At 41.0% G+C, this 139,478-nt stretch overlaps 15 protein-coding genes, 2 long non-coding RNA genes and 1 pseudogene across 25 annotated transcripts in view; 7 read left to right on the top strand and 11 right to left on the bottom strand.

The window, feature by feature from the left end:
• LOC115735438 (MICOS complex subunit Mic10) overlaps positions 1-68 on the bottom strand; it is a 4,014-nt gene extending 3,946 nt beyond the window's left edge. The window contains exon 1 of the mRNA XM_030666679.2: positions 1-68. This exon is cut by the window's left edge and continues 233 nt beyond it. The gene's annotated coding sequence lies outside the window, so the exon portion shown is untranslated.
• Positions 69-725: 657 nt separating this feature from the next.
• LOC115735117 (patellin-3) lies at positions 726-3,161 on the top strand. The gene is made up of 4 exons (XM_030666219.2): positions 726-1,812; positions 1,917-2,041; positions 2,139-2,289; positions 2,444-3,161. Exons 1-4 carry the CDS (start codon positions 880-882, stop codon positions 2,714-2,716), a joined length of 1,482 nt encoding a protein of 493 aa, XP_030522079.1. The 5' UTR covers positions 726-879; the 3' UTR covers positions 2,717-3,161.
• A 7,556-nt stretch (positions 3,162-10,717) lies between these two features.
• Positions 10,718-13,168, bottom strand: LOC115741133 (patellin-3-like). Its single transcript, XM_030674909.2, has 4 exons — positions 11,905-13,168; positions 11,536-11,660; positions 11,260-11,401; positions 10,718-11,095 (listed from the first exon to the last, which is right to left on the bottom strand). Exons 1-4 carry the CDS (start codon positions 13,078-13,080, stop codon positions 10,826-10,828), a joined length of 1,713 nt encoding a protein of 570 aa, XP_030530769.1. The 5' UTR covers positions 13,081-13,168; the 3' UTR covers positions 10,718-10,825.
• Positions 13,169-15,714: 2,546 nt separating this feature from the next.
• LOC125313659 (protein NRT1/ PTR FAMILY 5.10-like) lies at positions 15,715-19,646 on the bottom strand. Its single transcript, XM_048273467.1, has 4 exons — positions 19,284-19,646; positions 18,963-19,180; positions 17,673-18,226; positions 15,715-16,716 (listed from the first exon to the last, which is right to left on the bottom strand). The coding sequence occupies exons 1-4, from the start codon at positions 19,432-19,434 to the stop codon at positions 15,900-15,902; spliced, it is 1,740 nt and encodes a 579-aa protein (XP_048129424.1). The 5' UTR covers positions 19,435-19,646; the 3' UTR covers positions 15,715-15,899.
• Positions 19,647-20,208: 562 nt separating this feature from the next.
• On the bottom strand, positions 20,209-23,600 carry LOC115737329 (protein NRT1/ PTR FAMILY 5.10-like). The gene is made up of 4 exons (XM_030669400.2): positions 23,192-23,600; positions 22,863-23,080; positions 21,561-22,105; positions 20,209-21,236 (listed from the first exon to the last, which is right to left on the bottom strand). Exons 1-4 carry the CDS (start codon positions 23,340-23,342, stop codon positions 20,438-20,440), a joined length of 1,713 nt encoding a protein of 570 aa, XP_030525260.2. The 5' UTR covers positions 23,343-23,600; the 3' UTR covers positions 20,209-20,437.
• A 2,444-nt stretch (positions 23,601-26,044) lies between these two features.
• LOC115741051 lies at positions 26,045-26,956 on the bottom strand. The gene has a single exon (XM_030674794.2). The coding sequence runs from the start codon at positions 26,868-26,870 to the stop codon at positions 26,331-26,333; it is 540 nt and encodes a 179-aa protein (XP_030530654.1). The 5' UTR covers positions 26,871-26,956; the 3' UTR covers positions 26,045-26,330.
• Positions 26,957-31,734: 4,778 nt separating this feature from the next.
• Positions 31,735-33,380, bottom strand: LOC115737797 (UDP-glycosyltransferase 88F3-like). Its single transcript, XM_030670154.2, has 2 exons — positions 31,891-33,380; positions 31,735-31,817 (listed from the first exon to the last, which is right to left on the bottom strand). Exons 1-2 carry the CDS (start codon positions 33,336-33,338, stop codon positions 31,790-31,792), a joined length of 1,476 nt encoding a protein of 491 aa, XP_030526014.1. The 5' UTR covers positions 33,339-33,380; the 3' UTR covers positions 31,735-31,789.
• A 4,111-nt stretch (positions 33,381-37,491) lies between these two features.
• On the top strand, positions 37,492-43,129 carry LOC115737323 (annotated as a pseudogene).
• Positions 43,130-51,262: 8,133 nt separating this feature from the next.
• On the top strand, positions 51,263-52,293 carry LOC115737822. The gene is made up of 3 exons (XR_004015063.2): positions 51,263-51,493; positions 51,601-51,722; positions 52,246-52,293. It is a non-coding gene; the product is annotated as an uncharacterized LOC115737822 (long non-coding RNA).
• Positions 52,294-60,966: 8,673 nt separating this feature from the next.
• LOC115737808 (UDP-glycosyltransferase 88F3-like) lies at positions 60,967-65,532 on the bottom strand. 2 transcript variants are annotated; one of them, XM_030670169.2, is made up of 2 exons: positions 65,501-65,532; positions 60,967-62,453 (listed from the first exon to the last, which is right to left on the bottom strand). In XM_030670169.2, the coding sequence occupies exon 2, from the start codon at positions 62,414-62,416 to the stop codon at positions 60,989-60,991; it is 1,428 nt and encodes a 475-aa protein (XP_030526029.1). In that variant the 5' UTR covers positions 62,417-62,453; positions 65,501-65,532; the 3' UTR covers positions 60,967-60,988. The 2 variants fall into 2 exon arrangements, with proteins under 2 accessions (XP_030526029.1, XP_048130640.1); XM_048274683.1 differs by having other exon boundaries at positions 60,967-62,206; positions 65,258-65,528.
• A 5,967-nt stretch (positions 65,533-71,499) lies between these two features.
• On the top strand, positions 71,500-75,334 carry LOC115737765 (FT-interacting protein 7). The gene has a single exon (XM_030670099.2). It carries the CDS (start codon positions 71,834-71,836, stop codon positions 74,864-74,866), a length of 3,033 nt encoding a protein of 1,010 aa, XP_030525959.1. The 5' UTR covers positions 71,500-71,833; the 3' UTR covers positions 74,867-75,334.
• On the bottom strand, positions 75,206-82,397 carry LOC115737783 (threonylcarbamoyladenosine tRNA methylthiotransferase). 2 transcript variants are annotated; one of them, XM_030670133.2, is made up of 11 exons: positions 82,005-82,396; positions 81,864-81,902; positions 80,861-80,952; positions 79,787-80,036; positions 79,441-79,560; positions 79,285-79,360; positions 78,355-78,563; positions 78,117-78,225; positions 77,319-77,411; positions 76,167-76,327; positions 75,206-75,916 (listed from the first exon to the last, which is right to left on the bottom strand). In XM_030670133.2, the coding sequence occupies exons 1-11, from the start codon at positions 82,194-82,196 to the stop codon at positions 75,377-75,379; spliced, it is 1,881 nt and encodes a 626-aa protein (XP_030525993.1). In that variant the 5' UTR covers positions 82,197-82,396; the 3' UTR covers positions 75,206-75,376. The 2 variants fall into 2 exon arrangements, with proteins under 2 accessions (XP_030525993.1, XP_030526002.1); XM_030670142.2 differs by lacking the exon at positions 77,319-77,411 and having other exon boundaries at positions 82,005-82,397.
• An 854-nt stretch (positions 82,398-83,251) lies between these two features.
• On the bottom strand, positions 83,252-96,656 carry LOC115737773 (phosphatidylinositol-3-phosphatase SAC1). Of its 5 annotated transcripts, none has more exons than XM_048274680.1 (17): positions 96,410-96,655; positions 95,975-96,179; positions 95,696-95,861; positions 95,211-95,433; positions 94,239-94,315; positions 92,941-92,973; positions 90,626-90,813; positions 90,359-90,456; positions 89,353-89,486; positions 88,262-88,396; positions 86,760-87,144; positions 86,532-86,653; positions 85,894-86,004; positions 85,313-85,546; positions 84,915-85,106; positions 83,898-84,009; positions 83,252-83,794 (listed from the first exon to the last, which is right to left on the bottom strand). In XM_048274680.1, the coding sequence occupies exons 1-17, from the start codon at positions 96,527-96,529 to the stop codon at positions 83,546-83,548; spliced, it is 2,784 nt and encodes a 927-aa protein (XP_048130637.1). In that variant the 5' UTR covers positions 96,530-96,655; the 3' UTR covers positions 83,252-83,545. The 5 variants fall into 5 exon arrangements, with proteins under 5 accessions (XP_048130637.1, XP_030525971.1, XP_048130639.1 ...); XM_030670111.2 differs by having other exon boundaries at positions 85,334-85,546; positions 96,410-96,654; XM_048274682.1 differs by lacking the exon at positions 88,262-88,396 and having other exon boundaries at positions 96,410-96,656.
• Positions 87,879-111,300, top strand: LOC125313865. Its single transcript, XR_007197546.1, has 3 exons — positions 87,879-88,007; positions 94,156-94,163; positions 111,290-111,300. It is a non-coding gene; the product is annotated as an uncharacterized LOC125313865 (long non-coding RNA).
• LOC115739826 (protein PHOTOSYSTEM I ASSEMBLY 2, chloroplastic) lies at positions 97,858-99,955 on the top strand. The gene is made up of 4 exons (XM_030673112.2): positions 97,858-98,088; positions 98,502-98,561; positions 99,564-99,610; positions 99,706-99,955. Exons 1-4 carry the CDS (start codon positions 97,927-97,929, stop codon positions 99,791-99,793), a joined length of 357 nt encoding a protein of 118 aa, XP_030528972.1. The 5' UTR covers positions 97,858-97,926; the 3' UTR covers positions 99,794-99,955.
• On the bottom strand, positions 101,927-102,269 carry LOC115739851 (proteinase inhibitor PSI-1.2-like). Its single transcript, XM_048274684.1, has 2 exons — positions 102,209-102,269; positions 101,927-102,124 (listed from the first exon to the last, which is right to left on the bottom strand). The coding sequence occupies exons 1-2, from the start codon at positions 102,252-102,254 to the stop codon at positions 101,928-101,930; spliced, it is 243 nt and encodes an 80-aa protein (XP_048130641.1). The 5' UTR covers positions 102,255-102,269; the 3' UTR covers position 101,927.
• LOC115739837 (proteinase inhibitor PSI-1.2) lies at positions 104,048-104,538 on the bottom strand. The gene is made up of 2 exons (XM_030673131.2): positions 104,391-104,538; positions 104,048-104,284 (listed from the first exon to the last, which is right to left on the bottom strand). The coding sequence occupies exons 1-2, from the start codon at positions 104,434-104,436 to the stop codon at positions 104,088-104,090; spliced, it is 243 nt and encodes an 80-aa protein (XP_030528991.1). The 5' UTR covers positions 104,437-104,538; the 3' UTR covers positions 104,048-104,087.
• A 387-nt stretch (positions 111,301-111,687) lies between the features above and the next one.
• On the top strand, positions 111,688-122,536 carry LOC115735067 (ran-binding protein M homolog). Of its 3 annotated transcripts, none has more exons than XM_030666120.2 (10): positions 111,690-112,301; positions 115,287-115,433; positions 115,874-115,960; positions 116,550-116,595; positions 117,051-117,127; positions 117,757-117,943; positions 118,716-118,784; positions 119,318-119,377; positions 121,054-121,143; positions 121,878-122,536. In XM_030666120.2, exons 1-10 carry the CDS (start codon positions 111,871-111,873, stop codon positions 122,154-122,156), a joined length of 1,473 nt encoding a protein of 490 aa, XP_030521980.1. In that variant the 5' UTR covers positions 111,690-111,870; the 3' UTR covers positions 122,157-122,536. The 3 variants fall into 3 exon arrangements, with proteins under 3 accessions (XP_048130158.1, XP_030521980.1, XP_030521989.1); XM_030666129.2 differs by having other exon boundaries at positions 111,691-112,301; positions 117,781-117,943; XM_048274201.1 differs by lacking the exon at positions 119,318-119,377 and having other exon boundaries at positions 111,688-112,301.
• The last annotated feature ends 16,942 nt before the right edge of the window (positions 122,537-139,478 follow it).

The raw sequence follows: 139,478 nt of genomic DNA, 5'->3' as shown, positions 1-139,478 counted from the left end.
CAATCTTAATCTTCTTCCTCCTCCTCCCTCCTCCTATTCCTACTTCCTGCAATCTTACTAGGGCTTGCCCGAACCTCCGTTCTTGGGCCTTTTCCGAGCCCGCAATAACTGGGCCCTCGATGGCCCACCAGTTTAGAGCTCCATCTCAGATTCTCTCTCTTCCATTCTTTCAATTTCTATTTTGGCCCATGTAGCATCCAAATTTACCTCAATTACCCCCCGTCACGCGTGCAGCCCTGCGGTCGATAAATAATCGTAAATCCCCCCACCCCCACCCCGGCCCTGCTTGAACCGTTGCACCTTGCGGGGCCCACAAGTCCAACGGTGTCCGATGGAGTGGGCTCATAATGATGGGGTAGCATCTGAAAACTTTCGGGGTTCACTCGGCAGAACACATTTTAACCTCCGGGAGAACCACGTGCTTCCGGAGACAAGGAGGCAGACTTTTTGGCTCCTCCGTTTGTTCTGACAAAGAACGAGGAAAAACACAAAGGGGAACAACGGGACAAAAGCGACGGTCCGGTCTTTGACCGTTTCGCCGAAACATAGGATTCCAGAGCTCTCCAGTCACCGTCACCGTCACCGTCACCGTCACCGTCACTGTCACTGTGACCGTCTGCTCAGTGCTCACTCGGAACATAAACGCCACAGTGAACCGAACCGACTGGTCGAGACGAAGGCCCCCACTTCACGTCCCCAACCTAGTCTGGAACTATCATCTTCATTTGTCATCACCTTCACCTCAAAAAGAAAGCATCTCTCTGTCTCTCTCTCTCTCGTCTTGTTGCTGCAAAACCTCCCATTACCATTTTCCGCCAAGCCCATCTCCATCCGTCATCAGCCTTATCCCCCAAAGAAGAAAAAGGGAATCTTCCAGCAATGGCCGATGTAGCCGCGACGCCGCCGCCGCAAGCGACGGAGGAGTTCCCACTGGCGGAGCCGCCGAGGGAGCATGCTCCGGCGGAGCAAGGAGAGCTGCCCCCGCCTCCGTCGGCCGTGGTGACGACCACCACGGCGGTGGAGTCCGAGCCGCTCGAGAAATCGCCGCCGACCCACGAGGAGGTTGTGGTCTCTGTTGACGCCACTCAGAAGCTGGAGGCGCCAGCCGAGCCGCAGAAGCTCCCTCCTCAGTCCTTCGCTTCCTTCAAAGAGGAGAGCAACAAGGTCGCCGATCTCTCCGATTCCGAGAGGAAGGCTCTGGAGGAGCTAAAGCAGCTCGTCCAGGAAGCCCTCAACACCAACACGTTTTTCTCCAAGCAAACCCCGGAGCAAGAACCCGAAACCGGCGAAACCTCCGTCTCCGCCGGAGAAGTCTCCATCTGGGGGATCCCGCTGCTCATGGACGAGCGGACGGACGTCGTCCTGCTCAAGTTCCTCCGGGCTCGTGACTTCAAGGTCAAGGACGCGTTCGTCATGCTGCGGAACACGGTCCACTGGCGAAAGCAGTTCAGCATCGACGCCCTCGTGGACGAAGACCTCGGCGATGATCTTGACAAGGTCGTGTTCATGCACGGCCACGATCGGGAGGGCCATGCCGTCTGCTACAACGTCTATGGGGAGTTTCAGAATAAGGAGCTGTATCAGAAGACGTTCGGCGACGATGAGAAGCGGGCTAAGTTCTTGCGGTGGAGGGTGCAGTTCTTGGAGAGAAGCATCCGGAAGCTCGATTTCAATCCGGGTGGCATTTGCACCATTTTTCAGGTGAGCGATCTGAAGAATTCTCCGGGACCGGGGAAGCGTGAGCTCCGGATCGCCACCAAGCAGGCTCTCCAGATGCTTCAGGACAACTATCCCGAGTTCGTGGCCAAGCAGGTACGTTGCGGTTACACGTTGATTTCATGGTTGATGAGCTATGTTCAGCTGTCCTGTTGTTTGAATTGATGAATTTTGTGGGTTATGATGGGGTTCTTGGTTAGGTGTTTATCAATGTTCCCTGGTGGTATCTGGCATTTTACGCGATGATGAGCCCTTTCTTGACCCAGAGGACCAAGAGCAAGTTCGTGTTCGCAAGCCCTGCGAGAACTGCGGAGATGCTTTTCAAGTAAATAGATCCAAAAGCGTTTGAACTCATTACGTTGTAATTGTTTCCTTCTGGAGCCTTTGTTACATTCGAAACACTGTGCTTGTATGATTGGCAGGTACATTTCTCCTGAGCAAGTCCCAGTGCAGTATGGCGGCTTGAGTGTAGATTATTGTGATTGCAATCCTGAATTTACTGTTTCTGACCCTGCAACCGAGATGACAATTAAGCCCGGGACCAAACAAATTGTGGAAATCATAATCTATGAGGTATAAACAGATATTTTCATCCAATCTTATACTTGAGTTCTGCTTGTTGTGGATGCTGTTTTTCTAATTCTATATTCTGCAGAATATGTGATGAGAAAACTAGTGGATGGATTACTCATGCTAGTGTTGGTGACTGAGATTCTTTGAAATGCAGAAATGTGTTATTGTTTGGGAGCTCCGTGTTGTTGGGTGGGAAGTCAGTTATGGTGCCGAGTTTGTGCCTAACTCTGGTGGATATACAGTTAATATCCAGAAGCCCAAGAAGATGTCACCTGCGGATGAGCCGGTGGTGCATGGAACCTTCAAAGTTTTGGAGCTTGGCAAAGTGTTGCTCACAGTTGATAACCCAACCTCAAAGAAGAAGAAGCTTCTCTACAGGTTCAAGATTGACCTATTGGGTGATGAAGGCCTACCAAATCAATCATAGTTAACCAAACACGATATATTCTCGTGTATATTGGGGAGTAAGAAGTTTCTGATGCTCATGTTCGTCCTCTCTCGTGGAGAAAAGTTTGATCGATGGTCAATCCTTGTAAATTATATGTCATGTCTTCATTTTGTTTTAAATAATTCATCGGTTTGGATTTTGAGGTTTGGGTTTTATCTTTTTTTAGGCCCCTTTTCCCCACATGGTTGTCATTCCTTGTTTTCCCCTCCTGGCGATGAGAGGCGTGATCTGGAAAAATTTGAATTTGGAGTACCATGTTGGATGCTCTAGGTGAGGGTGTGAACTTTAGGGAGGGTGGGAAGATGTCGCCATGGAGACACTAGTGTATAGTGTGGCATCTGTATTGTTTTTTGTTCTATTCACTGTTGAATATGGTTTGCATTTGCTCTTGATGTGCATGAATGTAATGTGCTTGAAGTTGACATGTGTCAGAACTAGTAGGTGCTGGCAGATGCGTTTTTTCAAGGTCGCCATTTACGAGTAACTTACAGGTTTTAGTGTTCAAATCTAATTTATCAGACTTCCACTTTTTAGAGTGACTCCTTTGTAGTCGGTTGGAGGAATCTTGATAATCTTGGTATAATGATCTCTACGTTTAAAGTTCCTGGTGAGAGGCATGGTTCGGTTTTTCCTTCTCAAGAGTATTCTGGAGCTCTTCAGGATGAATCCGTTTTAATGTGGAGCTGCTTTCTATTTGCTATTGCATTGATCTATTCGTGCCATCGTGTTGTTTCGTGTGTTGATCTTTGCTTAGTTCATGTACCTTGGGAAGAAGCATTCTCCTTTTTCTAGATGACTGAATTGAATGCAGTTTTTACATCTTTCTTGCTGGTTCTGATGCTTTGAACATGTAAATACTGGTATGCTTGTTTTGGTTGTTAGTGGGGAACATGTAAATTTGTGTACTCTGTCCCGTGATGAGAAAGGTTTTTCTTGGGATGTTTCCTTTGTAGATCTGCTTATTCAGGCTTTATTACAGCGCTTCGAGGGCTTTATCGGAGTACTTTTATGGTTCCTCCCAAGCTTCCGACTTCAGCATTTTACATTTTCCACATTCCCCGTTCTTTTTGGAGTGCCGTCTTTTCAGTCTGTGTTTGTTTGGCATACTTGTGTGTGTTCGATGAGGCCGCATCTCTCCCGCCTTCTTGATCTCCCTCAACCCTCGGTGATTCGTGCTGTTGCGTGGAGAAGCCGAATGGAAGTGGTTGAATTATTCGAGTTTATTATATGGAGTGCTGGTTTTTACCGCTTTCACCTTTTTGACCAGATGGCATCTGCTTGATGTGGCCGCAGTGCATCTTTTAGGTAAGAACCGGTCTTCAGTTGCTGTCACATTGTTCTTGGTTGAGCTTGCTTGCGTTCGATTGTGTGTCTTCCAGGAATTCGTAGCTTAATGATAAGATTCTCTCACAAGAAGTTGTGATGTAGTTAGTGATTGTCTAAATTGTCGGGAATTTCGAACGGATCTAGGCACCCGTCACCGGTTCACTTGACCTATGCATAGGTGGCGGAGCCTATGTGAATTCCCTCACAGTTGTTCAAGTGCAGGGATGGATTCACCCGAGAACATTGTCTAGAGGGTTGTGATGTTTGGAGTGGAAAAAAACCGGCATCAAATAGTTAGCAGCACTCTGAGAGGCACTGAGATTGCCTTCTCCATTTCACTGGATTGTTGCATTTAATGTTCCGACCGTGCAACGTTCGACTTTCATTCGGGATTACAAACAGCATGGTCCCGAAATCTGTCTTCACTGCCAGACATTTACTTGGGTTGGTTCGTCTGCTTCTTTGATCTATCGCATTCGTTTTCATTGAGGTGGTCTCAGCTTTTTTGTAGGAAGAGAAGTGATCGTGATGTGTTTAGAGTTAGTATCTACCCTTTGATATTATTTGATCGTACAGAAGGACGGGGAAAGTAATTTATGTGGTATAGTATTTTACATGACGGATGCACCGGCGTCACGATAATGATGCGGCGTAGTTATTTAAAGGATAGCGTGTTGTGAATCTCGTTTCTAGTTGACCGTGTGGGTATGCTTCTCGATTCGTTGGTCGGTCACATCGCGAGTTACTCCGACCCTTTTGAATTGTAATAGGGGAAGAAGAGTAGTCTGGTGCAGCTCAACGGGGATCGAAATCGTCTCCAAAGCGCTTCATAAGTTGGCAATTTGGCATGGCCTTTGAATGTTCTCTTTCTTTTTTAAGATAGAACGATGATGGACGAACGCTATGCAGTGACAACATTAAGGTTATCTCTGCTTCACTCGTTCAGGAAGACAACCGAACGTTAAACGGCTGCGGCGGGGCGGCGAGGCGGCTCTACGCACGAATTCAGTGGTCCTCTTCTGGTTTCCACATTAAAAAAAAGAAAGGAAAATTAGCTTTCTTCTTCGCAACTCTACACATACCAACATCATTAGGTGCTAGCATGCGCGATTAAAGGGGACGCTGCACGTCCATCCTGCAAAAACAGAGCAGGCGTCGTCCCAATCTAATCTTTTTTTCAGTTAAATGGGTTGGTGGAGAGTATGATTAGCCACCAAACTTGGCTTCCTCTCCCTTGTCGCGAACCTCGTTCGTCCTTGGCGACAATTCATGTTGGCGACGCCTCTGGTTGGGACCAACGAGGAAGAAAGCATATGTTGACATCATCCCTAGCCTGACCTTTTGCTTTCCTCCCACCAACTCCTTCTCTTCGCATAAAAGAGATAAGAGGATAAGTATATTTGAAGTCCTAAAACTTGTCACGATAATGTAATTGAGTTCTAAAACTTTCAAGAAGCACAATCAAATTGTAAAACTTTCAAAATATGCAATCAAATCATTTTATTAACTCCATCTAACTTAACAAACAAAAAATGCTAATAAATTAAACTTTCAAGAAGTGCAATCAAGTCATTTCATATGTCCGGATCCACCTTAACCTGGGACTTGTGGGCCGACAAACGAAAAATGCTAATAAGTTTTAAGATCCGATTGCATCAACTCGACAAGTTCTAAGACTTGGTTGCACTTTTCGAAAGTTCTAGAACTTAATTATATTTTTTGTGACAAGATTTAGGATTAAATTACACTTTTAAAAGTTTCAAGACTCAATTGCATTTTTGCGACAAATTTTGAGTTTTCCAGTGCACTTATCTCTTATATAAAACTTGAATGAACAATTGCATTTTCTTTCACTGCGCTCAATTTTTTGCTGTGATTGCTGCAAAGTTAAGACATTGCGAGGTGAAAAATTTGTCAAGAAGAATACTATTGATGACTGTAACAGGTCAAGTATATCTCGTTCGATGACGCAGGTTCCTCCAAATAGGTACATAATCGCCTGTGATGTAGGTGTAGTTACTAGTCGGAAGTATTTGGTGAGCTAAATTCGAATTCCGAGTTGATTCTATGAAGTAACTATGTCTTAATTGTGTCAAAGGGTACATCAAAATGTACCATGTACTTAGCCAATTTCGTATTGAATCCAGAATTCGCCTTCGCATTTTGTAAATTTGTTTTCTAAGTCAGTTTCCAGCACATTAGAACACTTTTAACTTGATCTCAAATCAGAAGCACGAAATTTTATAATTGCGTGCTTTCTCGATTTTGCACTTTTAGTTGTCCCAATTAACTTTCCAAGGATGGAAGTTTGTGATCGGCGAAATGGTACATGTCGTTTTGTTCTCACGTTGCGTTTCTTTGTTAAAGCTTTGAAAAATTCATGAAAGTATTTGTCACGGGGGGGTTGAAAATAAACTGAAAGTCCTCGCTGATAGGGTTTCGGGATTGTCAAAACGCAGCAGAATATAAGTCTAAATCAAAACCCTAGACAGGATCCATGCGTATATTGAAATCAATCGAAGTTCAAGGCGTACCTTTTGCGAATCGAAGTTAAATTGACGAACCGTTGTGTCTAGATTAACGCCCTAAGTGTTGCGCCTCTACCGGTATCCACACACGTGAATTGAAGTCTCCAACGATCCAAGTGCTAGCTTACGGATCTTGGAACTTCTCCTCTTTGATTGCCTTTTTAATCTTCGAGACTCTCTCAAAGATCTCACAATAGAGAATGGCTCTTTGCGTTTTTATTCTCATCCACCTCTCTAGGGTTTTTCCACGTCTTTATATACGTGTCAATATTTACGCGCAATAAAAGAAGTGGGGTCGGGTGGCTCGGGCCCGCCAAACCGTCTATCTCCAATCGTGCGTTTCTTGTTATCTCATAACACGCACGATCGCGTAGATATTTAGAATAAGAGAATAAATTAAAATCTACTTCTTAAGTAGATCAAGGCACGAGAAAAATATAAACTCGGTTCGCTATTGTGTGCAACCCTATAGGTTCACTAGACATTAGCAAAGTGCCCAAAAGCGGTCTCTAGCAACACATTATGACTACCTAAGTATAGTGAATGTCGTTTTTCGACACAACCTAATCCACAACTAATGTTAGAACATCAACGTTGATTAGTTCCTAGGGCGGACCGCTAACACTCGCTTGGGTGACGGTTGGCCTCGCTGGATATTGCGATGGTCTAGGCGAGAGCCGCGACCTTCACAAGCAACAATGAAAAAAACAAGGAAAAAAAAAAAAGAAGACAAGAAATACAAAATTAAAAAAATTTATTTAAAAATTATAAAATTTATTCACATCAATGATGTCTTGCCACATAGGACTAAAGGTATCAAATGGATGGGTCGGGTCGGGTTTGGGCCGGATCGAATATTGTTCGACCCATTTAACGCGTTTTGATTTATTTTCATACAAGATTTAATTTAATGATATATAGTTGACCCGACCCAACTTGTATTACTTGAAAACTTCTATATTTAACCAAATAATGATGTGACAAAAAAAAAACCAAACTATGAAATATTTGTTTCTTATAATTTATTAAGAAAAAAAATATTGCTAAAACATTTTCATGCAATTGATTTTTTTTTAAAATTTTCTAAAAAAGATTTTTTTTTGTATAAAAATATCTTTTTTATTATCACCCGTTGTCCGCCACTTCTGCCCGCTGCCGTTCACAGCTACCAGCCACTTGCCATTGCCCCCTGCCACCGCCTACCATCGCCCCCCACTCCTCGCCACCTCTGCCCTCCCACTGCCACCCCCGATTGGCGAATGCATCCGGAACAAGTTTGCATCGACACGAGTCAACATATTTCCTCCGACTGATTCTCATAGGAAAAGGAAAACTCGTTTCCAATTACTCTATTGAAGGGGAGCATGGCAGTCCCCACTTCGCCGGTGAGTTAATTCTCACGAGGAAAATTTAATTTCGTAAGGCGGGAATAAATATTGTCGTGCCAATAACAGCCCGATTGGACAAAGATGAGCTCGGATCGAATTTGGCACACATATATGCTGTGTGCAATATCAACTTTTCCACCTTGGATTTTTTTCATTTTGTTCTCTTAACTAAAAATTCCATCACGATTTGAACTCATATATGCATAGTCCAAGTGATTTTGTTCTCGTAGCTAAAATTTCCATCACGTCTCCGGTTAGCAATCGGTAGCGGCGTTGGTCCCGGGTGATGGCGGTAGCGGCGTTCCAAAATAGTTTTTACTTTTTTTAATTTTTTTCTTTTACTTAAAGAAAAACTTTTAAAAAATAAAAATATAAATTAATATGATTGAGGCCCATTTACAAGTGATGTTAGGGAAGGTGCAACCATGGCGAAAAATAGGTCGAAAATGAGTTGAGTTAAAATCCATATTTGAATAGGCTTTATAAGTCTAAACTCATTTTTATCTACTAACACATATGTGACCCAATTGAATAAAAGTGGGTTAAAAAGTGGGTCAAACACCCATATTGATGACTCTACATAGAACGACCGGCGTCCATGTCGGTGATTTTCTATCAAAATTGATCGGATGGACATAATTGGTATAAATGCAAAAAGTTTAGGACTAAATTTGTCCATTTTTTTTTTTGTCAAAACAAAGATGACATTCATATCATAATAACAGTTTGAGAATTAGATCTTCCAATTTTACCAAATTCCAAACAACTTCCGAACAAATCAAAAGCTAGAAAGTAAATAATAAAGCATAATTTGTAGTTAAAAACACACTCTCCTCCCCCCAAAATAAATCTATCACTGTAAAACTTAGGCGATCGATCACTAGAATTAGTGATAAGCACATGCTGATATCTCTCTCTCCATTTACAACGGCTTGTGGTGCACGTCTAAGTTCGACTTCCTCATCAACATTGTCGTGCAGACACCAACATGAATATGTTGAAAGAACAGATATAATACTTATGGAAAACTCCTAGATCTATATTTAAATCTAGTTTGGGAGAGTAAAATTCCCAAAACTTGACCTAAGTCTAAATCGGGAGAGAATATCAACTTAATCTTGGAGATGTTGTGGAGCAACGTCATGAATATCCTCATTGGCGGCTATCGACTGGATGGATGACCAAATTAATCTTCACTTTCACTCAAGATTAGTTGCATAAATTTATTCACATAAACAAAATGAAAGCTTCAAAGAGGCCAAGGAGAGAGAGAGAGAGAGAGAGAGAGAGAGAGAGAGAGAGAGAGAGGGAGGTCCCTACCTCTCTCCCTCGAAGGCAGATTGGCAGCTATTTTTCCAAGGGAAGAGGAAAGGTGGAGGAAATCCTAGCAAAGCTTTTTCTAGGTCTAACTTTGTCCAATTGAAATGTTTATGATTGAATTGGCAATAATACATAAAGTTTAACACCAAATTATAGTCAGTAGGTTTCCTTAAATGTTCATAAATTGCTATCTTCTTAAAATCATCGACCATCAAAACTCATACTCTCTCAATCTATAGGGCCAAATAGAATGGGATTGGTCTGCTCTTTCCTTATATGAGTTCATAAAAATTCTCAACAATGTAATTATCCATCACCCAAAGCTTATCTCGTCAGCTCTCAAAATGCACCAACGTAGTAGATCTTTTAACATCAGACATGTAGGATGCATTTGTTTGGCAGGAAATAAATTATTTGAAAAATATTTTTTTAAAAAATGACCGCTTATATTACATACAAAAATGAATGAAAGAAAACTATTTTCATTACTCACAAAATGTTAGACATATTATTATTATCGATAATGCCAAAAGAAATCATTGGCTAATTATTTCAAAGGGTCACCACGAAAAATCTTAAAGTGGTACACTTTTGATAAATTTATCACAAATAGATATGTTTATCATAAAAAATTTTAAACTGGTACACTTGTGACAAATAGAACATATCTTAGTTTCCGTTAAATTACTTAATACCACAAAAATCCCAAACTAGCACACAAGTGATAAACGAAGAGTAAAAATTCTCAAATCGGTACACTCGTCTACGATCATGAGCTATCTAACTCAGTAATTTAACGGGTGATAAGTTTGTCACGGGTATACCAGTTTAAGGTTTTTTGTGATAAAAAAAATTAGTCAATTTGGAGTTTTAAACTATATAGATAATTAATTTTTAAAAAATAATTTTTAAAATTATTTATTTTTCCCAAAATAAATTAAGCGATAGTTTTACGTGGAGAGTGAGAACTCGCATGATCCGACGAGTCATGTGAACCGGGGATTATGGAATGATTGCTTGAGAATGTCCCCACCCCTCATAATGCAAATGCAGAGGGCAAAAGAAAGCGAGGCAGCTGAAAAGGAGCGAAGTGAAGAGGCTTTATCAGCTGATAAAGTTAAAGAGAAAGGCATGCAGAGTTTAGTTTATACAGGTTCAAACCATTCCGAAAAAATTCAATAATAAGAAGTGTAAAGAAGTCCTCACAATAATCAATTGGATTTAACAACAGTCCGACAGTTTTATAGTACTGTCAGGTATTTTTGACAAGACAATCTCTCAATCAATGAGTGCTTTTATGCAAAACATGCGATGATGATATGTGAATCTACGATTGAGATTATACTCATATCGATAAGAAAGTATTTCCCTTTCCTGAATTCAGACAGAACAAAAATAGAACATATTTAAATCGGCAAATACAATTGAAATATTTCAAAAATGAAAAACGATGGAGAGATAGAGAAAAGCCTGACTCAAAAAAAAAAAAAAAAAAACGCATTGCTAAAAGCAATCCAAGTTACTGATCAACAAGGGCATTGGTCTTCCGAGCAGGCCTTAGTCTTGGACCTGTAAAGGAGCGTCTTCCTCTTGGAGGACTGATTGTCAATCGTGAGCACCACTTTGCCCGGTTCCCCGGCCTTGAAGCGGCCACAGATGACGGGCTCGTCGGCCGGAGTTATCTTCCTAGTCTTCTGCACGATCACGGTGTAGGAACCCTCGGCACTCGGAACGAACTCGGCCCCGTAGCTCGCGTCACACCCCACCACTTTAGCCTCCCAGACCACAAGGCATGTCTGCACATTACACCGTATTTTTCATTTCACAAAACAGTTGACAACACAAGAATAGAGCACATCACGTCTGACCAACCAAGGTTGAGATCATTTCTAGGTTGTTTAGAAGAAGAAATAAATACAAATGTTGACGAAGTTTGTAATTGACGTGAAGAATAGCCTACCTCGGCAACGGGGAATTCGACAATGTGCTTGGTTGCCGGCTTGATTGCGACCTCTGTAGCTGGTTCAGCAGCCGTGAACTCCTGCTCTTCCTCCGTGCTTAGCCCGCCATATTGCGCCGGCAAATGTTCGGGCGCTATGTATCTGGTTTCATCATCAAGAATCAGACTGAGAAATTCTTCTGACAGATCGTTATGAAGGTGTTTCAGAGGCCCACATTGACCAAACAGCAAGTGATGATCGAGAAAATGAAAGAGAAACCAGAACAAGGGAATCACTTGAGGAGTGTCTCGGCAGTTCTTGATGGGCTTGCAAACACAAACTTGCTCTTGGTCCTCTGCGTCAAGAAAGGACTGATAATCCTGTTGTAGGCCAGGTACCACCATGGAACATTGATGAACACCTTCACTCAATATAAGACAGAGTCGTCAGACTCTGTTGGAGGTTTTCGAGCTGACATAGTCGGCGCATCGAAGTTCGTGTACATGATTTCGTCCCCGAGAACATGTTAATCAGTTAGGGAAATAGCTAGGAAAACGAACCTACATTATGCATCCTTCATTGTGTTATAAGACAAAGTTATGGTATGTCTCGCATTCTGAAGACAAAACAGTTATGGGAGGTTGACGTATAATACCATGTCTTACCTGTTTGGCTACAAACTCAGGGTAGTTGTCCTGAAGAATCTGGAGAGCCTGGCCAGTGGACTTCCTCAGCTCCCTCCTGAGAAGCCCTGGCGAGTTCTTCAGGTCAATCACCTGAACTACCGTCGAGATGCCACCGGGGCTCATGTCGAGCTTCCTGATGCTTCTCTCCAGGAACTGGATCCTCCACTTGAGGAACTTCTTCCTCTTCTCTTCGCCTCCGAAAGCTTTCTGATGCAGCTCCCTGTCCTGAAACTCGCCGTACACGTTGTAGCACACCGGGTGGCCCTCCCGGTCAAGCCCGCGCATGAACACCGCCTTGTTGTAGTCCGTGCCGAGGTCCTCCTCGAGCAAGCCGTCGACGCCAAACTCCCTGCGCCACCTGACTGTGCTCTTGATCATGTCGAAGGACTCCTTCACTTTGAAGTCCCTGGCTCTCAGGAACTTTAGGAGGATGACGTCACTTCTCTCGTCGTCGCCGAGGAGCGGGACTCCCCAGATGAACACCTCCTCTAGCTCTGCCATGGGTTCAGCTTCTTTCTTGCTTTCTATGGCCGCAGCCGGAGCCGGAGCCGCCGCCTCCTCTGTTTTTCCGGCGGAGGCAGTTATGGACACCTCGACTATCGTCTCCTTGATGGCCTCGAGTGTCTTGGCGCCATCCTCTTCGACCGCAGTCACATTCTCCACCACCTCCTGGATGATCACCACCGCCTCCGCCTCCTCCACTGGCACGGGTGGCGGCACTTCCGTGGCTGCCTCGGCTTCAGGCCTCGAAGGCCCATCGGCGGACGTTTTCACCGCCTCTTTGTCTTCCTTCTTCTCTTCTTCCTTAGGAGGCGGTTGTGATGGTTGAGTGGTGAACTCGCGCTTGTTCAGAGCCTCCCGGACGAGGCGTTTGAGCTCGTCAAGGGCCTTCTTTTGGGCCTCCGGGAGCTCCCCGACCACGTTGGTCTCTTCCTTGAAGGAAGCGAACCTGGAGGCCTTCACGATTTTCTCTTCCAACTCCCCCTCCGGGACCTTATGCCCGTCCTCTCCGGCGGCTTCCGAAGGCGGCGGCTCTTTTCCGGCGGCGGGTGTTTCGGCTGCTTGCGGCACGTACGGAACCACCCCCACCACAACTTCCTCCGCCGGGGCCGGCGTTTCTGAAGCGGGAGGTGTGTTCTGAGGGTCCTCAGCCATGAGCGTCGAACTTGAGAGAGAGAGAGAGAGAATTTTGTCTTGGTTTATGAAGCGGAAAGGGGCTGAAGATGAAGATGAAGATGAAGAGGAATAGAGGGAGGTGTTCGTATTTGTAACTCGGAGTTGGTGAGCGCGGGATTTCTCGGGAAAGGGACAGTCTGTTGGGAGGAGGTGAGCCAACTCAGATTATCGACTTCTTTTACTTTTTGGGCCCCACTCCCATATTTTTCTAATTTGGACCTGCTTTTGGCCCCCCCTCTCCTTTTCTGTGGGGCCCATAGCATTCCTGTCACTCTCTCCTTGTCACTTTTTCCAGCGACTCAAGTCAATCATTTCATTCCACTCCACCTTATATTCGCTTTTTATAGTATGGAGTCCATGTTGATTTCATCAACCCTTGTGGCACATTTACGTCTTTCAATCGAAACGATTTCTCTCTCCTCTACTTTGATTTCACCAAAAAAGTAGAAGAAGAAGTTGTAAACAGCTATTCTTGATGAAATTTGTGAGTATTTCGTTAATACCCCTTAGTGATCATGAGAATGATTTTCCCTTCAAATGTTGGAAATTGCGATTAGAATGTGGCTATAACCAAATCAAAATCGAAATAAGAAAAGTCAATGCTTGTTCAAAGTTACGAGAGTTAAAAGGAAAATACCCACTTAAACATATACTTAAGCTGTAAAAGTTCATGACTATGATGATAAAAGAAGTTCCATTTTCATCTGCAAGATTATATGTGGTTGGGTTATTTCAAGCGGAAAATATATCGGATCCAAATTGTAAATTACGTATTCATATGCGTTTAAATTTCTAAAGCTTCTAAAACGGGCAACGGTAGTTCCAACACTAAGTATTTAGCTCATAGAATCATCAAGTTCATTGATGCGTTTCTTATTATTTGAATGAAAGTGTCGATTTCTCGTCCTCAAATAGCCTTGAAAACGTGCATAGTGATTGTCTTGACGAGTAAAATGAGAGGAGGATATTGGATTGTTAGAATACTATTTTCCCAAAAGTAATGTCCGAATGCTATTAGACCAACAACAAAAATGTCCAAATGCTAAATATTTTCATTATTACAATAATAACTGTCATGAGATTTGGTGCACGGCGCCAACTTGTGTAGATAATAGGGCATTTGCTGAAGACAGCCTGTAGACACATCGTGACTCATTATCACAATCCATCTGCATAATAAACCAATAGGTTATATTTAGACACCATTTTGATTTAAATTTGTAATTCGCTTTTGGGACTTCTAAAAAAATTTAATTTAGTTTTAAGTCTCGATTAGTAACCAAAACAAATAGAATTACTTTCCTGTCCTTCATCTTATATCGTTTGCGATCGCAGTGCACGATAACCTCTTGCCTATCGAAAAGCTCTGACTTGGAGGACAATTAATAATAACATCCCATTCCGAATAAGAAAACACGGGATTTTTCTCTTCACCCAATAATGATATTCTAAAAATGTGCCATGTTGCGAAACTCATCATCAACACTTTCGGGATTAAAAAAAAAAAAACCGTGATTAGTTTCTTCGATCATCACTATCACTCCCATTGCTTTTGTCTCTATATTTCTTTCTTTTTACGTGCCGCGAGCTTCCGGCTCGACTATACTATCATATACGTCTAGAATCCTATGTCAATTCATGTGCATCACAAATGTGAAATTTTGTGGTTTTAGAAGTTTAAGTTGTTAGATAGAAGTATTAATTTAATATATTTTAAATATTTTTTCAGTATAGGATTCGACCTCGACCAACTGATGGCCAGCCTCAACCAATATGGTCCTAACGTTGAAGATGACGCCTAGCTGTGAACTTCAAATCTAAAAAGATTATCGACCCACTTTTGAACGTGTTTAACAAGAACTGAGTAAGATTTTAGCTTAGCTAAGCAAATATAGTTGTTGCAGGCGACAGCGAATATGTGGGCCCCGAGAGGCTGTCAGCAGTCAGCAACACCTTCGTATCTTTAGGTGGATTTTGGGGGCCACGTTCCAACTACGATCTTATTTTATGATTATAGCGGTTGTTTTCTTAAATAACGACATTTTCATTGGTTCTTTCTATTCTTCAATGTTCATCCAGGAACTGTGCGTGTCTTTTTGTCTGGTGCGTGTTGGTTCTTTCTGTCCTTCAATGTTCATCCCGGAACTGTGCGTGTCTTTTTGTCTGGTGCCCGTTTTCCTTTGACAATTAAGATGAAGCGAGACAGGCGCTGGTAAAGAAGATCGAAGAGAGTTGACAGAGGTATATATGAAGTCCGGTATAGGTCTGACTTTGTGACAATATCCTCATAATCAGTGGCCAAATTCTTGGCATAAGATTCCGCGAAAAATCATTAATCTCCCGGGAAGATGCCACATTATCGTCACGGCAAAAGGGTTTTCGCGGGAAGAAACGAAAGGCACCCACCAGGGGAGTTGAGGAGATGGGTGGTGAAATCCGCGGCATCAGCGATTCCACTGGTTTGGCTCATTGGAGAGCTTATGGACAGAGCACGTCGGGGGGGCTAATAGTTATGTTACTCGTGAGGGCCAAAACCAATTCTCTGCTAACTTATAAGCCTCTCGGCGAATTCAGCAAATCCAGGAACCAAATCATGAACTAGCACCGACAATTGCCATCACATAAAATCTTTTTCAAACTGTAATTTCTAATCTATGACACCTGAGAGTAATTCACATCTCTCTGGTACTAAGTTTTCAACACCATGCAAATTTTTTACAGCAGTTCACAGAAGTATCCCCAAATGATGGTACATTATCAAACTGGCTTTGATATTACAGCTGTGAAAGCAGAGCATCTTATGTTGTACTTGACCTGTTGTAGATATAAGATTTAGCAAAATACAGATAGACGACCAGTTCCAATGCACTTAGCCCGGCTAGGAGCCAATAAAAGTTATCTAGATGAGCTCTGTTGAGGTTATTGGCAAACCAGCTCTCTCTCCCGTTGCCTCCGGTCGCCTCCGCTATGGCAGACACGAGAAAGCTGCTGAGAAAGTTGCCGACACCGAAAATACTGAGATACAAGGAAAGGCCCACGCTTCTCAACTCACTTGGAACCTGATCATAGAAGAACTCTTGCAAACCCACCATTGTGAACACGTCCGAGATCCCAAACAAGACATACTGAGGAATCAGCCACCACACGCTCATTGGAACAGTCGCGTTAGGCTTATCGACCAGTCCGTGTTCTCGAGCAGTTTCGAGTCTTTTCATCTCGACTAGTGCGGCGACCACCATAGAAACAGCAGATAAGAACATCCCAGTCCCTATCCTTTGGAGCATCGTGATGCCAGAGGGTCTTTGAGTAAAACCTCTCACTAGAGGAACGAACACGCGGTCGTAGATGGGAATAAACAGGACGACTGAAAGACTGATGAAGGACTGTAGTGACGCGGGTGGAACGTCGAATCCAGGTGTGATGGATCGGTCCATAGTTACTCCTTGCTTGGTAAAAAAAGTAGAGGACTGAGCAAATACTACGGCATAAACCAAGCTTGTCGCCCATATTGGAGTGAGTCTTAATACTGACTTCGCTTCTTCCACCTCACCAAAGGTGCAAACCTTGCCGTCGCCCTTTGAACCGTCCGACGATAGCAAGGCCTTATTGAGGAACCTGCCACAGAGATTATCCATATTGAGATGTTAGTGGAACCTGTTTAAGTTCAACGATGTAATATTATCAAGGTAATATCTTGGGCAAGAAGTTAGTAGATGGAAATCACAAGCAGAGGAAGTCTGTCATCTTACACTGAGGTGGGTGTGGATTTCGTAATTAAAGTCCTTGCACTATAAATGACCATGAAAAGTGTCCATACAATAGTTTGCATGTAAAGGGAAAATATCTCATTGACGGACTAAACTGCATTTCCCGACAAAACGGTGATCAATGTTCTTTTCCTAGTTATCAATCAGCTGATCTAGAATCCGCCACAAATCCAGACACTTAAATGACAGCTAGATGGCATTCAGCTAAGATCAAGTATCTTGGAAATTGCATGCATTCATCCTGTCGTGGTCACCATTAGCCATCACTGTGGTTCTTTATACAGAGTACTTTTAATGAGAAGAGGCACAAACATGGTACCCCCTATACAGTACACGAAGCGAACGTGACTCTTAAGTCGCACAATCTCCTGTGGACATCCTTTGTGAGATGAATGCGTGAAAAGTATAAGAACAGATCAAATGACTGTCATGAGTAGTCATTCAAGTCAAAATAATTCTAAGTGTTGGAAGGTCCAACCAAAAGTTTCAACTATTAGGTTGAGGGCGACCACATAGAGAACCAAACAACCCATGGTCAATCAATGTGAGATAATTTAATAGTAACGGTGAAAAAAATCAGCATTTGATGTTAAGGAGTAGAAAATGATTCTGATTAACAAATGCTAAAACACATAGTACTCTATGACATAGACTCCATTACCACAGCCCTATATCCTTATGTTAACAGTGTGCCATATAACCAAAAGAAATGAGGGTCTAGTAAACACCAAACTTTTTGGAGATACCGCTGGAAATCCCAGTTTAGTAAATTGCTTCATAGTATTTCAAAAATCGCCCTCTTACTTGAATTGGCCAGATCCTTCATAAGGCAAGGTTCCACGAGATTCTTCTTCGGCAACTAATGCCATTGTGGTGGTTTTCCAGTTCCTAGCTGCTGTAGCAAACACAGAACCGATCCTCAAAAATGGGCTTCTCTCATCATTTTTGAAGCTATAGCGATATGTTTTGGTACCGAGCAGGAAAAGAACTAAAGCGGCTGCCATATAAGCGCAAGGTATTCCAAATCCCAGACCCCAGTTAAGGTTGTCCTGTATGTAGTTCAGGATGAGAAGCGTTACTAACATTCCCCCACACATGCAAAAGTACCACCAATTGAAGAATGAGCTTTTGGCTTTGCACTCCTCTGGATTTTGCCCATCGAACTGATCAGCACCAAATGCCTGTACACAGGGCTTGTGGCCTCCTTGTGCAAATGCTACCAGATACAGAGAAAAGAAGAACAACACCACTTGGTGGAGAGGGGGAAAGCAAGAAGAGGTTTGAATCGTGCCATTGCTTTGGCAATCAGTTGTACCGGAAGACGGAATCATGGCTGAGAGAGTCAACAAGCCTAGCCCCTGCATCATTTGTGGAACCGAGAAAACATTGTCATTCTCCCAAATATATATGGAGTGAATTGATGATGCTTTGTAAACTGCAGTATGTTATGGCCATATCAGAGCTTTACAGACAGAAGTCCGTTGAAGTTGACCCCTATTCCAAGTATCTTTAAATTAAGAAATACAGAACAAGACTGCTAAATGAACAGTTTGTAGAAACCGAGAGCAATCACAAAAGACTGCTAAATGAACTTCATATACTTCTGGTCACGTAGCTATCGTAGTGACATATGTAGCCCACGGAGAGAAAAATAAGAAATTCCACTCGCTCAACCACTGTAACGCAAATAGGTTACTCAACTTTGCATAAGTTATTATAGACCAAGGTCATTGTAGCCATTCATCCTATGGTTACCAGTGTGGCGCATACACATTCAATAGATACGATCAGGTTAGTCTCCATGGACAGAGTCTATGCAATATTTTTCACTCAATTTTAGAAGTCAATCACTCAAAAGAGCTGAGCTTTAGTAGAGAGAGTAGGTCAAGTAAAACCAGTACAATCCATTTGTTATTTTCTGTGTGTTCAGAACAAATCCAACAAGTGTCCATACGTAGATGATGCAGGAAAACTACTGGGAAGATCTTTTACCAGTTTCTAATCAAAGACGCCTTCTTTGATTGATTTGTTGTCTAATTGTTTACACTAGACATCAATAGCAATCGAATCCATCTATAAGAGAGAGAAACTAACCAAGATGTAGAGGAGAGAAGCACCGACGATGGTCCTGTAGCGGCCGAGGAACGAGTCGGCGACGAAAGCCCCAACTAGAGGCGAGAGCGACGCCGTGCCCGACCACGCGTTCACGTTCGCCGCCGCCGCGGCCGTGGACTGACCGAGCGGCCCCGTCAAGTAATTTATCAGGTTCGAACAGATCCCGTAGTACGCGACCCTCTCCCCCACTTCCACCCCTGAACGAAACACAAAAAATAGCAACCTCGATCAGCGTACAATCATCAAACACTCGTCGTTCGTCGCTGGAAGAAGGGTACGGCGACAAAAAAGCCGAGTTACCGATGATGAAACCGGCGGATCTCCACCCGCCGGAGGCGGATCTCGCGACGGGACGGCCTCTGTAGTCGACGGCGCCGTCGACGGCGTCTCGGAGCAGGGGAGTCTCGGCATCATCAGAGTGGGCGGCGAAGAAGGTGGGTGTGGTTCCCATCGTCCAGCTACAGCAGCCGAGGACTCACAATAGATAAAGTCAAGGACTTTCCAATGGTTCACGTTCGTTTGTTCTTGAGAACGTGTTCGGACAATTTGGGGCGTCGTCGTTCGCTTGCGTCATCCGGAAAGCTTGCGTGCTCTAACACGACGATGGCCTGTCAATTGAGTCATATGGAACACTCAAAAAAATCTCTCGAAAAAAGACAAATTATGTGGAAAGTGGCAACCTTTTGACGTCTCTAAAATGTCGTCTTCTTCTTCTTCTTCCAACGTCTAAAATCTGAAATGTTCACTCTTTATTTCAAGGAGAAATTCAGAAGGGTGTTCGTTTCAATGGAAGAGAATAGTGAGAGGAATCGGATTGAATGATGATGGACATTTGTGTTTGTTGTTTCCTAGGAAACCCAATGATGCTCAGTGCTCACATCTAATTCTCAAATCATTGAATTAGATTAGATTAGAACGAATTAGAGGGTCAGGAATGCTGAACTGGGCTGTGTAGTTTGCAAGAGACAAATGCACAGCACCAGTGACAGCTTTTCTGCAGACTTCACAACTCCAATTCGCTAGCAGAAAGATCTTCACAAAATACTTACCATGAGGTCCCTTCGAATTCAGTCCTATAGCTTGGACAAACCGCCTGATATCGGCCCTAAATTGAGCAGGCCCTGCGCAAGCCGGCATGATGCAGCAGTTGACATGTATTTGGCTCATGTTCTCGGGCAAACCAGCTCAATTTTCTGCTAACTAATACAACTTTCCGGAAACTCAAGCCAGGAAGCCACTTTCATGGACTACTAGGGAATCATTGACTTACAAATACAAATCAACTTACATATTCGTGTAACTTCTCTCCAGGATTGCACCAACTCATGCCCTGAAGAAAATAATGTCCGATTAAAAGTACACTGAGGCGACAGCTAATTCGAGAGGAAAAGAGGAAAGAGGAGAAAAGCATTCTGTTCATTCTAGTACTATTTTCAATCATTGTATGCCGATCATCAGGTTGCCCTCCGCCGATATATGTATGTCATTGCGCAACAGAAAAATAAGGCTAATCCAACTACACCAATCCCGGCAAGCAGCCAATAGAAGTAATTGAGATGCGCCTTGTTAAGATTATTCGAAAACCAACCGTCACTACCAGTCACTGCTTCGATGATTGAGATAAGGATGCTGCTTAGAATGCTCCCTACACCAATAACACTAAGGTAAAGCGACATTCCAACGCTCCTTAATTCAGAGGGGACCTGATCATAGAAGAACTCCTGCAGACCAACCATGGTCAAAGCTTCAGCGAGCCCGAAAAGCACGTATTGGGGAACCAACCACCACACGCTCATCGGAATCGTGGCATTTGGTATATCCACCAGCCCGTATTCTCGGGCAATTTCCAGTCTTTTCGTTTCAACTAGGGCTGCAGTGACCATACCAAGAATCGAGAGGAACATCCCGGCCCCTATTCTCTGCAGCATCGTGATTCCAGAGGGTTTGTTGGTTAAACTTCTCGCTATAGGGACAAAAACCCGATCATATATCGGGATAGTGATGACAATGGCGAGTCCTGTAAATACTTGGAGTGATGCAGCTGGTATTTCGAAGCCTGGGAAGATGGTTCTGTCCATTGTGGCTCCTTGCTTCGTAAAGAAGGTTGAGGTTTGTGCATAGACAATGGCAAATACCAGACTTGTCAGCCATATTGGAACAAGCCGTAGTATGGACTTTGCTTCCTCAACATCGTCAGCACTAGTTTGGTTTTCTTTTGAGTCATCTGCTATAATCAAAGCTTTGTTTAGAAACCTGCAAGATAGAGAGATCAAATTGAGTCTGGAATATGTAGGCATGAAGTGACCTCGAGCTAATACAAGTAATGAAAAAGAAATAAGTGATATTAACATCTAGCATTAGTTCCTAGTTTAGTCACTGCTGTATCAAAGGCAAGCAGAATTTAGTGGGATAACTAGTCAGCTGAGCTTTCTAAGACGAATATTTAAAGTGCATTGAACCTGCCACCAAGAGGCCATTTAAGGCTAGGAACCTTGAGCTTAGAAGACGCTGCAATTTGTGCTACTGGCAAGAAAAATAAAAAGAGAAAAAAACTAAAGGCATCAATGAATTTAGTACTCGAATTGCTTGTAATTCTCTGGAGTCAATTCTAAAGCTTCCTCTTCACTAGGCAACAATGGAGCAATCTTCCTCCAATTTTTAGCTGCAGCAACATAAACATGGCCAATTCTTATGAATGGGCTCCTTCCATTACTTCGGTTGCTGAATCTATAAGTCCTCGTCCCCATCAAGAAAATGACCAAAGCGACCACCATTATAATACAGGGAATGCCAAATCCAAGGCTCCAGTTGAGGTTGTCTTGAATGTAAACTATGACCACAAATGTTACCGTGGCTCCTGCACATAAGCCAAAATACCACCAATTGAAGAAAGAGCTTTTAGCTTTGCTCTCCACTGGGTCTTGTTCGTCGAACTGATCTGCCCCGAAAGCTTGAACACATGGTTTATGGCCAGCTTGTCCAGCAGCCACCATATAGAGAGAGAAGAAAAACAAGATGGCATGGAGTTTAGAGAATGAACAGGATGTTATCCTGGTGGTGTTTTGGCATTCAGATGTGCCAAGAGAAGTGAGGACAGCCGATAGAGTCAGCAAAGCCAGTCCCTGCCACAAATTTCACAACAATCTCAGTCTGCTACCCTTTAAACATGAAAGAAGAAGATTTAAACACGTATCTGTGTGCATAAACCTGTGTGCATAAACTACAAAGGGCCATCATCACTTAGAGAAATCTTGGGTTCCTAATCTTCTTTAAACATCAGCCACCTCGAAAAGGATTGCAAGTAAGACATGTAATGCAAGGCTACTTTCGGTAAGTCAAGCAGATTTCCAGCAATGTGCTCAACTGGGACCGAACTCTCTCTATCACCACCCCACCACCCACCACACAACACCCCCCCCTCTCCCAAAAAACAACCCAAAACTCCCCACAATTTCTGGGTAAAGTTTGTGTCCTTAACGCAGTTGTCAAAAAAGAACTTCTGGGTGACTTCCCCTTTTCCTTTCCTTTCAATTCTTTACAACACTCGCCCACAAAAGGAAAAGTACTTCTTTTCTGCAGTTCATAGTCTTGGCAGAATGAATTGGGCCTGCCTGCTTGTTGAGTTTCAAGCACTCTTCCAATAGTATTCTCTCGTGTTCATTCAAGATAATTTCATTCAGTCAACTGCTTTTCACAAAAATTGTTGGGAAGTTTTCGTTTCAATTGCAAGAAGCACTTATCACTGCCAAAAAGAAAGGTAAATGGCACTATAATCTGAACAAAACATATTTCAGCTACATTCACCTAATTACTCTTAACAATTTCGACAAACTCCAAATCTATGATCACGACAAGAAATGATTGAAGATTGGAACGAACCAAAATATAGACGAGAGAAGCAATGATGATGGTTCGGTAACGTCCCAGGTAAGAATCGGCGACGAAGGCACCGAGGAGAGGCAACAGAGACGCCGTCCCCGACCACAGGTTGACGTTTTCCGCCGCCGTCGCCGTCGACTCCCCCAGCGGGCCCGTCAAATAGGTAATCAGGTTCGCCGATATCCCATAATACGCAAATCGCTCGGCAACCTCCACGCCTGGCCAATTAGCACACGGCATCAAAAGACTCGAACTTTACCGACACCCACGTGGCGTAATCACGCCTTTCATGCGAATCAGTGCAACAAAAGCTTTCTCAACTCTTTTACCGATGATGAAGGCCGCAGATCTCCACCCGCCGGAGCAGGATCTGCGAGCTGGACGATCCTTGTAGTCGACGGCGCCGTCCACGATGTCGCCGCCCAGGAGCGGGAGCTCTCCCTCCGGCGAACAGGCGCCGGAAGAATCGGGTGGGCCCATCGGGGTTGCGTCAGCGGAGAGGATTCTTGCTTTCTTTGCAACTGCTCTGTTCGTCTTCGTCCGGGTCCCGAACAACAATCGTTCTTTATTAGCATGCTTGTCGGGCTGTTCATTTGATGGCCAATAAACGACGAGACTCGACTAGCGATGTGTCGTCCTCTTTCGCAGGTTTAGAAGGCGACGAGTGACCTTGGGGAGCGCATCGAGGTCTGCTCCACGATGGGGAATCGCCGTGGAAATCAGGTCTGCACTCAACAGTCAACTACTGGAATGCGTCACTTGCCACCATGAACCCCATTGACGGTGCATTTCTTTCCCGAGCTAGGAGATTTCGACGTTCATCCCCGACTCGAACGCGTGATCCCTAAGATCGAAATGAGCTCAAAATGCTGTGACGTGACCGGACGGAACCGATCAATTGGACTCGAATTCATGCAAAATTTTTTTCAACGACTCTCTTTTTTAGAAACGGATCTATTTTCACAGAGAATTTGCTTTTACCATACATTTTATTTCATGAAAAATAAAGAACATTTTTTTAAAAATAATCGTTTATATCGCTTAAAATTATTTCTCATTCATTATTTTCTATAAGCGACATAAACGATCGCCTTTAAAAATATATTTTTAAAATTATTCATTTTTTCAGTAAACGAAGGCACTCAAAAAAATTCAAACTAATGTAGTTTTTGGTTTCCACTACTGGCCTCATAATTCAATTTGGAAATAAGGTTAGTTTCAGGATTATTTAATTTATTTTAAGCCCGCAGCTACTTCAACAAATATAATGCCATTTTTCAGACAAGACATCAATTTTGAACAAAAAGAACAAAACAAAAAGGCGGATCACCGCAAAAAATTGCGCATCGAGGGCGTTGATGAATCATAAACTTAGATAGGGATTGAGTGATTATGTGCATATTCATTAAAATAATTTACATAACACCTCAGGAAATTAATCTCATCGAAATTCGATATTTTGTTCTCTCCAATCTGAATTGGCCTTTTCCTCAACTTCTTCGTTGATTCGCTTTGCATCCTCAAACTTTAGAATCTCTAGTTTGCAATTTGTGCCTAAAATCCGTAATTTGAATGATCGAAATTTCCATTTCTATGATAAACGCCAAAAACATTCATTTTCACATCTTCACAAATCGCAAACTCAAAGGTCATAGTGACGGGGAGTTTTGCTTATTATTGAAAAAAAAATTATTGAAAAAGTCATAAACATATTATAATTATGTCAATTTAATCCGAAAATCTTTTTTTTTTGTCAATTCTATCTCAAACCTTTTATATTTACGCCACTACAATTCATTTGATTGACAGGTGCCGATATGGAAAAATTTTAATAATATTTAATATTTTTTTATTTCTTTTATTTCTTCTTTCTCAATTTTACCCCCTTCCCCGAGTGGTCGGCGAGCTATGGCCAGAGCTCGCCACCCACCGGGTAGGGATGTGAAGCTCTCGCCGCCGACCGCCGGCTCACCCAAATCCAGCAAGCCCAACCTTGCCGGGGTCGTGATGAAGGTGGGCATGGCCTCGCTTGTCGTAGGTGAGGCCGATGATACCCTAGAGAGCCTAGCCTCACCCGAGGCCACAATGACCTCGCCCGGCCTAGGTGATGGTCGCAAAGCCCCCATCGGCGATAGGCAAGCTCTAGCAATGCTCGCCCGACATAGCTCACAGGCCACGGGGGTGGAAGGGGGAAATGAGAAAAAAAATATTAAATATTATTAAAATTTTGCCACATTAGCATCGGCCGGCTAAATGGATTGAATTGACATGAATACAAAATGTTTAGGATTGAATTGACGCAAAAAAAAGAGTTTAGGATTGAATTGACACAATTGCAATAAGTTTAGGAATTTTTTGGTAATTTTTCCCCTATCACCGTGTACTCTTGGTACTTAAGAAGTAAATATGTCAATGCCCTTGATCGGACCCGACGCGGAATGCATATATGACAATTCAAATCTAGACTTCAAGTAAGGAAAACGAAACCTCTAACCATCCGAGCAATCCCATACAGCTATTTATTAGCTATTTGTGTCGACACATCGAAGAAAGCTATGCGCAAATCATTAAAACCGAGTTCTTCTTAACAAAGGAAGTCGGATGCTGCTACCCAATTCTCCTCACGTCCTCACCGTAGTATGTTTCTGATTTAAGTGCGTGTCGAATCGCATTAGGATCCTTTCAAGCGTTCGATCTTGATGGTCTCCCTCAAGTTTTCAAGCATCATCTATACGAATTTTCCTAACGTGGGCTTACATTAATTGAGATTGTAATTTACACCGTTCACGAAGTTGATCTAATAAAATAAAATAATTTTTTTTTTAAACCTATCTAATATGGCCTCGATATTGTATGGGCCGAATTGAGCCCAATCGGTTATAAGAGGGCATGATTAAAAACTCTATAAACAGTACTCAAATCCCTCGTCTAGTCCTAACAAATTCATAAACAACCTCATACGTCCTGAGTTGTACCGGTACGAAACAAATTTGTAGTGGTTTGATCGCCTCTTGGCTCAACGTGCGAGAGCGAACCGTCAAAGTTTCCAAACTAGGCAATGCACATGGTGACAGAATTTGAGCGAGAATCCTGCAAGCAGAGCATTATGTTATTTCTGTTTATGGACGGCAGAAGGAAGATGACCATTCTTGATTGGACTCGGAGAGGGAGAGAGAGAGAGATTCGAAGTCAGAAGTTCAAGAAACTGTCGAAATTTCATTTCACATTCAATCAATGAGGAGAGAAAAGCAAAACATAACAAACAAGAGGGCGCTTGATCAAAGGGCAATCTCGCTTCTTCTTTTTTCTGTGATTACCCGCCTTTAATCAGCATTTCATCATGTACAGAGAGGTAAATTCATAGACAAACTGAGCAAAATCGAAATACCCAAAAACGGAAAAAGGGCAAAAAAAAAAAAAAAAAAAATCCCAAACCCCACCAAATCGAATCCTATCTACCAATCAAACTCAAGCGAGGAGAGGACTCCGACAACTCTCTAGGAACCCGACATCCCCGTCGTCGCCGTCGCCATCGCCATCGTCCCCGCACTCGTACACAGTTCCCACCAGTCTCAGCTGATCTTCCAAGTACCTCTGGAGCAACACCCCTACCTCACTCTCCCCGCCGCCGCCGCAGCGCCCCTCTTCGCATCTCCGCAGCCTCGCGGCCGCCTCCTCCTCCTCCTCCTCCTCGCCGCCGCCCTCGTCCCCCGATCTCCTCTTCCGGCAGCAGAGCCGGAGGAAGAGCTCGGCCGCGCAGAGGAGGGGGAAGGCGGCGCAGAGCAGCGGGACGAGCAGCGGGGAGCAGAGCACCAGCAGCAGGCAGCGGCGGCTCCGGTGGCGGGCGCGGAGCCACGTCGCGACGGCTAGCATGATCCTCGCCGTCGGTGACACGGGCGGTCGGCCAATCGCGGTCGGAGGGCGGTGGTGGCGGGGGCACCCATGGGGCGACCGAGGGTCATGGGGAAGGGAAGGGGAAGGCGTGGCTTTGGGTTGGGAGAGAAGCATTCGAAGCCCACATGAGCCGCAGTATTTTTATAAGTGGACGGACATCGAGCGAGTCTTAGCTGTGTTCGTCGATTCTATTCTAATGTCATCGATCCAGCCCTTTTGTTAATTAACCGATTAATTAATTGGAAGGACACACTAAACACCGTATTATACTCGAATATGTTCTTCTCAAGAAAAAAAATATATAATCGTCTTAGTAATTTTACACGTCATAGCTTTCTTTGTCGAAATGGGCTTCGAGTCCAGTTCAAGCTAAGAAGCGATTTCATCGATTTAATTCTTGATTTCCCGAATGTTCTATTTAAATTTCTAATTCTGATTCAGAATCGGGATATTTTAGTAGAATGATCAAGATATAGACATTTAGACACATTGAATGTTGTTCGACTAGAGAAATAATCCGATCGATTTAATTCGTAATTTCAAGAATACTCGAGTCAAAATTGGATTTCTCCCGCCTTTCATATTGTTGTTCTTACCTCTATTAATGGGTGTGATTAGCAATTCATAAACTCTTTTTGCCTACCATAGCAAATAAATGAATTCAAGAATCATGTTTTCGTGGCATGATTATGTAGAAATTGAAAGACCAAATGTTTATAACGCTAAGCAAAATAATAAACCACCGAAATTACATAGTGATGAGTTTTCAATGGTAAGTTCTCCACAAGGCATTGAGATGAAACCAACATTACAGGCCCAAGCCTTTTTGAATTTGCGCTGTTTCCCCACTTTCAAGCCCAGCTTTTGTACATTAATGGGCCGACGGCTCCCGCTGGATCCCGAACGAACTTGAGAAAATTTTTGAACTGAAACGGATATAGCTTCAACACCTATGAACATTCAATTAACCAAATGAACCGCTGTGCAATTTTAGGTTTAGAAATTGTAAATTTTGTGCTGATAGGATGATTTCTGCTTTTGAATTTCGACATTTTATAGATGTTGGAACTCACGCTTTCGATTTTTTTTTTTTTTGTTGGGCTCGAAGTACTCGAGACGTTTCGAAATAATCAAACTTTGACGTTCAGATTCTAATATGACTGCTTTTTCGAAACTTAAATGAAGTGCTTCTTCTCGAAAGTGAGTATTGGAAGTCATAAGTGAAATTCGGACAGAGCCGATGAGCACACTTAAATAGGCCCATTTTCGACGTAAAACCGACCAATCCGAAACTTAGTCTTGAGTAAAGAATAGATGATCCTCGGTTTTTTCTCGACGCTTGGTTGGGAAATAATCCACCTGGAAATTGATCATCCCTTACTTTTCTTGGTACCTCTTTTAACTCATAACAATGAACTCGTGAACGGTACATTTCATAGGCACCAAACTCTTTTGTCAAAGACAAAGAATTAAAGGGCATGTTGTGTGGAGCAAATTGAGCTCCACGCGACTTTCACCTCAAGCTACTATTAAGTTCAATGGTAACATCGGGCCTCTATACGTGATATCTCTCTTTCGTTCATGTTTTAATATTATGTCGGCACAACGAACATAAGAAAAATTTTATATAAGGGATTGAAGTGTCATTATTTTCCCAAATAAAGTCACGAAGTGGCTATTATTTTAAATAAGCGTCCGGAGTGGTCATGTTAGTCTTAACAGCAAGCAAAATCTTTCAAATGGTCAATAGCATTTTCGTCCTTCACCTTTTTTATTTTTTGATTTTTTAAATAATTTTTTATTTTCTTTTTGCCGGTGGCTAATCTCGGCAATGGTCGAGCACATCGATGCCCGGAGAGGACCGGGCGAGGCCACCCTTGCTCGCCATAGGCGAGGCCGCCACTTCACCATATCCGGGCAAGGGCCGCGACCCTTGCCGGCTGTAGTAAAGAAAAATAAGAAGTGAGAAAACAAAAAAAAATTATAATTAAAATTTACTCGAACAAAAATACCGTTGATCAGTCAAAACATTTAGCCGGCCAACTAAGTCAAGCCTTTGTTTGAAAGTGTTGCGGGTACTTGGCCCTTACTTGAATCAATTTATTTCAAGTCTTTATATGAAGAAATAAAAATAATTTAGGCCTTGGGCACATGCGGGGGAGCGAGCCACAGCTTAATCTTTCTCGATCTCCTAACCCTTGGCTCAACATGCACCGCGCACCCCGTTGGGCTATATCTACCTTCTTTTAGCCTCGAATTTCCAGCATCTGGAGATGTGACCCTACGAGATTGTCTTCCCAGGATTAGGGGTGAGCATGGTTTCGGGGTAAAATCGAGAATTTGAAATCGGAACCTGTAGGATTCGGTCCGATTCCAGGTTCCAAGGTATGCAAGGTAGATTTTAGATTTCAAAAATTGTGAAACCTGTTCTAACGGGTAGGTTTCAGATTCCACTAACTGGAACTTGGAACCCGGACCCTAGATCCCGAAATAAATTTTTATATTTTTCTTGGTATATGTTTTTGCACGGTCCTACAATGTTCTATGGCATTCGATGATAAGTGTATAATCTGGAGCCAAACAAATTTTTATGTTTCAGGTTCAAAAAAATGGTAAATGTGTTCTAATTTATTGGTTTCGGGTTCTAAATGTAACATGTACAAAACCTAAAACCACTCACCTCCACTTTTTCTTAGGTGTTGTAGCGTTCACTCTCCTTTTACTTAACTTAAAATGAAAAAAGAAAATAAAATAAAAGAAATTGGTAGGTTCTCGGGTACCTTGGAACCGACCCTAGAACCCGTGACGGGGTAGGTTCCAGGTTTCAAAGTATTACGGGTAGGTTCCAGATTCCAAAAAATGAGAAACCCGTTCCAACGGGTATGTTTCGGGTTCCGGGTGGAACCCGTAAGGAATCTAGAACCACTTATCCCTACCTAGGATGTGGATGCAACTGTCGGCCTGAGCCTACCGCCCGTGTTTCTTTTTTGGAGAAAATTATCTAGAAAATCTTAAATTTATTATGCTTATACTAATTCAATCCTAAACCTTTAAATTATGCAATTTTAGTTTTAAGTATTTTAGTGATTTGTCATACTAGTCCTAAACCTTTTAACAAATTGTCAATTTAGTTCTTCCGGTCAATTACTCAAATAATAAGTTTAGGACTAAAATGGCAAAACTTCAAAAAAATTTAGGATTAATTTGGCATAATTTCAAAAGATTTAGGATTAAGTTGACATAATGTAAATGTTTAGGATTAAATTGGTAAATCGTGAAAAAGTTTAGGACGAAATTGACATAATTGAAAGTTTTAAGACCGAATTGAAAAATCGTCAAGAGGTTTAGGACTATATCGATATAACTAAAAGGTCTAGGACCATACCGTCAAACAATTTAGGACATTTTTGGTAATCTTCCCTGCATTTTCGCTAAACTCTTGGAGACGCGATTGCTAACAAAAATGGTTTTTGAAAGGAGAGAAAGACGGTGTGGATTCGGATGACGGCATCAATCTTTTCTACGGATAAATTTATTACGGCGTTCCTAACAGATCTTGTCGAAAAGCATTTTCTTCCTACGCTAAACACGTCGCGTCCACGGAATCTGCCAAAAATGAGCGTATTGCCCGACGTGTCGGAGCAAGGGGTGGGCAATCCATGGTGTCCCGTGGACCGAGAGCACTAAAATGAGATTGATTCGCTGGAGACCAATAAACGTAGGTGGAGCGGAGAATCGATAGCCAGTGCATGCGGGGGACGAGAAAAAGAGCGAGAGCCCCGCAAGGGTGTTAGCTACGTGTATAAACGAACCAACGTGCGTCTTTGTGCGAACGCAATGCGCGGGGAAGACATGCAGACGTCAGCTTGTGATGAGGTCGAGCCCACGTACGAGGTGCACTTACGGTTAGATTTCGTGATTGTTAATTATTTTGAAATCTTAAATTGTTAGATAAAAACACATTTTTAAGGATGAAAATATTTAATTGAGGAAGCAAATGAGAACTGAAAAGATTTGAAGCCGGAATTCCTACTACGATATCGTGTGATGTCTTATGAAATCACCGTAAACTGCTTTAGAAGTTCAAGCTATTAGATGAAAACGCGATTACTTTGTTGTAAATTTTCGTGACAAAAGATCTTTCATTGAAGGTTTGGATCTTCGGCTTTGATGTATAATTGGGCTATCGTGGCAATTCCGGATAGGAAGTAACCATGCGAATAAAAGATAAATTGAACAAAAAAGATGCTTCTTGGGTGTTCTGGCTTTCTCAAACCCGAGCCGATTTTTAAGTGTCAACAACGATTTAATATTTAGTATTCTATCGACTCATCTTGCTATAAGAGACATTGGTGAAATGAAAATGCAAATTCGTTAGGATTGCCAAAACTATAAAAAAAAATTCTTAAATCTATTATGTTAATGATATCAATTCGGTCTTAAATCATTTTGCAATAGGATCAGCTCGTTCATCCGATCAATGTAGGTCAAAAATCACTTAGTACTATACACTACCGGATTTAGCATGGACTTCTTTTTTTTGTTTATAATTTTTTAAATAGTATTTTGAATTTTTCCTTTTTTTTTTTTTTTTTGCCAATGATCAGCGAGGCCCCCTAGCTAGGCTAGGCCGATCCTCACCTAGGCCAAGGCGGCCTAGGCAGGGTGAAGCAAGGCTTGACGATCATCACCATCCGCGTTAGCAATTTTTGTTGCAACTATGTTTGATTTTTTTTTTAACCACATATGACTAAATTGATACAAATGTGAAAATACTTAAGACTAAATTAATCTAATTAAAGGATTTAAAACTATCCGCAGTAATTATCTTTGAGTTCTTACGTGCCACCTTTCTTTGGAATATATATGGTCACCGCATGAATGCAAACAGGGTATGATGATGCGTAGATCGAGCACACCATGCAGACCCCCGACCTTTATCAAACATCTCCTTAAGGCTTAAAACGACATTTCCAACGATACATTACCGAAAGCAGGAACATAAACGAAACGTCAACCACCCATTAACGTTGTCAAACCAGAGCAGACACCCACAACTTATGATACTCCGATCGAAACTTAACTGACATCCACCCTCACATCTCGTGAGTTCTCTCCTCATGCGGTGGAGGCGCATTGGATAGAATTCATTGGCTTCGGGAGGCGGCTCCATGCCCGGGCCAACTCGGCCAGAGTCGTCGTGGACGATCCGGAGTCTCCCAGAGCCTCCGCGGCCTTCTCTCTCATCGCCCAGCTCTTCTCTCTCAGCTCTCTCCCTCGCTCCGACTCCATCAGCTCTCTCACCGCCCTCGCCACTTCGTCCCCGCTGACGAACCCGTCGCCGTCCCGCTGCTCCACCCCGATCGCCATCTCCATGTGCTGCACCAGGAAGTTCCTGTTCATGTGCTGCTCCGCGTACAGCGGCCACGCCACCAGCGCTACCCCCGCCGCCACAGCCTCCAGCACCGAGTTCCACCCGCAGTGCGTCACGAAACCCCCCAGGGCCTCCTTCCTCAGCACCGCTACTTGCGGCGCCCATGACCTCACCACCATCCCCCTCTCCTTGGTCCTCTCCAGGAAACCCTCCGGCATGAGCGCCTCCAAGTCCACATCGCCGATGCCACCATCGTGGCTGGACGGGTTCTTCACCACCCATAGGAACCGATGACCGCCCTTTTCGAGTCCGACTGCCAGTTCCTTGATCTGCTCGGCCGAGAGCCTTCCTCGGCTTCCGAAGCATAGGAAGACCACGCTCTTCATCGGTTGCTTCTCCAGCCAAGACAGGCAATCCTGCTGCCCGCTGACAATGCTGTCGCTGGCACGTGATGACTCGTCCCCGATCAGGGGTCCGATGCAGTACACCGGTGGGGTTGGCGCGTCCGGGACGCACACACCACTGGCGATGAGCTCCACTGCCTTCGGCTCGAGCGCTTCAAACGTGTTTACCAGAATCCCGTCCCCCTTGGTCAGGTGGTCACAGAAATAGCATAACTCCCCATAGGCCGGGTCGTCCCGATCGAGGGTCGGCTCTGGCATCTGGGTTGCCTTCAAAGACGGAAGGCCCGGGAAATCCAGGACGACCCCAGCCTGGTCCTTGAAGCTCTTAGTTGAGCGCTCGAAAAGTCTTGGTAAATAAAGGAATGCGGCGAGCGCAGAGGCGCCAGAGGTGAGGAAGTAGTACGTGGGGATGTTCAGCGCCTTCGCTATGGGCACCGCGGAGGTGCCGAAGAAGTCAATGATGAGCACTTTCACAGTGGAGGCAGTAGAGATGTCCAGTAGCGACTGGAGGAGACCGTCGGAGTTCTTGCGGATGAAGTCAAAAGCCACGGCCTCGTGGCTCCGAGGCGGGTTGGCCGGGTCAACGGAGACGGGAGGGAGGCGGCGGAAGGAGATGGAAGGGTGGGAGCGAGAGATGGTGTCGATGTAGGAGGTGATGCTCGGGGAGTCGCCGAAGCCAATGGTGAGCAGGACAGTGATGGCGAACTGGTGGCCGTGGCGGTGGAGAATAAGCTTGCCGAGCTCGACCGTGGAGATGACGTGGCCGATCTCCGGGAATGTGTACAGGACGATGGTGCCCTCCATTGTTGTGGCTCTTCGGGTTGGAGACAACTTCACTTCACTTGAATGTGCAAGGTGGCGGTGATATAAAAGTAAAGGGAGATGTGGCGTTGGGAGATATTGAAATGAGGTTTGGTCCTCATTTATTACACGAGTAATTAGGAAAAGCAAAGTCTTTCTTTGTTTTCAACGAGGTATAAATGCATAACTGTTCTTTTCACGTGATCGCGAGAAGCTAAAAACTACAATTTTCCTAAAAGAGCCTCTCTTTTATGGCCATTTCTCCTTGTTCATAACCCAAAATAAAAAGGCGTGAAGGACTTGAAAAGAAAAATGTTAACGTGTTGTGAAGATTTAAGATATTCTCTAAACTGTGTATTGCTATTATGGACGATGAATTTGAAGTTTCCTCCAATGCAATAACCAAAAAGAAAGAAGAAGAATAATGTTACTTAAAAACTACAAATAGTGGTGACCAAAAAGGGCACTTTTAATAAGAGATACACAAGTAATTGATGTGCATTGAATTTACCCACATGGTCACACAAAATTGAAGGAATAAATGACTTGAAAAAAAAAATTGTTAGTATGATGTGAAGATTTAATATGTTCTCTGAAAATAACAAGAAGTTTAGGACGCGCATGGCAACATTTTTGGAGTAGAATTCCACTCCAAAAGTGCTTTTGGAGCAATCCGTTAGATAACCCAACTTCTGAAGCAGAAATTCGTTTGGTTATGTGCTTTGCATTTTGATTTTCGAGCTAAGATGAGATTACTTTTGGAATGTCGAGCTTCTAGCCTGCTTCACCATCTAATACAAGTATTCAGTACTCAAGTGTGCTCCCCAATCCCTCTTGTGAACCAATCAAGTTCATTTTTTTCCCTTTCTTTCTCACTCCGATTTACTCCTCTCTCTGGGTAACTGCTGTAATTGGCTACATCAGTAGTATCTGGACTACTACATGTTTAATTCTTATAAACTTCCTTAGGATTCTTCCATCAATTGGTCGAGTTCAGCATGATACATTGTTCAGTTGATGAAGTTTAATTTAGCCGTGCTTAAGTTGGCCTTTTTTTTTCCGCTGGACTGATTTCTTCATCTCATATTCCATGGCTTCACCTCAACCGAGCAGTCCTAGCTGGATTATGTGGTGGTTTCTCCCTTGGTTTCGGTTAATTGGCATTTTTCTCTTGAGGATATATTGATGTCTGATGTTAAACTTTTTGCATTATCTTCATGCAAAATGGGGCAGCAAAAGTGCAGTATGTTCCTTCGTTATCTAATGTAGATTGGTTACGTGGCGGTGCCGAATCACTGCTCACTTTGACATATTTATTTATAATTCTAGGCTTGAGAAGAGCCCTTAGGAAAGCAAAAGAGACGAAAGAAAGCACAACAGTGGGGAATCTAGAAGAGAAGTCTTAATGAAGTTGAGCTTTTGATTTTAGCTGTGCTGTCATCTTCTTTAGGTCTCTATGCCTTCTTATTTTCCTTATTAACGTCATTGTATATCCGCTTCTACGGCGACGTAATTATCGGATCGCTGAATCAAAAGTAATTATACACTCACACTATAATTTTAATAGAAACAATATTAGTACACAATTTAGAGATTCGAGAACATCAAAGAGATTGGACGAGGTGTTTGATATGGGTGTGTTTCTGGATCTCTAATTTAGCAGGATTTGCGATACGAAAATTTTAGTATAATTTAACAGAAACAATGCTTACTGTGACTTGTTTGTTTCTCCTATACCTTAGCTGCGCGAAAAGAGAGATTGCAGACAAGGTGAAGGATCTATCTGAGGAATTAGAGGTGTGGTCCTTTGATGAAACAGATGAATGCATTATCGCGATTTCTTATGCTCTCAGTCTCTACGAGTGTTGTATTCTCTTTATTGGTAATGTCAGTTCATTGTGAAGCAGTCAGGTAGATAGAGACATGCAACGCTTCTCCCTAATTGCAATTTAAGTCTACCGAAATCAACAATTGCTTGCTTTATCAGGATAAAGCTAAATTGCAAGATATCCAGTAGCTTCCCACCTTCAGATTCAGGTGGTGTTTTGAAAGACTTGGGAGTTGCTATAGCTTTTGCAACATGATCCCGCTATTTTTGGAATTTTTTAGCTTCTTACCTTGACATCAAAACAAATGCAAAGAATACCAATTGGTCAGTATCATCAAGCAACCGACTTGTGGCGGCGATCTTAAGCCGCACTTCTCTGTATAGCTGCTCCACCCAAAGCATTTCGCGAATGTCTTCCCGAGAAGCACGTTGTCCTTTCTCTGCGGCGAAGATCACGTCCTCCGCGGGAGACACGTCCTTAACCCATGAATTGACTCAAGAAATATTTGGCTCATCAGCCGTCGCTGCTGCCGAGACAGTATTAGCAACTGCTGTAGTGTCGCTTCTCATCTTAAAGGAAGCAGCTTCCCTCAGCTTATTCAACGCATCTCCTTGGACGCCCCAATCCAATTTCAGCATCAAGGGAGCTTCAGTTGGACATGGTTGAAGACATCATAGGGGAAGAATTGGCATTTCCGGGGCTCGCCAATCCTTAGTCTATAAAAGCTCAGCTGACCTGGAATTCATGACCGCTGCTGCAGCTGCACTCGACAAGTCGGAACCCATAAGAAGGTGCCTACTTCCTCACTGGAGATGACAATGCTTTTGCATTCTCTAGATGAATTCTTGTTCGTAGTTCTATGGCAGAGCAGAGTTTATTTTTTGTATCAAAGCAATAAACCCAACTCCTGCCTATTGTAACAACAATTTAATAGTAACAACTGGCATATGATAAGTTCTCGCAGGAATCTACCACGTAATTCTGAAAAATCCATCCGAAAGAGATAATCATGCGTATCACCTACCACAAATACAGAACTGTAATCCCAAAAGTAGCCAACTCTCTAATGAATATCCGACAATGACAAGGTTGGAGAAGTCGTCATTGGAGGAGAAGAACGACGACGATGTGGAGACGTCGCTGTCGGCGATACGTCGCAGTACGAGGAAAGGTTGCAGAGGCTGCCGTCATGTTGGGGTCCGGTTACCATTGCTTGAGATGCCACGCCACAGCCCGCTGTTGCCTCTGCTCTTTATTCACTCCGTCTTTCGCACTAAATGGTTAGTTACATGTTTTTCTTTACATTTCTTCTTCAAGAGGACCATTATATTGTTCTTGTAGGAATGCTTTGCCTTGTATCTTCTTTGAGAGAACTCTTGTATCGTCTTGGAATCCATTGCCTCTTTATTAGTATTTGTTCACTTTTAATTCCTGTCATGACATGTTGTGAAAAAGAGTTAAACATCTTGAAGTTTTTAACATATAGCAATTATATCTTTCGGGAAGTTAGTGTCGATGACTTTCCACGTTTTCTCCATGTTCAAATGTTCTGAGATTCTCTTCGAAGTTCAATCTATGTGGAAAATTTCATCTTTGAGCTGGAACCTTCGCAAGTTCTCTCTCTACTGTGAAACTGATTGAGCAGTCATGTAATTTGTCAGAAAATTACTCAGGAAAGTTAGGAAGAAGCTCAAGTAAAGATGTTTGAGGGCGCTTGCTTATGACCAGCAATCAGTGTCCCTTGTTACATTCTTGTCTTTCTTTTTGTTTATAATGTGGTTGGACCATTCTTCATGTGCAGGTATGAGTCATTGGCCGATTTGCTAGGGAAAGAATACTTCTTCCATGCTTATGGTCTATTCTATGCCCTTTCAGCAGAAGTAGTTGCGAGTTTGGTGGCTCTCAGAAGCAACTGGCATGTTTTCTCATCAATGTCTTCTGACAAGCTTAAATAGGCATCTAGAAATATCAGCATATGGCGATTTCTCGGTGTCATTTAAGGAAGTTTTCCAACTTTTTCCCAATGCTGTGACGGCTTATCCTTTGCTCCTTACGTGGGCTTGACTGAGACTTTTGCTTAAGGAGCTTCTTAATATAGTGCATCTAATGAAAGCTTGTGTGGGAAATGCTAGTACTTCAAACTGTGGATTTACAGATATGGTAGTCTGGAATTTGCTGTAAAGAGAGCTCTTGCTTCACGTTTGCTTAAGGAGGTTCTTAATGTAGTGTATCTAATGAAGCCTGTGTGGGAAATACTAGTAGTTCAAACTGTAGATTTACACGTTCAAATTGTAATGGTAGTATGAAATTTGTTGTAAAGAAAGCTATTACTTCACCTGCTTCGCAGGAGAGCATTGCAGATAGAATAGTTGCAGCAAGCCCATCTGCCAACGTTGCCGAGAAGTCCCCTACATGCTGACAAAAGGCCAATTGCTTGTGATTTTTCCCAACTTAGTGTATCTGACGGTTCTTCCATTGCGAAGGAGCCTCGAAGTTTTCTCCATCAACATGCTTTTCACTTACTTATGCAGCAGGATGGCTTATCACCATGCATCAAAGACCTAGTAAAAGTTACACGGAGTACAAATTTCGATCATCTGCGGGGAGGTCATTCCGTGAATTCTCTAAAGCGTGGGTATCATGTGGCCAAATGTCACTGGCCAATCAATGTTCTTTGGTGCAGGAAGATGAGAGTAAAGAATGGAATGATTTCAGTTTTTTCCTGTGGGATTTGACAAAGTTGTTGTCGAATATTGAGAAAGAAGTAAATCAATCAGAATTGTCCTACTCATTGGCTCATCGCCGGAATCTCTTAGATCCCTTTGTGGCGGTCATGTTCATTGATAAGAAGATTGGTATCCTAATAAACGGTGAAGAAGTACAAGAAAGACCAAGTTTTGCTCACCGACAGGAACAGGAAAAGACGTGCTGCTCCGGCCGCGAATAAAAATGATATCTGTGTAGACCTGTTCACTGCGAGCCAAATTTCAGGTTTCCTTGGTGATTCATCTCGGGCCTGCGGAAGTGAGGTGACGGATGTTGATGGGCACTGCTTTGCTTCTGCAAAGCAATCCAGCAGTGGCTTTTCCTCGGGATATGGCATTGCAAATAACTGTTGGGAGTCGTCTGACTTTTTTGACTGGGGTGTTTTTTCGTAGGGCTGATAGTGGCGTCCCTCCTATCATTCAAACTACCAATGCAACTGTACATTACTCTCGAGGGAGCAAAATCTGCAAGTGTTTTAAGTAGCTCCTGGTCCTGGTGGTGGCACTTCATCTGGCCATGCCCTGTATTATTATCCTGCTTATTCAGAAAGTGTTTTAAGTGTTGCCCTTGAAGGATTCAGAGCAGTGTCCCATGTGGGTGTGGATGGCAAGGAGAAAATATTAGGTACCGTCGGAGAACCACATCAGCAAATACCTACTCCACCCATCGTGCGACACGTGTCGCAGGGGCCCACTTTTCAGAAAAAGAAACTCTCCTCTCTCTTCCCCGTCTCTCCTCCTCGTGACCTCTCCGACCTCTCCGACCTCCCACCCCCTCTCTCCTCCGCCTGACCCCTTTTCCCTTCTCCGACCTCGAGCTTGAGCCACCGCCATTGCCCGCTGCGGCGGAAAGCATGATTCGGAGTCTCCGGCAACGGGCTCGCCGCCAATTGATCCCTTTCCCTTCGTGCGCCTCACGAAGATGGCCGAAGCCGAGCTCGAGCGGCCATGGCTGCTCGAGTCGAGCTCGAGCAGCCATGGCCAAAGGCAGCTTTTCCGGTGGCCGGCGAACCCAAAGCTAAAGCTCGAGCGCGAGAGGCCATGGCACCTGCAAATTTGAGAGCCCTCATCCCTCCCCTTGTCGTCGCCCTCAGCTTCATCAAGGACTCGAGCAGTCCTCCCTCGCCGCCATCGCTGACAGAGCCGATCTGATCTGCCCGAAGGACGCCGACGACGGCGATGGATGAACCTTCAGCCGCTCATCCCGAGCAGTGCGCCAGTCATCGAGGTCAGGCGGAGGAGAGATGGGGTAAGACAGGGAGAAAAAAGGGGTTCGTGAAGAGAGAAATTTTTCTTTTTAATATTGATGGGCCCGTGCGACACGCGTCGCAGGATGAGTGGCGATGAGGACCACGTCAGCGTTACCCCTGGGTACGCAATATTTTCTCGCTCTGCCCGAGCGAGGACCGGCCTCGCGGACGCCGGCGAGGGCAGCCGTCGCCCTGGCCATGTCTCCCGTTTTTTTATTGTAGCTCAACTGAGGCTTGAGCTACTCGAGCAGGAGGAGCAAAATCAAGCTTCTTCGGATGATGCAAGCAAGCAAACCGATGACACTTCGGAAAATAGATCAAAGAAAAGAAAGTGTGATATCGAAGATGGTGTGCTGCTTGTCTCAGCGACAATGAAAAACCAAGAGTTGGTGGAAGTGCTTCCAAATCTACACCTAAACCAAGTGTCGCAGACAAAGGGCTAGAAGGATGCTGAAGAGGCAGAAGGGTGCATGCAGGTTGCTTCCGAGGAATTTCGGGAAGGGGGGCAAGCCCTCAATGGATGGGAGTTCCTTGCTAGGTGCTAGAACTGTGTTGTCATGGTTGATAAATTCTGGAGTAATTTCTCTTAATGATGTTATCCAATAACGTGATCTTAAAGACAATACCGGGAAGAAGGATGGTGAGGTCACTTGGAATGGCATCATTTGTGGGTGCTGTACTATGGTGCTATCAGTTTCTCACAATACCGTGAAGAAGGATGGTAAGGTCACTTGGAATGGTATCATTTGCGGGTGCTGTACTATGGTGCTATCAGTTTCTCAATTCAAGGTTCATGCAGGGTTCAAGAAGAATCGTCCATGCTTGAACCTTTTCATGGAATCAGGTGGGCCATTTGCCTTGTGTGTACTTGAGGCCTGGTCTTCTGAATATGAGTTGGGGAAAAGTGGAAGGCCGAATGTGCAAGTTGACAACAATGATCCAAATGATGATTCTTGTGGAATCTGTGGTGATGGGGGTGAATTGATTTGCTATGACAACTGTCCCTCTACTTTCCATCAAGCTCGCTTGCTGACAGAGGTATGTCATGTGTCTGTTACACATTTGCTTCTTTGGTTGGTTCCTCAACTCCTGCCCTTTAAAACTGTGGAATGACAAGGTGTACAACCTCATAACAAATCCTCTCTTTTTGGCCAAGCAAACATATACCACGATCAGGAACTTTACTTATATCAAAGTATGTTCATATACAAGTTCCAGCTATAGAGGCGAGGAGTTTAAGCCTAATGATGCGCTGAAGTGTTTGCAGTGTGAAAACAAATGTAATACAGATTTCTTCTCTTTTAGTTGTGGTTTTTGTGATGTGCGTGGATCTAAAAATATTACGCATTGATTAGAACCTAGACTGATTTGGGATTTAAATGTCGAGCCAAAGCTTCAATTTTTCGAGAACAGTTGAATAGCTGTTAAATGTTTGACACTGGATGAATGAGCTTCAGTAATCATGTGAATTCTAAGCTGGGGTTTGTCACTGATTAGTTGTTGATAAGTTAATAATTCCAAACTGTTGTTATCGAATGTCTTGTTCTCTGTTTGTTTGGAAACAACTGGAAAATTGATGGAAACTTTAATGATTCAGTTGAATTGTGAAATAGGTATATTAGCTTAGTCTTTGGAGGTGGGCTTGTCTAGCAGGACTGGTTTACACATAAAAAGAGAACGCTATCATCTTCAGGGATAGTTTTATTTTAATTTTTCAAGAAAAATAGCTTAAATGCAGTTCTGTCCGTCCTTAGGAACTTGGTTGCTACAATGAATGGCACTTAGGTCGAAATAATGCTAATTCTGCTGGTGAAACGACTGTGTACAGTCTTTTGCATTAAGTCTGGAGCTTGAACAAAACTATCTCCGGGTGAGCAAAAAATATACCTCGTTAGTGTTGTTTGGTTTGAGTATTCTCTTCATTGGTCATTTTGAAGACTCAAATATGCTTGAATCTTTCGTTCCATTATTGATCCATACAGCAACAATTATAAATGTCTACTTTTAAAAAGTACATTTATCGTGGACTGGTATATTTATTCAATCCGTGACGCCTCTCCTGGCAACTTTTTAAGTCTAATTTAAGCACTTCATTTGATAACAATGATTGTATGAACAGATCATGAGTCATGCATGAAGGAAAAGAATGTAGACCTGGAGATAACTGACGGCTGGTTTTGTGGTGAAGGTTGTCATGAGGTAATGAGCACCTAGTTTTCTACCGCTCATTTTGTTTTGAATTTAGTGCCTCTTTCAAACATGGCTTATCCTTCAAGTACGACTTTGTTTGGACCCAAAAAAGAGAATATTATCTTCAAAGAGACAAGCTACCTTGCCATTTCGCTGCGTTATTAGATTTATGAGAGATTTTATGAGGTTGCCTAATCTGTCGAAAAGGTTATAAACGCTCTCTGTCTTCCAATTCTGTTTGCTTTGACTGACATATATGTCAACTCTGCGGATAGGTTTACTCTGGTCTTCATTCTCGTATTGGTCTCGCTAACCATATTGAAGATGGGTTCTATTGGACTCTGCTTAGATGCATTCACGATGACCAGAAGGTTCGTTCTGCCAAAGGGTTTGCTCTTAAGGCAGGATGCAACTCGAAACTGGCTGTTGCTCTGACTATAATGGAGGAATGTTTTGTCTCCACGCTGAACCCAAGAACAGGAATAGATAGGATACCTCATGTTCTATATAATTGGGGGTAAGTTTGCTTGTCTCGCTCTTCCTATTCTTTTACTTGCAAAGCTTAAACATATTCAACTTTCTGGGTTTACTTTGTGAGACTTCTTGTCATGCATTGTCCACCCCAATGAGGTATCTCCGTATTTGCTCCATACCGTTCTAATTAATTGTCATTCCTTTTCTTGGTGATATTTAGGTCAGATTTTGCAAGGCTTAACTTTCTCAAGGGAGAAAGATGACGAGTTAAGATCTGCTGCATGTGTCTGCGGTAGACATGGCCGGTTCCGGTTCCTAAAAAAGGTGGAACCAGAACCGGCCCTTGAAGGGCCGGTTCCGGTTCCGTGTTTGGAACAGCCGGTTCCGGGCCGGTTTCGGTTTGGAACCGCCGGTTCCAAGGCCCAATTGCTCTTTTCACCTGGCCTCCTCCCTTTAAAAAAAAAAAAAAAACGGGTCGGAACCGGCGGTTCCGGCCGGTCAACGGGCCGGTTCCGGGCCCACGGGTCCATTTGGCCACCTCTAGTCTGCGGCATGTGTCAGGTTTGAATACTTCATTTACCTGGAAATTCGCTGAATCTTTACCCTAGAGCATTGATGCTGACTGTATGCATCCCTATGGAGTCTCCTTTTGAGCCAAAATATCTAGACTTTCTGGAGTACCCTTGACAGTTATACTATCTCTGTTACATTTGTAAGGAACCTATGTTATCTCACTGTTGCTTCACTGCTTCACAGGAGAGCATGACGAGCAAAAAAGTTAGTTGCAGCAAGCCCATCTTTCAATGGATGGTGTCCAGACGGAGACATCTTACGCCAACTCCTACCCATGGCAGATCTGTTTAACAAAAACAGCACTAATTAACAGGTATAACTGATTCGCTACCGTCGCTTCATAAAAATTTAACTCTAATCTTACTCTGGAGTTTGGCCAGAAGATGCTTGGGCACATATGCCCTGAACCCAAGGAAAAAATAGCTGCGTATTGCGATTGAATAGATTCTATGTCTCGCTTGCTCCCTGCAGTAGTGATTAGACGAAATGAAAGAGATTAGCAATGACTAAGAACCAACACCGAACACGCAACACTCAAGAACCAACACACAACCATTGACCTCCCAACCACCTTGGCAAGTATCTCTATGGAACTCGAGATAAGTTTGTCCTTGCTAGGGAAGGACTTTGGATTTGCAACGAAAACGAGCCAGTTCTCATCGTCCCCTGCATAAAAAGTTCATAAAACAACGCAATGTCTTGAATAAATGACATAGGAATGGCCTGTCTTTTAGTAATTAATATAAAAAGCAAACAATAACTTTAGATTAAAAGATAGAGTCAAGCTAACAGTATGATTAAGCAGGAAATTCAGCAATGAATTGATTGTGTATATCGAATAAGAAAGAACAAGTCCCTTGAGTGACTGTACCCGACAATGAAGAATACTCTCTAATCTGAATTCAACCTTTCCAGACTAATGAATAGGCATAATGACCCTTTATTAGTAGGGTTCCTACCTTAGGAAGTAAAACTAGTACCACTTGAACTCTTAAAACATAAGAAAGAACCAAAAAAGAACCCAACAACAGAATGAAACTCAAACTACTGTACTCGAAAAATAAATAAGTTAAAATATTCTTCTATGCTCATGCATCAAGACTAATCAAGTTGCAGTCTTCTCTTTTGCCTTAAATGGAGATAGCACTTATTGTAGTTGGTACTTTGTTGGTGTTTAACTATTTAGATCTCTCCAGGCTGGTTAACATCTAAAGATTTTATTGTGAGGCAACTCATGCACTGGCTAGGGAAGCTCTGAATTCACTTTCAGCAAATGGGTCATGCGGTACTTATTAGTCATTAATAGAAAAAGAAAAAAGAAAAAAAACTTTAGATTAAAAGATAGAGGCAAGCTAACAGTATGATTAAGCAGGAAATTCAGCAAAGAATTGATTGTGTATATCGAATAAGAAAGAACAAGTCCCCTTAGAGAAATTGTACCCAACAATGAAGAATACTCTCTAATCTGAAAACAACCTTTCAAGACTAATCAAGTTGCAATCTTCTCTTGGACCTTAAATGGAGATAGCACTAACTGTAGTTGGTACTTTGTTCCTGTTTATCTATTTAGATCTCTGTAGGCTAGTTAACATCTAAAGATGTGAGGCAACTCATGCACTGGCTGGGGAAGCTCTGAATTCACATTCAGCAAATGGCTCATACAGTACTTACTAGTCATTAATAGAAAAACCAAATAATAACTTTAGATGAAAAGATAGAGGCAAGTTAACAGTATGATTAAGCAGGAAATTCAGCAAGGAATTGATTGTGTATATCAAATAAGAAAGAACAAGTCCCTTGAGAGAAACTGTACCCAACAATGAAGAATGCTCTCTAATGTGAAAACAGCCTTTCAAGACTAATGAATAGGCATAAAGACCCTTTATTAGTAGGATTCCTACCTTAGGAAGTAAAACTAGTACCACTTGGACTCTTTAAACATAAGAAAGAACCAAAAAGGAACCCAACAACAGAACGAAACTCAACTACCGTACTCAAAAAATGAATAATTTAAAATATTCTCCTATGCTCCTGCATGAAGTTGCAATCTTCCCTTGAGCCTTAAATGGAGTAGCACTTGATGTAGTTGGTACTTTGTTCCTGTTTATCTTTAGACCTCTGTATGCTGGTTAAGATTTTATTGTGAGGCAACTCATGCACTGGCTAGGGAAGCTCTGAATTCACATTCAGCAAATGGCTCATACAGTACTTATAGTTTTTCCAAGTGCCAAAGCGATGGATTGTGCTTTGCCAAGGAAAAGGAACTTCCTCTTCCTATGTAGTACAAATTCAATGTTGGAAACATAATTGACGTGATGCCAACCAATTAAGGATATTATGATTTCCCTTATGAAGCTAGCTAATGCATTGAATATTCCAAGATGGTCGAGTAATGCTTCTCCTTATATGGTAATATCTCTTGGTCTAAAATTTTCATTGCTCTATTTTCAGGCATCCTATTACCCATCGCACCATTCCCGAGTCATCTCTCTTGGAAGAAACTGACAAAGGAGAGCAAGCCTATGGTGAAAAGTTGAAGCTTTTAAAGGAAGGTAGGAATGGTTATCGGGAGGAAGTTGCCAACTGTAACATTGTGCTTGGTAAGAGAATAAGGAGACTAATGATTTCATCATCTCATATGCATTTAAATTAAAAGAAGAATATAGTGACTGATAGAATACAATCCTAGCTAGCTTGCCTTGAGGTGGAGTTTGAGGTTGCTGAGGTTTGTGCATAGAAAGTCGAGCTTCATATTTCTGTTTCAAATTGTTCTCTATCATCTCGTAGAGCTGACAAATGCTGTCTCTCCATTCACTCTCTCTCTTCTTACTTCTCTCACCTTCCTTTAGCATCTTTCTTTTGGCCGGAAATTCTTTATCACTTCCAAATTCCTTTCCTAACGGGTGGCTGCGACCATCCCGGCTTTTATATCCATGTGGTTCTACTTAAAAAAATCAAAATTGACGGGAGTTTTGTTAAACAAACATGAAGCAATGATTTGTCAAAAAATTAAATAGATTAGAGATTGCTAAGATACAAATATACATACGCGAGTAGCTATTATCATTGGCGGGACTTCGCATCTTTCTTTTTGCTTGCATTTCATACGCCTGAAATTCTATTTCTGATATTCCGTCGTCAAATTTCTTTCCTAGCCATCTTGGGTCATGACCTCTACGCCTTTTAGAGTTATATGGCCCAACCGAGGGAAAAAAAAAAATAGATAGAGATCTATAAGCGTTATATGGCTCAAATGAGGGGAAAAAAACAACAGAATTAAATCATAGACTATTGTTAAGATAAAATAAATATACATACAGCAGTAGTACATGTTCAAAATGTTAAGGTTTGCTCTTAGAGCATTAGCTTGATCCAAAGAGATCTTAGATACCATAAATGGTCGAGGCAGAGTAGATATTCGTTGTGGCTTCTTCCGGGTTGTGCGAAAAGGAACATATAAGTTGCAATTGATCTTTTTTTTACAATGTGGTCGTGAGCTTCATGATTGCCACTGTCTGTCTGTTTAGTAATGGAACACGAGATGAGCGCATGGAGAGTACAGGGTATAGCACCGGCCTCGGTAATATGCTCGGCGAGGAAACAAATGAACTAACTTTATCATGTTTCAAGCTCAAACAGACAGTGGCAGTCATGAAGCTCACGACCACATTGTAAAAAAAAGATCAATTGCAATTTATATATTGCTTTTTGCACAGCCCAGAAGAAGCCACAATGAAGATCTACTCTACCTCGACCATTTATGGTTGACGCTTTGGATCTAGGATCTCTTTGGATCAAGCTAACGCTTTAAGAGCAAACCTTGACGTTTTGAGCGTGTACTACCGCTACATGTATATTTATTTTATCTTAGCAAGAGTCTATGATTTAATTCCGTTGTTTTTTTTCCCCCTTAGTTGAGCCATATAACACTCACGGATATCTATCTATTGTTTTTTTTTCCTTTAGTTGAGCCATATAACCCTAAAAGGCGTGGCGGTTATGGCCCAAGATGGTTAGGAAAGACATTTGACGACGGAATATCAGAAATAGAATTTCAAGCATATGAAAAGTGAGCAAAAAGAAATATGCGAAGTCTAGCCATTAATGGCTACTCGCATATGTATATTTTTATCCGAGCAATCTCTAATCTATTTAATTTTTTGACAAATCACTGCTCCATGTTTGTTTAATAAAACTCTCGTCAATTTTGATTTTTTTAAGTAGAACCACATGGATATAAAAGCCGGGGTGGTCGCATCCACCCGTGAGGAAAGGAATTTGGAAGTGATAAAGAATTTCAGGCCAAAAGAAAGATGCTATGGAAGGTGAGAGAGAGAATGGAGAGACAACATTTGTCAGCTCTACGAGATGATAGAAAACAATTTGAAATAGAAATATGAAGCTCGACTTTCTATGCATAAACCTCAGCAACCTCAAACTCCACCTCAAGGCACGCAGGACTGTATTCTATCGGCCGCTATATTCTTCTTTTGATTTAAATGCATATGAGATGGTGAAATCATTAGTCTCCTAACGGATTGCTCCAAAAGCACTTTTGGAGTGGAATTCTACTTCAAAAGTATTGCCATGCGCGTCCTAAACTTTTTTTTATTTTCAGAGAACATATTAAATCTTCGCATCGTACTAACAATTTTTTTTTCAAGTCATTTATTCCTTCAATTTTGTGTTATGAACTAGGAGAAATGGGCACGAATGAGAGGCTCTTTTAGGGTCTCGTTCGTTGTGAAACTGCATTGGCCACATAACAAGATTGTAATTTGTTGCAAGTTATTTCGAAATTCAAGCTCCTATTTGGGACAGATCCTTGGGATGAAAGCCCTCGTGATTTCAACGTGTGTTTCACTTGTTTTTCCGGCGGCTAGCTATCGAGACCGTTCGAGCACTTGCCAGACTTAGCTTGGAGACAGCCGAACGTGCCGCCGCGCTTCATCAGCGGTGTAAATAGTTGCACAAGCATCCACTCTTCATGACGTGTTGAGCTCGCCCGTCTCCTTCAGCAGCGCTCCGTGCCCTTTCTTCATCTGAAAGTGGTTTCCCCGACCGAATCGTTCATTAGGCAACGGTCCTTTTTAACTCCTAAAATCATACTGGAGCAAGTTTTATGCACTGAACTGGGGGACTCTGTATGATAAGTTTAACGTAATATGGCCAAGAAGAGGGTCACAAACGAGAAAGAAAACAATCAAGGACAGGAAAATGGAGGACTGGAGTTAAATGGGAAATGATAAAATAACAAGAGACGTGACTTTCTAGTTACGACCAAGAATAGCAAAAGAATCAAACATCGTGCCCACAAAGCCACTGTATAATACCTCCCAACCAAATAATACCTCTGCTCCAAAAAGTTCAAACATGAAAAACCCAACGGAAAATGTGGGGAAAAGGAAACTTAAACATCATCTACAAATAACTGATTGCTCCTGGCCTTCAAAATTGACGAATCCCTCGTCACACGCGCAAGTCCACCGGCCAAGATTGATGCAAGAAGCTAGAGAGATTCCCAGTAAACCAAATAACAAGATTGATGCAAGAAGCTAGAGAGATTCTTTAGCTGAATCTGATGCAAGTCTACCTCGGTTGATGAGAAATTGGAATTGGTATTTCCCATCTTTTTGGCATCAACAGATGTTAGTTTTAAAAAAATCCTCAATACCTTTCATGCAGTACAGAGGTATGATCCTACATATGAGGCCACTAGCTTGCACTTTGAGGACATGGTGAAGAGATGGTAACCCAATGATCATGCTCAATTTAATTAAGGTCTCTCTCTCACTCTCTCCACTTCTGTGTATGCCTTTTTTCCCCTTCCTTCACCTAACCGTTTTTCCGTGGATGCCCAAAGCTTGATGTTGTGGTATCCAGCTTTTCATTACCTCTCTTCTTTCCTTACTTTGCAGAATTTGGCCCAGTCTAAAATTTGGTTTATCTTGCATTTAGAAAGTCTATTCATATCTTTTGTAATGATCTATTGCCTGCTTTTCCCATGCTGCTTCATTGTCTTCGCCTTTTCACTCCATGTCTTTGCTCTGCTCTTGTGGTAGCGGTTCGACGCTGCATAAGTTTGCTGCTCGGATGAACTGGTTCCCTTCCTTTGTCCTGTTTGGTTATTCACAAATTTTTATTTCATAACGTCGATTTGTCTTTGGCATTCCTTCCTATGTTTCAATTTTTTTTTTATGTGTTTTATTTTGGTGCCCAAGTTCATCTAATCTCTTAAGCAAGCAGGAGAAGCATGAAAAGTTGACACATCCTGCAATTTTATTGTTGAAAAGAAGGAAAAGATTTGTATTAGTAAATATTTCCCATGTTTTTTCTGGTCAGAAAATATTTCCAATGTTGAGTCGATGTGCATACGTCATTTCTTAGAGGTATCTGTTATATGTTTTTTAACATAGGGACAGTGAGAGAGAGAGAGAGAGAGAGGCTTGTGTATGCTGATCTTCTCAATGTTTCCCCCTTGAATATTAATATATGAAATCCACCTGTTTTGCAGAACTGGTTTCTGTGCTAAAATGCAGACTTTTGAGAGAAGGCAAGGCCTGTGGAAATGATGCTTAGACGTGAGTTTACAAATGCTGTTGGGTATTTGAACCACATCCTTTCAGATGAGATTCATCTTTTCTTAGTCCACTGGGATTTCGAAAAATTTGCGAAGAGGTATTTAGTGGGGGAAACTATAACACAATTCCTAAAACTTGTCAACTTCGCGCACTTGAGTTCTTCGGTGAAATCTGTCAATTTTAAGCGATGGAAAGGGCCACTTGGCATTTTTATTATGTAAACAGATATGGCTATTTTAATCACTTTTTCATTCCTTGAACTCAAAACGTCATTTTAACACCATTTAAAAAAAAAAAAAACTGAGAATGAGTATAGCTAAAAAACGGAAAATAAATTCAAAAGCGAAAGCAAAATCAAAATAACAAAAATTGCTTGGAGGCGGAGAATGTCGTGGCGCCCCCGCTTTGTCGAGGTTGTCGCGAAGGCCTGCGTGTCCCCGCCACCGCCAAGAAAGGGGCGTGAGTCCCGATGCTCGCCGGCACGGTAAGGATGGCGCCAAGCGCCGCCGCTAAGCCGGCGAGGACAATCGGGACCTCGCCACCGGTCAGGTGAGATTAGGCGACAATTGTGGCACTGCCGCCAATGTCCTTAGAACTCTTGCAGTCTTTTTTTTTTTTTTTAATTCGGCCTTTATTTGATCTCAAGATTAATTTTACTTTCAATTTTAATGTTTTAAACTTATTTGTTAAAATTTTAAGTTGTAAACTTTTGTACTTTTCAGATATGCGGTGCAGGGAAACGACTTCGTTTTTGTGTCGAGAATGCTTCATCACAATGCTAATGGCCACATAAGATTTAATAGGAAAAAAAAAATAAAAAGAAGATATGCGTTGGTTGGACAAAGATAATGGAAAGAGTTAAACTCCACGAAGTTGACAAATTTCAGGACTTAAATGCACAACATGAAATTTTTAGGAGCAAATTTAACTCCATTTTGTAATATGAAGAGCTTCCGAGTATTTATCAAAGCACTTCAGTTATGCCTGCTAATCGTCATCGTTTTTTTATATTACCTTGCATGATTATCTGACTGTTAGAAGCAAATTTAACGCAGCACGGTCGTATGGGGTTTCGGATTGTAGTAGATGATGGCAAATTACTGCTGTAGGCTACTTGTGTTTGAGCATTAGTTCCTTGCCACAAGAAGGTTCACATAGGAGATTTTTTTGCGTGGAATTCCTTGACCTTTTTTTTTTCTGCAATAAGAAAAATGCTCTGAGGATGGAAGAGACAACATAGTTAAAATCACTTGCTTAACTGGGTTGACGGGTGTCCGAAATTCAAATGTCATTCTAAGATTGTGAGATTCTACGAACTAGAGATATTATCTCAGACAATATCGTTAGTCATAAAGATTAGGACGACCACCTTTTTGCACAATCAAATGTCAATCGTTGCCTCCAAGAAAAGAATCACATATATCTGACCTCAAACATGAACTTGCTGTTTCATACTCATTAATAACGGTAGAAAGCGAATACTTGGCAATTGCAAAAATAGCTCCTTTAAAGGGAATCCTCATTCAAAAGTGATGAAATCATAACTTTTAAACTTGTTACTTTCTTGAACAAGATTAGTTGATCAAAAACTACAAAAGGAGGCACAATTGAGACTCTTCACATTGTTTGCAGTCTTTAGAGCTACTTTTGCACACCTCTGGTGATTTTTTTAATGATTCAGAGGGAAAAGACAGGACAATCTTTCGATAATACAGAGAGCCATTATGCGAATATTAGGGTTCTTTTGGCTTTTTAGTTGAACTTCAGCGAATTCCCCTACTGAAAGTATAGAATCTGGATTTATATTGTTATAACTAGCGGCTTCGCTAGAGAGTTCTTTTTAAGGTGTGCAGACATGCCTGCTTTAATGTATCCATCTGCTTTTGGCCTTTTCAAGTGTTGAAAATTGAGTTGTAGCTGTAGTTCTCGTTACAATTACTTTTTCAAGGCCAAAGAGCTAAACATAAAAAAGTTTGTCTAGACATGTAGGATTGGTTTTATATGGACTAGCTAATTGGAGGACCCTTTTCCTTGTCGTTGTTTCAAATTTCTTTTTGTAGGTTCTTGTGTGCTTTTTTACTTTTCATGGCTCATTGCTTTTATTGCAGGGATACTTCTCTGAGAGATCTTAGATCAGAATCGTGGGATCATTCTAGGGTCGGAAACAGCAATGGAAATCTAGATATCAGAAATAATCGAGATGAGGGAGACTTTGAGTCCAGTCAAAATAGCAGGGAGGATGGTCATGGACGGGAAAACCCCCATTTCCAAAGTGGTGTTCTGCGTACCAACTGCATTGAGTGTTTGGACCGCACAATTGATGCTCAATATGCTTACGGTTTGGAAGCTTTAGGCCACCAACTTCATGCAATGGGTTTGACAGACATGCCGATATTGGATCCTAACAGTAGCATTGCAACTGCACTAATGGATATGTATCAGAGCATATGTGATGCTCTCGCGCAACAGTAAGGTGGTTCTGAAGCTCATTACACTGTAATCTTCTCTTTTTTAAGTTGGTGCAGAATCTCATCAATGTGCTCAAGCTCATGTATTGCCTTCTTATTCCATTTAGAAAACTGGTGCTAATTCTTCTTTCTCAGGTGTTCACAGAGAGGCAGGGGAAGTGGAAGGCTACCACCCAATCCAAAGAGTTTCTCAAGTCCATCAAAAGATATTACAGTAACACCTACACTGATAGCGAAAAGCAAGATGCAATTAACTTGTACTTACTGCTCCTTTCTCTAGTTCTGTTTTATATGTCATATATGTTATGATTCCCACTATTCCAGGAAAATTGAGAAAAGGATCCTCAACTTTCCCTTACATTCGCATTGCGGGCAATAGTTTCCAGACATGACACCGCACACATAATATATCGAAAAACCTATTAACTCCTCGGACTCTTGCACCATCAGGAAATTGTTAGGAAAATCATAAAAACCGGAGGATGCAAAGTGTTCTTTAAAACAGCGGGTAGTCGGTACAGAGCTTCGGTTTTGAAACTAGAGGATAAGAAGTGTAATTAAGGGGATTTTTTTGTTCATCCTCCATTCTCTTTTATTGGGCTTTTACTTTGCGTTACTTGCCATCCTATCTTTAGAACTCTAGGAAGCTTTTATCTTTTTAATATTGCACCTCTTGATGACTTGCCATCTTAATATCTGTCTTTCTGAATAGTTGGCCATTCTTTTCTTTCCCAACTTCAGCTCTCTGGAAGCGGTGTTTTTGGGTTTTCTGGGGAGCAGATTTTTAGGTTATTTCCAGCCACAAGAGGGAAAACTAGCTTTTTGCAGAATTTTTTCCCGATGAAAGGTAAAATATTTAGGATGTGAACTATACATTACTTTTGCCCAAGAAGGCATAAAGAAAAAACCTATGCTGCATTTCATACAGTGCGTACTTTTACAGGTAACATGAGCACATTTGGCATGCTCATATGGGCAATTTTTTATATTGTTTCCAGTCCATGTATGTTACACCTTACATGCACATCTATAAAGACCAGAAGATAATCGATGCCACTCTTGATGCTTGCTGTTACATAAGTTCTTTATATCCACTTTTTGGCAACAGGAACAGTTGCACTGTTGATCTCACACTTATATATTGGAATTCTTTTGTTTTTCTTTCAATGTGTGAGCCCAAGAGCTTTACCAGGGCCTGGAGGTAAAGCTGGAATTTCTTTGGCGCCTGTTCCTGCTTGCAAGGAAGACTACTCTCGGATAAAATTGACTTCCTTTGATAAATTGATTGCAAAGGCATGCAGTTCAATCAAGAACGCTAGATTATGCAGTGAACCTGATCCACGTCCCAGTGGTTCTTCTGGTACTACCGGTGTGGCACCTGATGCAGCGTATGTATCTCATAAGCGAGGATACTATGTCAATAATTTTGGTTAGTTTTTATTTACGTAGACTTCGACCTTCTCATTTATATAAACTTTTGGTCATATTGAAATGTCAAGCTGGAATTAAGTACCATAGACAATTGCAACAGAACTGGCACTATGGTAGATGCTAATCAGGGTGAATGAACTGGTTATGTGCAGTGAGATACAGCTTAAAAGTCCAAATTGGCTTTTTGGGCGGCGAAAATTTGAGGAAAATGTCTCTGCACCCAAAGTTACTGCAAATGAAATTTCAAAAGGAATATCCGAAGATGAGGCTGGAGCTGATGCTTTATGTGATCTTAGTCTGCTATTTTTTCTCAGGGATGTTGGTGAAGAACATATTTTCCAAAGGTGCCTCCTTTCTCTTTCTGAACTTTTTTGTTTAGTCTCCCATCGGCACCTGCATGGACATAAGTTCCTGTGAGCGTTTATTGCTTTGTGTGGGTTGCACGCTTTGGCTTTTACCAATTTGATAATGACCCAGTTGATCTTGGCCCTCAAGCAAGAAAGGGAGAGAGCCCTGAGATTTGTCATATCCACAACCAAGAGCTTCCTCTTGGCCAACGCATTATAAAAACCATAAGCGATGGATGGATACCATAAGGAGGGGCTGTCCTGTTTCCTGAAAACTTCAATGCCCCGTCAAATGCATAAACCAGGGACAAGGGAAGCACATCCTTCAAAACTCAAGTATTGCCAGCTGAATCCCTAGACATTTCCCTGCTTATAGAGCCAAACCAACTTTATCTTCATGTACAGAAACCAGAAAATCCTGGTTGAACATTTTCACCAGATGACTGGAATTAACCAGGCTGTGTCCTTAAACAAACCAAATTCATCCATCCTCTCACTATTCCTTGGAACTCTGCTGGTAGATAACTTGAAGTCAACCAGGGTGAGGGAGATTGGAGATTCTTTTATCCAACCATCGAAAGAGATCCAAACCTGCATGTAGCGGATTGCCTCCCATTGAGGGCTCAAACACCTAATTGGTTTACAGTTGAAAATTTTGGATATTCAACTTGAATGTGTCTGCATTGCATAGGAAGCATAGCGATGAAAGAAAATGACGTAGTGTGTGCTTGTTTAGTTGCATGTACAGCTTACATGTGTCTGCATATGCAAATCCATTAATATGGCACTTCTTGATCAATTATGAGCTTTGATCTTTAGGTACCTTGAGATAACAACCGTAAATGAAGCTAACGGTTGGTATAGTGGAACGCTGCTTGGTGATCAAGACGAGAGAATAGCGAGATCTACAGGCATTATGCGGAATTATGCCAGGTAAAGAATTCAGAAGCGACTGTTCACAGACTGGCAAGTAGGGCGGCTGCTTGCCCCGCTTTTTCTTAATGATTTCGGCTTCTTGTTCTCGTTTGAATGGTAGAGATTGGCAGCGGATCCCTTCCAAAACGATGCTGAGATGGAGAGCCACAATGCTGAGGTTTTGCAAATGGGTAGAGTGATCTCTTAGATGACCCGGCTGTTGATTTTCACTTTTTTTTTGTTTTTTTCATATATTTTTTGGGCCGCTTTGGGAGAACAAAAAAAAGAACACAGTAAAACTGAATAACCTGTCACACTGTCTGTCTAAACATAAGCAGATTAATAAGCCAAATTTTATTTTCAGTTTATCTATTAAAATGGCTAGCACTAGTTCATCGGCCACTTTAATTGCTTTTAGACTTTCGGGCTAATCTAAACTTACTATTTAAATTATAAAAAAATGTTGAAATTTTACATGTCAATTCCGATCTGCCGTAAAAAGTTTTTGGTATTTCGGGTTGAAAAAAGTTTGAAGCTTGTGAACCACAGATTCGATTGAGAAACAAATTAAAAGTCAATCCCGACAAGCGAAATTAGTGACTTTTTTATTTTGAATTTTTTTTTAAATAAGAGCCCGAAGTCCTCTTATTTTTTTAAACAAGTGGGTCTTTTTTTAAATAAGGACATGAAGTGCTCTATTTATTTCAAAGAGGAGCCTGACTAGGAGCATTTTCGTTATTTATTTATTTCATTTTTTCCTTTTTTTTCTTTCTTATCTTTTCACCGGTGGTTGGCCTAGGATCGGCCAACTACTAGGGCACCTCTCCCAAGCCTTCATCGGTCGCGATGAGGCGACCCTCGCCCAAATCCGGCAAGGGCCAGCCACAACGAGGGCGGCCCATTCCCGATCGAGCAAGGTCGACCCTCAAGGCCGTTGAGGGCGGCCTCGTCTCAATGGCCACATGCGAAGGTCGCCTAGGTTGGGCGGGGTGAGGCTGCCCTTGTCGGTGGCCGATCTCAAGCCGACGACCGGCGAAAAGGATGGGAAAGAACCAGAGGAAAAAATAAAGAAAAAAAGGAAAGATAAAATAAATGATGAAAGTGCTCTAAATCAGGTCTTTTTTCGAAATAAAAAGGGTACTCTCTGCTTTTATTTAAAATAATATCCACTCTGAACTTTTATTTGAGAAAAATAAGCACACTTCAATTCCTTATTTTGACTTTTTCCAATTTTTATGCTTGTTAGCCTTGACACTAGAACTTTTTTTGGTCAAATGACGGCAGACCTTTCATTAAATGGTTTAGAAGGGATTGTGAATGTCATTATTGTTTTTTAGTTTACATTGTTAACCCAAATCCTGTTGCATTCGGGTCGGATTCAGATCCAAGACTCATTTGTGCACCGGCGGAACGAAGGGGAGAGGCAACTCTCGAGGTCCTCCGGCGAGACCTCCAATGGCTCTCTCTCTCTCTCTCTCTCTCTCTCTCTCTCTCCATTTCCTTCCTCTGCTTTCGCTGTCAAGGTAAGAGGTTGAGAGCGAAGGGAGGACATTGAGGATCTGGTGGCTGGAGGAGGTGGAGGCGGAGCTCCTCCCGGTTTTCGGCTTCCGTTGACGGCGGTCGGAGTAAAACCTAAGAGGAGCCGCAATAGGCCTGATAAGTTGGGGGATGAGAAGCGCTCTCTAGACAAAGATTCAGTCGCTTCTCACTCAGCGAATATTCCTCGCACTCAGGTCTCGTATCTATTTTTCTCCCGATTTTTTTGGTCTGATACTTTTGGTTTCTCTGTCGCCACTGCGCCATCTTCTTCTTCTTAGTCGAGCTGCTTCCTTTTCCGCAGACAATATATATCAAAACTTTTGGATGCTCGCACAGTCAGGCAAGTACTTTGCTGTCTGTATTCTGGAAGATGATTTCGAAGAATTCACTGATGAGCCATCACTCGAATTTACCTGAATAACTGAAGATTATCGAATATCGTAGTTGGAAAGACAGCGATAGAGGAGCCTTCATTGCTAGGTATAAACTACTCTTAGATGGGGGAAAAAAAGCGACCTGCGTGGAAATAATTTCAGAGGAAGGATGTGGGCAATTTAATGCTTGATAGTTTGGCATTCGCTGCAAATTATCTTTCAGTTAATATTTGGGTTGGTGGTCTGTAATCAGGGCAATAGAGGTTGCTAATCTGTAAAGGGGAATGTCTGGTCTTCAGTCAGCAATCTTGGTGCTGGAGATTGTGGAATAACATCATTTAAGAGAGACTGTGATTATGTCGGAACTGTTCCCAATACTGATATAATAGTTATAAAAATTACTTGATGGCGGCTAATTACGAGGAATTGCATCGTTATAATTAATAGCCAATTCACAGTAATTAGTTTGTTCGATCTGTTTGCAATGGTGGTTTTTAAGTGGCCTAACGCGGCATTGGCAGGTTTGAGTAGTAGCTGACAACCATTTAAGAGAGCTTGATTTGGAGATTTCTACCACCAAATAGTAGATTACTGAAATTCTGTACTTTTGATAATTTTTTTTTGTCTTTAACATATAAACTGGAAAAATTTCATCAATTCCCTGTTTTTATTTTTCAATTTGAGGAAGTTATGCTAATCTACGACAGGTAATTGCTGCAAATTATTTGTTGCCGTGGCAGTTTTCTAACATTCTTTATGACTGTTCTAGAGTGACAGTGAATATATGGCCGGTCAGCTGTCAGCATTTGGATATTGTTTAAGTGACAATCCTGATGAAGCAGATCCCTGGCTGATAAAAACGTAAAGAACCTATTTCCTTGATCTTCTTTGCATGAAAGTTTTGCTGTTTCTTTTTATTGTCTGAATTTGATGTGCTAGGAATTAACTGAAGACCCAATAGACAGTGAAGGTGTAAATTTTTGGAATTGAGTTGATCACCAGCCAACTTGGTAATGTATGTAAACATTTTGAATGACATGTATGCTTTTAGGCAAGTTCTTTTCTTGTATAAGTGGTTGTTCAGCTTTTCAAAGTAGAAAAATGAGTCTTAAGACTAGCGCTCTGTCATTTGTATCATAAAACTCGAAGGTCGTAGGATTTTCTTTTTGATTTGGACGTTATCTGTGATGTTAGAATCTGTAAGATTTTATAAAACTGCTTGTCACCCGAGTCCTTGACTAGGTGTACTTTGTACATAAAGTAATTTCTTGATGTTTAGCTTCCTTATTTTGTCAAAGCAAATGCTTCACCACACATCTCAATCTGATGATGGTTTACATGGAATGGAGTTATGATCCTGAACTTTGAGAAGTGCGAATTTGAGTGAGAATCATCTTTTTCGATCACTATCAAGTTCTGTGGGTTCTTATTTAGGTCAAAGTTCATGGGAATATGAGCTTATCTACTCATGCATACTAAATTACTTCTAACTTCTATTTCTTGTTTAGACTATGTTTTCCTCAGAATAAATTGACTGACATCGTTGGCATTCTGAAGTTTTTTCATGTTCGTCCATTGTTTTCTGGACTTTTTGTTGGTTGGATATTTATAAGAATTATGCTTTGTCTGTCTTGTCCAGATGCACAGTCAAATCACCAAGTCAGTGTGCAATGGAAACTCTGATAACAAAATGTAAAAGTGCAAAACGACCACTGGTGGTGGCAGGCTGTGTGCCTCAAGGAAGTCGTGATTTAAAAGAACTTGAAGGTGTGAGTATGGTTGGCGTCCAACAAATTGACAGGGTCGTTGAGGTTGTAGAAGAGACTCTCAAAGGGCATGAGGTGCGGCTTTTGCACCGTAAGAGATTGCCAACACTTGACCATCCAAAGGTGGAATTTTCACATTCAAGTGCAATCTTAGTTATCGTTTCTTTTGAGGATATGTCATTAGCAGCTTTGTATTCTGCACTTCTTTTTGTGCTTTGTAGCTTCGATATCCTCAAATCTGAAATTCTGTTGCTCCTATTTCCTTTCTTTTGTGAATCGAACTCAACTCATAACTTATGTTGCAACAGGTGAGGAAAAACAAGTTTATCGAGATTCTCCCAATAAATGTTGGTTGTTTAGGTGCCTGTCCTGCAATGCACCCAGCAAAATAAGAGCCACATTGCCAAATGAATTACATTCTCAGCTGTTTTTTTAAGGAATGCCCAAAATGGTGAAGAGGATCATGAAATCGGTGAGCTTATGGGCCACAGGAACTAGCAGGGAGGTTAGCGAGATCCCTTATCTGAGAACAGGATTAGAAAGCCTAGCAATAAGGGTGCCTCTCGAAGGCTTGGCCCGTATTACATTAGGGGGACTTCGGCTGGCTCTTTCTCCTGCTATGCACCGAGCAAAATAAGAGCCACATTGCCAAATGAATTACATTCTCAGCTGTTTTTTGGGAATATATGGTTATGATTGTTACCAACAAGTCTTTTTTATTCTAATAATCGTTTTATGACGACAGACGATGTCAAAATTTTTTTATGACTTTTGACTGCCTCAAAACATGTTGCTTTCATGATTCTTCTGCCGGAATGACTCGGATTTTTATACTATATCGGGTCGGTCACATAGTCGAGCGTTTGTATTAATAATTTATTCAAATATCTTTTTAAATGGACGAGTAAAAGTTTGAATGTTTGACGACATTGATCACATCAAATTTTATTTGGTGTTCGCTTTTGTATGGTTAGATGTCCCTATTGTTTGCATATCGCAATAAGCAATTATGTGAAAGACTTGAGATGTATCCACATCTTTGGTCGCCAAAATTCGAATTGGGCAAGCATGATTTTCCTATAGAAAGAAGAGTAAAAATTAAATGTTTTGAAACTCCATCAAAAACAGAATCGACCAAAGGTCGAAAACAAGTGTATGTTGAAGAATAGAAGAGTTTTTGGGGGAAAAGAATAGTGGAATAAGAAGCTTTTGAAGGGATGGAATTCTATAAGTCTTTCTACCTCAATATGCTCGATACGATCGTGCTATACTAGATTGTGAGAAATGTCAATTGCCACCTCATTATTACAAAACAAATTCGTCTCAGACAAGGGAGCAAAGCCAAGTTTTCGGCATCAACCTCTTGAGCCAAAGAAGTTCGCAAAGTCCTTTGGCCATCACCCTAAATTCGGCTTTTGCACTTGACAATGCTACTACTTTCCGTTTCTTGCTTCTCCAAGTGACTAAATTCCTTCCTACAAAAGTAAAATAACATGATGTCGGTTTATTGTCAAAAAGACTCCCTGCCCAACTGTATCCGTAAAACATTCAATTCCAAGATGCCCATTCCGTGAAAACAAGAGTCCTTTTCCCAGAGCGGACTTCAAGTAATGAAGGATTTGAACCGTATCGTTCATATGATCTTCACTAGGTGCATGCTCACGGCATATGCAATATTTGGACGAATTTGAGACAAATAGATTAACTTGCCCACTAACTTTGATATCTCTCCTTATCGGTTGACACCTAATATGGGCATTCTCCAAGTCTGTGATTTTGAACAATTGGAGTATTAGCTGGCTTACAATCTAGCAGTCATACCTCTGCCAATAGGTCCCATACATATTTCCACTATGAAAGAAATATGCCTCATTTCAATCTAGTCCTAAGAAATACTAGAGTCCCTCAAGATTGTTCATTTCAAACTCTACTGCTAATTTCTCATGGAGTTTAGAAATCTCCTCCAGATTGTCCCTTGTTATAGTATCATTCACATAAATAATCAAAGCTATTACCTTTTCTTGGCGTTGCCTCAGGAACAATGCATGATCTGAGTTGCTTTGAGAGTACCCATATTTTCATAGCCAAGCTAAAATGGCTAAACCAAGCACGAGGAGATTGTTTTAAATCCATATAGAGAACGTTGTAACTTACATACAACACCTTGTTGTGAGGGAACACTGTACCCAGGAGGAATATTCATGTAGATCTCTTCTTCAAGGTCGTCGTGGAGGAAAGCATTCTTAACACCAAACCGGTATGGTGGCCAATCTAAGTTGGCCGCAAGAGACAATAGAACTCTAAGTGTTAAGCTTTGCAACTAGGGAGAATGTCCACCGGTAATCTACACCACATGTATGTGTGTATCTCTTTTCTATAAGCCTTGCCTTATATTTCTCGATGGATCCATCCGCCTTGCATTTAACGGACAACACTCATTTACACCGCATTATTTTCTTTCCTTCAGGCAATCTCACAAGCTTCCAAGTTTTGTTTTTATGTAACGCCTCCCTTTCCTCTTTCATCGCCTGAACCCACTTCGGGTCTTCCAAGGCTTCTTATACCCCATCAGGAACATGGACTGAAGACTTGTTGAAGTGATAAAGTAACGATGCAGCTATCGTTAGCCGTATTTCGTGGCACACCATTACGCAGTTATTTGTGAAAATTGGCAAAATTTAAAAGTTTAGCACAAACAATTGTCGCCTCCGCCACAGCCGCTGGGAAGGGCCAGTGGAGGTCAGCGGGCCTTTGCAGAAGCCCGGCGACTCTCGCCGGTCCCAGTAATATCCAAATCTAGCTTATGCAAAGTTGCTTTTCGACAATGTCGCGAGAGATTCGACTTGTCACTCCACGAGTATTGACTGCCCTCGTGGTTTGGGTTCTCGTGTCATTCCACGTGCACCCAATAACAGGCGTGCGAAAAGAGAAGTCTGACGAAAGGAAAATGGATATGAGCCTAGACTGCTCCGTGGTTCTTCAATCGTGGGTAACATAATAAAATCATAGTATTCGAAAAGGTAAATGGAAAAGTACAAATAAAAAACACAAAACAACGTTCAAGGAAATGTAAAGTGCGAGAAACGGAAAGAGCACAGAGAAATTCAAACAAATCTCTCTCTCGGGATGCAGACGAGAACTTGTCGCAGGCTTAGGCTTCATGAGAGGCGGCGCCGCTCCATTTTTGGGCCGACTTGGCCAGCGCCGTCGTAGAAGATCCGAAGTCTCCCAGAGCCTCCGCGGCCTCCTCTCTCATCGCCCAGCTCTTCTCTCTCAGCTCCCTCCCCCGCTCCGACTCCATCAACTCTCTCACCGCCCTCTCCACTTCGTCCCCGCTCACGAACCCGTCGCCGTCCCGCTGCTCCACCCCTATCGCCATCTCCATGTGCTGCACCAGGAAGTTCCTGTTCATGTGCTGCTCCGCGTACAGCGGCCACGCCACCAGCGCCACCCCCGCCGCCACCGCCTCCAGCACCGAGTTCCACCCGCAGTGCGTCACGAAACCCCCCACCGCCTCCTTCCTCAGCACCGCCACTTGCGGCGCCCATGACCTCACCACCATCCCCCTCTCCTTGGTCCTCTCCAGGAAACCCTCCGGCATGAGCGCCTCCAAATCCATATCGCCGTTGCCCGACGGGTTTTTTACCACCCACAGGAACCGATGACCGCTCTTTTCCAGCCCGACCGCCACTTCCTTGATCTGCGCGGCCGAGAGCGTTCCCCGGCTTCCGAAGCACAGGAAGACCACGCTCTTCCTCGGCTGTTTCTCCAGCCAAGACAGGCAATCTTGTTGCCCGCCGACAGTGCTGTCGCCGGCACGAGAGGATTCGTCGGCAATCAGGGGGCCGATGCAGTACACCGGCGGGGTCGGCGCGTCCGGCACGCACGCGCCGCTGGCGATGAGCTCCACTGCCTTGGGCTCGAGCGCTTCAAACGTGTTCACCAGAATCCCATCCACCTTGGTCATGTGGTCACAGAAGTAGCACATCTCGCCGTAGGCTGGGTCGTCCCGATCGAGGGTAGGCTCGGGCATCTGCGTGGCCTTCAAGGGTGGGAGGCCCGGGAACTCCAGGATGACCCCAATCTGGTCCTTGAAGCTCTTAGTCGAACGCTCGAAAAGTCCCGGAAAATAAAGGAATGCGGCAAGCGACGACGCGCCAGATGCGTAGAAGTAGTACGTGGGAATGTTCAGATCCTTGGCTACGGGCAGCGCGGAGGTGCAGAAGAAGTCGATGATGAGCGCTCTCACAGTGGAGACAGCAGAGATGTCCCGTAGCGACTGGAGGACGTTGGCAGAGTTCTTGCGGATGAACTCAAAAGCCACGGCGGCACCGCTCCGGGGTGGGTTGGCCGGGTCAACGGAGACGAGGGGGAAGCGGCAGAAGGAGATGGAAGGGTGAGAGCGAGAGATGGAGCTGATGTATGAGGTGATGCTCGGGTAGTCAGCGAAGCCAGTGGTGAGGAGGACGGTGATGGCGAACTGGGGGCCGTGGCGGTGGAGGATGAGCTTGCCGAGCTCGACCATGGCGATGACGTGGCCCATCCCCGGAGATGGGTACAGGACGATGGTGTCCTCCATTGTTGTCGTGCTTTGGCTTGGGCTTGTGGCTAACCCCGGCTGGAGACAACTTCAACTTGAATGCGGTGACGGTGACGATGTGCTCTTCCGTACCACTGAATATTTTCTTCAATCCTCTTACCTTTTTAGCCGTAGCTCCCGGCTTTTGGTGCACGGACTTTTTTGTTTTTTTTGGGGACAATGCTAGGCTGACGGCCACTGTTATTCTTGAGATTAACGGTGACCTTTCAGCCACATATTCCTAATTGAGAGGCTACCGGTAGACATGGCCAAATGGAATTGGAGGCTCGGAACCTACTCTCAAGGGCCCGTTCCGATTTTTAAATTATCGGAATTGGCCTGGAACTACCGGTTCCGACCCTTTTTTTTTTTTTAAAAAGGAGGAGGCTCGGGGGGAAAGAACCGTTGGGCCCTGAAACCGGCGGTTCCAAATTGGAAACCCGCGGTTCCAAACCGGAACCGGCTCCTTCAACGGTCGATTCCGGTTCCACCTTTTCGAGGTATCGGAACCGCCGGGTTCTGAACCGAAACCGGCGGTTCGGATGAACCGGCCATGTCTAGCTACCGATCCACTTTGGCCAATTTTGTCTTATTTTAGCTTTTTATTTTTTATTTTTTTGCTTAAAGTTTTAGTTTAGGCTATGTGCCAATAATTTTGCAACACTTTAAGTAGTACCGACACGCGACACGACACGATATGCCGATACGTCAATTCTAAAAAATAGAGAATTTCGATATATTGAGATACTTTATATATTAAATATAGAATTTTATAATTTTTATGATTATTTTAATCAAATTAATTTGATTCAAATCTATACACGGATTATTTTAAATTATTTTTAAATATAATATATAAAATACTACACATGAAGATTACTCGAGTAGAAGAGATTATTATTTAAATTAAAATTACAAAGAAAAAAGTTTAAAAAAAAAGGGGGAAGCAACCAACCCCCCTCCCAAGATTTATTTTTCATTAAACTCAACCACAATCGCCCCCCGCCAAATAGTCCCTCTTTGCGAGCGGTCGAGACTTTCAGTACGTCGGAGCTTTCATGCCTTCATCGCTCCTCTCCACCACCATCGCCTCGGATCCGGCCCAACTCTCCGCCGTCACAGTCCTCTCTGTCCCCAACGTCTACCTCACCTCGGATCTGCCCCAACGCCTACCTCTCCAACTTAGTTTTCTTTTAAAAATTCTTTTAAAAAAAGGAATGCGTGTCGCCAGCGTGTCCAGCGCGTTGAATTTGGAACACGCGTTGACCGCGTGCTGGACGCATGTCGGTGTCCGACACATGTCCAACACCAACCCGGCAACCTCCTCCACGTGTCCGTACTTCTTGGGCAACACTCACTTTAAATCAAAAGAAGAAAATCAGCCACACCACATAGAAAATTGCTTCTATAAAAGTACTTCCACGCCCAAAAAAATGAAATTTTCACAATAAAATAGCATAACACTTTGATTATCTACCAAATAATGCACCCCAATTCGAATGTGATATCTCATTAAGTTAATATTAATATAAAATCTATTTCAAATGAGACAACTTCAAGTCCATGTCCTAAATTTTAAAAAGAAATTTTGATTCCCAAAAAAAGCTTTAATGAAATCCAAGGTGGTGGGACTTGCAAAATCCCATTGATTTCCCAAGGAAACTGGACAAACAGGTTATCCGATTTCCTTGGGATAATACTTGGTCAAGATTGCACCGTTATTCTGGGCAGAGTATCGATCCTAGAGTAATGGTGTGGTCATCTAAGCTTTTCCTTTCTTGTTTTTTTACCATGAGAATAACGGCATGTCGTGAGTTATAACTTCGTGAAATAGTGGACCCCACAATAATTTTTATTTCTAATTATTTATTTATTTATTTATTATGATCCATAATATTCTGTCGATCTCACCTTATATAGGAAACTATCAAATAAGTATATCCCTTTCGTTCGATTGCCCCGTTTCTTTTAATTCATAATATAAATGTCAAAGGAGTAAATGAGTTGAAAGACAAATGTCAAATATGTTGCGAAGATTTTGATAACTCCTCTAAAACTATATCAATAATAAGCTGTCATCAATAGTAAAGTGCCCAACACAAAAACCCAAAACAAAAAGTTACTCAAAAAGTAGAAATAATGGTCGCCAAAACTGGCACTTCTTATCAAGAGATGCATAAGCAATTGATGAAAATAATTGAAATTCCAAACCAAAAATTTAAGATTAACAGATGGAGAGATTACTTAAATGCTATGGCCATCCAATTTTAAGCAACGTGGGATTCGTTAATGTACAATTTGGTAGGGAAGACAGATTTGAGTGAGGGAATTGTAGCTTTTAACAAAACGAAGAAACATCGTCCCATGAAGATATGTCCAACATCATAATCTAGAAAACTGACAACGTGTGAGGTTTTTGGTCCCACTTTTAATCGACCGTTCGTGTCACTTGCCCCTCTCGGTAGAAACTAAAAGCTGATATATACGTGTCTTTAAAGTTCATGCCTGTCGGCTGGTCCACTTGGTATACGTTTGACCTTCCCATTTCGATCTCGAATCGCAATAAGTTTTTAACGGTGATAGGCGACTCTGGAAAACCCTAAAATAATATTAACCAGCAAAAATATTCAAAAATACATAAAAGCCTAAAATAGCACGGAAAAACGGAAAAAAAAAAGTTATCCAAAAAGTCTTAAATTTATTGCATTTTTTCAAATTCAGTCCCAAACCTTTTAATTGTGTCAATTAAGTCATAAACATTTTTAAAGTTTTGTCAATCGAGCCCATCCACCGATTATGATTGGAAATCACAAACGTGAACGCCGGGTTGACGAAGACGAGAGGGAAGCGGCGGAAGGAGATGGAAGGGTGGGAGCGAGAGATGGAGCCGATGTATGAGGTGACGCTCGGGCAGTCAGCGAAGCCGGTGGTGAGGAGGACAGTGATGGCGAACCGGGGGCCGTGGCGGCGGTGGAGGATGAGCTTGCCGAGCTCGACCATGGAGATGACGTGGCCGATCCCCGGAGATGGGTACAGGATGATGGTGTCCTCCATTGTTGTTGCTCTTTGGCTTGGGTTAGCCTGTTGGAGACAACTTCACTTGACCTGAATATTGCGAAGTGATGATGAATGACGATGACTAGTGCCTCATGCATGGCCCATGGCGTGTATTACATTCTTTTTGTCTTCTTTTACTTGATAATACTAATATCAAAGGAAGTAATGACTTGAAAAGACAAATGTTAAATGTGTTTTGAAGATCTAATAACTCCTCTAACACTACGAGAGTAAAAGAGATGGATAATGTGCATTGAACTTGCTCACGTGGTTGCGCAACCCCATGCATATTATATATTTAGGTGCAAAAGCAGGTGTCGCCTTCACGATCTCGAACAAAACCCAATTGGAAATCAGTCGATAGGAGAGCAAATAGCCTGCTGAAGTTTGTAGATGAGAAATTCATGACAAATAATTGAAAATCAAACGTTTAAGATAACAGTTGGAGAGAGATTGCATTAATACAATGCTTATATAATCTTAGGCAACGTGGGAGTCAATGATATACAATTTGATAGAGACATACTTGAGTGAGGAAATTGTAGTGCTACATAGAATGTCCGACTTATACGTCAGTAATTTTCGATCAAAATTGATCGATTGATTCAATTGACAAAACATAAAAAGTACCTAGAAACACGCCAAACGATGGATTTCGAGGTCCGAAATGATTACAAATGGGAACAAACTAAGCTAAAGTTTCAATTTCTCTATTTGTCGGTGGAATCTTCAATCTCGTCATCTGAATCGTCGACACTAGCGTCTAGGACTTCTCCCACTCCAATGCAAGCCATACGATTTAACCTAAGCTAAAGTCTAGTGCTTCCCAGATTGGTATTGTGGGCTTTATAACTCTTCTTGCATCAAAAGTTTTGGCCGTTTTCCTGTCCACCACATAGATTGGTGTCCCCGGCGTCGCCTGTTGAATTTATGTCCGCCCGAATGCTCCAGAAAGTCATCAGCATATGTGTCCGCGTTAAGACCCGACGAGTACAAGCCCACATCCATCAGCTTGAATTGTAAGTCGATCCTTAGATACAGGATAAGGCCAGCTATAATCATTTTTCTCCATCACAACTAGGAGAGAGCAACCGGGTTCCAAGGAGGACATCGAACCGTATCGAACGTGCCAGTTTCAAGGGAAATCAGTTCAAATCAGGAATCGACTATAACATGGTGCATTCCGGATTCGAGGTGCATTTTTCAGCTGATGGGTGATTGATTATTTGGGTAGTAAAGTTGAGTCGATACTCGAGAGGATCTTAATTCTATCTTACGGGATAAATATTCTTTGTAGTCGACGGACTTTGGTGTGATGTGTAGTTCAGTTATTTCCGGGAATTTCAAATGTGAGAATAGTAGTCCAATGCAGCCCCATGATCATGCCACATTCATCATTCTGGGGACTCCCATCTAATGATTTCATGATGAAATGAAGTTGTCAAATGAGTAATACCCTAGTTAGAGCGCATCAATTTGTTGAAAAAGTATAAAGATCACTTCACTCTATAGTTGAAATCAAAGTAGAGCAACTCAATTTGCAGAATGCATCGGAGTGCAATGACCATGAAAAGAGCCTAGATTCCATGCACCTTCCAGGTAAAAAAGAAAAAAATTGCCAATCTTACCTTAAGCACCACGAAGTCAAGAGTTCGAGGCACGAAACAGTCACGAGCAGGTTCTCAACATGAAACTCGAGTTAAAGGAATGATGAGTTCACGAGGAAAAACATGAGTATGAGATGCCTTACAAAACACACAGTATTCATTTCATAATGACTCGATTTATTTCCATTTCTGATAAAGAACATTTTCGATTTTAACTGCTACCCCACATTGGTTAAATACATTGTTATGTTATAACGAGCCTCCTTCCATCTAAAATGTTAAAACTTTTAGATTGGATATTCTCTCAAGTTGAGGAGGATACGACTCAAAAGGAATTTGGTGCAAACAACCATGCATTCCAAACTCACAAGCACAAAAATACACAGACATCTCTCTCTCTCTCTCTCTCTCTCTCACAGCAGAGTATATTCTTTTGGAGACTTCGGACGTACAAGAAAAAAATCACCCCCTTTCTCTTTTAGAAAGCGGCAAAGACAGAACAACAAAAGAGAATCCGAAAGCTGGCATGCGCAATTGCATGTGGATGTGGGTGTCTCTGCGTACCTTAAAAAACAACAAAAACCAGAAGTACAAAAGAGGAAGAAAACACATGCATGCGCTCCAAACCACGTTGGAATTTACTATTAGGACCCAGTTCCAACCTCCATATGCGCCCACCCACCTCAATCATGGATGCAAAGAAAGCAGAACATGAGCCAAACCCTCTCCGTTTAGGGCCTTTTCTGCCCATGATGAATCATTCGACTACGACCTCAATCATTACAAACAATAATTGTCTGTAAAAACACTAAAAATAATTTCTTTTTTCCGAAGGCAAGGTCTCGATGACCTTGTATTTCACTAATATTAATTAATTAATTAATCAAAGGTTACACTTAGTTGATGTTTAGAGCTAGGGAGAAAATAACGACAAAGTGTTTATGGTGGCTTAAACCCAATTAGGGTTTTTTTTTTGTCTAAACCCAATTAGGGTTATATAATACATTTTTATAGGAGTGACTAATTATAATAAGGGTATCGATAAAATGTGATTACAGAAATACATCACTATACATATAAATCACACGTTAATAACACAATCACCGCTTCCGTCGGAGGCTTGCCGAAAGGAAAATGAGGAGTTTGCCTTAATCATCTCATTATATATTTGACTAATGGTCATGAAATTACAATTCCATGTTTGACAAATCCTCAAAACAACGCAGCATTTCCTGAAGAGCCACCACATCCAAGACAAAGGCAAAAAACTAAGCAGAAAATCTACAGAAAAAAGAGTTGCATTTTATTAAATTGCAAAGTCACCCCAAAAGGTGCTCTCATTAAAAAAAACACACACAGAGAATCTGAAAGCTGTCCAAGCGATTCAAATTTGACTATACATGTTGACAAAAATTGCAATCTTTATATTGATCAAATACGGACAAATGTAAGTTCATAGAAAAAAACAAGAACTCATATAAAAGAGGCCAAAATACAGTAGCGAAATGCTTCGTTGACTCTTCTGGTTCCAGACATTTCGATTAACAGGCCCAAGCAAAGTTCCTTGCAAGCTGCAACATCATATGCTTTAGTTGCAGTGGCAGATGAGTCAAGGAAAGTTGTCTTTATTAGGATTCAACGCATAATCATAACGAAGTAACACGTAATAAGAAAGAGAAATTGAGATATGAAATTTTATTCCGCTTCACCCTTAAACTAGGGCTACGTCCAGAAAAGGATTCCACTATAATTAGCACTCCGCACCTCTCATTACATCACTCAATTACAAGTGAGTATATATAATAGTAGCTAATCATAAGCCCAAGCTCAAACTTCTAATGAAAAATTATGAGTTCAAATCATAAAAACTCTCTAGTGTTCAAAGGACGCTGTTCCCTTGAGACCCTCGGATCTCGCCTACTTAGTGTGGAGCAGGACCCACATGTTTTTCTATCGCATTTGAACCACACCCCAACAGTCTTTACCCATTACATCTTAAGTGAAGGGAGGGCAAATACTTACCCGAGTCCGCGTCAATATGGATCGAACCCGTCATGACCGTTGATGATGTGGCTATTGGTCGTGCAATTTTTAGGCAAACAGCAGAACGAGGCATATAGTCATAGGGGAAATGGAGATCAAATCAGGCTCAATTTTTTTTTTATCGAGCACCGGTTGGATACTCGTTGTATTTGGCCTTTTGCAAATCCAAACACTCCCCAGTGCATCACGAAATAAAAAAAAGGCTCCTGGAGAAAGGGTGACTAGTGTCGTAGCTTCGCCCTTTTGGACAATACTAGTCATATGTGTGCCCCGAAGCCTCGGTTCAATAATTCATATCTATTAAGATGGAAATAATTACTAAAAAAAATCTTAAACCTGTTATGTGGATGCCAATTCAGTTTTAAATTTTTCGATTTGACCAATTTAATCCTAAATATTTTGACTAGGGGCCAATGTATTCCTTCTACACAATTTTGAACATAAATAGTGACGTGGACGCCCGTCTCCCAATGTGGCACAGTCGGTGTCGATGACAATAATTTTTTGTAATTTTTAAAAGATTCTTTGAATTTGTAATAATTTTTTTATTATTTTCCTTTCTTTTCTACTTAAGTCCAGCAAAGGCTTTGTGGCCCTCTCCCCAAGGGGCCAGTGACTCGCTCGCCCATAGTGGAAAAGAAGAAGAAGAAGAAAATAATAGATTTACCATAAATTTAATTTTTGTAAAAAAATTATAAAAATTATCTACGTCGGTGCCGATAATGCCACGTAGGACGGTTAGCGTGCATGTTAGGGTGATCAGTTCTAAGGTTGGGCCTGTACATGGGTTAGTTTTGTTCCCTAGTTGAACTGGTCCGGTTTAGGATTTTGGCAATTTCCTTTTCTTTACTCTTCAAGAGTAATGAAAATAAAAAAAAAATTATTGGTCGGGTTAGTCCAGGCAGTTCGGTTCCACCCTTGGAACCGGGAAGCAAACTACAATGGCAAATCGTGCACACCCTCAATCCACATATGTGATTTTCATTCAAAATTGGTCGGAAGGAATACCATAGCAAATCCTCAAAAAGTTTAGGATCGAATTGGCCACATTAAAAAGTTTACAACTATATATTAGCATTCGTACAATATGTTTAGAAATTTTTTTTTTTTATGTTTTTCCTTTTAGGTGAGTGTAATACTAAAACTAATGATGTTTCTTTAATTCATCCCATTTAATGGGTCCTTCCTAAGACCCCAAAAGGAAAAAAAAAAAAAAGAAATGACCCACCAGAACACCATGAAGAATGTTGGTCCCCGCGATTGCCTCATCATACAAAATTATTCCTTACACGGACAACGTAAGATCGACAATTTTCTTACCCGTGTGTATATATACGTGTGTGTAACTCTTGTTAATACTTCCTCTCATGTTAAGCTGGTCCTTACACGCGTCACATAAGGTGTGAATGTAATCACGCCAAAGAGATAATCGAGTAGATGCAGGATTGGGAAAAGATCATACAAAAGTCGTACTTTGAAACCTTATAATTAGGACAATCATGGGTTTTTCTCGGAAACCTAAACTTTTAGGAAATGGACCAACGATGCCCATATAACATATTTATTAACATATCAGATGGTCAGATCGATGAAGAGACGCGCCTCCCACGCAAGCAATGAACTTCTCTGTATCGGACCTATGCCCCTAACCCTTTTTTTTTTTTTTTTCCTTTGTCGGGTTATTTTTTTGGTGCCCGGTGCATGAGTCGTTCACTAATTACTAAACAGAGGGAGAGAGAGATTTTACCGCGTAAACAAGTCCGGAGAATCCTGATTTGAAACGCTGTGAGTCTACAATCTGTCGTCAACGTCAACCATAAACTCAAGTTGTGTCCAATCGCAAAAAAGAAGAGTAAAAAAAAATGGAAACGATTGGGACCGACATGACTCACGGGTCGACAAAGACAAAACGAGGTGGAAAACAATAAGTGGCGATCCTGGCTTGGTCCCATTCTAGCCGCGATTCGCCTTTTCCCAGTCCTGATTCTGACTGTGTTTCTCCATCCATCGCCCTTGATCTTGACTTTCAATGTCGTATATCGAAATGACTCGACCTGACGAGGGCGAGAAGTGATCGTCGAGATCGAAGGGTCCAAACAAGAAACGACTCTTGACGAGCTTTTTAAAATGGCGAAGGAGGAACAATGTAGCGAATGAGTATTGCAATTTTGAGATACATATATGACTTACGATGGCGGCTTTGACATAATGCAGTATTTAAGCTGTCTTTATATAGCGATACTTTCAAAATGTGCGACCTTCTAGGAAGGTGTCCACCTATGTACGTCAAGAGGACAAAGCAGTGAGGCTCGGTATGAAACGGGCCAAAGCGAACAATAAAAGTTTCCATTAAACTCAACTCAATCTCAATATCTCTTGAATTTAATCAAAATGATTCTGCATCATCCCTTTGAATTCGAAATCTCGAGATACCCTGAATTTTTTTTACGAGCTTTGCAACGTCGTTTTGAATTCACCATTTGATGATTTACCGCACGGAAAGAGAGAAAACAGAGCGTTTGTCGTCTTTCACGTCTCCACTCACTGGGTGCCCCCCAGTTCCTCTTTTCCTAGTCTCTCCTCCTACAGTTGTGTCGCAACTGTGTCTGTTTTCTTCGTCTTCTTCGTTCCAGCTTCTTGCCTGCAAGTCGACAAAGACCCTCCGTCGTTGATATTGCAGGGCCAGGAGCTTCCGACAAGGGGATAAAAAATGGCAAAGCTGGTGGTGGAGGTCCTTGATGCGAGCGATCTCGCGCCCAAAGATGGGAAAGGCTCGGCCGATCCGTATGTGGAAGTAGAATTCGATGACCAGCTTCAGAGGACTCGGACCAAGCCAAGAGACCTCGACCCCGAGTGGAATGAGAAGCTTCTCTTCAATGTGACCAGCCCCGCACAGCTTCCCCGCACCACCATTGAGGTCGCGGTGTACAATGACAAGAGAGGCGACGGCGGGGGCCGCCACAAGCACTTCCTGGGCCGGGTCAGGATCTCCGGGGACTCCGTCCCATGGTCCGAGTCGCTGGCGTTTGTCCAGAGGTACCCGCTCGACAAGCCGGGCCTCTTTTCGCACGTCAGGGGCGACTTGGCACTCAGGGTCTATGCGACTCAGGGCTTTTCAGATCCGTTCACGGCAAATGGCGCAGCTTTCGAAGATGCAGTCTCTCCCCTGCAAGAGGTGAACACCAACAATGTGGAGGGTGATCAGGATTTGGGTGACAAGCAAAAGGAGAAGAAGAAGAAGGAGAAAGAGTCGAGGACATTTTATTCCATTGGGAATGCCACAGGTGGCCCTGCCAATCCCCCTCCTATGGCCTCAGGATTTGCCTTTCAGTCACATCAGATGAAGGAAAAGGCGCCATCCACCGTGCAAATGAGGGCTGATTTTGCCAGAGCATCAGCAGCTCCGGCAACTGCGATGCACATGCAGGTGCCGAGGCAGAACCCAGAGTTCGAGCTGGTGGAGACCCGGCCTCCGGTCGCCGCCCGGATGCGATACAGACGAGGGGATAAGACGGCGAGTACTTATGACCTGGTAGAGCAGATGCATTATCTGTATGTGAGTGTAGTTAGGGCCAAGGACCTTCCTGCCATGGATGTTTCGGGGAGCCTTGACCCATATGTGGAGGTGAAGCTAGGGAACTACAAAGGGGTGACCAAGCACTTGGAGAAGAACCAAAACCCAGTGTGGAAACAGATTTTCGCCTTCTCGAAGGAGCGGATGCAGTCGAACTTCCTGGAAATCACTGTAAAGGACAAGGATGTCGGGAAGGATGATTTCGTGGGGAGGGTTGTCTTCGACACTCAGGAAGTGCCGCTTCGAGTGCCGCCCGATAGCCCGTTGGCGCCTCAGTGGTACAAACTGGAGACCAAGAAAGGAGAGAAGGGCAAAGGAGAGATCATGCTCGCGGTTTGGATGGGGACGCAGGCCGATGAGTCGTTTCCTGAAGCGTGGCACTCCGATGCCCACAACGTGAGCCATGTAAACCTCTCCAACACCAGATCGAAGGTCTATTTCTCGCCGAACCTGTACTACCTCCGAGTCCACATCATTGGGGCTCAGGACCTCGTACCCTCTGACAAAGGCCGCGCGCCGGACTCGTATGTGAAGGTGCAGCTTGGGAATCAGCTCCGCATCACTAGGCCTTCCCTGATGAAGACCATCAATCCGGTCTGGAACGAGGAGCTAATGTTTGTCGCGTCCGAGCCTTTCGAGGATTATATCATTGTCTCAGTTGACGACAGAGTGGGACCTGGAAAGGACGAGACGCTGGGGAGGCTGCTAATTCGGGTTAGAAACGTTCCTCAGAGGATAGATTCTGCGAAGCTCCAGCACAGTTGGTTCAACCTTCTCCCACCATCCAAGGCTGAGGAGGGGGAGAAGAAGAAGGAAGTAAAGTTTTCGAGCAAGATCTGCCTCCAGTTATCCCTGGATTCGGGGTACCATGTCCTCGACGAATCGACACATTTCAGCAGCAATCTTCAGCCATCGTCGAAGCATCTGAGAAAGCCGAGCATCGGCATTCTTGAGCTTGGGATACTGAGTGCCAAGAATTTGCTCCCCATGAAGGGAAAGGATGGTAAGGCCACCGACGCCTATTGCGTGGTCAAGTATGGGAACAAATGGGTTAGAACCCGAACGCTCCTCGGCACACTGGCTCCGAGGTGGAATGAGCAGTACACATGGGAAGTATACGATCCGTGCACCGTGATTACCATCGGCGTCTTCGACAACTGCCACATCAACGGAAAAGATGAAGCGAAAGACCAGAGAATTGGGAAGGTAAGAATCCGACTCTCCACTCTGGAGACCGACCGGATATACACCCATTACTATCCCCTCCTGGTCCTCCAACCCTCCGGCGTAAGGAAACACGGAGAGCTTCAATTGGCGCTGCGATTCACTTGCACGGCTTGGATCAACATGGTGACTCAGTATGGCAAGCCATTGCTTCCCAAAATGCATTACACGCAGCCGATACCCGTCAGGCACATCGATTGGCTCCGCCACCAAGCAATGGAGATCGTGGCGGCGAGGCTGTCGCGAGCCGAGCCACCTCTTAGGAGGGAGGTCGTCGAATACATGCTGGATGTGGACTACCACATGTTTAGTCTAAGGAGGAGCAAGGCCAATTTTCACCGCATAATGTTGCTTCTTTCCGGGATAACAGCAATGTGCCGATGGTACAATCAAATATGCTACTGGAGAAATCCGATCACTACCTGCCTTGTCCACGTGCTTTTCTCGATACTGGTTTGCTACCCAGAGCTGATCTTGCCCACCATTTTTCTTTATCTCTTCGTTGTCGGTATGTGGAACTACCGGTTCAGGCCAAGGCACCCGCCGTACATGGATGTTCGGCTTTCGCAGGCAGAGTTTACTCATCCAGATGAGCTGGACGAGGAATTCGATACTTATCCAACAAGAAAACCAGCGGATATTGTGAGGACGAGGTATGAACGCATCAGGATTATCGCAGGAAGAGTGCAGACAGTGGTAGGAGATTTAGCGACGCAAGGAGAAAGAGCTCTGGCCTTACTGAGCTGGCGGGATCCGAGAGCGACGGCTATAGTACTCATTTTCTCGCTGATCTCGGCGGTTGTCCTATATGTTACGCCATTTCAGGTAGTGGCCATGCTGGTGGGGCTCTACTCGCTAAGACATCCCCGTTTCAGGACCAAGCTGCCCTCCGTGCCAGTGAATTTCTTCAAGAGATTGCCTGCCAAGTCCGATATGCTTCTATGAGATCAAGATTGCTTGTGGTTCACTTCCTCTTAGTCGTTACTTTGTAATTTGGAAGTGATCGAGTGAATAAACCCTGTATTAACAGCACTTGAGGAGGAGGGAAGAACAGTGTACCCCACTTCACAAGAGTAACTTATCATATGCATCATATTTCTCCTTCGACATGGTAATTTCATCTCGTGCATATCTTAGCTTTTTCCTTGAATTGAGAGGGTTTTCGTACTTTTTCAGATCAGCGTTAACAGAGGCCCCGGCAATAGATCTCATGTTTCAGTTCTAAGAATGAATTTATGGATGTTTTTTCGCATACGGTTGTCTGGCTGAGAAGGAACCAATGATAAGCCAAAAAAAGGGACACCTGATGTAACATTAATACAAACATAGCAAGTCATCGTTAATAAGATTCACCATCGTGTGTCAAGCTCAATCTCTTACGAGAACCCTAAACTGCAAAATCTGCAATGGACACAAATATGAAATTGGGAAAGTGAAAAACCGCTGTACTTGAATCTATGTAGAAACCCTCGCTCCGAGATGCATTACTAGAGCAGCAATTGTTAATAAGCTCACCAACATCCCACCCAAAAGAGCCCTATCAATGCCACCCCATTCAACCCGTCTTTCACTGACCAATTCTTGGCTTGAATTATGTCCAGAGACAATTACGCTTTCTTGTCTTTTCTTCACACGGTTCCTTCTTTTCCTCAAAAGCCATCCAATTAAAGTAGTAGTTTTATCTTCCCACGTGTCGTTCCTAGAAAGAGGAGCTTCCTCCACTGTTTTCTCTTCACAACTTTGTGCGCCACAAGCGCAAGGATCAGCCTCTTTTGAGCAGGAACATGCATCACAAGTGGTGGAGAAGGCAGAGGCTTCATCCAGACAAGTTCTGTTGGTTGAAGCTGTCTCTTGATTGACAGAGTTCAGAGTCTCAATCCCTTCTCCAAAAACCGACCACCTTCCAACCGATGTTATCTTCACAATGGCTGATGTGCCCAGCATGCTATCTGGAGCAACCACGAGTACTTGTATGTAGCCCTTTGTATGGCCAACCTTGCAAAATGAAGAGGGATCCGATAAAGAGCACTCAATGAGAAATGAAATAGAGGGTAGAGAGCATGCCCAAGAGCTGAGCACTTCAAACTGAGGCAGATGAATACTCTTTACCTAATAAGAGGCATGTAGAATGCATTTTACCCAAAAAGAAACAAAAAATATGGACGAATATCCGTTACACATCAAATTCCTCATGGAGAGGGTAGAAGGGAGGAAAGAGGTCCAGCATCTTAATATCCGAACTTACCAAATGAATGCCATCTGTTGCAATCTCAGTTATCCATATTCTCTCCAGTCTCCCCTCCATGCCACTGTAAGGTGTAAAAGCTTCAAAAACGGAAGTCAGTTCTCGGCTCCGTTGCTTCACAACAGTACTAGGTATCTTCTTCATCCTTGCAGCAGGTGTTCCTGTGAGATGAACAAAGCAGAAGAGTCGGTCTGTTATTGGAATATTGTCTTGCTAAGCAACTCGCAAACAGAAAAGCGCAGTCAGGCTCGCCACAAGGGCAATAAACACTTTTTGTCATAGTATTTCATTGTTACATGTATGTACCTACACTTCTCCACTTACATGTATGTACCTACACTTCTCCACTTTACTTGGTGCATTACTTTCACATAGACCCCCAGATGCAAGATTCTAGAACTTCCACCTGTCTCTTCTCCAAGCGCCCAATCCTCCCGACATCACGTACATCAGGTTGGACCCCGTGACTCAGAGCCTCCAAAGGTTCTTAAGTCACAATATTAAGCATATTGAAAATCTTTCAGGCATTTCCACCCACTTAAAACTCCACCATGGATACAGTATTTACCCCAGGTGTTAATACAATCCTCCAATTTTTACTCAGGGATTACGTATAATCCTATGTAAGACTCCATGTCAACGAGTGCAAAAACACTGATTATACCCATATTCAAGTATTGTGAAGTTATTCTTGAATCTTGAACTAGACATTCCGAGGGAAATTAAAAATAAAAGGAAAAATGCCTAATGGTGCTTGGTAAATTCAGAAGCACACCCAATAATCATAGAAAAAATGTGCATTGCACACTTGTCATACTCAAATATCTACACAAGTGCATTTATACACGAAGAACTTGAAAATTTTGATTAACGCAACCTACATATTCTGTGTAGTTCACAGACAAAACTAGGAGCCAATTCCCATTGTCGTTCCTTAGAAGCCGGAGCCCCTCCTAACAACTGTATTTGAGCGTGTTCACTTCTCACTCTAGTAACGGAGGGGTAAGAAATTAATGATAACAGACTGCCAGTGGGGAGACCGTAGACTGAACCATGCGCATTATTTATTATTCATTCCCTCAAAATCTGGAAGCGATGCATGGAGGATTTATTTAGTTGGATGAATAAAAGTAACATGCCTTGCAAGTATACCTGGTCGAGGGTAAAATTGTGATATATGAACTTGAGGGAACTTGTACTCCTTGACAAGTCCGATTGTTTCCGAAAAATCTTTATCGGCTTCGCCTGAAAAGGTCCAAGTGCTGAGGATTAGCATCTTAATGAATAGTTGAAGAAAATTTGAATACTGGAGCTGACACTCTTTGACTGAACTGACTAGTGAGGACCCTGCTTATCAATGGTATCGTAGTTTACCAAGTCACCATGAATGCTTTTCTAGAGAAGTGAAGTGATCCATTGGTACTCATACGGCACGAGAGCTAACTGATTTTAGTTTTTTAATCATTTCAATAAACCAATATTTATTAACTTGCACAGACACGCACAACTATAGATCTGCAGATAGAAGTATTGAGACATCGCATGGCTCAGTTTCAGTTTATGAACAATTGCAGATTATTTGCAGGAGGAATTTACTGATATGCAGGCCTTGATAGGAAGATACACCAACAAAAGTGGTATGACAATGAGGTAATCAAAGGTGCCCCAAGTTCTGACTAATCAAGACTGCAAAATATATCATCTGCAGCCTGCTTAGATAGGTTAGACATGTTTTCAAATCCCACTTTATCAAATTAACTCTTTTCTTTTTGAAATTCCCAATGCCTGAACAATAAAGGCTACCAGTTGGTGAGAACAAGAAGCACACACAACATTTTTCCATTCAAAGCCAGAGCAGATTCACTGGAACTAGAGGCTACTGGACAGTTATTGCATACTAACAATTATATAGAAATTCAACATGTTAATAATATTTTAAAAGAGACTAACCAGGAAATCCACATATGATATCAGTCGCAATCTGCATTCCCGGCACAAGTTCAGTTAAGGTATCTACCACTGTCCTGAACTCACTCACAGTATATTCTCGGTTCATAGCCTGAAACAAGACGGAAGCCAGTTTCACATATCACCAGTGCAATATTTATTTGAAGTATACAACGGCAACTAGAGAAATAACAATGCACTGGACTAGAATGAAAGGTTTGTAAGCAGTAACAGTACTCACAGTAAGTACAGCATCACTTCCTGATTGGACTGGCACATGCAGGAAAGAGTACACACATGGATGACGCAGAACTTCTGCTATCTCTTTTAAATGCTCAAGAATAAAAGGTGGATTCGTCATCCCAACCCGAAGCATGGTGCTTTCATCAGGTGGAAGTACAGTTACAATTGCTTTCAATAAAGTGGGAAGATTAACTCCAATATCACGACCTGCAAAAAACAAGGCCCCAGAGACACTTAAACAGACACACTGGCAGCATTTCGTCAAGTCACACACAAAAGGTGGCCTAAAGCTACTTTGGCGAGTGAACTTAATTGAAAACATGTTGCTACATCAATAAGAGTTCCGTATGAGAAGATGGATTGCAACATGTTTTCCTCTATCAACCAAAAATATCACACAAGCAGTCTGTTATCGATATTTAAAATAAACCACCACAAGAAGACACTAAAGTTCTTTGAACACCAATCCACTATCAAGGTGAGTACTGGATTATAAGATAAATTACTTTCGATAAGCCCGTGTTTTGGCAAAATTGCCGAAACATCCCATGTGTTTTGCTAATTACTCTTACAACCCTAATAAAAATCTATTGGATCAACCAAATTGATAAAATATGGCAAGGTAACTTTAATGCATATTTTCAATTTAAGTGAAACAAAAAAAAAGCATAAGGCATGAATCCATATCGTAAGACATTAATACTAAAATCTAAGGCACATAATTATGGCTTTCCAAGAAAACCTTATAGTCTACTTAAACAAGAAAAAAGCATACGAGAGCCACATCATCATGGTTAATCAACTTGAGAAAGTAACTTACCCTTACCTATACCAAAAAGGGCATGAAATTTTGATCAAGTATTAGGATGCAAGTAATTTTGCAAGTATATTTATGCCATAAAAGTACATGGATATCACTGCAACTTACCATATGCCCCCGTATCTTCACTGCTCAACCATATTTCTCTAACTCCATCAGCAATGACAGTTTTTACCCGTCCCACCTGCATCATTAGTAATTTATAAAGCAAAGTAATGATAATATAAGATTTATAGGCATCTAGTACACACCAATTATACTTACAAGGCTATCGATCGTATAACTCCCCAAATGACCACGAGCATGCTTTGTTTTACAGTAAGTGCAGGCACCTAAACAACCAACATTTATTGGGAGAATCTCGATAAACTTGTTTCTCCTCACCTGTTGCAAAATAAGTTATGAGTCGAGTTCAATTCACAAAAGAAAGGAAACAGGAGCAACAAAAATTCAGATTTGAGGATATCAGAGCAACAAAGCACAAAGAGAAGTGCAGAATACAAAGCTGCTAATGACATATCCTCAAAGAAACAGTAATTCTTTTTGGTCAGAAAAAGAAAAAAAAAAAAGAAACATTAACTAAAATTGCACTTGAATGTGAAAATTTCACCTTCGGAAGGTCAAGTGTTGGCAATCTCTTACGGTGCAAAAGCCGCACCTCATGCCCTTTGAGAGTCTCTTCTACAACCTCAACGACCCTGTCAATTTGTTGGACGCCAACTATACTCACACCTTCAAGTTCTTTTAAATCACGACTTCCTTGAGGCACACAGCCTGCCACCACCAGTGGCCGTTTTGCACTTTTACATTTTGTTATCAGAGTTTCCATTGCAGACTGACTTGGTGATTTGACTGTGCATCTGGACAAGACAGACAAAGCATAATTCTTATAAATATCCAACCAACAAAGTCCAGAAAACAATGGACGAACATGAAAAAACTTCAGGATGCCAAAGATGTCAGTCAATTTATTCTGAGGAAAACATAGTCTAAACAAGAAATAGAAGTTAGAAGTAAGTGAGTGTGCATGGGTAGATAAGCTCATATTCCCATGAACTTTGACCTAAATAAGAGCCCACAGAACTTGATAGTGACTGAAACAAGATGATTCTCACTCAAATTCGCACTTCTCAAAGTTCAGGATCATAACTCCATTCCATGTAAACCATCATCAGATTAAGATGTGTGGTGAAGCATTTGCTTTGACAAAATAAGGAAGCTAAACATCAAGAAATTACTTTATGTACAAAGTACACCTAGTCAAGGACTCAAGTGACAAGCAGTTTTATAAACTCTTACAGACTCTAACATCACAGCTAACGTATTTACCAAAAAAAAAAAAAAACATATCACAGCTAATGTCTAAATCAAAAAGAGAACCCTACGACCTTCAAGTTTTATGATACAAATGACAGTGCGTTAGTCTTAAGACTCATTTTTCTACTTTGAAAAGCTAAATAACCACTTATACAAGAAAAGAACTTGCCTAAAAGCATACATGTCATTCAAAATGTTTATATACATTACCAAGTTGACTGGTGATCAACTCAATTCCAAAAATTTACACCTTCACTGTCTATTGGATCTTCAGTCGATAACTATGTTCCTAGCACATCAAATTCAGACAATAAAAAGAAACAGCAAAACTTTCATGCAAAGAAGATCAAGGAAATAGGTTCTTTACGTATTTATCAGCCAGAGATCTGCTTCCTCAGGATTGTCACTTAAACAATATCCAAATGCTGACAGCTGACCGGCCATATATTCACTGTCACTCTAGAACAGTCATAAATAATGTTAGAAAACTGCCACGGCAACAAATAATTTGCAGCAAGTAACTTTCATAGATTAGCATAACTTCCACAAATTGAAAAATAAAAACAGGGAATTGATGAAAATTTTCCAGTTTATATGTTAAAGACAACAAAAAATTATCAAAAGTACAGAATTTCAGTAATCTACTATTTGGTGGGAGGAATCTCCGAATCAAGCTCTCTTAAATAGTTGTCAGCTACTACTCAAACCTGCCATTGCCGCGTTATGCCACTAAAAAACCGCCATTGCAAACAGATCGAACAAACTAATTGCCGTGAATTGGCTATTAATCATAACGATGCAATTCCTCGTAATTAGCCGCCGTCAAGTAATTTTTTTGACGGTCACATCGGTATTGGGAACAGTTCCAACATCATCACCGCCTCTCTTAAATGGTGCTATTCCACAATCTCCAGCACCAAGATTGCTGACCGAACACCAGACATTCCCCTTTACAGATTAGCAACCTCTACTGCCCTGATTACAGACCACCAACCCAAATATTAACTGAAAGAAAATTTGCCACGCATGCCAAACTCTCAAGCATTGAATTGCCCACATCCTTCCTCTGAAATTACATCCAGGCAGGTTGCCCATTTTTCCCCATCTAGGAGTAGTTTATACCTGGCAATGAAGGCTCCTCTATCGCTGTCTTTCCAACTCTCATCCGCCACAGTGAAATGGCCACTAGACCACCAGTAACATTCAAGCATGCCAAAACGAAAATTGAAGACGGTCAAGCACCGAATTCCTATTTTCCCTATCCATCTACGAAATTCGTTAGTCTTCAGTTATGCAGGTCAATTTGAGTGATGGCTCATCAGTGAATTCTTCAGAACCATCTTCCAGAATACAGACAGCAAAGTACTTGCCTGATTGTGCGAGCATCCAAAAGTCTTGATATATATTGTCTGCGGAAAAGGAAGCAGCTCGACTAAGAAGAAGCAGATGACGCAGCGGCGACAGAGAAACCAAAAGTATCAGACCCAAATTGGGAGAAAGAGATAGGGGACCTGAGTGCCAGGAATGTTGGAACAGTGAGAAGCGACTGAATCTTTGTATAGAGAGCGCTTCTCGTCCCCCAACTTATCAGGCCTATTGCGGCTCCTCTTAGGTTTTACTCCGACAGCCGTCAACGGAAGCCTAAAACCGGGAGGAGCTCCTCCTCCGCCTCCTCCAGCCACCAGATCCTCAATGTCCTCCATTCGCTCTCAACCTCTTGCCTTGACAACGAAAGCAGAGGAAGTGGGGAGAGAGAGAGAGAGAGAGAGAGAGAGAGAGCTATTTAGCTGTGCGCAGCCATTGGAGGCCTCGACGGAGGAACTCGAGAGTTGCCTCTTCCCTTCGTTCCGCCGGTGCATAAACGAGTCTTGGATCTGAATCCGACCCGAATGCAACAGGATTTGGGCCAATCCATCCGAACTGAAAAACATTCGTGACATTCATATCGAAGGTCTAATGTTTTTTTTTTTTTTTTTTTGGTCCAATGAAGGTCTAATGTTAAGGAACGTTAACAACTACAATTACAAATTCCCTCCAAGGGGAAAAAAAAAAACAGCGACAAATAAAAATTCACTGCTTTGGCATCTCAAGACTGACTTTTTAACTCGTTCCTGAATTCCGACCAAAAAAAAAAAAAGAACTTGTTCCTAAATCAAATTTATAATTCACGCGCTTTAAACTTTTTTCTATCTGAAATACTTTAAAACTTTTAACTCATATAAAAATTGACACATAAAATTTAACATATTATAAATTAAATAGTGATTTCAAATTATCACGAAAGCCGAAAGCAATTAAATAACGGGTGAAGTACAATTAAATTTATTGATATGCTTAAGTTTAAGTGAAAAGTGTCACAGATTATTCAGTTTTACCATATTTTTATCTCCTCCCAAAGCGGCCCAAAAATATGAGAAACCAGAAAGGTGGAAAACGATGATCGGTCAAGTTTCAAATTAACGATTTCTACTATTCTCGAACGTTTTTGGTTTTCTCAATCCAGTACCAAACAAATTCAAAAATATAAGCTTTGAAACTGTTTTGCGAATACCAATATGCAAGAAACACCCATAAAACATTTTGGGAATATACCCTCGAATAATGAATTAGCTACAATTTCAGCAAAACATGAAAAATTACCGTACGTGGGTTTAAGAGAAAACTGAAAGTAAAAGCTTTTTCCTTTCTTCTAATGACAAGGAAATCCACCTCTACGGAAGCACACACATGGAATGTCTGATTTCTTTTACTCTCAGATGACAATCTAAATAACATGTGTTGTGAGCAGTCAGTCAGCACTTAAAGTGCATACAATAGTCCCCCGTTCAACCTATACAAGAAGAGGACCATTGATAGGAGGACATAATATAACATGGGAAGGATTTGGTGGCCTGGCAAAACATGACTTGTTTTCCCTCTGACAAATGGTTTTCTCAGACAAGTTAGGCGCATAAAAAAAAATTGGCCTTAGTAAATGCTATATGTACATTAACAGCATAACTTGTGGCAGAACCATTTGTCGCGGAATGCAACAACCCAGGTAATTTCCTTCTCAGATCTTCTGCAGTTTCTCGTCGCCGATTATCCATCTGGTCAGATGGCTCGGGTCTTCAGCTAAGAATTTACAGGATGCAGGGATAATTCCAAGATCGGAACCGATTTGATTATACTCTTCAAGTGCTGATGCCATCTCAGCTTCGACAGCGGGGTCATCTACAATATCAACTCTACCCATTTGCAAAACCTCAGCATAGTGATTCTCCATCTCAACATCATTTTGAAAGGGATCCGCTGCCAATCCCTACCATTCAAACAAGAACGAGAAACGGAAATCATTAAGAAAAGGTGGCGCAAGCACTGGCCCTACTTGCGAGTCTATGAACAGTCGCTTCTGAAGTCTTTACCTGACATAATTCTGCATAATGCCTGTAGATCTCGCTATTCTCGTCTTGATCACCAAGCAGCGTTCCACCATACCAACCATTAGCTTCATTTACGGTTGTCATTTCAAGGTACCTAAAGATCAAAGCTCATAATTGATCAAGAAGTATCCATATCAATTGATTTGCATATGAAGACACATGTAAGCTATACATGCAACTAAACAAGCACATATTACGTCATTTTCTTTCATCGCTGTGTTTCCTATGGAATGTAGACCCATTCAAGTTGAATGTCCAAAATTTTCAACTGTAAACCACTAAGGTGATTGATCCCTCCATGGGAAGCTATCCGCAACATATAGGCTTTGATCTCTTTTACTCTTTTGATGGTTGGATGAAAGGAATCTTCAATCCCACTCACTCTGGTTGACTTGAAGTTATCTACGAGCAGAGTCCCGAGTAATGGCAAGAGATGGACAACTTTGGTTTGTTTAAGGACACGGCCTGGTTAATTCAGTCATCTGGGTCAAAATATTCAACCAGGATTTTATGGTTTCTGTACATGAAGATAAAGTTGGTTTGGCTCTATAAGCAGGGAAGGTCTAGAGATTCAGTTGGCATTACTTTGAGTTTGAAGGCTGTGCTTCCCTTGTCCATGGTTCAATGCATTTGACAGGGCATTTAAGTTTTCAGGAAACAGGACATTCAACTTTTGAGGTTGAGATAAAGTTGTTAATCCATCGTTTCTGATCTTTTGAGGTGTTGGCCAAGAGGAAGCTCTTGTGATATGATAAATCTCAGGGCTCCCCCTCCGTTGCTTGAGGTCCAAGATCAATTGGGTCATTATCAAATTGGTAACAGATAAGTAAGCATGATGCTGGACACACAAAATGAAAACAGCAGCTGCATTCTTATCATGAGCGAAGTCCAAGTAATAACCATCAAGAACCCACACAAAGGAATAAACGCTCACAGGAACTCAAGTCAAAGTGCCCATGGTAGACTAAACAAAAAAGTTTAGGAAGAGAAAGAGGGCACCTTTGGAAAATATCTTCTTCACCAACATCCCCGAGAGAAGATAGCAAACTGAGGTCACATAGAGCATCAGCTCCAGCCTCATCTTGGGATCTTCCTTTCGAAATTTCATTTGCAGTAACTTTGGGTGCAGAGACATTTTCCTCAAATTTTCGTTGCCCAAAAAGCCAATTTGGACTTTTAAGCTGTATCTCACTGCACATAACCAGTTCATTCACCCTGATTAGCATCTACCAGAGTGCCATTTCCTTGGCATTACTATCTGTAGAACAATTGTCTATGGTACTCAATTCCAGCTTGACATTTTAATAAGACCTAAAGGTTATATAAAAGTGAAAGCCGAAGTCCACATCTAAATTTAAAAAACAAAAAAAAAAAAACCAAAATTGTTGACATAGTATCCTCGCTTATGAGATACATACGCTGCATCAGGTGCCACACCAGAAGTGCCAGAAGAACCACCTGGACGTTGATCAGGTTCACTGCATAATCTAACATTCTTGATTGAACTGCATGTCTTTGCAATCAATTTATCAAAAGAAGTCAATTTTATCCGAGAGAAGTCTTCCTTGCAAGCAGGAATAGGCGCCAAAGAAATTCCAGCTCTGCCTCCAGGCTCTGGTAAAGCTCTTGGGCTTGCAAATTGAAAGCACCACAAATAAAAAAATTCCAATACATAAGTGTGAGATAAAAAATTCAACTATTCCTGTTGCAAAAAAGAGGATATGAACTGAAAGTAACAGCAAGTATCAAGAGTAGCATGGATTAATCTTCTGGTATTTATAGATGTGCATGTAAGGTGCAGCATACGTGGACCGGAGACAATATAAAATTGCCCATATGGGAATGCCAAATGTCCTCATGTTATCTGTTAAAAGTACGTGCTGTTTACTCATAATTTACTTATGAAATGCAGCCTAGGTTTTTTCTTTACCCCTTGTTGGACAAAAGTAATGTAGAGTTCGCATTCTAAATATTTTACCTTTCATCAGGAAAAAAGTCATCTCCAATGCCAGAAACGTGAAGATAATAATCAGAGTCCAGCTCCCAAAGAGCTGGTTTTCCTTCTTGTGGCTGAAAATAACCTAAAAATCTGTTCCCCAAAAAACCCAAAAACACTGCTTTGAGAGAGCTGACGTTTGGGGGAAAAAAAAAAGAATAGCCAACTACTCAGAAACACAGATATCAAGACAGCAAGTCATCAAGAGGTGCAATATTGAAATGACAAAAGCTTCCTAGAGTTCTAAAGATAAGATGGCAAATGATGCAAAGTAAAAGCCCAACCACAAAGAATGGAGAATGAACCAAAAAATTCCTTGAATTACACTTCTTATCCTCTAGTTTCAAATCTGAAGCTCTGTACCGACTGCCTGCTGTTTTAAAGAACACTTTGCATCCTCCAGTTTTTATGATTTTCCCAACTATTTCTTGATGGTGTAAGAGTCCAAGGTTTAAATAGGTTTTTCGATATATTATGTGTACAGCGTAATGTCTGGAAACTATTGCCTGCAATGTGCATGTCAGGGAAAGTTGAGGATCCTTTTTTCAATTTTCCTCAAATAGTGAGAATCATAACATATATGACATAAAACAGAACTAGAGAAAAAGGGTAGTAAGTACAAGTTAATTGCATCTTGCTTTTCGCTATCAGTGTAGGTGTTACTGTAATATCTTTTGATAGACTTGAGAAACTCTTTGGACTGTGTGGTAGCTTTCCACTTCCCCTGCCTCTCTGTGAACACCTGAGAAAGAAGAATTTGCACCAGTTTTCTAGATGGAATGAGAAGGCAATACGTGAGCTTGAGCTCACTGATGAGATTCTGAACCAACTTAAAAAGAGAAGATTACAGTGTTATGAGCTTCCGAACCGCCGTATTGTTGCGCGAGAGCATCACCCATGCTCTCATACATATCCATTAGGGCAGTTGCAATGCTACTGCGCGGATCCAATTTGGGCATGTCTGTCAAACCCATTGCATGAAGTTGTCGGCCTAAAGCTTCCAAACCATAAGCATATTGAGCAACATTTGTACGATCCAAACAGTCAATGCAGTTGGTACGCAGGACGCCACTTTGGAAACGGGGGTTTTCCCGTCCATAACCATCCTCCCTGCTATTTTGATTGAACTCAGCCTCTCTATCTCGATTATTTCTGAGATCTAGATTTTCATTGCTGTTTCCAACCCTAGAATGATCCCCCGATTCTGATCTAAGATCTCTCAGAGAAGTATCCCTGCAATAAAGGCAATGAGCCATGAAAAGTTAAAAAGCACACAAGAACCTACACAGAGAAATTTGAAACAACGACAAGGAAAAGGGTCCTCACAATTAGCTAGTCCATATAAAAGTAATTGTAGCAAGAAAAATAAAGAGTATAGCAAGAACAGCTCAATTGTATAATGAGATATGAAAAGTTAAAAACCAATTCTACAAGTTTAGACAAACCTTTTTATGTTTAGCTCTTTAGCCTAGAAAAAGTAATTGTAGCAAGAACTAGAGCTACAACTCAATTTCAACACTTGAAAAGGCCAAAGCAAATTGGATGCATTAAAGCAGGCATGTCTGCACACCTTAAAAGGAAAGAGTATAGTAAAGCAGCTAGATATAACAACATAGATCCAGATTCTATTCTTTCAGTAGGGGAATTCACTGAAGTTCCAATTGGCAGGGGATGCCAACCCATTGACAAAATCATACACAGAAAGTCTACTAGGCAGAGAATAGCATTTATATCAAGACTCACTCTGTGTGTAAAGCAAAAGTTCAACGTAAAAAGCCAAAAGCCCCTAATTTTCACATAATGGCTCCCCGTGTTATCGAAAGATTGTCCTGTCTTTTCCCTCTGAATCATTAAAAAAGTCACAAGAGGTGTGTTGAATTGTGTCTATGCCACTGCAAAAGTAGCTCTAACAACTACAAACAATGTCAAGAGTCTCAATTGTGCCCCCTTTCATAGTTTCTGATCGGTTAATCTTGTTCATGAGGAAACAAATTTAAAAAGTTGTGATTTCATCACTTTTTCAAGAGTATAATAGTTATGATTTGTAATGAGGGTTTCCTTTAAAGGAGCCTTTTTTTGGCAATTGCCAAGTTTTTGTTCAAGGAATACCACGCAAAAATCTTCTAGATGAACCTTCTTGTTGCAAGGAACTATGTTCAAACACAAGTAGCCTACAGCAATAATTTGCCACCATCTATTAAATCCAAAACCCCATATAAACATGCTGCGTTTTTGCTTCCAGCAATCAGATAATCATGCAGGGTAATTACAAAAACCAATGAGGATTAGCAGGTGTAACTGAAGTGCTTTAATAAATCCTCAAAAGCTCTTCATATTAAGAAATAGATACCTCCCAATGCTTGCTCGACTTAGTTGGTTCACCTTCCTTTTGGGAATTTTAGATCTCCCACTATAGTAAAAGCCTGTCAAATCAAGTGCTTCACTTGCCACGTTACCCAAGACTGCCAAGACATTAGCTGACTTGCTTGAAAAAATCACATCAAAGGACAAGAACTCAATTAGATAGCAATTTCGGAATCACTTTTTATGAACTACATTGAGAAAATTACAGGCGCATAAATTTCTATTAGTTTCGTGTACTTTACTACTAAAACTGTCATTTTGTGCATTCAAGTCCTAAAATTTGTAAATTTCGTGCACTTAAGTCCTTCCATTATCTTTGTGGACGGTAATCACCACGTAGCTTTTTTTATTGTTTTTCTTTTAATCTTATGTGCCCATTAGTGCTGTGATAAAGCACTCTCAACACAAAAACAAAGTCGTTTCCTGGGACCACACATCTAAAAAATACAAAAAATTAACACTTAAAATTCTAACAAATAAGTTTAAAACATTAAAATTGAAAGTAAAAGAAAATTAATCTTGAAATTAAACAAAGGGTAATTACAAAAAAACGTACTGCAAGGATTCTAGGCCCTTTGGCGGCAGTGCCACACTTGTCAGCGAATCTCGCCTGACCAGTGGTGAGGGCCGGCTTGTCCTCACCAGCTCAGTGGCGGCGCTTGGGGCCACCCTCCCCACGCCAGTCAGCGTGAGGTCTCACCCCCCCTTTCTTGGTGGTGGCATTGGCGAGGACATGCAGGCCCTCACTGCAAAGTGGGGTCCCCGACATTCTCTGCCCCAAGCAATTTTTTATTATTTTGATGTTTGCTTTCGCTTTCGAGTTTATTTTCAATTTTTTAATTATACTTATTATCAGTTTTTAAAATAAAAAAATACCGAAGTTGTTTTTGAGTTCAAGGAATGAAAAAGTGATTAAAATAGCCACTATGGTTACATAATAAAAATGCCACATGGCCCTTTGCATCACTTAAAATTGACAGTTCAGAAAGGACTCAAGTGCACGAAGTTGACAAGTTTTAGGACTTGCGTTGTAGTTTCCCCTACTAAATTCAACTAAAGAAAATAATACTCACTTACCTCTTTGCAAATTTGTGGAAATCCCAGTGGACTAAGAAAAGATGAATCTCATCTGAAAGGATGTGGTTCAAATACCCAACAGCATTTGTAAACTCACGTCTAAGCATCATTTCCCTAGGCCTTTTCTCAAAAGTCTGCATTTTAGTACAGAAACAAGGTTTAGAAAACAGGTAGATTTCATATATTAATATTTGAGTTTAAGGGGAAAAACATTGAGAAGATCAGCATACACAAGCCTATCTCTCTGTCCGTCTCTCAAAAACAAAACAAAAAAAAAAAATTAACAGATACCTCTAAGAGATGAGGTATGTACACCAACTCAACATTGGAAATTTTTATTGATATAAATCTTTTTCTTCTTCTGAACAAGAAAAACGCAGGATGTGTCAAACCTTCCATACTTCTCCTGTTTCCTTAAGAGATTAGATGTACTTCGACACCAAAAGAAAACATATAACGAAAAAAACAAAACTCTGAAACATAGGAAGGAAAGACACGCCACGCTTCCAATATCCACTGCTTTGGTATGTTATTCACAGGAGTTAACATACGAGCCCCCCAGACAAATCGACATTATGAAATAAAAACATGTGAATAACCAAACAGGACAAAGGAAGGGAAACAGTTCATCAGAGCAGCAAACTCATGCAGTGATTTTTTATTTTAATTTTTTTTTTTTTGGGGTGGGGGGTTGGGTTGGGGGTGTCAAAAACTTTTGCAGTGTTGAACAGCTACCACACGAGCAGAGCAAAGACATGGAGTGAAAAGGGGAAGGCAATGAAGCCACAGGGAGAAGCAGGCAATAAGCCATTACTAAAGATGTGAATTGACTTTCCAAATACAAGACAAACCGAATTTTAGACTCGGTCAAATTCTGCAAAAGAAGGAAAGAAGAGAGGTAGTGAAAAGCTGGATACCACAACATCAAGCTCGGGCATCCATGGAAAAGAGGTTAGGAAGGAAGGGGAAAAAAAGCATACACAGAAGTGGAGAGAGTGAGAGAGACCTTAATTAAATTGAGCATGATTATTGGGTTGCCATATCTCTTCACCATGTCCTCAAAGTGCAATCTAGTGGCCTCATATGTAGGATCATACCTCTGTACTGCACAAAAGATATCGAGGATTTTTTAAAACTAATATCTGTTGATGCCAAAAAGACGAGAAAAATCAACTTCCAATTTCTCATCAACCGAGGTAGACTTGCATCAGATTCAGCTAAAGAATTCTAAAATGAAGATGTTACAGGACATTTATCAGCTTTATGCACTTACGTATGATATCTGGTTTCGGACTAAATTTTGAAGCTTCTTGTGACCAGAATAGGGGGATTGAACCACGCATCTGCACAACAGAACTCATTTTTCCTTTGCATGGCCCAGCTCCTTCATCAAGGACAATCTGCTCCGTTTCAACTTCATTTGCAACTCTTCCCCGATCATTCACTCCCCTCTTCAGGTAACTGAATACAATAAATAGCAATATGTCAAGTATCAACTAACCACCAACTACAAAACAGTATGCAATCATTAATAACAATTAATATTAGATGTAAGGACCAGTGACATGACAGGCCCTCCCATAGCAAAATGTAGAGCAAATAGAATGGCATTTAGTAAATGAGTACAGGAGCTCTAAGAATCTTCTCTATCACGTATGTCAGAAAATACTTTTAGGTTTGAGGACATCCGCATCTTATCTACACATCAATTTCAGAGCCAAATGATACCATAAATTCACAGAGCAGTAAAATGCATGCAACCTACCAACAGATGTTTATAATTGCACTGATAAGATGCTTCTGACACAACTAGAACTTCCCCCTCAAAATCCCAGCACCCAGTAACATATTTAACAATGACTAGCAGATTCCAATTACCAGTCCATATTGGTCACCAAGCAATTGCTATGAAAATCAATTTGACAATTTTGATATTAACCCAACGCCCAGCACTAGTTAGTGTGATCCCACTTCCTGAGTTAATGTTCTAGAATCTCGAATAGACTGGGAGTAGGGAACAATTCTTTTAACTCCCAAAACCACGCTGGAGTAAGTTTTATGCACTGAACAGGAGGACTGTGTATGATAAGTTTAGGTAATATGGCCAAAAAGAGGGTAACGAGAAAGAAAACAATCAAGGACAGGAAAGTGGAGGATCGGCATCAAATAGGACAGGAAAAAATTCTTGAACAATGGGCAAGAAGATAGATCCATAGTGAGAACAACTTCTTCTAATCTGCCAGGGAAAGATTTTATGAAATCAGTATGCGCTAAATTATGCATTTTCCCACATACTTTTCGTTATTTTGAACTTAATAGTCAATGGCATCAAAAGAGTGCCCCGCTGTGGTGCCATTTACAAAAGGAGTGCAGTGGAGGAGAAGAAGTCCACCAAACAACATTGCGGAACAGACCTAACTTTCGACAGCCATATCCATAGGTAATGAAAAAAAATTTAAAAACCTTTTGAAACTATTGTAGTCAAAGATCCTAAAAAAAACATAAGTATAGTACAAAATTAATGAAAAACAATCGAAGATACCGTAAATAAATCTTCTAAACAAAAATGCAATCTCCAAATCATGGGTCCTTTCCCCACAAGACAAGGAAATTACGTTAATTTAGCTTTGGTAGTTAGATTATTACACCGCAAGGGCACTTTGCATCCTACAATACGAGCACCACAATTTGTACACCTTTTCAATGACGATGATCACAATTTACGTCCTGGAATGAGTTATTTCAAAGCTTCCATCAGAGAAACTGTAAGATTCTGGAATGAGCTGTGTCAATGCATCCATCAACGAAACTGTAAAATTTTCTACTTTGTGTGACCTACAGCTTTGAAAGACACTTGAAGACACCACTAGAGGGGAGATAAAGAGAGAGAGCCACAAAAAGATGGACTGAACAAGCTAATCATCACATTTGGCAAAAAAGATTCTTTCATAAGAAGGATCTTGTTAACAAGACATTGCTATTAAGGAACGTCCAATGATACACATTTCAAAAGCATGGAATATGCAAAAGCACCATTGTTACCTTTTCAAAGAACATTCATACAAGTGCCCTAGCGGCAAGCATCGACATTTTCCACAGAAGAAAGCCTCCAACAGCTAGTAAGAGCAATCTTAAGCCTTCCACATATTAAAAATGACATTTTTAAAGGCATTATTCTTAAAGTGGCTCTTGTTTTTGAAAAATGGGGAACTTTGCTGAAGGATTATTAAATACGACCAATGGAAGATGCAAAGTGATTTTTCAAATGTAAAATCAAGGATACATGCTATAATTCCTATAACAGGAAAATAATTAAAGTGTATTTATGCCAATTACAAGACACAAAGTGTAATTTTCTGAATGTTAATTACAAAATGGACAATACCAAGGGATTTAGATCCACAGTGGAAATCTGAGGACATGTAACTTATACATTTGTAGAGAGAGAGAGGGTGGGAGGGAGGCACAGAGGGAGTGAGGCTGGAGTTTTGCTAAAGAAAGTTATAGAAAGCTTCATCCTTGGAATAATTTCGGTAGACACGAACTTGATACGTGGAAAGCCAAAATGAAAGTGGGACAGAGGCTAACCTGGTTTCCGGTTCATCTCCCTTTTGTCTTTCCCTGAACAAATTACAGGAAAAAATTGCCTCCAGGTAAAACTGAATTGTAACTTTTTATGGATCTAAGCATACAAGTACCATGATGTACTTAACCAGGGAAGCACGTTATACACTTGCAATAAAGATAAAGAACTGAAATGTACAAATTCTTCTGCACTTAATGGCAACTAAGATGGATTCAAACATCTGGACCAACTGCTGACGTGAAAATTAACTGAAGGTTCAATTTGGAAGAGCAACTACTAAGGTTTAAGTGCTACCATATCCCTTTAGGTGGTATTCACACATCTTTCCTTCTTTCTTAATGCAGCTTACTTCATCAACCTTCATGATAGAAACCCTACTCTCAATAAGCATGTAGCGAATATATTTTTCCCTCAGGTCATTGGCTATAGATTTCTATTTGTAGATAATGATATAATTCCAAGTCAACTAAACTGGCAGATCACAGTATATATGCTTAGAACTTCCAGGAGTACATGTATCTTCTTCATAAGCTTACTGAGACAACACAGTGCACTGGGAAGAATTTCAACAAATCTCAGACCCAGACTATGCCATATTCACTTGGTCTACCTCGGTATTTAGAAATTAATGCTAGAAGAAGACTACAAACTACAATCTCTGAAAGTTGTGGTTCCTCTCGTAGTTCCTAAAAGAAACAATACACACGTAAGAACTGTACGTTCATGAAGAGAAAATGCCAGGAGTAATCGAGACTCCTGGCACATGAACTGGGGACATATCATAACGAGATATTAGCCACATAAGGCCCAGCATTGTCGGTAGTTATACATCAGGTCATGGTTCCTGACTCTCAACTAATCTCTTCTTCAATGGAAGACAACTAAACCCTCCATGATAACATTATCCAGTGCCACAAAATACCCAACTCAGGCCTAAAGTTCAATCAAGTAAGAGACTGATCATCATTAAGCCAATATAGTTCCAAGATTCAATTAATACATTCATCCTATTCCCGCGCCATCCCATAATATTTAATCGCTGTCAAAACTGCATGTAATGCTTGCATACCAATTAATTTATAAAACAGGAGACACAAAGGTATTTTTATCAGTAACACAGAGGTAGAAACTCTTCTGTGAGAATAAATATCTTGCGAGGAAATAGACAGATTCGATTTCACATATTGACTGCTCATATTAAAAAAAGAAGAAACTAGACTTTCTAGTTATGACCAAAACTAGTAAAGAATCAAACATTGTGCCAACGAAGCCACTGAATAAAAAGGATAAAGCAACATACCGTGTCCCAGCAAAGTGTCGTGATCGTCTAGAGATAAGTGATGCACTAAAATCCCTTCCAAAAATTGAAAGCCTAATCTGTCATTATGAGGTGATGGACATGATCACAAGAGTGCAAGAAGCGGATATAACAGCAAAAAATCTTACAAAGTTAAAGTTGACACAAACAGAGAATCTTTTCTGGGGAAAAAGAAAGCAATACAATGCTCTTGTATGCTAAATTCAACAGAAGCATAGAACAATGGTGTCACCCATAAGGTACTAAACAAATGGGTTTGGGTGAAATGGTAGAAATCACGACAAAATAATGGAAGCTACTCGTACAAGTGAAAAGTTATCTTTAAGGAGTTCCACACAACCGATAACTTAGTACCTAGACTGGCCTCTAAGATCATCTAGATTGACACAAATTGTTTCTTTCATCAATTGCTATTTACAAAATCATATTGGAACAAACATTGCCTGCGAAGAGATGCAAGCTGGTTAAGATGATGACTCTACCAACACTAATTGGGTCAACTCCAAGCCTATTCCTTCTACTCCTTTCAAGCCATAAGATCAACAGATCAGACAAGAGAGCTTTCAAATTCATAAGACAAATAATATACAAGGACAAAAAAAGCATACAAAAAAAAAATTCCAAGGTGCGTAAGTTCAGAAAGGCAAACACCATCACAAACAAAGCACATGAACAGTGTCAGTGTTCTATTAGATTCAGAATTGTTGGATTAGATAAAAGAAATCAGGGATTTGCACCAAGAATGCATCAGACCCATGTATGAGATCCCCATGTTTCTTCATCAAGAGACAGCAGTAGCAAAGACTGTCTGTCAGGATCTGGGAAAAAAAAGGGAAAAGAACCTCCATGCACTTAACCATTTGGACATTTGTGTCTCCATGTAGCATGCTTTAAAGGAAACAAGATGCATATTCATACAAGAAAAGGATGTGAGAGAGAGAGAGAGAGAGAGACCTGCTTAAAATGCCCATGAACGAGTGCAATTGTCCAAATGGTATTATGGCATCTTGACCGTATGGCTTTCGTTAAATAGGCATTCCAAACAAACATATTATCATATGGCGTCCTTTCCTCACCACTCAACGACACATTTTTTTGCAAACTTTGCATTATGGGGTATGTGTAGCTATAGTAAAAATCTTTTGTCAAGTCCACGCTGGATAAAAGTTTTTTGTACCTGCAGCAACCATAAAGTACAAGTTATGAGTTTATACATTTTTAATCAGTGAAAGTAGAAATGCAGCAAAGCGAATCGAATTTGAACTCGAGCCATCATATTGACAGCTCAAACCTTCAGACACTGAAGTGAAAAGCAGAACTAGAAAAAAGGACTAAATCACAGCTGGCCAATAGTATATGCAAAACCAATGCAAGGAAGATAAACGAGCAAGTAAATCACAGCTGGCCAAAAAGAAATGTTAAATCACACAAGAAAGTACCTCAGCTCTGTCTTAGAAGTCGCTAAATCACTCTGAACAGAGCTATGTGGAATAGTTATCAGTTGGCTCTCATCTATGCTATAAACTGCATGGCCACATACGCATCCAATTTGCCTACGCTTGGTAACAAGAATTAAGTAGTACGACTCCAAAAATTTGATGCACCCTGAATACCCAAAAGAAGAAAGAGGTTACCCCACTGAAGCGTCAAGATTAGAATCAACTCGATTGCGATAAAGACCACCAAAAGAGAGAGCTCCGTGGAAAGAAGAGACCAACCTGCAATCCCATAGAACTTTCCAACAAACGTGAGCCCGCCAATCGAGCGATTGCCCTCGCTAATCCGCTGGAGCAAGTTCTTGATCTCTAGGGGAGAGTACACGACGGGGTCTTCGCTAATGTTGAGATCAGACGGCTCAGAACGATCGATCTTCAGCACCCGGAACAGCCTCTTCTGGCGATCACTCCCAACCAAATAGTACCTCTGCTCCAAAAAGTTCAGAAAACATCGCCAACATCTCAGATAATCAAAGAAGTAAAACCCAATCGAAAATGGGACATCATCTGAAAATAACTAATTGCTCCTGGCTTTCTACATTGACGCATTCCTCGTCAGAATCAACGTCCATCGGCTAAGATCGATGCAAGAAGCTAAAGAGATTCGTAGTAAACCTAACAAGGACATGAAACGAAAGGAGATCGAGAATTCGATACCGCTCGTGTTTCGTAGAGCCTGAACTTCTCGAGCGAGTAGGAATTGGGGTCGGACTCAGGATCGTTGAACGGATGGATTTTCGCGGACGAGTGAGCGAAGGATTGGTCGGTTTTCGCCATTGCAAGCGACGAGCATCCGCTACGGCAAAGGTCGGACGGGGCTGCGATCGGTAGTTTCCAATGCTTTGCGTTCGTCGATGGGCGTTGCTCCGTCCGGAATCCGAATCGAATCGGACCCGGTTAAAGAAGAGACGGATAAGTACGGGTCAAATTCGCGCGGGGCAAATAACATATTGCCCCAAGTTTAGGGTTGTTGCTAATGGCCCCCGGATGTTTCGATTTTTAAACAATTTGCACCGTACTTTAAGAAATTGATTGCAATATACCTCCCCATGTTTAGGGGTGATCGTTTTGAGGATGGGATGTTCCCACCGTCGACTTAAATCGAGAATCGCCCACTAAGGATCGGTAATGCAAAATACAAATCGTGAACCGCCCACTTATTACATGATTCACTCGAGAGCCAAACCATCGGTGCAGTGCGGTTTGATTTTCGGGTGGGTCCCTATAATCGATTCTATTGACGCATTTCTTTTGTTTGAAACATTTTGGCACCGAATCGGCACTCATCGGTTCCAAGAAATTGGAACTGTTACCTAGTGAGAACCACTTAAAACCGTCTGATTCGGTTCGATCCGGTCATGATGAAGACCATGTTATGTAGGACACTCGATATCCACGTCAATGGTTTTCGGGCTTAATTGATTGAGTTAACCGAATTGGTATCAGAAAAAAGAGGTATATGACTAAATTGATTCAATTGAAAGGCTTAAAACTAAATTAGCATCAATGTGATAGGTTTATAACTTTTTTGGTACTGTTTCCCTATTAATCTCTATACTCTAATTAGAAAACCCCTAATCGTGCTTTTACTGCCCTTTTAATTAGCGTCACGTGGAACCCAAAAAAAAAAAAAAAAGGCCCATGGCAACCCTGATAATGCTGGCCACCACCTCATGTCAAGGTCGTCACCACCTCGCCGGCGATTCTTGTCGTCTAAGGTCTACAACTACCTTCCCGTGGTCAAAAGTGAAGGCGACCGTCACATGAAAGTTATAGCTAAGATAGTCAATGATCATTCTAATTAAAGAGCAGAGCTTCCGCTGCCATTAAATTTGAGACCGATAAAGTCATCCTCCGAGATCCAACGATCGACCCTAGTTCATTTTGCGCCGATGGTCTAGATGTTTCGGCGTCCGTTGATCGGTCGATATCAATTGTTTGTTACCTAACTTTATTTACCATTTGATAAATTAGAAATGCTGGCACATAGGTTCGCGAATAATTATTCAATGATTTCTTTCGTAATGATAATAAGATATTAAATTATCTCCTAAACGGAGAAACTGGTAAAAGAAATGTGTGGTCTGTCGTCAGTTATATCATCAGCGAGAGAGAGAGAGAGAGGAAACGACTTCTTGGACAGATAAGGCGGGAGAAGCAGAAAGAACAAAAAGATGGCGAAACTCCCATCAGCGGCTTCCATCAATCTGAGTGGGCGCCTTCCTCCTCCATTACCGCTTCCCTCCCTTCTCACTCCCAATCTCATCAAATCTAACAAGGAGCAGAGGCAAATAGCAACTTCAGCTGCGAAATCCGGTGGAGTCTCGCTGAACTCGGTATGTTTTTCTTGCTTTGCTATGTGTTCTTGCAGTTCTAAGATGTTGAGCTCCCCGAGAAGACGAGATCTCCGGGTTTGTGTGTGTCGGGCGCGATGTCGGAGGCAAAACTCAAGCTTCCACCGGAATGGAACCTGGCCTTTAGCGTCTGAGGAACGGATTAGATGCGAGGCAGATTCGGGTTCTCTTTCTTTCTTTAAATTATGCTGTTCTGCCTTTAACATCTGCAGTGTTAGTTCATTTTCACCACTGCAAGGGCCTTACTCTCTCCTTGTTCTCCTGATGACGTGCTTGTTTCGCCGGTTTGTGTCATGGGATTCAACAGACCAGACCATTGAAGCGTTTAGGCAGTGGATGATCGAGTCTGATCAAAGGGTTCCGTCTTGTCTGACTCGTGCGATGATTCTTTGCAGATCCTCAAAAGTTGTAAAACGTGCAGCGGAAAAGGTGCGATAGAGTGTCCTGGGTGCAAGGTATTGATGGACAGTTCTTCGCTCTTCCTCTCTTTCCTTCCATTATACTGCTCATGATTCGTTGCTTTTTTCCATCAAGTTTAGTTATTTTCGGTTCTTTTCATGATTCCCATTCATCGATCGATTCGCAGCTTCTGCATTTTACTTTGAACAGATATGATACTAGGTAGCAGTAAGTTGGCACAAATAGCGGGTTACAAACTCGAGAGGGTCTTGATCGTTTTCCTCGCTCTTGCTTTCACTCCTATTTAGATTCTGAATGCCATGCTGTTGGCTTGAGAGACCAACTTAAAACCTTCGCAAGATGGTGTCTACAAGGCGAGACAAAACAGCCTCGGGCTTCAAGGGAAGCTGATTTAAGTGAATACAGCAAATAAGCTAGAAACATCTTGATAGGCGAGCTAGACGCCTCATAAACATATTTGACCATATTGTTAATCCTGAACCAGCTAATTAAATCTCTGTTCAAAATTCAACCGTGGATGTGATTTTCGAACTAAGACATAAACGAGGAACTTTTGATACTAAACTAGAACTTGAAAAGTACAATGACAGAAAAAAGTTGCTGCCCCTTTGTTGGAGTGTCCTGGGGGGAATCTGAAACTTAGAAAGCAAGATTCATCAAAACCATGGACTTTGAAGAATCTTCCTGAGGTTGATTTTCTTCTCAGGTGAACTTGGACTACATATTTGCTTCCAGACTTAAAAAGCAAAAGGTCCTATTCGCTGGCCAATCAACAACCAAGCCTCACTCTATTTTCGCTTAGATGTTTGGTTTTGAATTAGAGACGTTAAAAATGATGAATCGACATCGACTATAACCCCTAACCTTAGACACAACATCCAGAGGATTTACATTTGACCACGTCTGTTATTAAGCTCCTATAGTAATCAATTGAAGGAAAAATTCAGAAAAGGATTCACTTTTCTCATGGCTGGATAGTTCACCTGTTCACTACTTAAATCGTTTTTGGATATCTGCTAATGAACTCTCTTATACAGGGAACCGGGAAAAACAAGAAGAATGGAAACATTTTCGAACGGTGGAAGTGAGTTTCTTTTGTTACCAAGGAGGAATTGTCAACAGTATTTCTATCAGTATCTTCCGTGAGAACTAGATTTTTTTTTTCGTGCTTCGATGCAGATGCTTTGAATGTCAAGGGTTTGGGCTGAAGAGCTGCCCCAATTGTGGAAAGGGAGGCCTCACCCCGGAGCAAAGAGGAGAGAGATAGTCTTTGGAAGAATATCTTGTTGACCACCTTGCATCTGCAATTCCTATATTGCTACTCGAACTTGATCTGTAGAATTTGAGTTCATTGTAGCAGTTGAGGTGAACTTTGATCAGTAGATTTCGATGTTTGTGGGAAGGTAGATTACCATTGTACTTAAGGCTATCCGGAGCAGTCTCTGGTTCATTGTTGAGTGAATACGTTCATAATACATAGAAGGCTCCTTCATCCTGGTTATCCTTGTGATCTTAATTAGTGTGTCAATACAAAGAACAAGCATGATTGCACTAAAACATTGCCGAGCCTTCGTTTTTAACTGCCAGTGATTGAAGTCCCATCAGCGAGGTGAAAGGTGCAACCTTTAAAAGCAAGGCAGCAGTTGCACTTGGGACTGAGCTGCTTATCGTCCACAACCGGACATGTCATGTACACAGCATCGAAGCAATACTGAGGACAAACTTGGGCACTCACAGCTCCATGATTTCCGCTAACAAGAATAGCGCCTGGTGACCGGGAACAGGAGACAAATTTCAGGTAAATGAGAGCGTACTTGAGAAGAAATTTGAATCGCCTTCAGATGCTGCGATCACTTGAAGTACTTTTGTATGAGTTCTCCATTCCACTGTTTACTTCAATACAAGTTTTTTGCTCGACGGTCAAATCCTTAACATTGGAGTAGCAAGCGGGATTCATGATGTAGGAGACCTGGAGTTAACTGAATAAGAATGCATCGACGACAGAATGGCTCCACTCGCACAATACGCCAATCAAACTACTATCGAAAATTAACTATTCAGATTGCAGTAGAAGTCTATTATGGGGGAATAAAGAAATTGGACATTCATGTTTTGTGTAAAGTCAAACGCAGTGATTCAAAGCTCCAATAGGATATGGCAATCCAAGTCAAGGAGAACTAATCTTCAAACACAGCATCCTTTAAAAGGATAGCCAACGTTTCCCAATAGTTTTGTTATCTTAAAGAGTCGATAACCTGACGGTGCTACACCATTGTAGTATAATCTGACGAGGCCAGTTTCTTAGCAAAGATATCAAGATAATAGTTCATGATAGTACCATGGACATATGATGACTATCAAAGAAAAGAAACCAAAATAAAGTTTCTTATGCCATCGAGTTTACCAGCTAAGGTACAATCCAGTAGGTCCTCATTGGGAGATAAACCCTTATGGTTGTAGCATTTTCAGTTGGTAATCAAGAGGCTGCTAAAGAATAAGGTCATCAGAACACTATGTTTCGAGGATATTTCAACAAGACATTTGAAACTTTTATCTTGCTAATTCAAGTTAACACATTTTCGAAAGCTGAATTCCTCTTTAACCAAGAGATCATGTCACCTACAAGTTTATCAGGCCGCTGTCAAAGGATTTCCGGAGGAGGATCTTCCGAAGTAGTCAAAGTGGACAGAGGCTTAATCCACACCAGAACAGAGATGTGAGGGATGCGAGATGTCTGAACAGACTTACTCATTTTTGCCAATGGACAGAGATGATCAAAATATCCAGATCTTGTAGTTTCTTTCGAGTACATTTACTCCTTTGGGGACACGCAACAGAAGCTTAATAGATTGGTAACTTCATCCTAGGGATGAAGCTTAAGTCCAAGCAAATTCACATATCCACTAAAATCTACCTTCACACAAAATCTTGGCCAGTTGAGTTATGAACCAAGCGGATGTATTAACCGTTTCATCCCTTCCACGTCAATTTTCCTGTGTGGGATATCTCGCATCACTCGAAAACTAACCCTTACACGTTTACACGCGCTATACAAGATTTGAAGGCTTGAAGCAAAAGATGATCCCAAAACGATGCGTCATACACGTTTGACGGCTAAATTGGTTTTTAGAATCTGACTCTTGCTTGTGAAAGAGGAGTTTTGAACATTACACGTTCATTTTAAAATAACATTTGCGGTACATTATCACATCATTGAAGCCTTCAATTTTATGTCAGAAAATGCCATGAGGAACCGAAACATATGGTAGTCTGAAAGTGTTGACAAATATGTGAAAACAACGCAGTCTTCACTTATTTTCTGCCACCTTTATTTGATTATAGATACACAGTTCCACAGGATAAGATGCCCACGGCATTTTGAGAAGAGACTTCCAGTTTCTTCAACTGCAAGAAACTGAGGTGCCATCCTTCAGGTGAAGAGTGCAGCCTTTCGGAGCGAGGCAGCAGTTGCACTTAGGACTCAGTTGCTCATCGCCAGTGGATGGGCAAGTCATATAGTCCACATCCAAGCAGTACTGTGGACAAATTACGGCGCTGGCCAGCATCGTCCCAGGACTCATTTCCAGTAGAAGTGCACCTATCAAGAAACAAAGGAGAAAAACGAGGACTTTATCGCCACTTTTTCCACCGAATCTCGAAGAAAGTAACAATAAAGACTCACCACATAGGAGGAGAAGGACCAGACAACATGCATTGCTCCGAGCCATGATGTTCCTGATGAGTTTTCTTGATAGCACTTCACAGTGGTCGTGCTTTTATAGCCCAAAATGAAAGCCTAAAGTCATGACTCGGATTCGGAGATGCATATATTAATGTCAATTGCATGACTTCAGCCTAACTTGAGCCCCACTTCAGCCGTATCGTGCTCGAAGTCTGTATATATATTGACATAGATTAGACTTTTCGGGCTTCAGCGTCAATGTTTGAACAGGAGATTAGAGATGGCAAATCCAAGTCAAGGGGATTGGAAGTTGTTTGGCTTAATAATGTTCGGTCAAGACACGCTATTGGCTGAATGTAGTCTTACCATTCCCATTGTTTCTTGCAGTTCAAGGTTCAGGAAGAGAGCAATGGCTGCTCCAATGGAACTCTGAATGCCGAAACTCTAGTTCACTTCCATTTAAATTTCTTTCATGAACTAAATAGCATCTTCCAATTTTCTCTCCCTCAATACATTAATTTATATATTTCTATATGAATAATTGCGAGATCATTTGTACAGATCTTAATAACTACGGTTTTGTAAAGCTATGGCTATTAGATTTATGCATCAGTTAAATTAATCGATTTTTTTCTTTTCATTTGAAAGGAAAGCTTAACAAGAAGAAGTAAGAGGAATTTAGCTGAGAGGAAAATAACATTGTCCACTGAAAATTAAGGTTCCGTCCTTTTCGCGAATAATGATGTGTTTTTGAAATATGTTAACCAAGAAGTTACTTCCCAAGAAAATAATATATTTCGGTGTTCGGCTGGAACCTAAAAATGGACTGCAAAATATTTTTCATCGTTCAGTATGGAAAATTGGATTTCCGTGCACACCTTTTTAAATATTTTTTAATTTTATTTTTTTCTCTTTTATTTTTCTTCAAATTTTAAAGCTCGCATTGCTTTAAAACATGTAAATACTATTTCCTCTTAAAGGACCTCGCAGAGCTTCTACACATGTAAAAGTAAGTTTAGTAGTGCATTTATGCCATTGAAAATATGTCAAATAAATAGTATTTCCTTTTAAAGAGAAGATACACATATATATGCACAGCTGATTACATCGATGTTCATACTTCGGCCGTGGATGTGATTTTCGAGCCGCCTTCGGATGCTTTGATCCTTTTGAGGTACAATTCTTTATTCTCCGTTCCGCTGTTTATTTTGATGAAAGTTTCTTGCTAGATGGTCAGATCCACGGCTCAAACCAACAAATTGCCGGAGGTGTAGCAGAACCGATCAAATCATGTGGAGTAGCAACTAGCAAGCGCGATTCGTGAGTGTAGGAGAATTGAAGCTTTACTGAATATTAGCAGAAGAACCACGGCGGCAGATCTGCTACGAGCCATGCTGGTTCTTTAAACCAATTCACAACAACTGAAAGTTTTGGATTGTCCACGTACTTTTTAAAAGCATTTGCTGCATATCATCAAGCCATTGAAGCCTTTATTTATACGTCGGAAAGTCGCCATGAGGAACTGAAACATGAAATCGTGAGCAAGTGTTGAAAGTCCTTCAGGTGATAGTAGCAACTTCAGATTCATATGAGGTCTGGGGCTCTAAATCTGAGATTGACAAAGCCAAGATATGATCAGGGAAATCGCCCCAGCCCCATGTACGATCGCCTCACAGGATCGGATGTAAGCATGCAACGAATAGCATAACGAAGCACCGCGAAAAAAATAATATCATCAGAACAGAACCAAGGCAAGTGAAGGCCGACATTAAAAGATAACGCAATATTGACTTATTTTTTTCGCTATCTTCGTTCGATTAAGTTACAGAGATCGTTCAGAAAAGTTTCGTGTAACGTTGCGAGAAGACTTTCGGTTCCTTCAACTGCAAGAAATTGATCCGCCTCCGGTCAGGTGAAGAGTGCAGCCTTTCGGGGCGAGGCAGCAGTTGCACCTGGGACTCAGGTGCTCACTGCCGGTGGACGGGCAAGTCATGTAGTCCACTTGCAAGCAGTACTGAGGACAAGCTACAGCGCTGATCGCCATCATCCCGGGATTCATATCCAGCAGAAGTGCACCTATCAAGAAACAAAGAGTGCGATCACCGATTCGAAGGCATGATAGTAGCGGAGCCAAGGGCGCGAGGAGGTCAGTGGCGGGCGTGTTAAGAATATTAAGACTCACCGCATACGAGGAGAAGCACCAGACAACACGCGTTGCTCCGAGCCATGATGTTCCTGATGAGTTTTCCGATGGCACTTCACCGAGGTCGTGCTTTTTATGGGGAAAAATGAAAATCTAAAGTCATGATTCTGCATCGGATGGCGATCCATGAATGTCTCCGTCGCATAATTATCGGCCGTAACATGCTCGAAGTCTGCGTACACAAGCGTCGAACTTTAGACTTTTCGGGATTCAACGAGGTGACAGCTGGTGCATCAGTGTTTGAACAGGAGATGAGTGGCCAAATCCAAGTGAACGGTCGTAGTCTGATTTAATGATGTTCGTTCAAAGCACGCTACTGACTGAAGGTAGTCCAGTCTTACCATTGCAATCATTTCTTACAGTTCAAGGCTCGTGAAGAGAGAGACAATGGCGGTTCGAATGGCATCCAAAGGTCAAAGCTTTAGTTGACTTTTTCAGATCCTAATCCTAGTGTAAGCTAAGTGAAGAGTCCGGGTTTTGTCCCTCGTCATCCTAAAATTTGAAAATATCATTTACAACATTAAATATAGTATTTTCATTAAAATACGAAACGGTTGGTCAGTCTCCGCCTGTGCACATTTTAATAAACAATGAAACGGTGAAAAATGGTACTTCGAGGACGACGGAGATGAGTCGGATGACACATTGTATTTCAAATTAGGATTTTCGTTGCTCGATTTCTCTTCCTTACTTTTACACTTTATTTCGTTGTGGTTGTGCGCCAAATCTTAATACGAGCTAGATGCCTCTTAAACATATTCGATCGTGTTATCATCGTTACCGCACCAGCTAAAATCACATCTCAATTCGAACTTCAACTGCGAAAGTGATTTTCGAACTATGACATAAACAAGTATGTTTTGATGCTAAATTAGTACTTGAAACATGCAACGAATGTGAAAGATTTTGCTGCTTCTTTTGTTGGGGGTGTCCTAAGGGGAATCTGAAACTTAGAAAGCAAGATACATCAAACCGGTGGACTTCGAAGAATCATCCTGAGGTTGGTTTTCTTCTCCGGTAACCTTGGACTACAAATATGCTTCCAGGCGTGAACTGCAAAAGTTCCTATTTGCGGGTCGATCAACATAAGCCTTACTCGTTTGCGCTTGATTGGCGGACACAATGTCCGGAGGATTTACATGTGACCTCGTCCATCATTAAGCTCCATGTCCCTAAAATCATTTTGATTGTACTAGAACTTTCAGAAAGAAAGGATTCGCTTCAGGATCTGCTATTGTTCGGCCATTTGCTACTTCAATAGTTCTTAAAAGGGTACTCCATCCCAGTTATCCTTGAGATCTTTAGTCAGGGAGGTGAAGGGGGCAACCTCCAAAAGCCCGGCGGCAGTTGCACTTGGGACTGAGCTGCTTATCACCCGTGATCGGGCATCTCATGTACAGTGTACACAACACCGAAGCAATACTGAGGACCAACTTGGGCCCTCGCAGCTCCGTGACTTTCGCCAACTAGAATTGCACCTGATGACCAGGAACGGGAGACGAATTTCCGGCAAATGAGTGTCCGTTTGATAATAAATCTGAACCGCCTTCAGATTCTTTGATCTCTTGAAGGACTTTTGTTTTAGTTCTCTGGTCCACTTTTTATTCCGATGCTAAGTTTTTGGCTAGAAGGTCAGATCCTTAAACCATCAAATTGCTGGAGATGCAGCAGAACTGATCTAACCATGGAGTCGCAATCGTCATTCGTGAGTGTGAGAGACTCGAAGCTTACCGAATATGAGCGGGATGACCATGGCACAAGATTTGCTAGAGGCCATGCCAGCTTTAGAGACTCGACGGTCATGTGGTTCTTACACTTGTGGGAAAATAAGAATGCATTTGACGATGAAATGGATCCTCTCGCACGATAGGCCATCTGCATTATTAATTGAAACCCAACCGTTCACATTGTGCTTAAAGTCTATTATGGGGAAAATTTGGACATTCATGTTCTGTGTAAAGTCAAATGCAGTGATTCAAAGCTTAAATAGGATATGACAATCTGAGTCCGGCAGACGTAATCCTTCTTTGAAATGGTAGCCTACAGTTCCCAATTGGCTTATCATCTTCAAAAGTCAAAAACCTGACGCTGCTATGCCGTTATGGTATAATCCGATGAGGCCGGTTTCTCGGAAAAGGTATCAAACAGAATAGTTTACGGACAGTCCCATGTACATACAATGACTGTCAAAGAAAAGTTATGTCAAAATAAAGTTTCTTAAGCCATTGTGTTACCGGGAAAGGTACAAATCAGTAGGTTCGACCCATACGAGGTCTTCGGCTCTAATGCGCGACGGACAGAGCCGAGAAATGGCCATGGAAATCGCTCTGAGTCCTTTTGCACTCACCTCACGCGGATACATGTACAAAAAATAACAGAGCAAAGCGCGAAGGAAGAGATCATCAGAACCCAAGTGAGTGAATGACCAGACGCAGTCTTGACTTATTTTTTGCGATCTTTATTCAATTTTCAGATACAGAGTCCGATCCGATGTACTGGACATGGCATTTTGAATAGACTTCCAGTTTCTTCAACTGCAAGAAACTGACGTGCCGTCGGCCAGGTGAAGAGTGCAGCCTTTCGGAGCGAGGCAGCAGTTGCACTGGGGACTCAGGTGCTCATCGCCAGTGGACGGGCACGTCATATAGTCCACATCCGAGCAGACCAGTGGACAAGCTACGGCGCTCATCACCATCGTCCCGGGATTCATTTCCAGCAGAAGTGCACCTATCAAGAAACAAAGATGGTTAATGAGGATTTCATTCCCACTTTCTTCATCCTATCTCGAAGAAGGTTCGTTTACTTGATACGATCGCCGATTCGAAGGCATCGGCGTCGCCAAGCCAAGGTACGTGCGACAGTGAGACTCACCACATAGGAGGAGAAGCACCAGACGACATGCATTGCTCCGACCCATGATGTTCCAGATGAGTTTTCTGATAGCACTTCGCTGTGATCGTCCTTTCATAGACAAAATGAAAGCCTAAAGTCAATGATTCTCGATCACATATGATACCATATCGTTTCCATCGGATAATTGTTAGCCGTATCGCGCTCAAAGTCCGCACATGTATGTGCAAAGATGAGACTTTTCGGGCTCTAGCGTCGATGTTTGAACAGGAGATGAGACGGCAAAATCCAAGTTTAATTGGTAGTTGTTTGACTTGATGATGTTCATTAATTTAAAACACGCTATTGGATGAAGGTAGTCTCACTTACCATTCCACTTATTTCTTTGAATACAAGGTTCGGGAAGAGAACAACGGCTGTTCGAATGACATTCAAATGGCTTTGTTCTAGTTCACTTTCGTCCTAATCATAGTTCAACCTCGGGCTTTCATATAAAAGAATGCTATGAAAAAACCATGGTTGTTGTTAATATATTCGATAACAACACGACATTGCAAGATCGAAAAGACCGTGACACTGTCGAGGAATTACCAACACCAACTTGTCGTGCAAATATTTTCTTTTTCAAAATTAAACTTGAATCGTCCGACAACTATTTAGATTCCTTTCACCAATTTATTTGCGTCTTCGAATCTTCTTTCCCTCAACGCGTTAATTTGTTATATTTCTACGTGCATATGCATGTTTTTTTTTTTTTTTGCGATATTATTTTGATAGATCCTTAATAGGCATGGTTTTGTAAGGCCATGGCTATTGCTTTTATGCATGAGTGTGGTTTTGTAATTCCATAGCTATTGAATTTATAAAAAATTTCTCAAATCACTTATGAATGGTGTCGCTACCCTCAAAGAGCGGGTTTAGGAGTGATTGCCAATTTCTATATATCCGTGGTGATCTATAGATTGGCTTGAACTCTCCCAAGTCCTCACCTAGCGCGATGGTGGGATTTATAGCCGGTTTCGATCTTAATGTGCGTGGTCGGGTGACATGTGCGTAGATGTACATGATTCGAAGTTGCCACCAATCTTTGGAAAAAGTTAATTGGAAACCTCATTGAGTGGTGGGAAAAGTCGCACGACTCATACTGAATTAGAGATTTGGGAATGGGGCCACCAATATTTGGGTAAGGTAAATTGGAAACCTCATCGAGCAGTGGGAGAAGTCGCACAACTCATACGGAATCAGAAATTTGGGAACGAGGACTTAGTTACGCCAATATTGCCATTGACGCCCTTTCGGTACATAAGTTGAATGATTTTTTTAATAAGGATTACATGCAGATGATTTGGGGTGAGGAGAGTATTAAAATTTAGAAGTTCATGCAGACGGGAATATCTAACATATCAATCACAATCAGTGAAAATAAGTGTGCAAATTAAGGATCCAGGTCATGCGAATAAAATACATGAAAACAATACACGGCAAAAATAAGCCTAAACTACTCGCTCAAGCTACGGTCGAAGCTATCCTCCGACGAAGCTTTGTCTTAGCCGTTTCTAATGCGATTTGGCCAATCTACTCCATCAAACATCATCACAGGAAGTCAAGGGAACTTACCTGACTAACGGCGTAGCTCGAGGACGTCGCGAAATAGCTTCGCGAGCTTAACACAGGTTCGGGGGATTCGGGGTCCATTCGCGGTGTTTCGCTCGGTATCAACGCAAAAAGAAGGTGGATTCGAGCTTAGGGAAGATTCTAGACAAGTTTCAACTAAGGCTCCGTTTGTTTTCCGGAAAATATTTTCCTCAATTTCTGGTGTTTGGAGGGCGGAAAATGAACAGTCAATTGAAAATATTTTTTGGCCAACAAAAAAAACCTTCTAAAACTAAGGAAAATGATTTCCTCATTTTGAGAAGAGGAAAATATTATCCACACTTTTCATTCCTTCTCTCTTTTAACTATTTGTTCTTTTTAATTATTTTTTTGCTTTCTTTTCATTTTTATTTATTTTTTCAAAAATAGAAAATTTTATTTTTTATTTTTCGGATAAAATTTATTTTGTAATTACTTTATTTATTTATTTATTTATTTGTTTTTTTTTTTAGTATTCCTTCTTCTCCCTCGGGCTAGTTGTCGGCTACGACTGCAGCCATTGGCTCTTGCCTCAAGCAAGGAAAGCTATAGCGAGGAACATACCCTTGATGTCCGTCCCGAACTCCTCGTGCTCTACACGGAGCTCGGCGGCGGACTTGCCGCGCAAGACGACGTTGGCCTTCCCGGTCTTGAGGCTCATCACCCCAACATAGTTGATGTCGACCGGTGGGTTGGCGAGGCATTTGACGGCCGATTCCGAGTTGCCGCAGAGGGTGGCCTCTAGGAGGAGTGGCGAATCCTTCGCGATGCGATCGACGGGGACCACCTGCTTCCCGGTGAATGCCGGCAACATGCGGGCTGGGGCGACGCCGCAGCTCCTAGCACAATCGCCTCACGCTTCCTCTACAAAGATCGCACGTTCGCTCCAAAATCAAAATCCCTATCGCTCGGTGTGGGGGATTATATTATGCACAATGTCTCTCTATTAAAGAGATTTATTGGAATTGCTATATAGTATTATCCATTTTTCATCATGAAAAGTTACCGGCCATTTCAAAAATATCATTTTAGTTTTTATTTAGGGCAAAAGGACTCTTCAAGTGGTAATATTTGTGCATGATGCTTACTTTAGTGTCGGTTTTTTTGATCACTTAAGTACCTTTTTTTTTAAATGATTATTTATGTGTCAATTCCAATGAGTTTCACCAAAAATCTTACATGGAATTTGCTGGAGGATCCTAGTCCACAGTAAAAAAAAAAGCTAATTTTTTTTTTAAATTCCATGTAATATTAACAATATTTAAAAATAAGTTTAAAAAGTAAAAAAAAAGTTAAAAAATAACTAAAAAGCATCGGGACTTCAGCATTTTTATGTACGAAATAACAACGCAATCTTCAGCACTTTTATCTGCAAAAACATCAAAATTTGCTCACTTATTTGTACTAAAAAATAAAAAAATTGAAAAATAAGTTAAATAGATAAATAAAAAGAAGCTGGCAGAGGCAACTTTTTTCTTCTTTTTATTTATCTATTTAACTTATTTTTAAGTCTAATTTTTTCAATAAAAATTGCCGCGTTGACTTTTTTTAAAATAAAACTTTCAGGTGGACTGATTTTTTTATTAAAAAAATCACTACGTGGACTTATAAATGATGTGGCACTAAAGTATTTTAAATATATATGCCACATGTATTTTTTGGCCGGAATCTCTCACCGTTGTCACTTAAGTGATCATTTTTTCTCCGATTTGGCATTTACATGAGCCAGTAAAAAATATTAGCATCAAAGTAAGCACTATATACAAATATTGACACTTAATGTATTATTATGTCTTTTATTTAGTATCAATCTCACAATTAACCCACATTGCCTTTTAGGAAAATTTCAAATAAGGGCATGGAGCTAACATTATTTCAAGGAATGGCTTGAAATACCTTTTTTTTTTTCGAAGAAAGGTCCGGTCAAAAGGCATTTTCATCTTACTATCTTAAATTTTTTTCCTTTCCTTTTTTTTGTTTTCCTTTCCATTCCTTTTTCTTTTTTGTTTTCCTTTTTCCTTCCCCTCCCTAGCCATCACCGGTCTCACGCGAGGGTCGCCCATGCCACCGTTGGGTGAGGTTCGCCCTCGCTTGAATTGGCGCCGCCCGCGCCCGGGCTAGGGAGGGTAGCCCTCACCCACACCCGGGTTGGCGAGACCAATGTTGGGACGAGGGCGATACCGGCCCGAGCGAGATGTCGTGTGGCAAGTCAAACTCCAAGACCTAAATCGCCAAGGAGGAGGAGAAAGGGGAGAGGCAAAATAGTAAATGTGAAAAGTTGACGATGAAGCATATAAATTGTGTGTAAGAAATGACACACAAGTGAGGTAATGCTTGCCCTTGCCTAATGACCAAAAATTTATGACGGTAAAAGACAAAAATGCCCTCCGGCCAAGCCGTTCTTTGAAATAAAAAGGGCACTTTAAGCCCTTCATTGAAATAAAGTCCGCTTTGAGCTCTTATTTGAAAAAATAAAAACACTTCAGGCCCTTATTTGAAATTTTCCACCGCCTTTTTTGAAATCTGCATCTTCTAGAATTTTACCAAAATTGAAGTGTTGACATGTAAAAATCACATATAATATTTTTATATTTTTTTTATAATTTGAATAATATTTTAAATTATCGCATTTTTTTTTTCAAATTTAGGTCCAAAGTGGATCGAGTTAAGCGCGCTAATTGCAAAAGGACGTAATAAGTGAGTTCGAGGACAGGGGGAGTCAAAAGTGTAATTTCTCGAAAATTAGGGGACAATTTGTAATTCTACTGTTTTCAATTTCCCCCCTTCCTCGGTTTTCTTGCTCATCAGCCAGCCAAACACTCCCAGCACGTAACGGGAGAGATTCTTTTCTCGGACGCCAAAAGGATCCAACCTCATCTCTCGCCGCCAATCCTGCTTCTTCGCGATCAATCACCGCCGCCAAATGCTTCATCTCCTCAATTGAATCTGTTTCGATTCACGCCTCGACTCGTCAACGATGAACAACAACAGCAACAACGATTGCAGCAGCAACAGCAACAGCAACAGCACGAGCTCGCACCTCAACAGCCACAGCACCGCCAGTTGCGCCTCCGATCGCGGCGATCTCGGCTGGCACTTCTTGGAGCTGGCTCGGCTTGGGTCTGCTAGTGCTCCGGGCCCGGCGGACGGGGGCGAGGAGTCCCCGACGGAGCTCAACACCATCAACAGCTCCGGCGGCTTCCTCGTAGTGTCGACCGACAAGCTATCCGTGAAGTACACGAGCGTGAACCTCCATGGCCACGACGTCGGCGTCGTGCAAGCCAACAGGCCTGCCCCGGTGCGGCGGCTTGCCTACTATTTCGAGATTTACGTGAAGGACGCGGGTGCTAAGGGTCAGATAGGGATTGGCTTCACCAGCGAGAATTTCAAGATGCGGAGGCAGCCTGGGTGAGTGTTTCTTGCTGTTCTATTTCGACGCTTATCTGCGTCTTGAGGATACTGGGTAGTGCAGTATCGAATTGGTTTTGGGTGAGAAATTGCGAGAGAAATGGGATGGAATCAGATGAATGAGGATAGGTTAGGTTAGTTGGGGTTCTTGTTTCTTGGTAGAGATGAATGTGGATAGGTTAGGTTTAGTTATTGTTCTTGTTCTTTGGTAGATTCTGTTGAGCTCTATTTAAGTAGACAAAACGTGTCAAGGAGCAAAGACTGGGTAGCAGACAAAAATAAGACTGGAATGGGATTCCTCGGCAAAAAATTCTTGTCTGATGCGAGATTGGAGCAATCTTTCTTCTTCTTTTTACCCCTTTCTCGTAGACAGATATGAGGAACTTATACAACAAAGTAGTGATGACTATTATCTGGTGCATTTATTGAGTACAATTCAGAGTGGTCTTTTCGTGCTGTGGATGGTGGCTGGTCCGAGATCAACCCATTTTATGAAATAAATTTTGATAGGCAGATAAAGCTGATATGCACAAGGAATTGTGGAAATTGTTTATAAAATTTTCTACACATTTTGCCTTACTTGAAGAGCCTAATGGAGTTGAAGAGTTGGCTAAGGAGATAGATGACGGAGGTTACCAATCGTGTTCTACTTGAAGATAATATACCTGAATGGAGTTGCAAGATTGATGGTTAAATTAAGAGAGATGAGGTGGTGGAGATGAAGTTAAGTGACTCAGGAACTGTTGCTGTCGTTATAAGGAGAGGATGCTGAACTTTTGGTGGTCAAGGCTGGGAGTGCCCATTGTTGCAATTTATAAATTTTTGAGAACTGTTTTTGCAAACTGATTGAATCCTGAAAACGTACAGATGAATAATGTATCGTCATGCTTTGATCAACTAGGCCATGGAGAACAGTATGTAGGAAGTTACATGTTTGTAAAAGGGATTACAGGTAATACCGAAACGAAAAGTGCTATAACGTGATTGTTGAGTGATTTAAACATAGAGATAAGGTGATCAATGAGTATGTCTAGGCAGACATAGAAAGCTAGCAAAGGCTGCTGATGCTGTGATTGATCTAGATGCTTGTAAGATGGTTATGAGTACAGCTGGATGCTTCGGTCTGGTGATGAACCTAACTGGAAAAGCATGAAGTAAGAGTTAAGCAGAAAAATACGAGCAATGGTAGGAAGAGATGTAATGGACCTAAAATTTGCTTGGAGATACTGCCGCATCTCAAAGAATTGAATAGTTTTGCTAAAATAACTGCAATTGTTCCAATGTTCTCAGGTTCTAGGTTTTAGTGTTCCGGTATTTGTGGCAAGGCACTAGCAGTTTCAGTGTGGTAGAGCATTCTGAACTCTGCATTAAGGTTATTGATTTTGGAAAACGCCTGAGGACTTGTGATTATTTCGTAGATTATGTCTTCAGTGTGAAGACATATCATGTAAGTGATTTTTATTTGCTAGGGGCCCATTGAGGTTATTGTATCAAAAGATGATTAAGGACTTGGTTGCCATGTCATTCTGCTCTATTATCTCAGTATTTTTATTTTTCGGGTGTGGGTAGTGGGTGGAGGGGATAGGAAAAATGACTAGACCTAGACAAAAGGAGGGCCCGCCCGAGCTCGTATAATTAATGGGGTGAGCATGGTTCCAAGAATGTACGGGATAGATTTCAAGTTTCAAAATTATGGAACCGGTTATGGGAACCTAACAATTCTTTGTGTTTTTTTTGTTCTATGTTTTTGCGCGATCTTGCAGTATTCTATGGCATCCCGTGATAAATGTGTAATCCGAAACTATTAATCCGAGCTTCCATTTTTGGCAATATCCTTGACTGACTTTTACTTTGTTAATGCTTCAAATTCTTTGTGTATCTAAATATATGTTGTGATCGAGAAACTATAGCAATAAATGGTGGTCATTAGAAGTAATGATTCACCGCAATTGTTCAATGAAGAATACAAGAGGAATCCGGATAAATTTTGAAACCTATGATAGGATAAGTTCTAGGTCATAGGGTATGCGGGTAAGTTCTAAGTTCTACAAATTAGGGAATCGGTCCCGATGAGTAGGTTCCAGTTTCTAAGTAGAACCCGGATCGGCCTTGGAATCGCTCACCCTTAATATTTAAGGCTATGCCTCAACTCAAGTTTTGAAATGAACTGTGGCACCCCGTGCTAAAGCCATGACATACTTCACTGTGTTTTGCATTGGTTTTCTGAATACATATCTTACCAAAAGCATGGTGAAAAGTGTTAAAACTCAATTTTCAAAGTTTTGAAAATATGGATCAATAGGACAAAAAATTCTATTTAGAATTAGAAGTTTAGGTTTTCCCATTTAACTCTTATATATTTTGGAGATTAATAGTTAAGGAGTTCTTCTTTCCCCTATTTCATGGAATGCAGAAAATGCTTACATTTGCACAAATGTTGTCAAGACATATTTGTCAGTCAAGGGAGCATATACACGGTGGTTTTACTAGTTAAAGAAAAAAATTAGGAATCTGGAGAATTTTGTCTTCTCTGAATTGCGAATTTGATGTTTATTTGCTGTAAATTTGGGTTTGTGCAGTCACTGATGTAACTGTTCTGTGACAAGATGTGCCATGCGGTTGGAATCAACTGGGACTTGAATGAGTGGTAGTCCAAACTTACCAAGATATGTAGTCCCCTGTTATGTTACCTAGTGAAAAGAAAAAGAACAGAGGAATGAAAGATTTAGAGAACTAGGCTTTCTTAAATCTGTTTTCAGCTAACAAGTGGAGGTACCAGTTGTCTCTTGGTTTTCTTTCCCCTCCATAATATTATAAGATGCTATACTTTGTTTATTACATTCTAGGGCTTCCTAACATGTATGATGATAATTTACTTGGGGACCAGATCTGCTTTTCTTTGAATGACAAAAGAGAAGTTCTCTGCCTGAATTGGCATTGTGCTCTAAGTTGCTTGTGATTATTTCTCCTGCTTCCATGTATCAGGTGGGAACCCAACAGTTGTGGTTATCATGGTGATGATGGGTTTCTTTATCGTGGGCAAGGAAAGGGAGAAGCTTTTGGACCAACTTATACATCTGGTGACGTAGTCGGTGCGGGCATCAACTATGCTACACAGGAGTTCTTCTTCACGTAAGGAAGTTGTGATTTTGTTTAGTGTTCTTATGATCAAACCAACGAAATTGATTTGTTGTTACTGGTTTGATGTTGTACCTAGGGTATGGTTTTGTGAAATCCCTTTTTATATTGCTTTGCAGCCCCTTGGTGCCCTATAGTTGATCTTGTAACCTACAGAAAAGCAAAAATAAATAAACGAAAGAAGGAAAAAGAAAAAAAGGGTTTATGTGAGACTTCCCCTCTGAAGTCATTTTGTACAGGGGATGTACCCCCTCAGTACCTTTAGTACGGAATTTTGTGTAATTTTCAAAAAATAAAAAAAGGAAGGAAGAGAAACCTCATTTCAGCACTAATACCCTTCTTGTATCTGTCTCATATTACTTTGAATATGTCATTCACTCTCTTTTCAATTGGAGTATGTATTCTTCTTTTTCATTTGTGTTTTCCTGTCACAGTAAAAACAAGGCAGTAGTGGGAACAGTCTACAAGGACATGAAAGGTCCCTTATTCCCCACAATTTCTGTTCATAGCCTAAATGAAGAGTATGTTAAACTTATCCTTACTTTACTTCTTTCTTATCAAGGGTGATTATCAAAATTGCCTTCATAACCCTTGTTATGAAAGGGGCACGTTTTATATTATGAGAGTTGCATATTTAATACTATGAATCATGTATTATCAGCTGTAATAATATTCTTACTGCCTTATGATAGGAAATTAATACTATTATGTTCTATGTTGACATATTCTTCTAGCGGTTCTCTACTAGCTGAGTTTGAAATCCTACATGTGAAGACTTGTGTTGCATCTGAACCTCTGGGTACGAGAATTTAAGAAAGAAAAGCAAGTCTATACTGTTGGAGTATTCACTTAGAGTTTCATGATGCGACATTAATGATGAATGTTGAAATTCCGTATTTTCCAGTGCTTTAAGAAAATTGTGGGATGAAACTGTTTCTCTGTTCATTATTGCATTTTAGTTGTTACATGCTCTCTGTCTCTCTGTCTCTCACTCGTCTCTCTCTCTCCCCCTGTCCTTATGTAGCTATGGTCTGAATTGGTCCTTATTGTTTCCTTTGGAGCAGGTTGATTTCTTTCTGATTGTTAAGTCCTGTTTTGTTTGTTGGGCAGGATTGATGTTAACTTTGGGCAAAAACCATTTGCCTTTGATATCAAGGCACGTATCGTATTGTTCCTTCTATATACCAATTGATTATTGGCATTGCTTCTTAATTTGCATGGTGATTGTAAAACATAACATACCTGGTACTCTTTTTTGCTTAGTATTATCTTTGAAAAATCATGTCCTGTTTAACTGGGATAGATAAGTCCTGTGTTCTGGTTATGCTTAGGACTACTGACTTGGACAGTTGATATGATACAATATCAACACCATTTTTGCCTAAACTTTTATTTGGAGGTTGCTTTTCCTGATAATAGATTTAACTTCGTGCTTATTAGAGAGAAGTACATAACAAGACTAGATTTATATTCTGTAATTATCATGAGAACTACTCTAAGCAGAATTTTTTTTTCGTTGGAAAGAATGTCCAAGTTAGCACAATGTCAAATGACCTTCCTTACTAAAGATTCTTGGTTGTCTTTTCATCATTGCTTCTATTACAACTATAGGCATATGAAGCTCAAGAGAGAATGAGACAACAATCAACGATAGAAAAAATATCTTTGCCACCAAACATCAGCTATGGGTGAGTCCATGTTTCATTTCAATTTCTTCTTGATAAAACAATTCTATATGCGTGTTCGTGCACTTATGTTATCTGCTAGGTGAAAGAACAGTGTTTGAATAGTTGGTCTATGGAATAACCATTTGCATTTCAGCCATTATCCTAGCTGTTGAATTAATTATTAGATTGAATTGTAATTCGTGTGAATGAATGGACTGACTACTTGTTCCGCTAGTTGCTTCATGGTTACTGTTGTTCTGGGATTGTAAGCTGTACATGTTATGTCGACTGAATATACTGCATTTCCTCTTTTTATATAAAGATTAGACGATTCTTATGGAAAGGGTGAAAACGGATGACTATGTTGGGGCCTTTAAGTATCAATTGGTATTCAGCCTCTTATGGAAATGTACTTACAGATAATAGCTGTGATATCCTCATTGATAGCTTTCCATTTGTGTGATCTAAAGGGGTTGTTTCTGCATTCTCCATCCTTTTTAAACTTGCATGTGTCCTTTATGCTTCCAAAAAGAGCCCACATTCAGTCACACAAATTTTCCTGTGAGAAAATGAAAGAGGAGATGATAAATGTTCTTTTTTTTTTTTACCTCGTGGTCCTATCAGATTATCTTTATGTTCCAATGATACGGAAAGTTCACCATTTGGATTCTCAGGATTGTTCGTTCATACTTGCTACATTACGGGTACGAAGATACACTAAGTTCATTCGACATGGCTAGTAAAAGCACCATTCCTCCAATTTCTTTAGATCAAGAAAATGGCTTTGATGAACAGGAGATTCTCTATGCTTTAAACCAGAGGAAGACTCTTCGTCAGGTTTGAAAATGATCTTGTATGTATATTGGTTTGTTTATTTGTTTTTGGGTTCTGCAAGCATGTTGAGTTCTGAATCAGTGAATTCTTGCAAGGGGGTGCAGCCCTAATATGCTCTCAAATACTTATCGTAGGTAGAGCAGTCTGCTTTCCCTCACTTTTGTGGTTGGTCGAGGTTTTTCTTTTTTTTCTTCCTTCTCTCCCTCTCTCTGTCGGATAGTATCTTGTTTAGTTCTTCCTCTAGTGGACAGCTATTGATTTCTCCAGTAGGTGAGTTGGTACAATTCAAGGTGTCTGCTTGCCCTCACTTTCACGATTATGACAGGGGTAGCTGAGGGAGAGCACAATAGTTAGGAGTTGAGAATCTATACTTTTGCTTGGCGAGACTCCCGAGAGGGTGACTTGACATCTCAGGACATATTAGTTGGTTTTTCAGCCAGAGCTTTAATACTTTAATTTGTATCTTCATATAATATAAGTATCTTCTTCTGTTTTAGGGCAACCTTTCTACACTCCCAAAGAAATTCTTGAATCAAAGTGTTTACTGTTCTCCAAGTCAGTAGGTTTCTAGCTGCAGCGCCAGGGTTTGCATAATTGAAGCTCGTTTTGCCACAATGAATGGAAGTTTATGTACTGAGACTTTACTCAAAATATTTTTGGATTTCATTAACTTGCCCTGGAAATAGAACATTCATTTGAGATTTTCATCCTGAGCATGATGCATGTGTTGTGAAAATTATTCAAGCCAAATGACCTGATTTATTTGTTGATGAAGCTGATACGAAATGGGGAAATCAATGCAGCATTCAGTAAACTCCGTGACTGGTATCCACAAGTTGTTCAGGTATGGGATGCTCATCACCACGTTGTCTTTACATATGGACAAAGTCATTTCCAGTGTTATTGCCAGCCAACTCAGGGCATGAACCTTGTTCACATCTAAATAAGCTGTAATTGTAAAGCATGGATCACCAATTGCACTTAGTCAGTCAAGAAATGTCTTGATTAGAGTACTTCCCGTTTGTTTGCTTTCTCTAGAAGTTCATGATGCCCAACTATTTGCTATCTATAAATCCGAGCTTTTGCAATTATGCCAAGCAAGCATACTCTTTTATCCTTTCAGGTTTTTTAGGCTATTTATTTCCTTCTTAGCGTACTCAGTTCCCAGATCTTGTATCTTCACCTCTACAAAAGGTATCTATGAGATGTTTTTCTGGTGCTAAATTAATAATTTTCCAATTTTGCATGAGGTAGTGTCTCTTGCTTCTGCCGTATTATTCGCTTAATATTTGGCTTATCTAAGTGTGTGAATGACACAATAGAAGATTACTGTAGTTTATTGCATGATGTCTCAGTCTTGATTATCATGTACTGCAGGATGAAAAATCAGCTATTTGCTTTCTCCTTCATTGCCAAAAGTTCATCGAACTAGTTCGGGTAACTTCACCTTACATGTTGATTTGCTTGCAATTAAGTTTAGTGTATTTAGATTGCTGTGTTATACTGGTAGGAAGAAAAAAACAGTTGGAAAATATAACTTTTTTGTTGGGTCGTCGTCAACTTTTGGTACTTGAGACTATCCTTTAAATGATTTTGTCGTGGCACTGTGGACTGAACTGATGTTTCTCCACGGTGCAGGTAATGTGATATTTGCTTTGAATACTGGAAGTGAAGTTTCTCGTGCACGTCCTTTTTCCTAGTCTTGTTCTTTTTCCTCTTAAATGAATGATGTATGTAGTACTACTGTCGCAGATATTGTTTGGTGAGTAAGGCTTAAATGAACCATGAGTTGAGTAGTGAATGTGTATTCACAACTGACAACGTGTGAATTTATCACTCTTTAAAAAAAAGAAAAAATGTTTGTCATAATATTCTTCAATATTTAAAGATTTAATTGATCTTAAACATTGTAAGCTTGGGTCAAACACGAGGACAATTTGAACAGAATCTAAAACAGTGAGTTCATTTCTTTTACATGTATGTTCATGTTGGAATCATGTCTACTTAAGTCATGCCACTAATAAAGGAGTAGTGCAGGGGTTTCAACCTGTAAAAGTTTGTAGGTGAACTATGTTATACATTCAACTAGACTAGTTGTTGATTAATACTCATTTTATACCTGTTTTTAATGTAAATGAACGTGGACTGTATGTTGATCAGTTTAATGAGTTGTTCTGTTGCATTTCATTGTAGATTATGATGTTCTATTGAACTAGAAACTGACATTGTTCAATGAAATTTAATTAAAATTGCTGAAGTATTGTCCCACATTGCTCAACAACAGGTTCTAAATGCTCTTTATATTCATGTGGTCTTCCTCCATCTATTAGCTTAAGCTTTTGGATTAGACTTTGTAACATGGTGTGAGAGCCAGTATTATCCCTTTTGCAAATATGCGTGATCAAAATTCTACGTGAATGTGCATAGCTAAAATTTTACGTGCTGCTATCTAGCTTGCACGTGAGAGGGGGTATTGAAGTATTATTTCTCATCGCTTGATGATGGGTCCTAAATGCTCTTTAAATTGGTATGATCTCCTTCCACCTATTAGCTTAAGCTTTTGAGTTAGATTTTCTAACAAAAATTATATGCAATGGCGTTGCACTTTGTTTAAACATGCTAATAAGTTGTGTCAATGGAAAATCTTTAAGTTACGAGAATACATGTGAATACTCTATTGAGCACTTAAATCATGATGAGTCATTATCCTGAACTATTGTCTCATAAAAATTTTTCATATAAAGAGTCAGATCTGAGTTATGGTGATCCATCTTTGTTCACTTGTTGAGCAGGTGAAATAGATTGTCTTGTTACCTATTTTAAGCACTGGTTGTGATTAGCTTAAGATTAGAGATATTTATTGATGAAGTTGGTTTCCTATTGACCTATATTGTCTTGGCACAATGTGATTGAAGCTGTGAATGTGAATTAGCATCCCAAAGTTTGTAGGATCATGTCGAGTCTGCAATTTTAACATGAGGTTCTTCAGGTGGTCTTATATTTGTGTGATATTGATTCATGTATAATTGCGAGTCTTTTCCTTCATGGCCTTTTTAATAATATTATGTGATTTTTCTGATACCCATTTTGCATGATGACATATCATTATCCAGGTTGGAGACCTGGAGGAGGCTATCAAATATGGAAGAGTTGAATTACAAAGGTTTTTTGAGATGGATGGTTGCTTCAAGGATCTAGTACAGGTAGTAAACCCTTTGTATCATATGGTTTTATATACCGTTTTAGTTTTCCTCCACTAGCAAGATTGGTGCAATACTGAAAATTTTCTTAAAGGTCTCAGCAACATAACATAGTCTTCTCATTTGCGGGATAGCAGGTTGTCTTGAACAGGGAAATATGTGTGATGGGGTAATTTAAGCTTCAACATTGTTTCCCAAAGTTTTAAGTTCATGTGCACCCCACCCCGCACCTCAGCACTCACGTTACACCCTTTTTTAATGAACTTTTTTTCTGCTGGTTCTGTTTGGGCCATGTTGATGTAAAGTCTTGAAGTGATGAACTGTAAAAAAGAATGAATCGATGAATGGAAGTACGGAAGCCGTCAATTTTTGGTGCTTTTGAGGGAGGGAGGGAAGGAGGAAGGGATGGAGTGGTATCCTTTACTTTTTCGTTTTCATCCTTGGGAGCATGGGAACAAAATGTATGAACAACATGACCTTAGCGAATGAAGTGACCTTAGCAAATGAAGAGAGTGATTGGTAGTCTTCTTCCTCAGTTTCCAGTAGTCATCGTTTTACCTAATAATATAACTTTGCTTTGATGGCATCATTATCATTGGAATTTAACGACACATCAGCCATACTCATCTTTTCTGCTCATATCTCCTGGAGATACGAAGAAAAACGAACCATTTTTTTTTTTTTTCAAATACAATGTCTTTAATGACAAAACTATAATCACTCCCTATATTTTCTAGGATTGTGTATCTTTATTGGCATATGAACACCCAAAGGAGTCCTTTGTTGGTTATCTACTTGAGGAGTCACAGCGGGAGGTGGTAGCTGACACGGTGAATGCAATGATCTTGGCGACAAATCCCAGCGCAAAAGATTTTCAGGGTTGCCTGCACTCCTATCTGGAGAGGTTATTGAGGCAGCTGACTGCTTGTTGCTTGGAGAGAAGGTCGTTGAATGGAGATCAAGGTGAAGCTTTCCATCTGCACAGAGTTCTTCACAACAGCAACATGAGATGCTAAATGCTGGTTTGTCGCTTCATCTCGCGATTGAATGTCTCATCGCTGTTCATATTAGCTCATTTATAGTTTGCTAAATCATAAGCCAAGTGTTCAAGTGCTCCATGTGCCGAGAGGAAATCCCCTTGGTGCTACATCGCAGGCTCTTCTCTTCATTCTTGTAAGCATCTCTAATGTTGCAGACTGCATAGTAAAATGCAGACATTCCGCAGTCCAAAAATGGCTTCACAGTTTTGTGTTGGAGTCGATACATTTTCTTCTGTCCCGTCATGTTGATGTTCATTTGGATGCGAAGAAGATTAACCAAATGTAAAGAATACTTGTATAGATCCACACGTTGGATTTAATGCAGCAACTCTTTGGTGATTTGTGATTTTGTTGACACAATCTCCCCGGTGAAATGAGCATGTAATTTGCCATTTCTGTGCAAGTTTTGTTTTGTATTGGAATATGATGGAGGTGACATGCGGAATAAATAGTTTTCAAGTGCATAATAGCTTTACATAAATCATAGAAGTGCGTTTAATACAGCAGCTGAATCACATGCTAGTAGATATAATCGCGTAGCGAAGCAAGCTTTTCTTTGTTTGACAGGAGCAAGACTGTCCCCTCCTGGCTGTTTTGCTTCATTAGAGCCTAAGAGATGTACTTCTGATTTAATCGCGGCACGAAATATTTGGATGACACACAAAGTAGCAGATGTCGTGAACAATGATGTCGAGGTGCATTTTGTCGGAAGATCATGCTATATATGGCTTCAAAATTCATGCTATAAGGCTCTGTTTGATCGCTTGGACTATTCCGTCGGATAGGATCAAGATTAGATAGGATACGATAGGATTTGTTATATTTTATATAATGTTTAGTAAATGTCCTGGTGCATATAACACAAATTATTCTCTCTCGCCCATCCACCTTTACACCATTGTCATGCAACCGACTTCACTATCGCCTTCTGCCATCACTTGTCAAGCCGTGGATGACATTAGCTCACCTCGCCGTGCCGTTGCAAGACGTCATTGCTTCCCTATCGTCACCAATCACCGACTCTTGGTGCCCGGTTGGCTGCCATTTCTGCCCTGTCTCGATCAACTCTTTCAGTCTCGCGATTGCTCCTTAGGCCTTAGGTTGCTTTTTCGTCCGGTAAAGAATTTGATTTAGGATTCAGAAAACGAATTCGATATCGGCTTGAACTGAAAATCTTGTCTAAGTTATTATTATTATCATTTTGTAATAACCATTGAATTCATAATATGGTGAATTAGCTCCTAGATGGGGAGCTACTCTTTTGATGGGGTATCGCAATGGCTCTATTTGCAATATTATTGTATATTATTTTACAAAGTTATAATTCTTCCATTTTATTGGACGAAATTTCAGTGAATTAGATTCACAAAAATCGTGAATTCTTAGCTTTTCAATACAAAGTAAAGTATTTAGATTTCGGATTTTTATCCCTATCATATTGTTCAATCATCATCGCCAGTTGGCGTAGTTGGTGGTGAGCACGAGGAGGGAAACCCTAGAGTAGATCGGCGAAAAAAATCCCAGTCCCCACTTTGTCATTGGTTCCTGAAATGGTAGATCGCGCCCATGCGCTGATGAGGTGGGCCGCGAAGGTCTTCCTTGATCTCCTCCCTTTGAAGCTCATGAAAACACGTCATACTTCATTGATGAATGCGATTACTCACCAGTTAACTACAAGGACAGATTTGTTTCTCTGCATTTTTTTTTTCTTTGCTTGCTCAAATTATGTTTGTTCTCTCATACATAGACATATCAAATAGTAGAATGCTAGTTGAATGAGTTTAATTGTTGTCGGACTTCTTTCCAATCAATGGTAAGTGCAAATATTTAATGTGTAGTTGGAAAGAAATGTGAACCCGATATGACAAACTGTAACTTTCAGCAATAAATAGAGGTTTACTTAGCACCGGAGGATTTTATCGTGTGCATGAATTAGCCATATTTTATTTTGCAGAATTGCCGTCCACGTATCCATCTATCAAAATCATCGACAATCTAGCGATCTAGATTTTAATTTTCTCAAACAGTTATCTCCGAGAGGGGTATATATGATTGCGCTTCTAGAGAAAACCAACTCTAACAAAACCTACCATTGATAATATATCTTGTTATGGGAACTCGTTAAATACAAATTGTGCAAGTCTATCCACATCAATAATGAGCTTGCCTAAATATTTACCTATTTATAGGGCCCTTTGTCTTTTGGTGCCCGATGCCATAGCCAACTGAATTTCATTTTCCTTTCTTACTAGTCCTTCAAGTGCCTCAGAGCAAGACCCTGAGGATGCCTATGAAACTGAGAATCTTGCAACCATATCTCGCTCGCATCTTTGGAAACCTCTTTTGACCCGCATCCGATCATCATCTCTCACATACTCCAGCCTTGCATGTAATTAAGTATCGGATCAATGATTCACCAGAAAAGTGCTTTTCCCCAGGTAACATCTCTATCTGTTCTCTCTTCTCTCCTCTCCCCCAAAACGATGATTATAATATCCAGGATTTATTTTTCTGAAGAACAGCACAAGGCACATAGACGGTGGGAGGAGGGAAGAGAACTCGTGAAGTCTCCTCCGTCAGCTCGATGCGCTGCTTTGTTCTTGGATGATACCCTAGAGCCGGATCCTGTCCAATGTAGTCTCAGTATCTCGGCCATCCCATCCTCCGGGGCCATATCCTCTGGTGGGTTAGGGTTGCTGAGGTTTCCATGTCGTCCTCATGAAATTCTGGGTCTTATGAAAACGAACCGCTGCTGCTGCTGTTGTTGCTCAGAAAATCACAGAGGAAAAGAACACTGGAGTCGGGAGCAAGATAAATGATCGATAGGTTTCACGTTTCATGGATCCGACGTAAAATTGTTCGAGAGCCGGTCATTTTGTATGGTGTGCGTGAGAGGTTTCCTTGATATTATGCAAAATGGACTTGTGTTGTATATATGACTACTTGGATTCTTTACCCTTCTTTTTCCCTTATATGACAAATATTTTGCCGCGTTTTATTCTAGCTTACGCATATCCTCTCGCTTGTCCTTGCGCTGAGAGATATTCCCCAGTGGAGGCCTCAAATATTCCGAGTCGTTCTATCTAACGAGTCTCGTAACATGACGATGCTTTTAAGTAAATCATTGTTACCAAATAATATCCAAATTCAAATGATGGTAATCTTCTATTAAATCAACGACTAATCAAAATTTCGCAATGATTGATGTGGTCGTAATGTACGATGTACTTCGGTTGCTTAAATATGGACTTTTAAACGTTTAGGATCAAGTTTGAAAATTGGATAAACATCGTCGGTCCGTGTAGTTTACCATTATGATTTCAAACCTTTGGCGCTACAATAATTATTTTGGTCCTTCAAATTCAACCACATACATGAGAATACAAGCAAATCATTGTCATCCTTCTAGTTCGCACCAGACATGTTTAGAGCCGCTAGTCGGATATTGCGTCTCAATGATTATCATAAATAAGTGTTTATATTATCCTAAAACGAGTTTAGGAGGCAATGCAATATGAAAAATGATTTCTTCATTAGCTTCAATATACTTTAAGCACACTGACAGGTGGATCAATATTGAGGGACCATTTTCTGTTTGTTTTCCCATTCAAATTCATATTTTGGCCTTTTTCTTGAAGAAAATAAGTAGCTATTGAACCTTTTCCCTCTTTTTCTCGAAGCCACAGAATATCTCCGTATCATGGAATATGGGGAAAAGTGTCAAAATAGTCATGAACCTATTGCATTTGTGTTAATTCAGTTCTAAATATTTTATTGGTGCCAGTTCGGTCCTAAACCTTTTTGCATTTGTGCCAATTAAGTCCATTTGGCAAAATTTGGCCTAAAATCGTTGACGTGCACGTCGATTGTTCTACATAGCATGACTTGCGTTCTGACGTTGACATTTTTAATCGTTGACGTACACGTCGAGGGCCCTCGCCCATGGCCGTCGCTGCCCCGCCAGCCGAGGGTGAGGCAGCCCCCACCCCCGGGCAACGGATCGTGGCTAGCAAGGGTCGTCGGTGACCCTTGCTGGCCAATGTCAAAAATCAGAAAAAATAAATAAATAGGAAAACAAAAAACAAAAAAAAAAACAAAGATATTCTAGAAAATATTTAAAAAATTCAAAAAATCGTGCCGCTGCTGCCACGTCAAACTTTCCGGCATCCACAAATGATTTCCGGCGAGCTAAATAGTCGATGTCACTTAAGTGATCGATTTTTAAAAATTGTGACACTTAAGTGAGTGAAAAAAAAGTTATGATACTCGAATGAGCGCCGTACCAAAGTTGTGGCACTTGCGATTTACTTATCTCCAATACTTGATTACAGATACTTTTCACATATAATAGGAAGCACATAAAAGTCTTACATTAAATTTATAACTTTCAACTAGAAATATTACTCCATAAATTTTGAGTGCTTTCAATATTGCTTGAGTAAAAATTATCAACAATCTGAAGACTAGATTTTAATTTTCTCATGTAGTTAAGTAATCATCAGGAATGTACCTTCCCATGTTTGTGCAGTACATCAGTCATACCGAAACCTACCATCTCTTCCCTGGATGAAACATATAGCCAAGAAAAATCATGCACCAAAGTAAAAGAGCTTGCCCCACCAATGAGAAAGGTGTTCTAGTTGCTTATAGCTCTCATTTGATACCGGATACTATTTCCCATTTAATAATGTATTATATACAAAATAGGCAAGAGTCTCGATACCAAAAATGAGAATAACTGATATTATCCCATAAAATTCAACTGGTGTAGATAACATTGGACTTTAATTGTGATGGTTTTATTTATTGAAAATTTCTTTGGCGGCATCCTGACCCTATAATTATGGTCAGTTGGAGCATGAGCTGTATGTTTTGCTCAAATTAGCTGAATCAATATATGCTGGCACATTCCTTTCAAAATTACAGCAATCACATCATGAATAATAATGTCATGACATATGACTCATCCGTACGTTTACTGTCTAGCCAATAATTTCCATATGTAACGTTTGATGTCTAGCCCTCAATTATCTACTACTGTGGAATTGTTTTCATATGATGAATAATTGCTTTGGTACTCTAAAGGACATCAACAGCCCTATTTTTTTTCAATGACTGCATACTTCTCAAAATATAGTGTCTATAACCACCTAGATTCTTAGCAAATTATATATGCTTATCAACTTCAGATACCAAATCTATCTAAGAATACTAAATTAATTTTAACATAAGCGAAATTCACAAAGCTTTTATTGTGCACTTCGATCCAAGAATTTTTTATGCAGTCCACTTCCAAAACAATAGAATCGGGAACAGAGCAGGAATTTCAGTTCTGCGTGATCTCGAGAGAATGGGCATAACTCTGTCAATATAGGTTGGAATGATTTGATTCTAATGTCAATAGTTCAAGAACTCGTTGATCTATTACTTTCATGTATTGAGTTTTCTGAGATAAGGATTGTAGAAGTGTCAATGAGGGGTTGAAGTGGATGGTTCGTGAATGAAGAAAATAAGAAAAGGATAGGAACTTCAATGGCTGCTTTTCCAAGCCTCCAATAAAGTCGATAGAGCATCAATTCTTCTAGATTAATGGCTGCAACTCTTCAAGGATGCAGACTTTGAAAAGCTTTGACTCCTCTAGAACTAAGCAAAAACTCTTCTAGGTTTTTAGAGGTATGAAATCTTCAAGGTTCAAAGGAAATGTACGAGGTAATTTTCATTAATCAAATTTGTCTGTCTTTCTACATAAACTTGATGGCTTTTTATAGCAAAACAAAAGAAATGGCAAAAGACTAAAATCTAATCTAGAAACTAGAAAGTATTAAAGTACATAGAAACTAGAAGTACTTAGGAATTAGAAGCTATTAAACAGCATAATATTTCTAATGCTTGAGGTTGTTCCAGAGCGTCTTGTTGCATGACAAAGGCTTTATGACAAAGTCAAATACGAGACTCTTGATGGTGTGGGACTTGTTGATGAAAGGCCCATCGCTCTTGAATGCGGGTTGTTCTTCTTGGTTGAGCATGCGCGACTTGAGTATGGGAAAGGGCTGCATCAAGCTTGACCTCATCTAATGAGACACTGTCCAATCAGTCCTAAATCTATTGTCCAAATGTCAATTTAGTCATAAATCTTTATGCGAATTTCAACATAATCATTTTGGCTATTTTTTATCGGAAATCATTGACATGGCGGTGTGCCATGCAGAACAGACCCTTCAAGGTCTCGATCCCTCTTCATTCCTAGACCTCGCGTGCACTTCATGTGTCCACACCCTAATCCCACCTCCGCATTGCTCACCTCGCTCTCCAAGAAAGTCAAATCGGAGTCGATCATAACATTCAAAGAGAAATTCCATACGACTTCAGAGTTGTGCGGCTCCAAGTTCCATGCCATTGCAGCTGAGATGATCACCAAAAAAAGGCTCAAGGTCTGGGTGTAGGTTCACGTGGTGACAAGGGATGAACAATACAGGAAATGAAGGTAGATGAAGATGAACAGTAAATAAAGGGAAACAAAAGAAAAGGAAAATAAAAAATAGAACCAGAAAAATAAGTAAAACGACATCATTTTGCTTGAATTTGTTAACATCATATGACTGTCGTGCCACGGAGGACGGCTAGCGATAACCGGTCGTTCACCTCAGCATTTTCATTTTAAAATTGGCTAGAAGATTACATTAATATTTCGAGCAAAAGTTTAAGATTAAATTAGTAGAATTTGAAAGTTTAGGACTACGTTGGAAGCCATACAATAGGTTTAATATTGATAGGGATTTTCAATTTTAACGATTCATATATTATTTCATTCTTCTTTAATATAAATAGAATCAAAATAACTGTACGCTTATAGCAGAAGTTTTCATATTAGAATCTTTTTTTCATTAATGAAGAGTACATAGACTTATCATTGGAATGCGTCAAAGAATACAAATTCTGTATGGAAGAATATTTAGTTTAATTTGACATTGCTCAATAAAAAATCTAATATTAACTTAGAACAAGGACTAATTTCTAAACATCGCAATAAAAAAGTTCTAGGTGTTTTGTATCTTCTTTAAAATTTGCATATCTTTCCATTTTTATGCAATAACCATGAGATACAAAGTTTGAGATCAATTTATTACTTTTAGGTCGATATATTGTTCTTTTGTTCTCTCATACAGAGACATGTCAAATAGTAGTGTGCTAGATGAATGAGTTATAATTGCTGTCGGAAACCTGTCCGATCAATGGTAAATGCACCTACTTTAGTGTTTAATTGAAAAGAGACGTGAGCATGATATAACGAACTGTAACTTTTCAGTAGAAAATAGAGGTTTGTCTATGTACTATAAAGTTCTATTGGGTACGTCTGATAGGCATGTTATATATTGCGAAACTGCCGCCCACGTATCTATCCATCAAAACACCAGCAATCTAGTGGTCTATATTTTAATTTTGTCAAATAGCTAAGTAATTACTGATGGGGTGTATATGGTCGCACTTCTAGAGAAAACCAACTCTAACGAAACCTGCCATGATAATATGTCTTAGTATGGTAACGTGTTAAGTGCAAATCGTGCAAGTGTATCCACAACAATAATGAGCATGACTAAATATTTAGCTATTTATAGAGCCTTTATCTTTGGGTTCGCCACTCCTTAGCCAAGAGTATTTCTTCTTCTTTCTTACTAGTCCTTCAAGTGCTTCAAAGCAAGTCCTGTGTGATGCCTACGTTTCAGGCATCATACTTCACTCGCATCTTTGGAATTCTCTTTTTGACGCGCATCTAACAATCATGTCTCACATACTCCAACTTTGCATGTTATTAAGAATCGGATCAGTGATTCACCAGAAAAACGATTCAACGCGGGTAAGATCTGTCTCTCTCTGCATCTCTCTCTCTCGAATGATAATTATGATATCCTGAGTTTTTCTTTTCTGTATAACAGCACAAGGAACTGGGGAGGACAGGAGAGACCACTCGAAGTAGGGCAGTCTCCATAAATTCAAAGCCCTAGAGTCCAACCCAGTCCAATGCAGTCCCCGTATCAGCCATCTCTGTAGCCACACGGATATGAAGCTATGTCCCCGTGCAATATCCTCCGGTGGGTTGGAGAGCGTGAGGTTGGCTTAGGTTCCATGTTGTTGTCATTCTGGTTCATAAAGACGAACTGCTGCTGCTGCTCAAAAATCATAGAGGAGGACATGGAACAAGTTAAATGGTCCATGGGATTCCACGTTTCACGTATCTGATGTAAAATTGTACGGGAGCCGGTTATTCTGTACTTTGTGTGATCTTTCCTCTGCACTATGCCAAAAAAAAAAAAAAATCCCTATAACTTTATGGATTAATTATACAGCCTTCTTTTTCCCGAATGACATCTATTTTTACTTTGCTATCTGAATTTATGCATATGCTCTCGCTCGTGAAGCATATATACAATGAGATGCGTCCTGTACTTGGACGAAGATCTCTCATAGTGGTGGCATCAAATATGTGGTGGAGTTATTCTACCTAGCGAATCTCGCAACATGATCTTACTTCCACGTAAATTATTTTAACAAAAGAACATCCAAAAACGATGACAAATTTCCTCATAATTCGACGACTTATCAAAGCTTTGCAATTAGCATGGTCATAACTTGCAATTAGATTGAAACTAGAGAAACCCTAAATTTTATTGAGATTAAGTTCATCTTTTTCTATTTTTCATGTTTTCTTTTCCTCCCCTAGTGGATCGGTTTGTCCTCATCACTACCGTCCTCTCACTCCTCGTCCTCTCTCTTTTGCTAGATAAATCATTCAGATTCAAAAATAAAAAGAGCAGGTGTGAACGAGCGTAAGAAGAGAAGGGCGAGTATGCCGATGGCTGAGAGGTGTCGGGCGTTGAGATGCACGGCTGCAACAGTACTGCAAGTCACCAAAAACCTCATGCATGCTTTACGATATCATGTTCCTCCCCATCCCGTTCCACTAACCACCCTCAGCTTAGCCAGACACGAGCCATTTGTTGGATATTTCAGCAGTTTTGAAATATTTGATAAAACCAGTCATGACAACCGTGAAAGACATCGTTACATAATGATTTTGCAATAGCCGGCTTTTCAATGGTCATACGATGCCCTAACGGCTTTATAATGAATTTATAACGGCTTTACAATGATTTTGTAACATTTTATTCATAAAACCCCATTATTTTGTAACGGTTTTATACCAGTCATCTTGTTAATTGATTTATAATAGTTTTAACGTCTCTTTCTTTTGCTTAAATATAAAATTTGATAAAAAGAAGTATAAATTTGTCACATGTGTACTACTTTGAGGTTTTTTTTAGCATTAATCCATTTTCTATTTTATCCCAATCACTAATTTTGAACAAAATTACCCCTTTTCTAGTCCCCCGACAATGTTGGTTGGCCGGCAAATCTTTGACCAGCCAACAAGCTCAGGTCCTTGTTTGAGGCTAAATTGACAACTTCAAATCCTTATTTGAAACAAAGTCCACTCTAGATCTTTTCTTGAGAAAGTGATCCCATTTTAGGCCTTTTTTGGGGTTGTCCCTAAATTTTGTGTGCTTGCAGTATTTTTTATTTTATTTTTGGTTGAAATGTGCTTACGATATTGACTGAGTATAAATTATCAACAATCTAACGGCTCGTTTTGATTTTCTCGTATAGTTAAGTAATCATCAGGAATGTACATTGCCATGTTTGTGCGCAATATATCAATCATACCGTCACCTACCAATTATACTATTTGCCATCTTGAGAATGTATTATATATAAGGCAAGTGTATCCATACCAAAAATGGGGATAATCAATATTATCCCCTTAAAATTTAACTCGTGTAGATAACATTCCGCCCAAATTGTGATGGTCTTATTTATGACAAATTTCATTGTCGGCATCTCAACCCTACAATTATGTTCAATAGTAGCATGAGCTATATTTTTCGCTTAAATTAGCTAAATTAGCATATGCCGGCATCTTCCTTCGAAACTTACGGCAATTAGATCATGAATAACATTGTCATAACATATGACTCATTCATACATTTACTATCCAGCCAATAAAATACATATGTAATTTTTAATGGCTAGCCCTCAAATATTTACCACTTTGGAATTGTTTTAATATGATAAATAATTGCTTTGGTACTCTAAAAAATATCAACAACCCTATCTTGTTCAATGATCGCACACTTCTTAAAGTACTAGTGTCTATAATGGCCTAGATCCTTCACAAATTAAATCTCAAATCATATCAAATTATACCGATGCGAGATCAATGAGTTTAATCAGTTTTGCAAATGCGTCTAATTCAATAAGTTGGTACTTATGATTAAGGTACAAAAGAAGTGCGAGTTTAACAAAGATTAACCCCTTTGAGGCTTTTAGTTGCACTTAGCACGTCATAGGCCAAGCATGAACCCCTACATCTAATAAATCATGCCGAAAATCATCTGATTGCCACGTATACGATTTTTCTCGAAGTCTTTATGGTTGGCAGTCAAATTTTTCCTAAGACTTCATGAATGAATTGATGTGCACCCCCTTTTGGGATTTAACAATTCTGACCAGACCTACCATTTATGAAATTTACCACTATGGAAATGTCTATTGAACGCAAATATGCAAGTGTATCCACAAAAATAATGAGCATGGCCAATACATTGCCTATTTATGAGATCCTTCATCTTTTTATGCACCATCCTTCATCAGTACCCGACATCACCTCTCTTCTCGTGCTAGCTCTCCCACCATGTGACAAAACCTCTCTAGTCTCTTCCTCAAAGGCAAAGATCTAGCGATGCATCTGATTTGTTCTCCACTTGATTCATTAGAGATTATGAACCATCATTCCAAAAGCAGTCTCAATTTCAATTGGATAATGATCGAATCAGTGATTTACCAGAGAAATTGCTTCATTCAAGGTAACATTGTTGTAATTTTGTTCTGATTAATAGGATTATGTTCGTGGATGGAGGGAGGAGGAAAGAGTCCTCATGAGATTGATAGACTTCACGAATTCATCTTCTCTAAGGTACCAAATACCAAAGCTACCAATAGTAGCTCTATCCTGTTTTGCTTAAGATGACTCTTGGTTTCATTCTTGTTCTCAATTTAGACCGCTGGTCCAATTTCCATGATATGCTATTGTCGGAGTAGCGAACTGTGGCTTATAGCTTATACGATCAATCCAAAGCCCTAAAGTCAAACAAAGCCATCACATACGACGTTTATATGCCCTGATCTCTCTTCATATATGAGCTTAGGTCATTAGTAAAGATGTTTTTGGAGAGAAGGCCGGGAGATATGCTAAGGAGAGAAGCGACTGGACCTAGTAGGGGGCAAAAACAACGGCAGAGAGAGTTGTCGCCAAGAAGATAATGTTTGAGGAGGCTTTCAAGAAGACGGAGGTCCTGCCTCTTCAACTTCATTGTGTGCAAGCTCGATCCCACTATCGATGTCATCCCATCGGTGAAGGGTGGCCTTTGGCTTGCTGACTTCGCGTTGGTCACGTCTTGTACGAGCCTCCTCGGGTGGCGGGTGGCCGGTGGCATGGCCTCCCAAAGTAGCCTTTACGTGACAAGACAACACCGCGATTCAGACCTTCGTCGTGGCATCCTTGGGGATAGCAATGGGACGACGAGCTATGAACTGGGAATGAGCTCGCACATGGCAGCCCAAACGGATGTGGGATACTTTAACGTATCCAATATGTAAAATCATATAATAGGCTCGGTGTGAGGAGAGAGCTGTCTTTCTTTTTTTTTTTTTTTTTGGTTATTGAAATATATTTTTGTTAACTCGAGTCTTGAGGATTCAAAATTCTAATCGAGTTCATTTTGGTATTATGCTTATCGCTCATGAGACATGCGACGTGAGCCTCGAGGATGCTCCAGTTAACTTCTTGTGATTGGCAAGTTTGAAATCTTTTCTATCATGCTTTCCTTAATTTGGGATTTGAAAAGCCCATAGTATGATAGTATATTCGTGCAATCTCAATCGTAAGTATCATGAATGGCAAAAAATATATATCAATCATAACGGAACCATCTCTAATCTTATGCATGACATTCCATCGTTATACTGTTACACTGTCATACTAGCGGGACCCTTAATCAATTATTTGATGGACTGATTTATATTTATATTTTTAAGTTTTGCTTATCTTAAATCTTATCTCGAATATGTTTTCTCTTTTTAAAGCTCAAAAACCCGATACTTTCACAGCGTAGTAATGTTGACGCCTAACATTGCATACATTTCCCACAATTGAAGAAAAAAAATGTATGGATTTTTCATTTCTTATGAAAGGTTATAGTAAGATTATTAAATTTTCACTAATATTCAAAACTTTGGTAGAAAAGTAAAAATTTATTTTTTGATTTTTAAAAATCATAAACAAACGCGACCGTAATTAGTGGTTACATTAAAAGGCCACATGTTTTTTACTAATTGGCTTGTGTATATACATATGATTATCAACTTCGGATAATCCACTGATCCGAGAATGCTATATTAATCTTAACATAAGTGAAAATCGTAAAGCTTTCATTGTGCACTTTGATCCAAGAAGTTCGACCTCCTCTAATGAGAATTCCAAAATTTTGCTGCACAAATGTCAATTCAATCCTAAAATTTTCAGTTTACTAATTTAGTCATAAATCTTTACACAAAATTTCAATATAGTCATTCATGCTAATTTTCGCAGGAAATCATTAACGTGGCGGTGTGTCACGTACGACGGACCCTTCGAGATCCCAATCCCTCCTCATCCCTCGACGCTCGCGTGCACTTCTGCGCCACAGCCTAATCCCTTATCCGCATGCCTCACTCTACGGGAAAGTCAAATCGGAGTCGTTCACAACATTCAAAGAGAAATTCCAGGCAACTTCAGAGTTGTGGGGGCTCCAAGTTCCATGCCATCGCGGGCGGATGATCACCAAAAAAAGGCTCAAGGTCTAGATCGAGGTCGGCATGGTGACAGGAGATGAACAATATAGGAAATGAAGGAAGACGAAAATGAACAGTATTTAAAGGAAAAAAATAGAACCAGCAAATAAAAGAAAAATAAGAAAAATAACGTTGTTTTGCACAAAGATCATGAATAATATTGTCATAACATAGGACTCATTCGTACATTCACTGTCAAGTCAACAAAGTACACATGTAATGTTTAATATCTAGCCTTCAATTCTCTTCTATAGTGGAATTATTCTTTCTTTCTTTTTCTATTGAAAGAAAGATTCCATTCTTTAATCAGGATAATATTCGAGAGTTACATAGAATGCTTTCAAGCTCCCAAAAAACTGCAGAAAAAGCAAATAACAAAGCATATTCTGCGACTAGAAGCACACTCTCATCAAAGAATAGATCTGTCACCATAAAATTCGACAGCCGATCAGCAAATTTAGTGATGTGCATACACCGAGAATTTCCACACCAAATGTAATGGCTTGCGGTGCGCATCTAGGTTCGACGTTCCCATCATTATCGCCAAGTAGTAACACCAACATTAGTATGTCGAAAGAGCATAGATCAAATACCTGTAAGAAACTCCCAGATTTATATCTAGATTTAGTTTGGAAGAGTAAAATCCCTGAATCTAAACTTAAATCTAAACCAATATAGGAGAGTAGCATAATTTCGGAGAGTTTATGGAGTTACGTCACGAACATCCTCATCAATGACTATCGACCGGACGAATGGCTAAACCGATCTTCACATTCATCTAATATTAGTTATAGAAAATTATTCACACTCGTAAAGTCCCAAAACATGGTGAGAGAGAAAAGGAAAGACAATCCAAGCAAAAGAAAAAAATCTTGAATCCAAAATTAGCCACGGAAAGATAGAAACGATAGGGTAGGGGAGAGAGAAAGAGAGGAGAGAATGTCCTTTATTTCCACATCCGATGAATAATTGCTTTGGTACTTTAAAATGCATCAACCAACCTATCTTGTTCAATGATCATTCACTTCTCAAAGTATTAGTGTCTATAACGGTCTAGATATTTCACAAATTAAATACGCTTATTAACTTCAAATGGTACACCGATCTAAGAATGCTATATTAATATTAACATAAGTGAAATTTGCAAAGCTTTCATTGTGCACTCTAATCCCAGAAGCTCGACCTCTCTATGGAGGAATTGTCCAATTAATCATAAATCTATTGTACAAATGTCAATTTAGTTTTAAACTTTTCGATTTTGTCAATTTTTTCCTAAAGTCAGTATTTTCATGCCAAAATTAGTCAGAAGACTACATTAATGTTTAGCATAAAGGTTTAGGACTACATTCACAGAATTTGGAAGTCCGGGACTAAATTGAACGCTATGCAATAGTATTGATAGAGCAATTTTCGATTTTATGTGATCAACATAGCAACCAAAAAAAAAAAAAGTGTTTCGTTCTATATTTTACCAAGATGACAAATTTAATTGGAAAAATAATTTTCCACAGAAAAGTGTTTCTAAACATTGTAATTAAAAAAGTTCTAGGTGTTTCCAATCTTCTTCAAATTTTATATTTATTTTTCATAAATATGTAATTACCATGAGATACAATTTCTGAAATGTATTTATTACTTTTAGGTCTATATATTGTTCTTTTGTTCTCTCGTACAGAAACCATATCAAATAGTAGTATGTTAGATGAATGAGCTATAATTTTTGTCGGAAATCTTTCTTAACAATGGTAAATGTAACCGCTTTAATGTTTAATTGGAAAGAGGTGTGAGCACGGTATAACCAACTATAACTTTCAGCAGAAAATAGAGGTTTGTCTATGTACTATAAGGTTTTATCTAGTACATCTGATGGGCATGTTGTATATTACGAAACTGCCGTCCACTTATCCATCCATCAAAATTACCGACAATCTAGCGTTCTATATTTTGATTTTCTCAAATAGTTAGTTAATCGCCAAGGAGGTGTACATGGTCGCGCTTCTAGAGAAAACCAACTCTAACAAAACTTGCCATGATAATCTGCCTTAGTATGGAAACATATTAAATGCAAATTGTGCAAGTGTATCCACAACAACAATGAGCATGACTAATTATTTACCTATTTATAGTGCCCTTCATCTTTGGGGCTCCACACCGTAGCCAAGTGAATTTCTTCTTCTTTTTTACTAGTCCTTTTAAGTGCTTCAAAGAAAATCCTGTGTGATGCCAACGAAACAAAGTTTCAGGCATCATCCTTCACTGGAATCTTTGGAATTTTCTTTTTGATGCATCTAACAATCATGTCTCGCATACTCCGACCTGGCATGTAATTAAGAATTGGATCGGTGATTCACCAAAAAATCACGTGGATATGGAGGAGCGCATCACGCTCCTTTGCAGTCCCTATATCAGCCATCTCAGCATCCACACGGATATGAAGCTGAGAATTCTTGTGGATGCCCCCGAGCAATATCCTCTGGTGGGTTGGAGAGCGTGAGGTCTGCTTAGGTTCCATGTTGCTGTCTGCATGGAATTCTGTCTCATCAAAGCGAGCTGCTGCTGCTGCTGAAAAAGTATAGAGGAAGAGGACCTGGGAACAGGTTAAATGGTCGATGGGTTTCCACGTTTCATGTATCTGACATAAAATTGTACGAGAGCCGATTATTTTGTATGACCTGTGAGATCTTTCCTCCACATTATGCAAAAAGAAATTTCCCCATAACTTCTTGGATTAATGATACCATTTTCTTTTTCCCGGATGATAGATATTTTTACTTTGCTATCTGAATTTATGCATATGCTCTCGCTCGTGAAGCATATATACCATGAGATACGTCCTGTACTCGCGCTAAGAGCTCTCATAATGGAGGCATCAAATGTGTAGAGTTATTCTACCTAGCGAGTCTCACAACATGATCTTACTTTTACGTAAATTATTTTAACTAAAGAACATCCAAAATTGATGATAAATTTCCTCATAGTTCGACGACATATCAAAGCTTTGCAATTAGTATGGTCATAATTTACAGTAGATTAAATTTAGAGAAAACCATAAATCCAATTGGGATTGAGTTCATCGTTTTCTATTTTTCATGTTTTCTTTTTCCTCCCCAGTGGATCTGGTCTTCCTCATCACCACAGTCCTCTCGCTCCGCACCCTCTCTAGCTCTTTTGCTAGGTAAATCATTCAAATCCAAGAACAAAAAGAGCAAGTGTGAGAAAGCATAAAAGAGCAAGTATCCCGATGAATGAGATGTGTTGGGCGTCGAGTATTCATGGCTGCAACAATACTGCAGGTCGCCAAAAGCCTCGCACGCTCTCCAGGACGCCATGTTCCTCCTCGTCCAGTTCCACTCACCACCCTCAACTCAGCCGGGCACGAGCCGTGTTTTGGATATTTCAGCAGTTTCGAAATAGATAAAACCTTGATAGTTGTTATGACAACCATGAAAGCCATCGTCATGTAACGGTTTTGCAACAATCATATAACGGATTTTCAACAGTCATATAACGATTTTCTAACAGCTTCGTAATAACCGTATAATAGCTTTATAAGGGCTTTGTAACGTTTTCTTCGTAAAAGCCCATCATTTGGTATGGCTTTATATTGATCATCCTTTTAATTGATTTATAACGTCTCTTTCTTTAGTTTGAATAGAAACTTCAAATCACATCCCTTATAGATACTCTGCATATAAAGAGAAATTTTCCCTTTTTTCATTTTCTTTTTGTAGGATTATGCATCTAACATTGTTCATGTTCCTTCTAATATTCGATGCGGAGTCTAGAAGAAGATCTATTATATCTTAGAAGGATAGTTGCTAAAAGCCCATCGCACCGAATTTCATACTCCAAGGGTGGAATTATCCTTAAGGACGGTACTTACACACCTCAGACAATTTCATTTTATTTTCTTATCTTTTCCAACAAATTTACAACTGTTCTTATTTTTCATATTATCTAATGTATCTTTCCAACACTTTTTAGGAAGACCAAGCACCTACCAGCGCTGCCACCATGAGCATAGGGAGATTGTACCCATCGACCAGGCTGACGCCGTACAAGTCCATACTGCCAGCGTCGTTTAGGGTGGCTCAGTGAGCGTGGTTGGTGGCTTGGCACGGATGCCGGCGCACTCTCACTTTCCGGAGCCGTAGTCATCCGTGCGCAGGCAAACCTGCTGGTGGAGTCTTGAACATAGAGGGTCCGACCCAACCGGGACTTAGGGATGGGAATGGTCCGGGACACATTGTTGCGAAAGGGGAAGCCAGTAGTGGGGAGTTGGGCAGTGTTGGTGCTGGAGAGTAAGCCGGGGCAGACCGTGTGGCGGCACTTGTTAACGATCTTGAAGGAAGC

This window comes from Rhodamnia argentea, chromosome 2 (genome assembly GCF_020921035.1).
Source record: "Rhodamnia argentea isolate NSW1041297 chromosome 2, ASM2092103v1, whole genome shotgun sequence".
Classification (NCBI taxonomy): domain Eukaryota; kingdom Viridiplantae; phylum Streptophyta; class Magnoliopsida; order Myrtales; family Myrtaceae; genus Rhodamnia; species Rhodamnia argentea.
The sequence above is the reverse complement of the archived record's forward strand: the minus strand, read 5'-3'. Positions and strand labels throughout refer to the sequence as shown.

Coding starts and splice junctions, on each gene's coding strand:
- LOC115739837 (XM_030673131.2), bottom strand. CDS start 104,436: ATGGCTCGGAGCAACGCGTGTTGTCTGGTGCTTCTCCTCGTATGCG. Junction 104,285..104,390: donor GGTGCTTCTCCTCGTATGCG/GTGAGTCTTAAT, acceptor GTTTCTTGATAG/GTGCACTTCTGCTGGATATG.
- LOC115737797 (XM_030670154.2), bottom strand. CDS start 33,338: ATGGAGGGCACCATCGTCCTGTACACATTCCCGGAGATCGGCCACGTC. Junction 31,818..31,890: donor CCAATGAATTCTATCCAATG/CGCCTCCACCGC, acceptor ATCGGAGTATCA/TAAGTTGTGGGTGTCTGCTC.
- LOC115741133 (XM_030674909.2), bottom strand. CDS start 13,080: ATGGCTGAGGACCCTCAGAACACACCTCCCGCTTCAGAAACGCCGGCC. Junction 11,661..11,904: donor CTGAGTTTGTAGCCAAACAG/GTAAGACATGGT, acceptor TATTGAGTGAAG/GTGTTCATCAATGTTCCATG. Junction 11,402..11,535: donor ACTGCCGAGACACTCCTCAA/GTGATTCCCTTG, acceptor TGATGAAACCAG/ATACATAGCGCCCGAACATT.
- LOC115737765 (XM_030670099.2), top strand. CDS start 71,834: ATGGCAAAGCTGGTGGTGGAGGTCCTTGATGCGAGCGATCTCGCGCCC.
- LOC115741051 (XM_030674794.2), bottom strand. CDS start 26,870: ATGCTTCTCTCCCAACCCAAAGCCACGCCTTCCCCTTCCCTTCCCCAT.
- LOC115739851 (XM_048274684.1), bottom strand. CDS start 102,254: ATGGCTCGGAGCAATGCATGTTGTCTGGTCCTTCTCCTCCTATGTG. Junction 102,125..102,208: donor GGTCCTTCTCCTCCTATGTG/GTGAGTCTTTAT, acceptor GTTTCTTGATAG/GTGCACTTCTACTGGAAATG.
- LOC115737808 (XM_048274683.1), bottom strand. CDS start 65,470: ATGGAGGACACCATCATCCTGTACCCATCTCCGGGGATCGGCCACGTC. Junction 62,207..65,257: donor TCTCCTTCCGCCGCTTCCCT/CTCGTCTTCGTC, acceptor TGCCGCTTCCCC/CTCGTCTCCGTTGACCCGGC.
- LOC115737783 (XM_030670133.2), bottom strand. CDS start 82,196: ATGGAGGACATTGAGGATCTGGTGGCTGGAGGAGGCGGAGGAGGAGCT. Junction 79,561..79,786: donor CAACACTTGACCTTCCGAAG/GTGAAATTTTCA, acceptor ATTTTGCAACAG/GTGAGGAGAAACAAGTTTAT. Junction 79,361..79,440: donor GTTATACGATCGATAGCCTT/GTAAGTATAATT, acceptor CTAATGATGCAG/GTGGGACGGGTAAAAACTGT.
- LOC115735117 (XM_030666219.2), top strand. CDS start 880: ATGGCCGATGTAGCCGCGACGCCGCCGCCGCAAGCGACGGAGGAGTTC. Junction 2,042..2,138: donor ACTGCGGAGATGCTTTTCAA/GTAAATAGATCC, acceptor TATGATTGGCAG/GTACATTTCTCCTGAGCAAG. Junction 2,290..2,443: donor TGGAAATCATAATCTATGAG/GTATAAACAGAT, acceptor TTTGAAATGCAG/AAATGTGTTATTGTTTGGGA.
- LOC115739826 (XM_030673112.2), top strand. CDS start 97,927: ATGGCGAAACTCCCATCAGCGGCTTCCATCAATCTGAGTGGGCGCCTT. Junction 98,089..98,501: donor GTGGAGTCTCGCTGAACTCG/GTATGTTTTTCT, acceptor GATTCTTTGCAG/ATCCTCAAAAGTTGTAAAAC. Junction 99,611..99,705: donor AACATTTTCGAACGGTGGAA/GTGAGTTTCTTT, acceptor GCTTCGATGCAG/ATGCTTTGAATGTCAAGGGT.
- LOC115735067 (XM_030666120.2), top strand. CDS start 111,871: ATGAACAACAACAGCAACAACGATTGCAGCAGCAACAGCAACAGCAAC. Junction 112,302..115,286: donor AAGATGCGGAGGCAGCCTGG/GTGAGTGTTTCT, acceptor TCCATGTATCAG/GTGGGAACCCAACAGTTGTG. Junction 117,128..117,756: donor CCACCAAACATCAGCTATGG/GTGAGTCCATGT, acceptor CCAATGATACGG/AAAGTTCACCATTTGGATTC.
- LOC125313659 (XM_048273467.1), bottom strand. CDS start 19,434: ATGGGAACCACACCCACCTTCTTCGCCGCCCACTCTGATGATGCCGAG. Junction 19,181..19,283: donor ATCCGCCGGTTTCATCATCG/GTAACTCGGCTT, acceptor TGTTTCGTTCAG/GGGTGGAAGTGGGGGAGAGG. Junction 16,717..17,672: donor GAAGGATCTGGCCAATTCAA/GTAAGAGGGCGA, acceptor TCTCTGTGGCAG/GTTCCTCAATAAGGCCTTGC.
- LOC115737329 (XM_030669400.2), bottom strand. CDS start 23,342: ATGGGCCCACCCGATTCTTCCGGCGCCTGTTCGCCGGAGGGAGAGCTC. Junction 23,081..23,191: donor ATCTGCGGCCTTCATCATCG/GTAAAAGAGTTG, acceptor CTAATTGGCCAG/GCGTGGAGGTTGCCGAGCGA. Junction 21,237..21,560: donor GAGAATTACAAGCAATTCGA/GTACTAAATTCA, acceptor TCTATCTTGCAG/GTTTCTAAACAAAGCTTTGA.
- LOC115737773 (XM_048274680.1), bottom strand. CDS start 96,529: ATGGCGAAAACCGACCAATCCTTCGCTCACTCGTCCGCGAAAATCCAT. Junction 96,180..96,409: donor GGCTCTACGAAACACGAGCG/GTATCGAATTCT, acceptor TTTTTGGAGCAG/AGGTACTATTTGGTTGGGAG. Junction 86,005..86,531: donor AAGCAAGATGCAATTAACTT/GTACTTACTACC, acceptor TTTGGGGAACAG/ATTTTTAGGTTATTTTCAGC.